The following is a 127,999-nucleotide window of genomic DNA, read 5'->3' on the forward strand; positions in this document are numbered from 1 at the left end:
AGCCTCCTCTGGTTATTCTCTCATCCCTTTATAATCTATTCCTTTTATAGCAGCCAGTGGTCTTTTAAAAACATAACAGAGAGTACATCATCCATCCACATGTAGCTGGCCAATGGCTTCCAAATACCCTTAGGATAAAGACCAGAATCCTTCGCAAGCCCAATCACAGCTTTGACCCTGCTCACCTTGCCAAAGGCATCTCCTGCCACTCTTCTTATACAACCTAGCCGCTCAGATGTTCTTTTAGTTCTTCAAAAATGATGAGAACTTAAGAACTCATCATTTCGGCCTTAAGAACTTTGCCCTTGCTTTTCCGTGTCCAGAAGAGTCTCCTTAGCAGTATTTGCCAGAATCTATGCTCACTCTACAGGTCTCTGCTTCAGGGACGCTGCCCTGAGACCTTCCTCCCTGAGCCCTTCTCTCCCTTACTTCCCCTTGGGGTTTTCCTTCATTGCACCCAGCTCTTCTCCTTCCTGACACTTAGCATTTATGTGAATTGACCTATTTACTTGCTGGCATGTCTCCCACTCAAATGGAAGCTCCATGAAGCCAGGCATTGTGTCTGCCTCGTTCACATGGTGGTCTCAGGGTCTGGCCCATAGTCAGTGCTCGGTAGCATTAGCTATGATGGCGATCCTGGCTAGGTTAAAGGCCGTTCTCTTAAAATCCCAACATTGGCATGCCACTTGTTGCGAGGTCACATTTTTCTAAGAAGGTCCTCAGGTTCCTAAAGGAGTTAAAATCTCCCGTAAAAGTTAAGCGCTCTGAAAGCATTGTACTTTAAGGTTTGAAATCTCAGAAGCTATTAAAACAGCAGAAAATTAAGTAGAACAGGTCCAAACTTGAATGCATCATCTCCCCACAAACCTGCTCCTCCTGCATTATTCATTTCCCAAAACAGCGCCTTCATCTCCCCAGTTGCTCAAGTCATAAAGCTGCGTCATCCTTGCCTCGTGTTTTGACCCTCCCCTTGGAGCCTGCCCACACCAAACCCAGTTCTACCTTCACACCAGAACCCCAGCGCTTGTCTCCTTGCCCACTGCTCCTTCCCAGGCCCACACAGAGCTCTGCTGCCTCGCTCCCCTAACTGGTTTTCCACCTTGTCCCCGATCCATCCTCCACCCAGCCACCAAGGACCTCTCATCACAAATCAGACTGTGTCCCTCTCCTGCTGAAAGCCTAAAGTCGCTTACAATTACACTCAAATTCCAAAGCCCAGTTTACGAGACCATCATGATCTGGCCCCAGCGCCCTCTCCTACCCCACCAAGCTCCAGCCACCTCGAACTACATTCACTTTCTATCTATCACTCATGCGCTCTCATCTCTGAGCCTTTGCACATGCTGTTCTTTCTGCCTGGAACACCACGTTTTCCTGGTTCCCCCTTCACCTTGCTATCTCCTCATTATTTAGGGCTCAGCTATTGGATCACTTCTACAGAAAACCTCCCCTAACCCCCAAAGCCCAGGTTTTACAAGCCCCTCCAAAATATTGCCATTGCACCCTAGTGTCCCCACAATAGCACGTTATACACTATGAAACAATTGCCTACTGACTTGCCCATCCCTCTCACTCAATTCAATGCCTCACAAGGGCACTCCGGCCCATGTCTAACATGGCACCTAGCACACAGCAGGCACACAAGAATGCCCATTAAATGACTAAATTCTTTTACGCATGATTCCATTTCTCAAGAATTGTTTCATGGATACACATCTTATTTTCCAAGCAAGCAAATCCCTGTGGGCAGAGACTCAGCAATTCTTTTGTAGCCTGTAAGGGCGCTCAACGTGATAGTAAGTGTCTGGTATTGTTCCAAGCAGAGGTATTTGTATTCCAGTTTTGTAGGGAAGTTGCGCTATGTCTATGATGATACAACTAATAAGAAATACAACCAGGACTAGACCTGGGGTTTCTTCTCCTTGGCCCTGAGACTATCCCTCTCTTCACCCCAATTAGCTGAGCATGAGGTTGTCAGGAAATATTGGATTACAAAGGAAGGGCTCCTATTGGGGGATTGGATTTCCAGCGGGGTGGACAGTGAGCTTTATGTGCCCTTCGAGGCCAGGCTCTCGAACTGCTGCAGTAAGGGGAGGTTCGCAGGGCTGGCGGGGGTTCAGCCACCCAGCACTCCATCTCCATCTGCGCCCCAGAAGCCTACCAGCCCGCGTGGCGCCCGAGGCCACCAGGCGCAGAAGGCCTTTCTTCTTGAGGATGACACTGCTGCCAATGAGAAGGCTGGACAGGAAGGCCAGACCCAGGCCAACGTAGAAGCTGTAGTTCTTCCTGAACCTCTCCTGCCAGCTCTCAGAGGTGACATTGCTGGGTACGTGCGGCGTGAGGTCACCGATAATCTGGCACAGGACTTGCTGGGAGGAGCAGTACAGGGTGATGAGGGAACCTAGATGAGAAGACCGCGGTGAGAAAGGCATGCTGGGGACATTGGCATGCTTTAGAAATATTAGATGGACCACTGTTTCGGACCCCATGCTTCGGCGAGGCGGGGGCTCCTTCCGCACACCGGGCCCCCCACCTAAACACACCGGTTAGCACGCACTGGTGCTTAGGCCAGGCTCGCATGAACTCATTAGATGCTTACAACCGCCTGTCAGGCAAGTGCCGCCTTTAAATCCCATCTCATGGACGTGACTTTGGGGGCCGTGGGAGGCCGTGCACCTTGCCTAAGAAAGCAAATTGCCTCCAGAACTCCAGCATGGAACCGCTCAGCTCTTCCGGTGCCCCAAACAACAGGCAGAGCCCCCGAAGCTCTTAGCGAATCCAACTTCCCGCCCCCATACGCACCCCCCCACCCCCCACCAGCCTCTGGGCTTCCAGCAGCTCAGAATCACACAGGGAGCCTCCCTCCCAGAAGCCTCTTTGCCTACGAATCCCTCACTCCAGCCACAGTGGGGACCCCTCACAGGTAACACGAGACAGTGAGGTCAGAGAGTCCAGAGCCCTTTCTAGGCCTGAGGACGATCAAATAGGAGCGTTCAGTTTGTTGGAACTGACCATGCCCGGGCCTTACTTCTGAGACCTCTGGGGCTGCGGGCAGCGGCGGGGGCCTGTCTTCAGGCCTCAGAGGGACCCCTGTCCCTCTCAGAGCCTGTCTTCGGTTTGCTTTCCGGGCCCTGGAGTCCGTGAGAGCCTGAATCAGTTCCCACCCCAGAGCCAGCCCGCCCTTGCTTGCCCTTCTGACACGAGCACCAGGGACAACAGGACAAACTTGGGAATGAGGGGCAGACCCTCAGGCAAAAACCTAAGCTGTCCACGTTCAAGGAGACGGTGCAAAGCACAGCCAATAACCCTCCAGGGCTAGGACTCCCACGGCCTCCTGCGCTGGGGCTTCCCGTGGGTCTTCCTATGGTAGAAATGGCTCAGTGATCATGTCCCGGGCTGTAGCTGAAAAAATCGGGGCCCTGGTACGTCAGCGGTCGCCTGTCTAAGGCGACACTGCCCGTAACTGGTGGAGCCAGAACCGGACCCACGCCTGCCTAATGCCGAAGCCCATGCTCTTGGCCACTACGCACCCCCGACAAACCCGGCAGCAAGGCAGTGGCGTTTCACTTGGCCCCTTGAGGGTTATGTTAACATATGAATTTGTCACCAACATTTAAAAATCAGGAGACTTCCCATAAAAACGCAGCTTTGGGTTGCCTTAGAAGGCACATCTTCCCACTGCAACCAGTGGTGGCCGTGGAGCAGTGCTGCCCCCCGCCCCCGAAAGATCACGCTCTTCACAATGCCCCACCGTCCCTGCCCAGCTCCCTCCAGTCTTTTTTGTTATATGCTGGGCCCTGGTAGAAGGTCTTTTTCTAACCGTGTCAGAAAGACCCAGCTCCTACATCAAGCATGTAAGCTGGGGCCAGGCCCTTCTCCTAGGACCAAGCTTGCACAAGAAGGGCCCCAAAGTCCAAGGTCAGGCAGGGCTGGCGTTGGAATAACCAGGGCACAGGGTGGCGTCTTGATGGAACTAAATAAGCGCAGCATTGACCTTCTTCCAGGGCACGGATGCACGGAACAGGAGACCTGGAACAGCCCTCTTTCAGCTGGGGAAACTGAGGCCCTGAGAGGGGGAAGTACCAACTTGCGTCACACAAAAACCCAGTGGCAGCTGGGGGTGGAACCCACCAGGGGACACCTATGTATCTTTTACAGTGGCAGCCCTCTCTCTCAGGCATGTGTCACAACTGAGAGAAGATGAAGCAAGCAGCCATCGCGGCCCTTATCCAACTCGTTCTGATTGCTCACTCCTGTTCCTCACCTGAGACAGGAGTCCAACCTGGGGAGTTCCCTGAGCTCAGGAAATGAGCCAGAGCCTGGGAGGACGTGGGCCAAGGAAGGCGACTCCCAAGAGGGAGGTCAAGCCCATTCCCACACCCACCCCCTGCCTTCCTGAAGGTGCATCTCTGGCAGGTGGAACCAAAGGGCCTCCTGTGGTTTGGTTGTTTTGGAGAGGCCTGAAGCACGCAAGGCGCACGGTACCCTCCATTGACTCAAGTTCTCCCACAGTGATAAAAAGGAAAAGAGAGAAGGCTGAGAGCCAAAGGAAACCCAGTTCTGGGAAGGATGTCATCTGACAAGCGGGGTTGGGCTTGAGGATTCCTGCTTCTCTTCCAGAATATGCCGGGACTGTGGAATGTCTTCTTCCCCAGGGGAAGGTGAGGCTGAAAATGAACTGCTTTGTTGGCCAGGAAACCAAAGCCAGCCAATACCCAATAAGCCGGCTTTGAAAGCTTCGCTGGGGAGAGAGAAGTTAAAACAACAGGGGTACCCCACAGGCTGCAGTTCCTGGGTTGTTCTTTCCCCTCTGTCTTTGGTGGACCCCAGGGAGACAGCCAGACCTGGGCAGGTACTAGAATCTGAAGCAGCTACACATAAAATGAAGCCCGGGACCCAACACCTCTAGGCCGACCTGTTGCCACCAAGAATGCCTGCTTCCACCTCCTCCCTACAACATTTGCCTCCTTTTTTCCCCGTGGTCCCCTCAGCTACCCAGCTCCCAAGATGGGGGAAGTCAGCCAGAACCCTGCTCTTTACCAAGACAGGCCTGAGAACCGGGGAACAATTCGTGCTCACCACCATCCCCCGCCCCCTCCCCTAGGTTTTGGGCAGCCTGATAGGAGAAGACGCGAATGAAGGGAGTGATGGGGAAGGAAAGGCGCGCAGTCCCCTGGATCCCCAGCCATCCCGCGGGGCCCCGCTTCCTCCTTCCCCGTCCGCACCCACCGTTCTCGCAGCTGGCATTGCTGGCCAGAGACTCCATGGGGCCCCGGGCGCACGCACCGAACCGCGCGGATGGCGCCCCAGGATCCCGGGCTCCGGAGCAGGTGGCCGAGACTTGTCCCCGGCGTGGCCGGCGTGCGAGAAACCGCCGGGGTCGGGACCCAGGGGTGGGGAGAATGACGCGCCCCAGAGGGGGAGGGTACCCGGGGAGGAGTCACCCGGTGTCTTGGGCAACTCCATGGCCAGCCCCTAACCCCCCACCCCTACCCCCCACCACCCCCTACCCCGCACTGGAGCTGCCTTCAGAGGAGCGCACGCCTTCCCAGGGCGGAGGCGGCGGGGCTGCCCGCGAGGGAGTCACCGCCCCTCGCCCCGGGCAGGCGGCGAGGGGGCGGGACCCCGGGCACCACCCCTTCCCGAGGCCGGGACTGGCACCCAGTTCCCTCTCCAGGGACAGAGTTGATGGGTCCTAGGATGGCCGGAGAAGGGGCAAATTTTTGGCCAAGATGGAAGTGGGACCATGGGGCTGGAAGGAAGGGGACACTGCTGCCAATTGGGGCCCTGTCCTGCCAGGGGCGTCCATGACCCTTTGTTCTTCCCTCCTGCCTGCCTCCCTGGCTTCCTCCCTCCCTCCCTGGTTCATTCACACAACACAGGTCTGATAGCGCTGGGCACCAGTCCGCAGCAGCACATAGTAGGTGCCCAGCTAATAGTATATCTGTGGAATGAATGGATGCTAGAAGCTTGGTAAATTGAATTTCAGAAGTGAAGTGCCTGGAGACCAAAATGGGTCATACATAGTCCCTGTCCTCCGAGAACTTTATATATTTTGGGGGAAAACAAAACGGGATCCACAATCTAGAGACTGGTGTTTTCCAAATCACCATTAAAAATATAGGGCGATGGAAGCATGTGTTACTGCTGTGTGACAGTGAAAACACAGGACAAGAGAGGTGCGGTGCCTCCCTCTGGCTGGGCCTCTTTCCATCGTGAGTGCGCAGGGAGCTTCCAGTGCGTGGTGCCAGCGCCGAGCCCAGGTCCTGAGATACAGGCGCCCACGCGTGTTGTTAATACATTTGTTTTTGTGTACGTTTGTGATCTCTGGAGCCACTACATTTCAGGGTACAGCCTGGGCCCCCTTGCACAAAGGTAAGGGCAGTACTGAGTCCATCCTGTACTATGAGACACAGCCTTTCAGAGTGAGGCGCATTTCATGTTTTAGGGCTAAGGTGGAGGGAGCCTGGTCTCCTGGAGGGCCTTCCACACTTTCTGGGCCCCAGGGTCCTCATCTGTTCTGGGAGCAGGCGGGGCCTCCCTGGGCTGCCACCCAGCGCATCCTGGGAGTGCAGACATAAAGGGCCCCATTGAACCGCGGGTTGCTCCCTGCTGTCCTGACAAAGCCCTTTTCTCCCTCAGCCACAATAGCCCTGTCAGGCAGGTAGCAGGGCCTGCAGCATTGTCTCCCCAGAAAAGAACAATAGGGTTCACTGTCTGTTCCAGGCTCAGTCTCCCAGGGAAGGCGGGTGGCTTTGGAGGAGTCTGACCAGCCTGGGACAGATGGGCTCTGTCCTTAGCCAGCCAGGCACTGGTGGACCAGCCACATCTTATTTGGCCAGTTCTTTTGGGATGAGCAAAAAAACAAGTTTACCAAAACCCAAATTCCCAAAAACTTGGCTTCTCTAAATGCATGTCTATATGTTTTATATTGCGGAGCCAGAGTGTCCAATATGGTAGCCACCAGCCCCATGTGGCTCTTAAGAAGCTGGCTAACCTGAACCGTGCTATACGGTACATGCAAAACAGGCACTGTTGAAGCTAGATAATTCTCTGTTGCAGGAGCTGTCCTGTGCACTATAGGATGTTTAGCAGCATCCCTGGTCTCTGCCCTCCAGATGCCAGCAGCAGACATACCTGCCCCTCCCCACCCCCTACTTTTGAGAAAACCAAAAATGTCCCCAGGCTAAATTACTAAAATTACCCCACGTTGAAAAACATCCAGATTTCAAACTTATTAAGAAAAAAAAAATCTTGGTTACGTGGATTAAGTAAATTATATTAATAAAATCAATTTTCTTTATTTCTACTGAACAATTAAAAATTATACATGTGGCTCAAATTCTATTTCTATTGGACAGTGTTGTTATAGAGGAAGAAATGGAGAGCCAGAGAGGGAAAATGGCCAGAAGGTCGCAGAGCAACAGAGAGGCAGAGTCGGGCCTCAAACAGGTTTCCAGACTGGAATCCCAGATCAACTCGACTTTTCCAGACAGCTTCACAGCTGAAAGGAAATCCAGAATCAATGCACTGTGTGTTTCCTGTGTGGTATGGCTACAGAGCACTGGAGGAGGAATAGAGAGTAGAGACATGAGTAATAGGAATGCTATTTACAAAGGACTTGCTATGTTACATGCATGCTCATGCCATCTTTGCATACAACACCCCTGGGAAGCAGGCTCTATTAGTTTCCCATTTTTCAAATGAGGAAACTAAAGACCAGTGAGGACACTCAGCCTGTAATCCAACACAGAAGCCAAGGATGCAACACATACTTTTTCGATACCGCCGGGCTGTCCTGTGGTCCTAGGTCTAGAAACATGCCATGAGGCTTGGATGGGTCACTTCTCTTCCTGGTGCTCCTACCCCATAGGAAAGGGCTGGGCAAGTTGTAGCTTGCAGTCCTTTCCTACCCTGTAGAGCTGGTCTGCTGGGCAGGTTGGGAAGGACAGGTGGCTGTCCCTGCCTTCAGGCTGACCTGGAATCATGGGGATTCTGGACAGTCAGCCAGCCTCCCTTCTCCAGGCAGGTCCCCAGGGTGGCTGCTGTCCTCATAAAGAGCTTTGCTGTCATTAGAAGTAATGATTGGAATGGACACAGGTGCACTCAGGCCAGCTCCAAGAAGGGCAGCTTGCCCAGCAATGGGGTCCCCACCAGCTGGCACCAATAATGATGAAAACAGCATGTTGGTACTGACTTCTTCCTCTGTTTGCTAAGCATGTTGAAAGCACTGGCTCATTCATTACAATCGCTTATTTTGGGTGCCATTTTACGTCCCATTTTACAGATGAAGGAGCTGAGAGGCAGAGAGGCGAAGTGACTTTCCCCAGGTCACACGCAGTAGGAGAGACAGAACTCCAGCCCGGGCTTGTGCATCCCCAGAGCAGCTCTCTTCACCAAGGCAGTGGCTGGGAAGGCCAGCGCCCTCCTCCCAGACCCCTTCTCGGCTCTGCTCCGTACAGGGCGGCGGGGCACTCTCGACCCCTCCTGAAACCACACGGGGCAGCTGTCCCTCAGAGCTTGAGCGGAAAGGGCTCAACTCATCCAGCCTCTTTGGTTTGCAGATGGGGAAACGGAGGCACAGAGGGAGCACGTTCAGACCCACATCACCCTGCTCACGCATGGTACTTGAATGCCAGTCCAGAACTTTTGTCTCCCCCTGTGCTTTTGCTCTGATCAGAAAGGGCTGGCCTTTGGGCAAATAATGAGTTGGGTTCCTCCCCCCACGCACGTTTTAAGGATGAGCCAGTGCACTCAGGATTTCACACATGTTGTCCCATTGATTCTTCACAATAACCTTGTGAATTAGGTATGGCCCTAATTCCTATTTCAGAGATGAGAAAACTGAGGCTCAGGAAGGTTAAGTAATATGTCTGCAATTACACAGCAGAGCCAGAATGAAACCCAGCAGACCGCTCACACTGCATTTGCGGGATTCCCTCATCAGAGCTATCTGCTTACAGGGGGAAGGAGTTTCAAATTCCTACGGAGGGCAGAGCTCACTGCAGGGAATGTACGTGGAAGCGCAGCATTGCTGGAACTTGGGGTGGGTGTGCAGAGAGCCTAAAGCACTTATGTACAGAAAAGAACTGAGGATTTTACTGAAACCCAGTAACAGTTAAAGTGATAACACCGAGATGAACTGTGACTTGCTGCACAACTTCTGCGTTGCAGGCTCTTCACATGTATTAAAGTCTAGTCCTTAGAGCAGCTGCACGAGGCCCATGAAGTTATTCTAGTTCTACAGCTGATGACAGTTGGTTGAGTCTCTGGGAGGCCTGGTGACTCAGTCAAGGTCAGGCAGATAACAAGATGGCAAAGCTGGGCTCGGAGCAGGTCCTCAAAGCTCTTCCTGCGGTCTCTCCCTCGTTCCTTGCCTCCGGACTGAGTTCAGGGCTCAGGCAGCAGCCTCAGGGTGGTGGGTCCAGGGGTCGGTAGCGATGCTTGGACCCTGTGTCTCTTTGGACCCGTAGTATCTGGTATGTGGGGACAGGGAGGAGAGAGGCCCAGTGAACTTTGTGGCCAGAGGGAAGCCTCTGATTTTAAAGTGGGAAGAATCAACTTCAAAATGAAGTACAAACTTGGGCTCTGTTTTCCCTTTGGGATTTTAAAAAATAAAACCATCTTAAACTTTGATATCTGAGAGGCTGTGGCTAAAAAAAATCAGGGGATGTGAGTTCTAGTCCTCATTCTGCCACTAGCACACTGGGACCTGAGGCAGGTCCTTCCCATCTGGGTCTCAGTTTCCCCAATATGTGCAATGAAATGAAATGAAGGACTAGATCAATGGTTTTTAAACTGTTTTCTTGTTTGTTTGTTTGTTTTCTATTGTTTTTGTTTCTGTATTTTGGTGAGACGGGGGTAGGTAGCAAAATCTTTTTTCCAAGCAGAAAGTTACTTAGCAGAACAACATACAAATCTCCTAAATGAGAACATCTTTCACCGATTGAGGGCAGGAGCCTGAAGCTTGTCCCCTCAGCTTCCATGTCTCATTCCCATTGTCACCTCCCCCCCCCCCCCCCCGGCGCCCGCAGCAGCGCTGGTACATCCCCCCACTCAGGCCTAGACTTGGAAGATCCCAGATTGACTGTGTGGCCTCCTGGGGACACAGCGTTTGCTTTGCCCACTCCTCCTGGGGGGGTGCTCCCACAGAGCTGGCTCAGGGTTCAGAAGAACAGCCAGAGACCCCACTGCATGGGGAAGGTCCTGCAGGGACACCCGTGTTCCCAGGGTCTTCTCCAGGCCCATTTGCCAGGGCCCTGGGACATAGACACGCGGTTGCCCAGTGAGTCTGAACACCCCTGCGTGGGTGCTAGGGTCTGAGTCCGGGGAAATCCCCACACACTCCTGAGTGGCAGGCCAGCAATGAGCGTGGAACCCCACCCCCAAATACATTTGTCACTTGCCTATATCAAGCACTTGTGGGATGCATGCCAGTCTCTGTGTTATATAAAAGCTTTACATAAAAGAATGGGCTCTGAGCCAGACCGCGTCGGTGTGAAGCCCAACTCTGTCACCTTGTAGCTGGTGTGGCCCTGGGCCGCTGGCTTACTCTCATGTGCTAGGACCCTACTCCAAGGCGCATCCCTCTCATCTGCCTCAGTCCCAGGAGAGAGACTGAGGGCGGGCACCTTGCTCTGCCCAGTTGGGCAAACCCAGCTGCAGCATGTGCCCAGCTCCCCTGGGCTGCTTATTGACTTTCTGCCAACACAGTCACACCGGAAATTCTGGTTTGCGAGGCGGGCCTGGATGAGGGGCCCCAAAGGAATCCAAAACGTGGGTTAAGGTTCCTTCCCCGTTTGTCAGGTGGAGCAGGGGGTGAGTCTGCCTCCTCCTACCTTGGAAGACCTCAGGCAGGATGCAGAAGGGGATGGGATGGTGGGGGCCAGGCAAGGGGGCGTGGCCAGAGTGCGCCTTGGGATTGGCTGCAGCCCAGGGCTCTGGGCCAATGAAAAGCCACGCCCTTTTTAAGTTGCGCCAAAGATCAGCTAATGATGATTATCTGCATTTTGCTCCCCAAAGAAAAATTTCATTGTTTGTTTTGCAACTGGCCCAATAAATATGTTTGTGCCTCTTCATCTCCTGTTCTAAGTTCCCAGAAAGCCTGGTCTGCCCAGAGTGGTCTGACCTTCCGTCAAACCCCAGCAGAACCATGAGGGAGCAGTCCTCAGTTTAGGGAATGGCCTCACGGGTAATTTTTAACTTCTCAGGGGTCCCACATCCCTTTAAGAATCTGACAAAAACTGTTAATGTTTGCACGGACTTTCAGGGGACCTCAGGTTACTAACTCTTAGCTTTTGGCCAAAGGATAAAAATCCTAACTTTTTGAATGCACACTTATATTGGGGCAGCATTTCATAAAGAATAGTGCGCAAATCTTAAAATAACATCTGCAAATCAATGTATTACGACATCTGTATACCCCTTGTAACTGCCATCCTCATAAACATATAGAATATCTCCCGCCCTCAAAATGACCCAAAGACATTTGGAGATTTGCGAGGCCTTCACAACATCTACTCTTAACCAAGACAGACATAATTGCCCCCAATAGTACTGCCATGCCATACCCACAAGATTGTCACACTTACTGCTTCTATGTGGAGCTATTTATGTAGGTGATGCTCTCTCCCCGACTCGGGGGCCTTGGAAGCCCGATCTTGCCAGGCTACTCCTGGTGACTCTGGTGCTGATGACAGGAAGCAATAGGACACTCAAGCTGTGTGCATCCAACTAAACTGAAGTTCCTTCTCTGGCCTTGTTGCCTTCTCTGAGTTGGTCTTATTCAGAACAACACCTCCCAGCTACTGAGCGCTGAGCCTTGCGCTAGACTCCCCACATCTAACTTAAGTTCTCATGTCAAGCTGAAGACGTAAGTGGTATTATCACCATTTCACACTGAGGTTTTGCTGAGGTTAAGAGTCTTGCCCTAGACCATAATGCTGGTCTGTGGTGGCACGTGATGCAAACCCAGGTGTGTGTGACAGGAACGCTCCACAGCTGTAGACTAACCACACTCTCCTTAGCTCTTGCAGCCGGAGGGGGCTGGGGAGCAGGAGGGGTAGGGGGACTGAAGCTACAGGAAGGGGAGACCAGCCCTGTGCCTGCGGATGCTGGCTTCCTGCGGGTGGCCTCAGAGCCGGACCCCACCCCCGCCCCTTCACCGGTCGGTCGAAATGCTGAATTTCAGTGGGAGCGTATGGTTTTTAAATGATAAAAGTCATACATACTTTTAGTTAAAAAAAAAGAAGAAGCAGTTTAGAAGGGTATGCAGTGACGGGAGAAAGTCGCCTGGCTACCTCCAAGGCAGTCACTGCCACTCACAAACTCCTTGGCCTGCATCCAGACATCGCACACACACACCCACAGAAGTGTGCGTGCTCTTAAAAAATGGGAGCACGTTCTACAGATTGTATTTCATCCTGCTCTTTCCACTCTACAATATATCTTGCAGACTTTCTGATATTAGTCCATATAAATGTACTTCATTATATTTCCAGTACTGCACTTTTTAGAATATTTTAACGGATGACTATTATTGAATTCCACAATTTATTTAATTCCATTTCTACTGATTACCAATAGGATAGGTCATTTTCAGGTTTCACTGTTACAAACTCTGATGTAATGGACATTGCTGAACACACACCTTTATACATGTGTATAGTTAGGTCTGTAGGAGAGATTCTGGAAGTGAAGTTGCTTGGTTAAAGGGTATCATTATTTAAAATGTTGATTCCTCCCAAAGGGTTTAGGCTGAATATTAGCCCCCCGACCCCCAAAACAAAACACATTCTAATCCCTGGAACCTGTGAACACATTACCTTCTTTGTAAAGTATGGAACTTGGTAGGTGTGATTAAATCAAGAGTTTTGAGATAGGGAGATTATCCTGGAATATCCGGGCGGGCCCGGTGTACCTCCAACGGTCCTTGTAAGAGGGCACTGGGGGGTCAGAGTCAGAGGAGAAGACACTGTGGGGATGGGAGCAGAGACTGACGGCACGAGGCCACAGATGCAGCCTCTGGAGGCCAGGAACGGGTCACCTGGAGGCCCAGGGAGCCAGCCCTGCTGACACTCTGATTTTAACCCAGGGACTAAATTACAAGACTTCAGTCTTCTCATGTCTGTAACTGTAAGATCATAAATTTGTGTTGCCGCTAAATGGTTGGTAAATTTGGAAAAGCAGCCATAGGAGACAAACATACTCTCATTTGTACCAAGAGTGGGAGGGTACTTGACCCCCAGGTCCTCCCAAACGGTGGAAATATATTCTAAAATTGGCCAGTTTAGGGCAGAAGTTGTTAATCTGCTTGGATTCCTTGGAGAACCTGTGGTTATTTAGGAATCACTCTCTCTAAAGAAGAAAATATACACATATGTATGTATCTCCTATTTCAGGGAGACCGCAGACCCTGAAGCTTGTCCCTGAACCTCATAAGGCTTCAAGCTGTCCTTTTAAGACTTCGGGTTTCCCTTCCCTTCTCAGGTCCCCTGAGGTTTCAGTGTGGAAATCTCAGACTTTGGGGGCAGGAAGAGTCTCTGGAGGTCCCCTGGGTATTGCGCTCATTTTAAAGAAGGAGAAAATGAGGCCAAGGTAGTAAGACCAGCACCAGGCCATCTCAGGGCTCCCAGGCCTGTTTAACCTGCGTGTGCACGCCCTCTGCCCGCAGGGGAGAATGAAGCCTGGGGAAGCATCCCTGCGCCTGGCTGGGGTTTTGGAAACGCCTTAAGTGACAGGGGCGGCCAGTTTGCTTATCCAGTAGTCTATGGCCTCTCCTTGGCCTTCCCCAGGTCCTGCGAAGTAACACTGGGCTCCTCTTGGGAGCCTGCCATGGAGGGGCTAGGCGGGGGCGGTAGGCCCTGCCTTCTCCCCTCTGGCTTTGAGGAACAGCCCAGTCTGACCTCCTGGCTGCCTGAGTTCTGGGACAGTCCCTTCCACGGGCTTCTTCATCTAGGCTTTTTTGGTTCCTGAATCGGTTGGAAGAGAGTTGTGCACCGAATGGGGAGTGGGGGGGTGAGTGAGATCATCTGAGAAGCACTTTGACCTTCCCTGGGGAGCCCTGAGTGGAAACCCAGGTTGGAGAGAAGGAAGCAAGACACCTGGATGCAGAGGGAAAACTGAGCGCTCTCTCTGGCTGAGGCCCCGTTTTCCGAACCTGTTCCAGCTCTTGGTCACCCACTGACTGTGTGCCAGGCGCTGCGCGAAGCTGGTTTGTGCGTATTATCATCTGATCCTTGTAGCAGCCTGAGAAATAGCTATTACCCCTGCTAACTATTCTTATCAATGCGGATCCTGATGTTCAGAGAGACTGAGAACTGGCTGGCTCCCGGCAGAGCTGGGTTTTCAACCACCAGCTTTTCACCAGTTACTTGCTTTTGCCCCATTCTTGGCTGAGGACTGTCCCAAGGGGGAGAAAATGGCCACCACCACGAACTGCCCCCATAGGCTCTGCCTCCACGCTCTTCCCCAAACCTCAAGCCCATCCCTTCGTCACTTTCTTGTATTTGTCCCTGTTCCTCCTGCACGACCCCACCTCCAGCCCGCCTTCCCACCCTGAGTAGTACGACCACAGCACTTACAGCTGATACCAGACAACTAGGCCTTTATTCTCCTCCCCTCTAGGACAGCTGCGGTTTTAAGGCAGGCTGACTTGTTAACACCAATTACATGGCAATGTTTTTTGAGGGGGCAGGGGACTGATTCATTCAGTGGACATAGCTGGGACACTTTTGACATGTCACCTCCTGAGACAGGCATAGGGACCATGATAGTGAGCAAGAGGGATGCAATCCCTATAGTCATGGCCTGTGTCCATTAAATGGTCACAAAACATTGAATTATCATTTTGGTAAACAGCCAGAAGGTCAAGTGCAGAGACCTCGGCTTCAGAAGGAGGGGGTGTTTCAAGTGAGATTTGAAGGGCAATGGGAGGTTTAGTCTGTGAAGACAGGGAGGGGAGGAGGGGTCGGGGAGCATTCCTTGCAGGCAGGGGCAGGTGTGCGTGTCGGCCGGTGGGGGGTGGTTCGGGGGCGGGACAGCAGGGTCCCTGGGGCCCCAGGATGAACTGAGAAAGGCCTTGTTTTCCGAGTCTGGGTCCTCAAGAATAAAATGGGGACGCTGAAGACGTGAGAAGTACATTAGATGAGAATATGCGGTAGCTGTGGATGGGCTGACCTCAGGCTGACCCCAGGCTGTCCCCAGGGGGAGAGTCAGCTCCTCGCCCATTGCAGGCACCAAGGAGTCCAAGGAGCTTTCTCCAGCCCAGGGTTGGGCTCCTTGCCAGAAAGTGGTTAAGCCCCAACCAACCAGGGGTTCTTTGATTTCCCCTTTTCCTGTTGGTCTGAAACTCCAGAAGGCAGAAATCCCTGGGTTTTATCCTGACTAATGAGGGTGGAGCTTAGGGACCACATATTTTTAGCTCTGATAGCATCTCACAGCATATTTTCCCAGGGAAACCCTCCGCTTTCCCCATTCTGCCGGAAGCTCTGGGCCAGCCAGACAGCGCAGCATCTGGGGCTGCCTGGGAACAGGTTGGGAAGGGGCGCAGACTGAGGCAATCAGCGTAAATCAAACCAGATGAGGAAGCGGGGGCTGGCTTGGGGGCTGGTTACTCTCCTCTTCACCCGGAGGGAAGCAAATGTGTCTTTGTTCTTTTCCCACCTCCAGCTTTGTTCTCTTTAGGGGAACTGACTGCAGGACCGGAGCCAGCCCCTCCCGCCGTCTGCAGGGTCTGGGGCGAAAGGACCACATACCATATGTGTCTAAATAATCAAAAGTTCTAAATCACGCTGTTAAACTGCTACAAAATATGGTCTGTCTTCCTGATGACAAAATATACATTTATAACACAAAATAAAGTATATGTAAAGTCATGGGTTTTATATGACTGCAAGTTGGTGAAAATACCAAAGATGACTGAATTTAATTATCATTGCATAGTTCTGGGTGTTCTGTTATACAGTCAGCAATGTTTGAACGGGTAATATAAAGACATCTGTAATTCATAAATTAGTATGTATTTATTCTATAAATTTCACTTTTTTGCCTTCCTTTTAACAACATTATTTTGTTCTTAAAAGCAAGATTCCACCCATCTCCCTAACTTTATTGAGGTACAATTAACAAATAAAAATTGTACTTATTTAAGGTGCTCGATGTAATGTAGCAAAACGATCACAAGTTAATTAACTCATCCATCGCCTCATACAGTTACCTTTTTTTCTTTTTTTTTAGTGTAGTGAGAACATGTAAAGTCTACTTTCTGTAATCGAGATTTTTGTACAATTTGTTTTCTGTTGTCAGTAATGCCAAATTAGACAACTTTTCTCGAGTCATCGTAGCTTTTAGTTTTTTAAAGATTAACTTGAACAAGAAATTTTGTTCTGATAAGTATCACCTGAAATTGTCAATAAGCTGTCAAAAGCAACACTTAGGTTCAGGAATGGACTCTGCATTTTACATATTACATTCACTACTCTAATGGGGTCCCATATAATTACTGTTATTACAGGAAATACTAGAAAATATTTTCATTTTATTATATAAATTTATAAACCATATATATTTTTATTATTCTATTAATACCCTTTACATTGTAATAACTTCTTCCATGAAGTCCTTGCTGATACTGCCTCATTCTCTCCATCTTCCCCAGCTGGAAGAACACTCTCCTTTTGATGATCTTGAAAAACGCTTAGTAAGGCTGTCTCTTGGGATCCTTAGAGGGCGCTGTTACGTGCTTAGTGGCTAAGAGCTTGCACCTGAATCCAGACATCTTGGACTCCTAGCTCCATCCCCTACCTTCTGAGACCAGTACCTCAGTAGCTTCATTTCTAGAAAGGGGATAAATAATAGTACCTATCTCCTACTATTAAACCTACACTAAGTGTGAGGTTTAAATGAATAAAGCATTCAAAGCACTTTTTCTGAAGTCTGGCATGGAGAAAGCTCAGTAACTGCTCACGGTTGGTAGACTCACCGTATTCTGCTCCATATAGTTCATTGTATGAACGTCTTGTTCCTCCGTCCTACAACCCCATGTGTTCCTTTGGGTCATGGCCATGATCGATTTTTAATCTGTCACAGAGTCTTGCAAATAGTGAGAGTTCAGGAACTGCTTCTCAAAGCCAGGGCATTGCAGCCTTCATACGGTCCCAGGACCCAGGAGAGAGCACCTTTCCCAGACCTACGTTTCTGCTTCCCCAGGGTTATGGGCTGCCTGGTGACCCACAAATTCCTATGTTGAAGTCCTACCCCCAGCACCTCAGCATGGGTCCTGTATTTGGAGACAGAGCTTTTAATGAGGTAATTAAGGTAAAATGAGGTCGTATGGATGGGCCCTAATCCAACATGATTGGTGTCCTTATAAGAGATTAGGACACAGACATTCACAGAGGAAAAACTATGTGAAGACAGGGAGAAGATGGACGTTCATAAGCCAAGGAGAGAGGCCTTAGAAGAAACCAACCCTGCTCACAATTTGATCTTGCTCTTGCCCCCCTCCAGAATTGTGAGAAATAAAATTCTGTGGTTTAAACCACCCAGTCTGTGGTGTTTTGTTATGGCCACCCCAGCCAATGACTGCCCCCCTCCTACTGGAAGCCCTGGATACTCTGCCAGTCCCTGCTGCCCGACTGGGGTCCCGGGGTCATGACTGCCTCTGTCAGTGGCCCTTTTCCTGTGGGAGGTGGTTTTTTTTTTGTTGTTGTTGTTTTTTTAATTACTGTTGCAGAGAAATGGGTTTCTCAGGTCACAGCCACAAGGAGATGTGGTGTTAGTCCAGGCTGGTGAGGTTCTGCAGGACTGAGGGCACCGAGGGTCTTCAAGAGGGGAAGAGAGCGCGACGTGGTCCCCACATGTATTTGACCATGGAATCTTCTTTTGCTGAGCATCTCTCAGGACTCCTAGTCCCTCAGCTACGCCAGCTCAGCATTACAACCCCCTCATGATGACAAGCCCTGGAAGGTGTGACTCCCAGCTGAGAACCATTTTTGAGTTCGTGACGGGCAATGACCTAGAATCAGGAAAGCAGAGCTGGAAGGGACCCCAGAGCACTCTGTCCAACCTGAAGATGAGGGAACCGAGGCCCGCCCGAGGCCACGGCGGCGGGGGAGTCACCCGGGCCCCAGGTCTAACACCTGCGGACGGCCGGCCTTTAGGAAACCTGGTGCTGGTATGAAACGCATCCTTCCAGTGTTATTCTCACGTCATCCTCCTGACGGGTCTGAGAGGGTTCCAGGTAGCTCGGCCTGGGAACTCCCTTGATACCAGGCTTAACTCACACTTACTGACCCAAAGCCCCGAAAAGTCCAGTGACCAAATCCCTAAGTCTAGTTTTGGGGTCTGGCATGGTCAATCAGTTCACGGAGGTGTGATGGCGAAAGCCCAGGGATTGGGACTGCGTTCAAATCCCAGCGTCACCTAGTAACTGTGTAAAAATGAACACGCAGTACAGCCTCTCTGCCAACGTGGGATACAACACATCAGGGACTGCGCTGGAGTCCCAGGGAGGGCTGCGTAGGGTTTAGAATAGTGCCCGCACACACCAGGCCTCATTAAATATTAGTGCTCATTCTTCCTCTCAGAAGCAGGGATCTGGGGTGTCAGTTACACTCAGCAAGACTATGAAATCCCTAAGGGCAGGAGCTACCTCCTACATCTTGCCCAGGACTAGTCAATTCGTAAAGAGATAATTTTCTCTGTGAGAAAGCGAAAGTTTAGGGAATCCCGACCTTCTGGCTCTTTGTCTCCCCCCATTCCGTTCAGTTATTTTCTCAGTCATCAGGTTTAATGTGGTGACGAGGACTGGAAAGCAACCCGGAATCGCAACCAAGATGCAGGTGTCACCAGTTTGGAAGCAGTTTTAATGAAGATGGACGTGTTTATCACCTCAACACAGGTACCCCAAAATACAAAGCAAAATATCATCTTCAGCTGCATAGCAAATACGATTTAAGAATTTAACATCATTATTTGATCACAAGCGTAAATAGAAGTCACCATAAATAAATGTAAATTCATTGTACAAAAAAATCCCCAACAACTCTTAATACAAATATGGTACATTTGACAGTTTCTGAAACATTTTTTTTTTAACTTTTTAAAACGTAAAATTTTTTTTTTCCTGGTTCTTAGACACACACACACAAAAAGAAAAAATCAAGAGGAGGACAGTAATATCAGGGAGGAAAGAATATTAAACCTGTTCAGTGCTCATAAATAAATGCTGCTGGCAAGCTGGGGAGACGAGATGTCTCTCCCAAAGGTGAAGACCTCAATTTAATGGGATTGAATCTCTTGAAGATAATGGGATTCTACCAAAAGGGTCAAATTTAGGTTTATGAATGTGGAGCTGGAAGGGCAGGTTGTTGAAATAGCAATCTCATCAAATGGATGATCCAAATCTTCACAAAAGCAAAGGTCAGGAATGTGGAATGATCTCTGGGACTTAAGAGCTGGTCATCTGTCTGAAAGAGCTGCTGTCCCCAGACAGGACTGAAGGTTTTTAGAGATTTGATGTGGGTTTTGAAGGCATGTTCTATGTCATTCAACCATGGGGGTGTAACCTTTCCCTCTTGCCTTTGATCTAACATCATCAAGAGCCCAAAATAAAGAATCAGAACAGGACGTGGCACCTCCAGACAGAAGGATCTGCCAGCTTCCACCTTGAACCACCTTTTTCCCCTACAAATATTTTGTTCTCATGGCTCAGAGGGAGCTCAAAGGCCATGGTGGTCCTTGGACTTCCACGTGCGACAGAACTCGGACAGCATCTGGAGAGTGCAGATGTCTCTACCTTATTCCCAGAGATGCAAACTAGTGGGTTTGAGGCGGGGCCCAGGAATTGGCATCAAATGTGCTAATTTCAGGAAATCCTGATGTAAGGGGCCTTTGGACCACACTTGGCAAGCCCCACCCCTCCTCCCTGGTGTGCCTGAGTGCATCACACAAACCTCTTGCTATGGGTTCACGTTTGCTCTTTCCAGGGGGTTAACATGGGCCATCTGATTACTGGTAACCGTTCACATCCATCTGCGCTGAGGGAGGACATCATTATTGTTCTATTTCTTTTTTCTTTCCTCCCTGGGCTGGGGGGGGAGGAAGGGATATCAAATGTCTCACTTTATATTACCTTACAAGTGCAGAGGCACAGACCCCTTTGAAGATGGTCTGCTCTGTGCTGAGATGTTCCCTTCCACAGGCTTCCATCTTTCAGAACAGCCTCCCCATGCTCGGGGAGATTCTGTGAGAAATTTTGACCAGAGCCAACACCATCGACCATGGTGCCGACACCAGGATCCTTGTCCTCTGTCCACATGGCTCTCAGCACCTGGTCCAGGAGTATTCTTGGTGGTGGAATCCCTGGTGTCCAGAGCAGGAGGAGAGGCCACCTGGAATGTGGAGGGAGGGAGCCAGAGCGGAGGAAGCCAGTGAGTGGAAGCATGACCATCAGGCTGGGCTGATACCTCGGGCGGCGGCCACGGTCTTTCTCCAGCTCTGAGAATTCAGCTATGAGGTCACGCGTGGGCACGGGGTAGGAGGTCCCCATCTTGGGAGGAGGTCTTGGGAAGCAACCACAGATGTGGGGTGGGGATGAGACATGGAGAAAGGGTGAAACTAGGGCTCTTAACACAGCTGAGGGAAAAAAAGGACAAAAAAGACTTTTTTGTCCTGTGTTTCATTTTTTCATTTATACTAGGGCAAAACCACCATGGAGATGGAGATGTCATGGGAGAGCATGCACAGGCCCAGCCCTCGGGCGGTGTCAGTGAATTTGGGGAGGTTCTCGTTGGCTTCCTGGTCCATCTCACGTGCTGGCCAGTCAGGCCCTGCGGCAGGGCTGGCTGTGGCTTTCTCTCTCCTGCTGCTTCGTCTCCTCCAGGCTGAGGGTTTGCAGGACCTTCTGCCTAGCAGGTCGTGGCCAGGGACTGATGGATGGGTGGCTGGAAGCAGCGCACATGCTCCACGGTGGAACTATCTGTCTCCACGGACTTCATGTACTTGTTCAAGATGGCAAATACCTCATTGTTCAAGATCTGGTACTTCCTGATCCTGTCTGCCATTTTCTTCAGGGGCTGAAAGGACAGGGCCATTTAGGTTAGGGGTAGGAGGAGGGGACAGAGAAATAAAAGGTGAGCAAGAGAAAAATTCAGCAAGGCTGGGATCTGGAGTCCTGGTACCTCACTGACCATATCACTCTCTTGCTTAAAGGCCTTCTATGGGTTCCTAGAGCTTGGCAATCAAATGTCAACTTGGCCATAGAACCTTTTTGTGAGTTTCAAAACTTAGTACAAAACTACAGCAATCAAAACAGTGTGGCACTGGCATGAAGACAGGCATTGAGAGCAATAGAATAGAGAGCCCAGGAATAAACTCTTCTATATGCACATGATTTCTGACAAGGGTGCCAAGACTATTCAAGACCTGGAGAAAGGATAGTATTTCCAACAAATGGTGCTGGGAAAACTGGATTATCCACATGCAAAAGAATGAAGCTGGAGCTTTACCTTACACCATACAGAAATAATTAGCTCAAAGTGGATTGAAGATCTAAACACGAGCTAAAATTATAAAACTCTTATAAGATAACATGGAGAAAAAATTTCATTACATTTAATTTGGCAATAGTTTCTTGGATGTGACACCAAAAGCACAGATAAGAAAAGAAAAAATAAGTTAGACTACATCAAAATTAAAAAAACTTCTCTGCACCAAAGGTCACTATCAATAGTGAAAGGGCAATCCAAGGAATGAGAAAAAATACTTGTAAATCATATGCCTGGTAAGGGATTAATACCCAGGATACATAAAGAACTTTTACAATTCAACTAACAACACAAAACAACTCAATTTAAAAGCGAAAAAAAGACATGAATAGACATTTCTCCAAAGAAGATAAAAAAAAGTAGCCAATAAGCACATAAGAAAATGCTAACATACTAATCATTAAGGAAATGAAAATCAAAACCACAGTGAGATACCTCTTCACATTCACTAGGATGGCTGTTATCTAAACCTCAGATAATAGCAAATGCTGGGGAGGATATGAAGGAATTGGAAACCTTGTGCATTACTGGGAATGTAAAATGGTGCAGATCTATGGGAAACAGTATGGTGGTTCTTTACAAATTAAAAATTGAAGTCCCATATGATCCAGCAATGCAACTTTTGGTATATACCCAAAATAAATGAAAGCAGGGACTTGAACAGATATTTGTACACCTACTATTGTAATAGCATTTACCACAACAGCCAAATGGTGGAAGCAATTCAAATGTTTATCAACAGATGAATTGATAAACAACATATGGAATATTCAGCCTTAAAAAGGAAGGAACTTCTGAAATATGTTACAACATGCTAAATCTTACATTATGCTAAGTGAGGATCCCGCCTATATGAATTCCCTAGAGTAGTTAGATTCATAGGGACAGAAAGTGGAAGAGTGGTTACTAGGGCCTGGGGGTAGGGAGGGAGGAGGAATTAGTATTTTTTAAAAAATATTTTTTTAAATTTATTTTTAGAGAGAGGGGAAGGGAAGGAGAAAGAGACAGAGAGAAACATCCATTGTGTGGTTGCCTCTCACGTACCCCCTACTGGGGACCTGGTCCGCATGTGGCCCTGACCAGGAATCGAACCCAGCGACACTTTGGTTTGCAGGCCAGCAGTCAGTCCACTGAGCCTCACCAGCCAGGGCAGGAATTAGCATTTAACGGGCAGAGTTTCAGCTGGAGAAGATGAAAAGTTCTGGAGATGGAGAGTGGTGATGATTGGACAACAGCGTGAGTGTGCTTAATGCAGTGAAACTTAAAAATGGTTAAACTGTACACTTGAAACGGTTAAAATGGCAAATTTTACATATATTCTCCCACTATGAACAATAACAAACCAACAAACAAACCGCTCCTGCCTCTTTCTCCTCTCAGCCACACATCTTCATGCCTCTGTGACTTTGCTCTGGCTGTGCCCTCTCTCTGGAGCATCCTGCCTGGCTATTTGCTGCTGATCCCCCTGGACTTGGTCCTAACGTCGTCGCCTGCATGGGAAGCCTCCTCGGGCCTCGCCCCCACTCCTGGCCTGGTCCGGACGGCCCTCGTGCAACTCGCACCGCAGCCCCGCTTACCCGACGAGAGCGCTGCCCCACCCCCGTGCCTGCACAGCGCTCCTGTTCAGGAAAAGTCCGTGCAGATGAGGAGCCCGCACCCACAGAGTCGGCTGGCACGGGGAAGGGGCATTTCGGGTCTGGAGCCTGGCCCTGCCCCGCGGGGTGACCTGATACATCCTGGCCGGTTACGAGCGCATGATTCATGGCTTTCTGCGTGGAGGTCCCCGCCGCTGAGGGCTGCTGCGCCGTCCTGCAGTGTGGGCAGGTAAGCAGCTCACCCTCCCCGTCGGATCCAAGCCTGCTGGTCAGGCCCGGCCCCGGCCCCCCGGCCCCAGCTGCTTACCACATTCTTAATGATTTCATCCTTCCCGTCCTGCCTCTGTACTTTCAGCAGATGGTAACAGAAGTCGAACAGGTCAAAGCGACGCTGCTGGCCCAGCAGGACGATGATGGAGCAGCCAGCCCAGTTCAAGCCGTCACCAAAACATTGCCTGGGGGCAGGGAGAGAAAGCAGCTGGAGTGAGATGCGTGAGGGGGGCGGGGAAGGGTCTCCTCTGGGACCAGGAGCCCTGCTACAGAGCAGCCGGTCTCTGGGACAATTCCCTTAATCTGCAAAATGGGTACAAGGGAAGCTGTACATTTGTTTGTTCTAGGGACTGTGATTCTATTATAAGCCTTTCTAACCACAAAGAGATGTCAGCCTGTTGCCCCATGGATGTTAGAAAAATAACCTTTGAAGAAGATAAACTTGCAAGACAAAAAATCCAACCAGAGTATAAGATTTATGTGGCTGATTATGTCAAGCAAGTCAGAAGAGAATCTGCTCTGGCCCATAAAGGAGACAGGGCGCACCTGTGAAGGGAGTGGCCATTTCACACCAGCTGGCAGGGCAGGTGGGAGGGCGGGGACGGGGCGCCATGGCTGAGAGCAGGTGCCGCCGGCACGTGGGGTGGGGGCTGCAAGTGCTCTTGGGTCTGGTAGAGCTCAACCTGCATGCCCTCAACTCTCAAAGGCAATGTGGGCAATCTGGGCGGCTGGAGGGGTCACCTCTCCGCTGTGTTTCACACCCTGGGAGGCTCCCCGCTTCCCCACGGCTGGAAGTGCAGGCCCAGCAGCACTTCCTCAGGGACCCCTGCTTGGGCCTCCTGTGCTTTTTCTCCTGAGCTCTTGGCTCCCGAGGACAGGCCTCTTCTGCTTCCCTCACCACTCTGTTCTGGGCGTGTAGCTGGGTGAGGGGGAAGAGCCAGGCTCCCCTTCTGTCTCCTCTAAGGACAGGACCAGGCTACTCTTACAGGCCCCCCATTCCTGGGCTGGAGGCCTCCAAAGCCAGGGCGGCCCGAGCACACCAGGGCCCGGCCTCTGCCAGGGAGCCTTTCTCTGTCCCGCGAACCCTGCAGTTACGTGGGGGATGAGGTGGGCGGTGAGGCTCTCAATGCCAAACCCCGACCTGGGCTCCTCCTGCCCATTCAATCAGCCCAGCTTCCCAACTCAGAAACACAAGCGTCGAGAGGCCCAAAGTCCCAGGGTGCACACTCCCATACACACGCTTCACCTCTGCCTCCAGCCACCTGCTTGTTGCCTTCCCCAGAGGGCCCGTTTCTCCCCGCTGAGATCCGAATCCCAGCAACATTCAAGGCTCAGGCCTAGTCTGTCAATTTAATCCTGACAACCCGCTTCTCTCTTTCTCCTCAGGCGTCTGTCACCCTTCCTGCCCTCACTGTGAAGCTGCCTCATGCAACCTGCCTCTGTCTCTCCATGGGCCCTGTGATCCCCACAAGGCCAGGAGGCGCCTGACTTTGCTCAGCATTGGCACAGGCCCAGTGCCTACACAGCAACCGGCACACATGTGTGCTCAGTACACCGTCTGCGGACAGCCTCGTCCTGTCCACCGCCTTTCTGGCTGGGCTCTGGCAGCCGACGCCTCGTGGGGCGACAAGCAGGCTGGAGGCCACGGTGCTTTCCCAAAAGGTACTCACTCAGCTGTGAACTCGTTGGTCCCCACGGGGATGCAGTAGACGAACTGCATGGCACTCCACAGCCGGTGGAACTCCACGCACTCGTCGACGTGCATGACCCCGTTGGTGGGTGGCGGGCCCCGCCAGATGGGGTCCTGCAGGTAGCTCCGAATGCGGGTCAGGATGACCTCGAACATGGACAGGCCGCAGCACAGCCGCTCCTTGGTCAGCAGGTCGCCCTCCCGAGCGATGGCGATTTGCTGGGAACAGAAGGGTACAGGAGCCTTCTATCTGTATCTCAGAGCCCGCCTGCCCTCTCTCACCAGAGACTCCCGAACCCTGGAGCCAGAATTCGTTCCCCAGAACTGACGTCTTAGCAAGGGTGAGGCGCTGACTTTGCACACCTGGGGGTGATCCTTGTGCAGTAAGTCTAGGAGCCATCGACAGAAGAATCGTTTTAAAGAGCTTTGATACACCCAGGCAATGAATGAAATGTCAGGCAGACGCTGAAAAGGCTCCGATGACCCCGCTAAGAATACCGTTGCTACCTCTGTGCTCTCACAACTACTAGCTCGTGCTCACTGAGTGGGCGTCACACACCAGGCCCTGTTCTAAGTGCCCAATAAGTATGGACTCCATTTATTCCTTACACCAGCCCGGGGAGCTGTGTGCCAGGACTACCCCCATTTTACAGATGAGGATGCTAAGGTTCAGGAAGACAGCCAGTGAGCGGTAAAGTAGGGATCTGGATCCTGGTAGATCTGTGGGTTAAACTGTTAAGTGAAGAGAGCAAGTTGCAGGAAAGGGTGTATTCTATAATCCTATTAAAAGACATCACTGAGGGGCAATCCCGCAGACAGACGCACACAACTATACGTGGGGTGTATGTAAAACGTTTTAGAAGGATTAACATCAGCTGCGGGAGCAGATGGGCTTGGAGAAGCGGGTGAGGTTTTCGCCTTATACTTTAAATACCTCTGCATGGTTGTATGTGTTACAATGAGCATATGTTACTCTTAAAATTTGCCAGCGAATTTACAGAATTATTTCCTCCAGTGAGAAGTCTCCTGACCATTGCAAATGATCTCTATTCATAACTTAAGCTGGCTTCTCATCTGGCTCCTGATTACTGCACCTCTAATCATCTAGACAAGCACATCAAAACATTGCTTGCGTTATGAGTAAAATATCTAGGGCTAGAGGTCTCAAAAGCCATGTGCACAGTAAGATAGGTAGGTATGACGATCTAAGGTCAAAGTGAGGTCTCCAAATCTAAAGAGGGTGCTTGTGGGATCAGCTCCTGAAAGACTGGTCTCCCCAGAGAGCTCGTTTTACAGGGAGCCCGTTTTCTTGATGCAAGCCCTTGCCCTGGAGCCCCCAGAAAGATGACAACCTCTCAGTCAATGTGTGGAGCGAAATAAATCAGGAAACACCACCGCTGGAGCCTGTCAGGATATTATTGGTCAGGAGCACAACTGTGATGACCACAATAAGCCGAAATAAGTCTGGGGTGGGAGGGATGGCGTGAATTGGGGAAGAGAGCGTCACAACATGTGTTTCAAACAGGAAGGAGGGGAACCCTCATTCGAAGTGACTTGTCTTGATTCCGTGGGCAGAGAGAGACAGCTCTCGAGCAGAGAAGGGACCACTGAGGTTGCCAGAGTTAATGGAAATGTCTCCTGCACAGTCCTGAACCTGGTGCTGGATTCTGTTCTCACCAGGCAACCCTCTACCAGGCTGGTCTTTGGTTCTTCACTTCAGAAAAGGGCAGGGGGTGGGGGGGCGGAACAGTGAAGATGCTCGGTGAACAAATAAAGGATCTAGATTTGCTCCTGAGTCATGAATATTCTCCTTTCTAAGTTAATACGGAGAGTTCTGAATGACTAATTACTCTCCTGTGCCTTTAGTTAGTCTGAATCAATCCTCAGCGCCTGATAATCGTGGAGGATTAAAAAATTAGCAAGGGGGTTTATAAATCGGTGGACAGACTATGCATTCCGGTGCCCCTCCCCGCAATACCTGCTACAGCCAACCCAAGGGCCCTTGACCGAAATGGGTTGGGGCTTTGTCCCTTTCCTCGAAAAGCTGTTTACCCTTGCGATTTTTCCTGTGAGCTATAACAGTAGTACACGGTTACTGGGTAAAATATGTAAAAAAAGTTTTAAACATTGTAAGAAAATAAAAATTTCCTATTAACCCCATCACCCAGAGGCGAGCTTTCTTAAAATACAGATGCGTCATTTGCTTGTTTTTTGTATGTGTGTATATACGTCTATATTTAAAAAAATGTGGACCATACTATCTGTATTTCTTTTTTTCCTAAAAAACTCTTTCCATATTTTCAGCGACATGGTTTTTTACTGGCGACATAACATGGCCCCTAACACACCGTCATTTACAGAGTCCTCTATTCTTGTTGGTTATTTAAAATTGCTTACAAATTTCACTGTTACAGACAATTCCTAAACAACCAGACTCACCTAGAACACCTTCTGAGCTTATCCCTACTTATTTTCTTAGGATAAAATCCTAGAAGTAGAAACCACTCAATTGAAGAGTATAAATATTTTAAAGGCTTTGATTACAGAGCAGCAAGCTAGTGCCAGGAAAAGCCAGACCCCTGGCTACCTACCTGTGTGAAATCTGTTCCTTGTACCTTGGCCGGGACTCTACTATCGTTTGTTGCCAACTTGAGCGGTAAAAAGTTCTAGTACCCTGTTCTTATCCACTTAGATTTCATTGACTACTGGTAAAGGTGAACACTTTTTCTGATGTTTGTTGGCATTTATATTTTTTGTGTCCTCAGTTTTCTTTCATGTTTTTTTTTCTTTTGGTATGCCTGTATTTTCTTTTTGCTCTGAAAAAGTATGTTATTGACTATTTGCTGCAAATATTCCCAATTTGTGGCTTGGTGATATACACACACACACACACACACACACACATATGTGTGTGCACGCATGTGTTTAATGTAAATTTTATCCATTTATTTTCTGTTTCTCCTGGTGGGGATTTTCCTCTTTCTGCTATTCTTTTCCAAGTTAACAAGGGGACAGAAAAAGCATCCCTGCAACCCTGTGGAAATGCATTTCCGCACGGAGTCCTCTGATGACATTTAGTGACCTTTGGAGGAGAGTGATACCTGAACACTCCTTTTGAAAATGTAATCCTTCATGTTTTTAGAAGTCTTTTACTTATTTGTTCATCGTAATGATCACGTAAGGCAGCTCAGTTAAGGAGAAGAAACAGCTATTTGCCCATTTTACAGATAGGAAAACAAAGACCGAGATATTAAGTGTCTAGCATTAGGTGATGTGACAATTCAGGGCTGACACCAGGGCGAGGACCCCTGTCTTTTGACCCCCTACCAGAGTATTCTTCCCATGATAGCCCTGGGCAACAAATCAGGTCACCTCAATTTGTCCCAGAAACAAAGGCAAGCAATGCAATAGTGTTAACATCTCCCGACTTTAAATATGTAGCAAAACTGCCCTGTCGCTGGCCTAGATACAGGGTGGGGCAAAAGTAGGTACACAGTTTTGAGTAGGCAAAACAGTTTATTCTTGTATTATTATTAATTATTACTTTCCAGAGGAACAACTGTACACTCCTTTTGCCTCACCCCGTATTATGTGAGCCCCTGAATGCCAGCCAGCTCGGAAGTTAATACTTCGTTAACTTTTCTTTGGTCTGCAGAACGACCGGAGCTTTGGACTGGTCCTTGAGGGCCGGCAGATTTATAAGACTGGCATTTCCTCTCCCGCAGACTGTCTAGGCTTTTATTTATTAAATACTCAGCATTTGACAAATTGCGATTTCTATCGGTCCCAGGGACGTGGTGTTGGCCAGAACAGGGAAGGAAGGAATCCAGCCTTTAAGTGGAAACACATGCCAAGGCCTGGGTGCGAGGGGCCAGATTCTTGTTGGATGACACCACCAGTGGGGCCGCGATGCGCTGCTGGCCTGGGGGATTTCTCCCTAAAAGGAAATCTTTCGAGGAGCTCCTCTGCGCAGCCCCTGAGGGCCAGGAGAGGACACGGGCGCCGCCCCCCCCCCCCCCCCGCCCCGGGTCTGAGTTCTCTCCGGGATGGCTCGGACCCCACTTCCCGCTGGACGCTTAGTCAGGTTTGCAGCAGGAGGTGGGAGACTCCGGGCAGATCGGCTCTGCAAAGGGCCCCAAATGCTCGCCATGGTTTCCGCGAGAACGGGCTGCCTTCTGCCCCCTGCCCAGGATGTAAGTCTTCACGCTCGAGCTTTTGTGACAACAGGGCAGAGGACCATAGGAATGCAAGTCCAAGAGGGATTTGAATCCTGAACTTTTAAATAAACAGTAAGCTTTGGCGAGCATAACAAACCACCCTGGCTTGTCTCCCTATGGTGCCCTGTTTCTCTTCTTCCTGAATCCGCCAGCCCCCACCCCCAAATATTTAGATTGCTTAAACCAACTTGAAAGGAGACAGCACATGGTTTTTGTTGTCCCTTTCTCCCGGTTTTTCTTCTTTCCCGACCCCCTGCATAGTCCGTGAGTGCCCTGGGGGCAGGGGGTCCTGTCTCACTCATCTCCACGCTCATAGCCACTGGTAGGGCTGCTTTGTAAAAATTACTTTTAATTACAGGATTAATGCATGAGCTCATTCACCTTTGATAATATTAGAACATTAGAGAGGAAGCTGAAGTCTTCTTGGATCCCCTCCCGCCCCCGCATCTCTGTCTCTCATCCTCTGTACAGGTCGCCACCACTTCGAACTAGATGTATATCATTTTCTAGGAAAAGTTTTATTTATATGGGTTGTGTGTGTGTGTGTGTGTGTGTGGGGGGGTGTTTTTAAAAAAGTATAAATGGCTTCAGACTCTGCGAATGAACTGTCGTGTAACTTGCTTTATTCACCTAACCATGTGGTTATTCGCCTACCCACATTGATGCACTGAGATCTAATTTTTCCTTTTCATTATTATATAACAAGTGCTCGGCATTTAGATGACTTCACCACCTTTTATTTAGTCAACCCTGTACCGATTGGCATTTCCGTTGTTCCCAGTTTTTGCTTTAATGAACAACGTGGCAGTAAACACCTTGTGTTTTTCTAGCAAGATATCCAGATGTAAACAGCTGGCTCGCAGGGTGTATGGAGTTTGAATGCTCAGAGATAACGGAGCAGAGCACTTGACACCTAACGGGGCGCCCCAGACACTTATCTGACTTCCTTCTTTCTTGGCGGATGGAGGATACGGGTGTCGAAGGAAGGACTCAGGCCTGGCAGTCAGCAAATCTCATTCCAGACCTGCCTCGCCACTGACAGGCTTTGTGGTTACCCATGCCTTCCTCTCTCTGGGCCTCAGTTTGCCCACCTGTACAAGGACGGTTCTCAGAGCCCAAGACCGGAGGAGCCTACCTGAGGGGTCCCCAGCCGCTCTATCAGAGGGACCAGGTGGAGCGGCGCGTACTTGGCTTCCAGGCGTTTCATCCGCACCTCCAGGCGCTCCCCCTCTGCCAAAGGAGCAGAAGGCAGGGAATGAGATTCAGGTCAGGCGGGGGGAACTGGGGAGGGGACAGCTCTCAGAGGAACTGGGGACGTATTTGTGTTCCAAAACTTAGATGGAACGTGTAGAACTATTCTCCTTGGTTTTGGTGAGTGTAATCAGGACTCACTACAAGGAAAAATGTTCTATTCTCTCTCTCCAACAATGGAATCACCTACAAAGCTGGGGGATGAATTCTCCATTACTCGAAAGATTTAAACCAAGGCTAGAAAGCAAGAGACTAGGGATGTTCTAGAAGGATGAAGAAACAAAGCCTGGCATATCATTTCTAATTCTACCAATCTGTGACTGGTCCATAGCCCCCCAAAGCTTTAACCTTCTCCCTTTTTGAATGCAGATCTGGGTTTACTGGGATTAAGTGAACATGAAGTTCAAAGTCAAGATGGCTATTCAGCTGCTGTTAGTGGTTTCTTACCTTTGATGTAGACTCTCGGCAAGATATTTTGGAAGGGCGCAGCATGGAGCAGATCACAGACTTCCTCCTGAGACTGCAAACAGAGATAGAGGGAAAGAAAGATAAGAAACCCCAACATTTTTATTATAAACCAGGAGGGATTCTCATTCCTATAAATTTGAGCATTGGAGTCAACCTGACCTGAATTCAAATCCTGGCACTTCTGCCTGCTAGCTGTGGATCTTAGGCAAGTAGCTTAACCTCTCTGAGCCTAGTTATTTATCTGCAAAGTGAAGATGAGAACTGTACTTATTTTAATGGGCTGCTGTGAGGATTAAGTAAGACACTGCATAACCTCAAAGCAAAGTCCAGGGCACATGCGTGTAAAACTCATTTTCATTACCATGTTACACGGAATTTGTTGGAGAATTCCGAGGGACAGGGGCAGCAAGCAGGGACGATGGGTCCCAGGCCGTGTCTGTTTGGTAGGCTGTGAGGCCCGTGGGCTCAGAGCAGCAGGCTGGGCCAGCTGTGCAGTTCACTAATCCAGGACGATTCTGTGTCAAGGCTTGTGTTGGTTAGTTTTCTCCACACCACACAACAACTAGTGAGAGAACGACCAGAACCCAGGACAGACAGGCTCGATGGTGACTTGTTTTCTCTTCTTTCAGTTGTGGGGATTTGTATCAGGTAAGACCCAGGCCTCATTCAGTTTGGACACCCTTGGATCCTAAGCAGCAGAGGGAGCCCAGGGGTTTTCAGGCATGGGGGGCGGGGCCGCATCCATCCTGGAGAGCTGGTGGGCCACCTGCTTGAGAAGGGAAATGCCTGTTACTACAGACCCCGCCCTGAAACAGGGAGGACAAGTGACCTCTTTAGAGGGACCTGCCTGACCTGAGTATAATGCTCAGTTTTTCAACCAGAGGGGAAATTTCCCCCCTTTCTTAATTAACTTGTGTCTTCCCTAACCAGTGGATCAGATAAGCTGGTCTTCACTGCTATGTCTAAGTTCAGATCCTTTGATGTATCGTATAATCTGAAAACTTGGCTAATTGATCATTCAGGTGGTTCTTTAACTTATTAATATGGTGAGTCATTTTGATGGATTTCTAAATGATGAACCAGACTTGTAGTCTTGGGATACACTTCAGTTGGTTGTGATGCATTATCCCTCTTAAGTACTGCTGGATTTTATTTGTGAGTGTTTTGCTGAGGATTTTTACTCTCTATTTATTAGGGACATTGATTTGTATTTTTCTTTTCAAATGCATTTAGTTTTGATATGAGGGTGATGCTGACCTCATAAGATACATTGGGAAGAGATTTCTCCCTCGCCTTTTCTATTTTCTGGAATACTGTGTAGACTTAATATTACCTTTTCCTTAAGTGTTTGGTATAACTCACATGTGAAACCATCTGCATCAGAAGTTTTCTTTGTTGGGAGCTTTTATTTTTTAAAAAAAAAATTGTCATAAAACTTCTTTTTATGTAGATATAAGACTATTCAGGTTATTGATTTTTTTTCAGTGAGTTTTGGGGGTTTGTGCGCCTCCAGGACTTGCTCCTTTAATCTAAATGTAATTTATGGACATAGCATTGTCTGTAGTACACCTTTATAATCCTTCTGATGCCTGTGGGATCTATAGTGATGCCCCTACTTCATTCCTGATACTGGTCATTTGTGTCTTCTTTTTCCTCTTGGTCAGTCTGGCTAGAGGTTTATCAATTTCATTGACTCCACCCCCCGCCCCTAAAGAACTAGCTTTTAGTTTCATTCATATTTTTCTGTAGTTCTTCAATGTTACTGATTTCTGTTCTGGTCTATATTATGTTCTCCCTTCTACTCGCTTTGGGTGTAATTTGCTCTTCTTTCTCTAGTTTCTTATGATAGAAGTCTAGACACTGATTTAACACATTTTTAAAAAAAATATAACATTCGGTCTATTCTTCGACACCTCCAGCAATCAAGAGCGCAGTACTGCCGGAGGCAGTCCAAGTTTTGAATCACACTAAGAATGAGAAAGTTTGATTTCGCATTAAGCCATGGCCGCCTCCCAGTAGTTTGCAAGCAAGATCTCGCTCCGCTCTGTAGAGTGTCATTGGATTATTTTTCTAGCCAGTATCTTTAGCCATCCTCCTCTCTTTCCTCCTTTCAGGATCGAGCACCTTACCAGGGTTTTCTCCCTCTCTCTCCATTTCCTAGTCCTTACTCCGCCCCCCCCCCCCCGCACCCCTCGCCGCCCCTCGCTGCCCCCGGCAAACAGAAATATCCCGCCCAGCTGTGTCACACCATGGCAGCGACTGCAAAGACTTCTGAGAACTGCTCTGCCGCCAAGCGCCAAGCTCGGGGGCTGCTTTTCCGTTGTCTCATGGCACCTCCCATGTATTAGTACTGACCTCCCTCAGCTGCTACGGCAAGGAGTTCTGTGGCTTTCCATCGTGTCAGTTTCTCCTTTTTAGACCTTTCAGCAGGTTTGACTTCTAACCATCGCTTAAAAGTTGGTTTCTTCCAAGGGCCTACTTTATTTATTTTTTTCTGCTCAGTTTATTCTACCTGCTTGGTCTCGCCTACTCCCATGACTACAGTATTGCCTTTGACTCATCAACCCTATTCCCAGCCAGACTTTTCTCTCAAGCTCAAGACTCAAATATCCATCTCCTTGCTGGATCTTGCCACTGGGATGCACCCAGGTCAACACTTCTAAAGCAGACTTTCTTCTCCCCTCATCACGTGGGGTTCCTTGCTCAAAAAACAGCTCCACTGGCCTGGCAGGGTGGCTTAGTTGGTTAGAGTGTTGTCTCATACACCAGAATGTGGGTTTGATTCCTGGTCAGGGTACGTAATACCTATGTTCCGGGTTCAATCCCCAGCCAAGGCATGCACGGGAAGCAACCAGTCAATGTGTCTCTCTCACATCAAAGATGTTTCTCTCTTTCCTTCCCCTTCCTCTCTCTCTAAAACCAATTAAAAAAAAAAAATCCTTGGGTGATGATTAAAAAAAAAAAAATAATAAGAATGGTACCATCATCTCTTTTTCTGCCTGAGCCTAAAACCTAGGCTTCATTTTCTGCCTCCTCCTCACTTCCCATCATCAACCGGCCCTCCGGTCCCGTGATTCTGTCCTCAGCTCGCCACACTGACCACAGTGCTACCATCTCCGTGAAGGCACGGATGAAGCCTCTATATTCCCAGTGCCTAGGACATAACAGTGTCTCAATAATTATTTATGAAATGCATGCATATTTGTTATCCTTGTGCTTCTCAGATGAATAAATAGTTTATCCACATCACTATATTCCAAATACCAGAATGCTGTTACATCCATTCATCCAACAAATATGCATCACTCCCAAGGCCCTGTTCTAGGCTTTCCAGACATGATGCTGAACAGGTTAGACTAGATCTTTGCACTCATGGAATTTACAGTCTAGTTCGTAGAGGCAGATAAAAACAAGTCAATAAATCAGGAAATTTCAGGTAGCGATAAAACACAATAGGGTAAGAAGCTGGAATGAATGGGAAGGGGGAAGGGACTACTTGAGAGAAGGTGGTTAGAAAAAAATCTTCTTTGAGAGGAAGACATTTAAATAGAGAATGGAATGAAGCGAGGGAGCCGGCCCTGTAGATATGAGGTAAGAGCATTCCAGTGCAAAGGGCCTGGGGCAGAAAGGAACCTGGAGGACAGCGATGCAAGGCATCCTCGTACAGTCTCAGGCCCTACTGGCAGGGAGGGACCCGCTCACGTAGGGCCTCACAGGCACGGTGGGAAGGCGGGTTTTATCCGAAGGGCAGTGAGGAACTACTGAAGTTTTCCGCACAGGGGACTGGTACACATAACCCCACTGCCAACTTTATCTTTTTTGTTTTCTTCCAAAGTTTCAGTTGCTCCTGGAAATGTCTTGTTACCAGAAAAGTTGTCCATTGCACAGACTATCAACATTCTCTTTGGTTAATATAAATAAAATTGATCATGGGAGACACTTAGGGGATGGAAAAGAGGAAGAAGGAGCCAGGCCCTCTACACCAATAGCAATGTTGCTGACATATTCATTTTACACGACAGGCTTCCACTTCAGGTATCTTTGGGGGAGACCAGAGTGTTCCATTTACCCCCTGTCTGCACCCCACCACCACCTGAGTTTGCAAACTGCAGGACTCCAAAGGCTGCACGGGGTGGGGGGGTGCTTCGTGCTGGCATGCTTCCTGCGTGTTCCCCACCTGTAATGCCATTTGTTAATGAAGGCGAGGAGAGGGAGAAGGATGTGGTTTCTGGTAAAGGTGGGGAAGCATTTCCCAGGGAGCTCCCAGAGGACGAGGTACACGGCCGCTTGTACAATGCGGTGGCTCCATACTCAGTAACTCCTTTTGTAGAAGGTATTTGGCATTTGTTTGCCATTGCGACCGATAAAAATGTTCCGTTCAGTTCAGAGCACACCAGGGCCTGTGTCGGGGATCCAAACAAGCTCCCGTTGCGGGCGCTGATGCTAACAGCGGACCTTCCTCCTGTCCATTCTCAGTCTTAGAGGATCCACACCTGGCCTTCCACTCCGCCCAGGAACCCATGCAGCCCCGGGCCTGTGAAGCCCACTGAGAGTGGCCTTCTCCCTGACTCGGCCCCCTGGCGCGCTCTGCTCCAGCCAGGGCAGTGTTCTGCTATCTGAATGCAACGTCTGTACGTCCATCCCATCCCAGAATTGTCACCCTCTCTCTGTAAGGCTCCCTAACCTAGCTCTTTCCCTTACCCCCATTCACTTAGTTAACTCCCATTCTTCTTCCAAACCTCGATTCAAGCATCACACTTTGCAGGAAGACTCCCTGGACCCCCTCAATACCTCCCTGACCATGTAGGTTCTTTGTTTTGTGTCCTTAAAGAACCCACATCTTTTCCTTTCGGCACTGGAGCTCAATCTGGGTGCTTCCTGCCTGCGCGTTAGTGTTTGATTAATGTCTACCTCCCCCTGCTGGTACGTAACCTTCATGAAGGTGGGGCCAACGCCTCTTTTCCACCACAGTGTACTCAGAATACTGAGCACAGTGCCCGATAGATGGCAAATGCTCAATAAGTATGTGGGATAAAAGTTGAATGTCTGTCGTGTGTAAAGGAACTGAGACGTAGAACAGAATCTCTCCTATTTTTATATGGGCCTAAGGCCAGTAGCTCCTTTTTGATATTACTGATTACTCGGGAGGAACTAGGTGAGGCATTGTTAAGAAATGCTCCATGTAGTGAGATTCTCAAGTGGTTTAGTTTAACTTTTCTATCCCTCTCTTCTTTCCTCCTTGTTTTTTCCCTCTTGTACATATTTAGTCAATTTTCTACATGGAACACATATTACTTTAAAACTTAATGTGACCAAAAAAAAAAAACCTCTGGAAGTAACTAATTCTTAACTTTACAATAAGGAGCTTTTGGGGTCTTGATGCTGGAATCAGAGAGAAGGAATGCTGGCATACCACGTGGTCCAGCAAGGAACAGTATTTGCATAGGTTTAATAATATGTAAATAGTATATGTGTTTGTTTTTTCTTTTTTTAGGCTACCCTTGACAAAATACAAATGTTACCAAAAAAAAGTGTTACTGTGATGATATAAATGTAAAAGCACACCCGACAAGAGGTAGGAGGTGGAGGTATCAGAAGGGTTAATTTCCTCATCTTGCGTGGGAAAAAGCCAGGATACTAAATAATGTTACTAAAAGAAGCAACAGGGGTATAATGTAAGTGTATTATTTCGGATTACAAGGGAAAACAACAGAAGCAATAAGTAGTATAGTTAAATATTGAGAGGAAGAGTGGGGAGAGATGCAAATGAGCTCAAATCTCCACTTTCCAACTAGGGAGTCCGTAAGTAAGTGTTGTCTTAAGCGGCTAATTGAGAAAGAGAGGTCTGGGGCCTTGCATTGTCTGGGGAGTGGATCTGAACTTGGAAATCATCAACATGAGGATGGAAACTGACCAGGGGGGAGCAAAACACAAGTGTGAGGGTGAATGTGCTCCCCAGCACGGCACGCTGCCGGACACATGACGGCAGGCGGGACTGGAAAAACGAGATTTCAATGAAGTTTTACAATCGAGTGGGGGAATGACGCCGACAATGGCTCTGAGATGGGCCTGAGAGATGGACAGGAAAGGGACCAGGTGACAGACGAGGGATAAGATCAAAGATAGCATCTCTGATGTCAAGGCAGCAGGGATTCCTTCGCTGGGGCTTGGGAGGGAGGGCGGGCTGACCGGGCTGCAGGCAGCGAGGGGCCGGCCCTGGGGTCTCAGGGCACACGCAGGAAAGGCGGGGACTGCCGGTGGACCGAGGGCCTGCCTGTTCACTTCCGCTGCCTTTCCCTTCATCGCCTCATTTAGTACAAAGACTCGAGGAAGTAGGTTTTTGGCCCCAATGTATTTGGGGGGTGAAAACGAAGGATCAGAGGACTTCCTCACTCTGCCAGAGCCTCACAGCCATCAAGTAGAGAGGCAAGACCGGGATCCAGGACTTCTGGCTCCAAAGATACGCCCTTTCAAGAGCAGCGCACCTGAAACTCAGCCTGAAACCTGAGTGAGGCAGCCCCAGTGTAACTCACCCCAGGCTTGTGCTTTGCCTCCTGATGCCTCTTTAGTTTTATTCCGTGTAATGGTCTGTAGACTTAGTGATACCATTACTTACAATTGTGAGGCACTGCATATTCACTGGATAGAGGCAGCATGTAAGCGAAGAGAGTACTTCTTACTAAACGAAGAAGTGGGTGACAGGCTGAGGCCTCACAGGATTCTCTGGCTTGATCTGCAAGCGGCCACCAGGCCTACAGGACAATCATCCCTCCTGAAACCAGCCCTACTGCCCTTTCATTCTGCAACACTTGCTGAGTTGTACCGCTCTGGATGGGAAGTACCTCTTTCCCAAGAGGCACAAAGGCACGAGGATGCCCCTGTCTCCACAGCAAGTCTCAGGTCGGGAACCCTGATTTTAAACCTCTAAGTGGCCAATGAGACCCTGCTGTGTGGCAGGTATCCTCACCACCTGAACTTCCCTCCTGGTCATGAGGCCCAGCGACCCTGCCCCCACAGTGCACCTCCTTTGGAACCAGGGGACCGCACGCCCAAAATGCCGGGAGTTGGGAGGGAGGCTCTGGGCCTGCCGTGTGGCCAGAGCGACAGCAAAGGCCCCAGGGAGCCGTGTTCCTTGTACGTCACTGGCATGTGAAATCGGCATATTCATGGACTGGAAAAAAACGGAACTAAATCTGAGTTGTGACTGGGGCCTAGACCCACGGCCTTCCTTCCATGCTGCTGCCTTGAGACCGGAAGGGCTGACTGGTCAATGACACCCAGGTAATGTCCTATGCCTCGTTCTTCCGCCTTGCTACCCACATAGTCCAACCAAGAGGAAGTGGGCATGTCAACTGCCTCCCAGATACCAGAGGGGGACAAACTCCAGCGCTAGGTGCCGGGACCCCGGGCGCTTTCCTGGGCCATCAGCACATTCTCCTTTCATAGGCGATAAGGACGCCATCTGGTCAGGGTTTGTGTTTATTTGGGGGTAGGGCCTCCAGCAGAGATGACAAAATAATGTCACCCAGAGTTGAAGGAGTGGGCGGGGCTGAATTCTCCAGGTCTACTGGGTCAAAGCTGGGAGTTAGGTTTTTAAGTCCAATGAGAGACCATCTGTCAGTTTTAAGCAGGACAGTAACCTGATAGGATTTGTAACTGAACGGAGATCCCTTTGCTGCTACAAGGAGAATCAGCTCTGCCATTTTATCCCCTAATGCTTTACCTACTAGTAAATTCCACCCTTGGCAAGAATGGAAAGATAGAAACCCTCAGAAAATCTGGCTTTGAAACGTTCCTCTTGAACAGAGCCCGGGGAGAAGGCGCTATTATTTTTGTCCTCTAAGGGCGGCAGAAGCAGCAAAGCCTCCCACCAAACCCGTGGGAGGAGGGCCGCTGGCACGGACTGGTATTCTGGGTGTTCCCTCAGGGCCACGCACACACCCCGCGTGGCCTCTGTCTCATGTGCACCAGCCAGCTTCCCTGGTTCCGCCTGCCTCTCCGTGATCCTGAGCTGACGTTTCCTGCTGGTAAGTCAGATAGATGGGCAGCATGAGAGTTGTGGCTGAGTCCGGCACTAGCAGATGCCGCTATAAATTTTAAAAATCCAGCCAGAAGTACCTAAGCGCATATGTGACCAAGAACAAATCTCACCAACTAGCAGAAGGAGCTGGAAAAAACAAGAGCCTTCCTACCTTTTCTCCCTGCTGTAAAGGATTGCGACCTCGTCTGCACAGGGGCTGTTTTTCTTCTGAACTTTTCAGATTCCAGGATGAGGTTTCCCTTTTTCTGCCTCAAGTTTGTGTTATGGAAAATGTTAAACAAATAAAACACTTGAAAGAACAATGAACATCCTAGACCCCTGATGGGGAGTCACAGCGAACATTTTGCCGTATCTGCTTTGACTCGATATGATTTACTGAATCATTGGAAAATAAATTAAAGCTACTGCATTACTCAGTCTTAAATGCTTCAGCATGCAACTCCTAAAGACAAGGACATCCTCAGGGATCACAACGTTAAAACGGTTGTTGTGAATTAAAACGATTCTTGTCTTGGCCGGGCATCTCAGTTGGTTAGAGCACTGTCCTGACATGCCAAGGTTGTGGGTTCGATCCCTGGTCAGGGCATATACGAGAATCAACGAATGAATGCATAAATAAGTGGAGCGACAAATCAGATGTTTCTTCCTCTCAAACCAATTTAAAAAAATAAAAAAAATCTTAGTATCATATAATACACAATCCATACCAAAATTTGCTCAGTTCTTCAAAACATTTCTTTCATAGCTCTTTTTTTTAAAAAAAGAAAGAGTTTATTTATTTATTTTCAGAGAGAGGGAAAGGGAGGGAGAAAGAAAGGGAGAGAAACATCCATTGGCTGCCTCTCGGACGCCCTCTACCAAGGACCTGGACTGCCACCCAGGCATGTGCCCTCACCGGGAATCAAACCAGTGACCTTTGGGTCTGTGGGATGATGCCCAACTCACGGAGCCACACGAGTCAGGGTTATAGTTCTTTTTTTTTTTTTAAATTGGGATCCAACCATGACGAGTTTTCTAAAGCTTTTGCACCTACCAAGTGGCACCGTAATGCTTATTATCCCTATTGCTTAGGATGACCGCTGATGCACTATGGCTGTAAGAGAAGTAATCATTAGATGATTACTAAGGACCAAGAACTAATGTAAAATTGTTCTTTGCCAAGAGAGCAAGTAGAAGTGAAAAGGTTTTTGGTCAGAATGCAAGAATATTTTATTGTAAGGAACCCACATCAAAATTCTTCAAGAGATGAGTATTTCATTTTGGCACTGCTTTCACTCTCAAAAAATTTCCTTTTCTGTTTCACTTAATTTAAAACTGGTAGACCATCAAATAGCACAAAACCCCATGTTCCCAACTTGGTCCTTGAAGTAAACTGGGGACAGAGTTCTTTTGGCTAAAGGATACCACAAAAATTCAAAATACATATTTTTTAAAAACAGGGTCATTGTGATCCTAGACGGGCCAGATTCATGTAGAACAACAGACTACCTCTGAGTGAAAAACAGTGCACCATTTTTAACTAATTTCCTAATGGTAATCATCAAAGCGATCTCAGAACAGTATTTCTGAAATAACATTTTGCTCCGAGTTTGGAGGCAACAAAAAGACAAATAACACTAATATGAATGTCATACGGTTTTACCTCTGTCAAGTAAGTGCAGAGAAATGAGCTGGCAAACTGGAGGTGGGACCCCCATAGGAACCCTGTCCCCCCCTCCCCCCCACCGCCCTCCTCCTCCTGCCTCCGCCCCCGCCTCCCCGTGGTCTTCCGGCGGGAAAGGCAAGGAGGGGAATGCGGCCTAACCCGAGAGCCCAGTGGTCCGGTTTAAACATTCCCTTATATGGACGCACATAGACAGTCGGTGTATGTGTTCCCTGCACGCTGGTGCTAAGCCCCAAGGACACAGGCCTGTGGAGCAGGAAGAAATTAGGCCTTCCGCAGCCACCACGACCCTCCTTTGTACAGCATGTACAAGCTATAGCTTCTAGCCCCTCCGCTGGGGCTCCATGTACCGTGGGAAGCTCAGCGGGGGTATGTTCCACGTGCCCCTACTCTGTGGGCCCCTCCCTTCCAGGAGCTCTCTGTAGCCCTGGCTAAATAAATCAGTAATTTAACTGCATCGAGTTCTCTGTGTGTGTGGTCTCCCCCACTCCTCTGTGCCTCCCTTGCATGATACTATATATTGTTACGTCTCACCTCTACACCTCCCCCTCTCCCCGAATTGTCAAGGGAAAAAGGATTATTATTCTGGATGAGAATCATGTGTGGTCAACTAGGAAAGATCTACAGCCAAGAAATGGGCCTAGAAGGTAGCCCCCCACCCAAGTGCTTGTCAGTGTCTTCCAAGGTTGGCGGTTCCCAAAGTGTGTGCGTTGAGGGCACAGGGAAATGGCATTTCCTAACAGCGAGTCCGCAGCCAGAAAGTTCCTTCCTTTTCAGGCCCCTATCGGTTCTTCTGACACCTTGAATGAGAAAGTCTCCATTCACAACCTTTCCTCAGAGGACATCCGACGACCTCTCTGACGTGTGCTATTCTCTGTTTCGAACAGAGCGGAGGAGCAGCCCTCAGGTGCAGAGCCGGACGGACACCACCCTGCCTTATTTTGATTGACCTTATTAATCCAGTTGCTTTCTTTTTTCTAGTTATTTAAAAAAAATTTTTTTTAAATTATTGTTCAGTTATAGTTGTCCCCACTTTCCCCCATAATTCTCCCCCCCCCGCCGCCACATTCAAGTCCCCCTCCTTTGTCCATGGTTCCTTTGTACGTGTTCCTTGACTTGACCCTTCCCCTCCGGTTGTTTTCTAATGATGATAAGAAATTATGAGTTTTTAATGGAAGTGATATAAAGTCTTCCATTAAAATAAGTTTAAGTTAAAAAGTAAGCTAGTTTCAATAAAAATATTCTGTAAGTAAGAGGACCCGTGGTCTGCGGATACAGCAAGAACTGGGACTACCACACATCCTGACTAAGCCTCGGAAACAGTGGTTCCAGGGGCCTGCTTCTGGGTCAGGGATTGTCCACCCCGGCTGCGTGTCTCAGCTTGGGGAATATGGCTTTTATAACTCAACAAAGTAAAAACATGTCCATAAGAAAAATTATATGCTGAAACATGACATCATGTGGGAGGCATCCTTTGGAATGTGAACAATAGTTATTGTAGCGTGGTGATGTGGTTTTTGTCTTCTTCTTTTTGTCTGTGTTTCTCTGGGTTTTTCCAGTGGTGAATTTATTTCACTTATGCAATAAGAAAAATAAAATGAAAGAAGAGGGACAATAAAGTAGTAGCAGGAGATAAAGGGGCCAGATGTGAAGGTGGAGTTAAAACAAAAATAAAAAACGAAAACCAGTATGATAATCTTCACAGCTCGGTGAAGCAGCCCCGTCCCCGAGTATGACAACCACAAGGACCCTGGTTCTTGCCCAACTCCTGCACTAGTGTCCCCCTGGGAAGGGTGTCTCCCCCTCAGGGCCTCAGTTTCCATTCTGTGAAATGGGGGCTTGCACTAGATTGGTGGCACTCCACAGGGGGAGGAACATTAGGCATTATCCGGAGACCTTTTCAGTTGTCACAACTGGGGAGGGTGCTCCTGGCATCTAGTGGGTTGACCCCAGGGATGCTGCCCAAGATCCTACAATGCACAGGACAGGTCCCTAGAACAAAGGATTGTCTGGCCCCCAAATATCAGCGGTGCCGAGGCTGAGACACCTGCCCTGTATGGTCTCAGATGGTTTCCCCGGATCTGACCAACATTCCATTCTGTGAGTTTGGGCCCAGGCTCCCCTCCCCTCCTAAAAGAGAAGCGCTGTTTTCAGGACTGACCAGAGTGTAGCTGTGGCCTGCTCAACTAGGAAGAGGCGAGAAGAAATAAACAACAGGATCAAAGGCGGGAAACATCTCAAGTCCTGGGCTGGACTTGGCCAGGAGGCCTCTCAGTAAAAGGCACATGTGAAAAAGCTGTCTCCTCACCGGGGATTCAGGCCTCCCTTGCTCACGTGAACGAATAGGGCCCTCTCCTGGTGCGTGTCGGCATAACAAGCAATGGGCTGATGGCTTGAAAACCACACAAAATTTGAATAAAATCATGGTGACTGTGGAACATTTCCTTAACGACCACTTTATGATTTCTTGGGGTAAAAGACACTAGAGGAACTACTAGTCATTCACAACAGAATTCCCATGAAAAGCATAACAGACTTATAAACAGGTACTTAAGAAATGCTGACTCATTTCAGATTAGACTCAAATATATTTAAGAGCGTGCCACAACCAGCCCCTTTGCGGCCACCGGATAAATGACAGATGCAGCATGACGAGTGCAGAGCGGGAACGAGAAGGCCTTTTCAATCAGTGGTGCTGGGACAACTTGGCAAGGAATGACATTGGATTTTCACTTCCCATTAAACACACACATCCACTTCAGATACGTAATACATTTAAAGGCCTGTTAACGCCTGGAAAGGCTAAACTCTAAAACTTTTAGAAGAGAACATATGTTTATGACTTTAGAGTAGGGAAGATTCTTTTTAAATAACTCACAACAGCACCAGCCCTACAGGAAAAGAAAAAAGATAAATAAGCTAAACCTTAGAAACTTTTGTTCATCAAAATATAAGCTGCAGGAATATACTTGTAATTTTCTTAAAATTAGTGGACTTGTATCCACAATATAGAAATAATATCTGTAAACCAATAAGAAAAAAATGACTCAATTAAAAATAGGTGAAAATACTGGACAGCATTTCAGAAAGAGGCCGTGCACATGGCAACGCCACATGGCAAGAGGCTCAGCATCATTAGTCATCAGGGAAATACCAACCGTAATGAGACATCGTGACTCAGCCACCAGAGACAGCCTACGATGGCTGAAAAGAGAGACAGCAAGTGTTCACGAGGATGCGAAGAATTAAAATGCTGATACCTCGCTGAATGGGGAAATAAATTGGTACCCTACTTTGTCAAACTGTTTGGCAGGTATCTACTGAAGCTAAACATATGTCTATGCATCGACTCAAACCATTGCACTGCCAGGTATTTACCTGACAAAAATGAGGGCCTATATTCACCAAGAGAAATGCACAAGGACATTCCTGACATCTTCCTTCATAATAGCATCAAAGTGTGAATGATTCAAATGTCCATCCAAAGGAAAATGGACAATTCAATTAATCTATGCAGTGAGAATACTGCATAGTCTGTATATTATGGGATATACATTAGACCTTAATTAAAAGCACCAAGCAAACAAACACCTCACTCCATAGGTGTGTGGGGTTCTGTACTAATATTGCATCCTGAATTTTAAGAAAATTTGTAAGTACCTAACTTAAAGAGGAAAATATACCTTTGTCTAGGTAATCACCTTTTCAATTTATATCTCTACTCTTACAAATTAGTGATATATTAATAATCTGTTTAAAAAAGGCAAGCCACAGAATGAGAGAAGGTGTTTGCAGAATATGCCTCAATATGGAGCCCACAACCAGAAAGAACTCCGCAAATCTGTTAGAAAAAGACAGATGACACAAAAGGAAAATGGGCAAAACTTCTCACTTTGCACTTTTCAGTATCCTTCGAGGTTTTCTAAAACTATTATATACTACTTCTACTTTTTATATTTACTTTTAGTTCAACAGTACTACATGAACATAGTTTTCTCGTAAAATACCAGGCATTCCTGAGAAAAATAACCTTTGACCTTTTGACCTTTAATCCTGTTTTGACCTTTAACCCTGGTTTCCCTATTGACCTTTAATCCTGTTTTCCTCCCTGATACATAGAGAAAATGATTAAACTATGCTTTTTTGGGGAAGGTTTTTTTCATGTAGTAATCTTTAGTGGGTTTTCTTATTTTTTATTTTACAGGCGTGGCCTCATACTGTGTGTCTTGTCCTGAGGCTACCTTTTTCCCCCTCTCAATACTATGACTTACACATTTTTTTTATGCTGTTATGTACAAAGCTACTTTAGCGCTTCCCTCTCCGCTCCCCTCCCCTCCTCTCTTTCTTTCGCTATTAGTTCCCCTCTTTAATGACAACTGATGTGTCATTTAAATAGTTATGTAATTGCAGTTTCATAAAGTAAAAAGCTCCAGAAAGCTCATTCATGCCCCATTCTAATCTCAGAAAGGTGACTTAGCTTGGAGATTTCCCCAGCTATCTAATCAGAAAGCAGAGTGCACTGCTTTGGGGAGCCCTGATCTTTGATATGGGCCGCCCACCCCTCCCCAGGACTAGGAACGGTACTGAAAACAGGCCTTCCTTTCTGCCTCTGCGGCTGCGTGGCCTTGCGGGAGGGGCTCCCCTCTCCGGTTCGCCATTTCCCTTCTCCCTTGTGAACAGAGGGGGTTGGAACACACACAGGCTGGGTCTCTCTCAGCCCTTGGAGGGCTTTGATCCTGAGTGTCCTCAGTGATACATGCAAGTGGCCACCCCGGCTTTTCCCCTCTCCCTGTCGCCCCATCCTTTGCCTGCCTCTCAGGGTCTGCACAACGGAAGTTGACCTGATGCTCAGGAGGCGCTAACGGGGCAGGACCTGAGGCTTCGGGGACCCAGCCCTGCCCTCCCCCACCTCCAATCCTGGCGCCCTCCTGGCATCTCCTCGTCCTCCTGAGGCCTTGAGCGTCTTCCTGAGGCCTTGAGCGGAGCAGTGATTCCTACTCATCTCATCCCTGTGACTTCTGAGAGCTAAGCTGCCATGGCAACCCAGGCACACTGAACCATGTTAAAAACCTGTTACTATAAAGAGGAACACTTAGCTGCCTCGAGAGTCCATTTAATGGGGAACAGGGAGGCAATCACTCCTCATGGAGGAAAAGCCAAACTGCGCATTTCAGATTTCCCGATGACTATGCGTCCCTCCCATGCAGACGGGGACCCGCGGCACAGAGCGAGCCGGCTTCTAGGCAACTGGGAGCAAGGCCTTTCTTTGGCTTTTATTGTGAGCTCTTGCTATCACGGCTGCCTCCTCACCTCTCTCTACCTTCCTTCCACCTCCTTCTCGCGTCTTTCTTTCCCTCCCATCTCCAGGTGTCCCTGGGCTGGACAACTGCAAATGGCCTCGTCCTCACTCACCTTCCAGTCAGGTCTCCTCCCCAAGGCCAAAAGGCCTCTCAAAAACACAAATCGGACCCCCTCACTCCATCTCACAATGCTCCGATGGCCCGGGGACTGTGGCCACCTGCTTCTCCCACCTCAGCTCCTGCCTTGTCCCCTTACCCTCTTCACGCCTCTCGGGAGTTCTCTCCTCTTAAACACATCCAGCTCCATCCTCTCCCCACACCCGTCCCTCTCTGTCCTCTTTCCCTGTTGATTGATTCACGGCATGTACCCCCACCTGCGTTCACAATCTCTGAACTCTATCTTCTTCCGTCACCTCCCTCTCCGGAATGAAAACAGTAATGATCTGTCGCCCTTGTGCCTGGCCACTTACCTACCACCTAGAACTGCACCGGGCTATGGGCAAGCTGCCGACGCTGTTCACCGAATGCATGGACAGAGAGAGAAAACTCCGGGAATGGATGCCCATGTTCCTGCTGTGTCCTGAGGGTCGTGCCTCCCCACAGCAGCCTCTCTCCCCATTTCCTCCCACGGCGCCCCTCTGGACCAGGACTCACCAGAGCTTGCTCTATAAGCAGGCAGAACAGGATGGCGTTGCCCACTTCCCTCAGGCTCTGGAACACGTCTGTTTTGAGCTCTGCGTACTCAATGATGTCTTTTAGCTGGTGGTGGAAGAACTCCAGGATCCCTGGGGGAGGCAGGGGGACGGTCAGCAGGAGGTTGATTGAAAGAGCTCAGCGGGGTTAATGGGAAAACGCCAGCTGCGCAGCAGCCGCGCACCTGACTCAGGGACAGCAAAAAGCCAAACCTGCTGGGCAGGGCAGGATTTCATTCAGGCTCAGGACTAGAGAAAGATCAGGAGGCTAGTTCTAATGTGTTTTTGGAACAAAACAAAACACACACACACACACACACACACACACACACACACACACAGAGCAGCCCTGGGTCTTCCCCAGTCCCTCCAAAAAGTCACCTGAATTCCTAATAGCGACAGGAATTAACATTTATTTATCGGTGTTAGATACCGTGCTAAGGACATTATCTGCAATATCTCCTTTAATATTCATAACACCACCACCGACTAGGCACCATTCCTCAGGTTTTCAAACGAGGCTCAGAGAGGGTAAGCGGCATGTCCAGAGTCACACAGCTTAGCACATGGGGCAGCCGAGTCCAAAAACCAGAGCTTTCAGTCCCCGCCCTTTCCTTTTCTGAATCCCACTGACCCAGCACCTGGCATCCTGGTTTTTAGAAAAAAACACCAGGAGCCAAACTCTTAGTCTCCATCCTTCTATATTCCCCAGGCCCCCGCTGTAGTCCCCACTCCGCTATGATGGAAGGAAAGAATCATTTCTCTGCCCAGAGGTCGAATGGCAGAAACTCCTGTTTCCTGACTCCCCTTAGAAATGCCACCTGGGCCCCAGCCTCCTCCTCCATCTAGGCACATGGAGGAAGGAATTCCAGAGGTGCTGAGCTAGTGGAGACCTTCACGAGGAAACCCGGCTAGCACATGACTTAAACGCTCTCACATCTGCAGTCCTCTTACACCTTGCGGTCCTGTGAGGCGGACCCAGCAGGCATCGCTCACCTTGGCAGATGGAAGACCCTCCTACTGCCCAGAGGGGTTAGACAGGGTTCAAGGCTACCTCTCCAGCTAGTTAGTGGCAGAGGGAAGATGCAAACCCGAGCTCTGCCAGCTCACTGCCTGTTAGAGAAGCAAACATGCCAAGGTGGGTGGCCGGAGTCCCCCCCACTGCAAGGAGGGGTTTGGATTATTTCCCTGTCACTGCCTCTGACCGCAGTTCCCCATCACCAACCTGGGGAGCCATACTCATGCCGGGGCAAGCGGCAGATCTTGGGCATCACCTCGATCAGGGTTTTCACGTACTGGAGAATGGTCCCTTGGAGCTGAGGAAACAAGAGGACAAGATGAACCTACCCACCCGTGTGCACAGGTGCGTCTTCAGGTCGAACACGGGGCTACTGGGGTGCACGGGGGTGCACGGGGGTTCTGCGGAAACCTGGGGGTAAGGGTGATGGACCGAATGTGTCCCCTGTAAATTCACATGTTGAGCCCCTAATCCCCAACGTGATGATATTTGGAGATGGGGCCTTTGGGGTGTAATCAGTCACGGGTTTGCCCTAAACATGGCTCTGGAGGGGACTACGAGCAGTCATTTCTGGGCCCTAAAGGTCAACATCAGGATCGCTGAGTTCAGGCATCAAGTACGTGGAGTAAGTTCAGGGTCAGAAAATGAGACGCCCAGCCACAAGTCAGGAGGAGCACAGAAATGTGCGAGAGCGACAGGTCTCAGGAACTAAGGGATAAGGGCAAAGGACTCCCTGGGTGATTCCTACAGACACAGCTGAAGTGTCATGACGTCACAGGCCAGGCAAAGAGTCCCAGCAGATCTCGTTCCCATCAACCCCACTTGGGCGTGTCCCAGGCCCCACGGTGCCCGTCCTTACCAAGCTCTTGACGATCTTCAGCAGCTCCTCCATGACCACGGCGATGCCCTGGTAACCCAGGAGCCTGCAGATGGTCTTGAAGTGAGGAGGCCCCACGAAGTTCCTGTAGGAGCTGTAGATGTGGCTGTAGGCGATGTTGAGAGGCTGGAAAACAGAGGACGTGCAAAATAAGCGGCTGAGGACTGAATGGACGCCGGCCTGCGTCCTGGCGGGATGTTTCCCTGGTAGGAAGGACAGAAACCTGACGTCACCTGGGTGCTCTCCTGCGGGCCTGTGGGCATACGTTTGCAAGATGCTGGCCACGGAGAGAGGCATGGTCAGTGGCCATGGGATGGAGCAAAGTCATTAGGTAGAGCAGTGGGTTCCCCAATGGGAGAGGAGGAGGAACTTCCAGGCAAGTATCTTTTTTACAGAGACCCCTGCTCCTCACACCTGTGCACACACAAACCAGGGCTTCTATCTACTGAACTCTGGGGCGGGGGGTCAAATGGATGATTTCCTTTCTCTAGAGACACTTCTGGTACAAGGAACCGGCTGGAAGAATCACGTGAAAACACAATAGCTGACTCAGCACTGTCTTCTCTCCTCCTTTTATTTGTCCCCACTTATGATGGTGTGGGGTATTGGAAACAGACAGGTCTGGGAGTCAGGAGACTTCTGCTGAGCGCATGGGAAGGTCAGTTTCCTCATCTATGAAATGAGGGGGTGGATTAAATCAGGGGTTTCCTGACTTTCTGAGCAGCAGTCAAAAGGAAAGGTGTCCCAGGAACTGGGATATGTGGAACAGACAAAAGCCAAGCTGCTTTATGTGGGTGCTGGTTGGGGGCTCAGGGCCCTGGCCACTGACTGGCTACCCTCTGTTGTCCTCGGAACCCCCACAAGATCCCCTGACGAAGTATCAGGATCTCTTTAAGACATCTGTAAGGGGAATGACCATAATGTAGGTCCTTAAATTGCTCTCATTTGGTTACCAAAGTTGTCCCTGACTTTGTTTTGAAATGCTGCCACTCACAGAGCACCTCATGCCAGGCTTCCTGAGGCCCTCCAACCCCCACGTGTGTTCTCATTTAATCCACACAACAGCCATCTGGGTGTGGACAATTCTTAGCCCCATTTCACAGAGGAGGAACCTGAGACTCAGGGTGGTAAGCAGCTTGCTCAAGGTCACACACAGATCATAGGTAACTGAGCCCTGATCTGCACCCAGGGAGGTTGGATCCCAAACCCATGTTCTAAACTCTACTTACTGGTGGGCTCTGTTTGCAAGATGCTGAATAGAACTGAATTCTATTATAACCCATCTTTCTAGATAAGGCTTCACTTCAAAGCTTAGTGCTGAGTGTAGTCTTCCTGAGTGGAATTATAAAACTCTTGAATGCAAACCCAGCAAATACAGGAAGACCACATCTGAAGCTCTACTAGCTGAAATTCTCTATTAGTTGGCTAATGAGAAATCCTACATGAATGAAACTATAAGGATGCTTTCGGAGGACTGCAAGATTCCCAACTCCCTCTAAAGCCATTAGGGGAATATTTAATTATGTTCAGCCTAGGTTTTGCATTATGTATGTTTTAGTATAAGTGAATTCTTCTAAACTTTACAAAACAAGCATCACAATGAAAGTGCCCTCTAAAAACAAGGACACATGAAGCCCACAACTGGAAAACCCGCTGACAGCAAGGGTCTGTGAGGAGTCAGAATGTCCACTCGTCAGGCCGGCTGGATGGTAGTTCGTTTGGTGAGCTGCTGCCTACGTGTGGGGAAGCTCAGAGTGCGGCGGAGAGCAGGCTGCACCCTCTCCACCAATGTGCTGCCACAGCGAACTCGGCCTGACCCTGGCGGATGGCTGTCTTTCATGAGGTTCCTACAGGTTTCTAAGTGTGACAGGGCAAGAATGGTTGATGTAGGGAAGGGAACAGAACTAATTTAAAAGCATGACGTTCACTCAGGCTGGTGTCCAGCAAACCCTGGAAGTATATGAATTGGTGAGTTTGGTTTGGCCACTCACGGGGGCCAGGCCACATAATTTTCTGTGTGCAGCCAACCATTTTGGTGTCTGTGTGACAGGCCACCTGGTCAAATGGGGCTGGGTGTGGGGTGAGGTGTGTGAGCCGCTGGAGCACGTAAGGGTAGGCGCTCACGCTCCTCCATGAGTACATCTCAGCCCTGGCCCTGTTCTCAAAGCCACATTCTGTATTCTCGTGTTCCCACGGATAGGGATGAGGAGTATATAGCAAACACCAAACCAACCATGGCTTACTGCTGGAGGGGGAAGAAGATGACTAGAAAAGGGCATGAAGAACTGTCTAGGTGATGGATATCCACTACATGTTGCTTGGGTCGTTGACTACAGAGACTTATGCAATTGTTCAAACTCATGAAACTGTACGTACCCTAATGATCTGTGCATTTATGGACTGAGTCAACTTCATGTGTTGAAATTATAACCTCTATATGTGGGACCTTCAGGAGGTCATTAAGTCATGAGGGTGGGGCCCTCATGAATGGGATTAGTGCCCTTGTGAAAAGAGACTCCAGAGCTTACCCTGATCCCCCGTCCTGTAGGATACAATGAGAACAAGGCCATCTGCAAACAAGAAGGCGGGCTTTCACTGGACACCAGATCGGCTGGCGCTTTGATCTTGGACCTCCCAGCCTCTAGGCAATGCAGTAAAGCTGTTTAAGCCGCCCAGTGGATGGCATTCTTGTTATACTAGCTGGAGCTAAGTGCGTTTTACTATGTGTGATTACATGGCACTATAAAAGTAAATTTAAAAATCCACTGGGCTATACCATAGCCTCATTTACTTCCTGACACTGTTTTTCAAAGATTAAAAAACAAAAACCTCAATTTAATTTTCTCCTGAAGAGGGCTGCAGCTCGAGCCTGCCCAGGCATGAAGGAATGGTGACCTGGCTCTGCTCACAGGCCCAAGGGGCCCCCAGCACGTGGGCTGCCACTATCCCCTTGCATTCCCCCGCCCACACCACACACTCCAGGCCTGTCCTCTGAACCCAGTAAGCTCTGAGCACTTCCTTCATCCTCTTTCAAGCATCCTATAAAAGGCATTTCTGAGCAGAGGGGTGCTTTTCAATGCCTATCCCTGGAGGAGGCAAGAAGTAATCAGCTACTTTGTTCTGTGATTCTGTGACTTTTTTTCCTGCTTTCTCTGAGTCTATAGTGAGTTGTAAGCTGGGGTAAGCTCACCTGAGTTCTAATTCCAGATCCGTAAACTTACTAGCTAGATGATCTTGAGCAAATTACTTAACCTCTCTTAGCTTTGGTTTCCCCACAGTGAGGATAATACCAACTGTAATAGGGCCGTTGGAGGTTTAAATGAGATAACAGATAGAGAACACTGAGCATGGTGCCTGACATGCTGGAGCCCGTATTGCAATAACAGCCATTCCTGCTGCTTTGTTTGATAATTTGGTGAGTAAAGACGAGGGAAATACAGCTTCCTGGTCACAATTCCCCCCGGCAGTCATGACGCTCTGAGTGTGCAGAGAGGAATGCATTCGTGGGGTACAATCCCGTACAACACAGCGGATGTCCCACATGGGAATGGGACAGAGGGCACAGTTGGGGCTGGCTGATGCAATGCACCCAAAATGCAGATTTTGCCTAATAGTTAGAACATGCCAAAAATGGGAGCTGTCCAACAGCAGACTGCTGGGTAGAGGCTCTCCTGCGAGTGGAGGCTGAGAAACGCGGCTTTGGCTTGTTAGAAGGGGGCCTGCCTGGGGCTGAGGGTTGGAAAAGCCGTAATTACCACTCCCTGCGGAGGTGCGAGCACCAGCGAGCTCTCCCTGGGTGCTCATCCTTCTTCCTAGAGTCTCCTTAACCCTCACTCCCACCCAAGGAGCTGCTAGTACCGAGTTTTCCTTAGCACTTCCTGACAAGCACAAATAAAAATACACATACGGTTCAACAACCCTCCCCAGTTCTAGACAGAGGAGCAAGATAATTTTGGAATTGCTTTACCACACACAAAGGTCAAAAATACCCCCTTCTAAGTCTGCTCAACGCACACAGGCAGCTTCTTGTTGACGTTCCCCCATCAGTCTCAGATTCTGGTCTAGAGCAGAAGCGGAAGCCTCCGCTGATGGCCCAAGCTCAGGGAGGGCCAGCGTGAATTGAGCAGAATTAAAATCCCTCTAAGGGAACAAGCACCCCTCACTCCCCACCCCCAAAATACACCACACCCATGCAAGCAGAAACACCCATCCATGCTGAAAAGTCCATGCACACACAGCCCCGGAGGGCACCCGTCTGACCTGCTGGCTCAGTAGGAGGCTGGGCCCTATTGAGAAAATGTGGGAATATGGGAGCCTGGGCATTTTCTGAGGTGGGGCAAAGAAAAACAGGAATGCAACATGACTTGAGACATTGGAAACTTGCTACAGATCTCTTATACTGAACCAGCCCTGCTGACTGACTCAGGTTACAACCCAGGGCCTGCCTGAGAAATGAACTATGTTTAGGATGGCTCACTTTTAAAATCAAGCTAAACAAGCTAGCACCATTCACAATCCACAAAATAGAAAAATGTATGAGATCTTAGGAAATAAACACCACTGATTCAGGAATTAAAGCCATCTTATTAATGTGACATAGAGATGCATTTTTTTTTTTTTTAAGGCAAAACAGTATTTTAAGGAGAGAAAAAAAAATACAGTGAATTTGATCTGACAGGTCCTGGGCACTATATTATCTGAATATGGACCTTTTAAAAACTTTGATAAAGCATATGTAACAAAAAAGCTACCATTTAAACTATTTTTTAGTGTGGTATATAAGCTTTGAGTCATAAGGCCTCTGTCCTTCACTAGATGGTAAACAGGGTCAGCCACCTGGGACAAGGAGACTTATTTACTTGGCAAACTGAATTTGCAAGCATTTTGTATCTCTGCTTTCTGGAATCACAACTGCTGTTTTCAGAGAGCCCAAGAGGAATTAAAACTGTTTCTACTTTCCTGTTTTAGTTACACTTTCTCTCATGTTCCTTGAGCGATATGTGTACCATCAGCCCAACACAAACACAGTTTGCTCACTAGGTTCGGCGAGCAAGCCGCCACACGGCTCTGAAATCACTGCAGAGAAATGAATAAAACATCAACACCAGGAAAGATCACAGGGTGAGGTGTATAAAGGACAGAGAGCTCTTGAGTTACAGGTTCAGATCCATTGCTAGGGCACAGGGAAAGCTGCTGATACATTAGTCCGCCCCTTCTTGATGTCTAGTGAGCTGTAGGGTTGGGGTTCCAACAGCTGGGTTCCCGGTTGGTCTTCCCAGCTGAGAGGCTGAAAGATTCCAGGCAGCTGCTGTAGAGACCACAAGAAATGATGCTCCCCCTTTCTTGTCATAGGAGTTAAGCCCTTTGGAGAAGGTAAGAGGGAGAACAGGAAACGAACCTTCCTGTCCAGAGTTACCATACCAACCCTCTAACACTAAACTTTTGAAGGAAACCAATGTCATCACTTTTTAAAAAATAATCTAATATAGTAATGATGATACCTAAGTGTATAATGCTTCTCTGTTTATGAATGTTTTCACCTAATAATGCCTTCATAACTATCCAGGCGCCTTCATTTTCTGGGGCTGCAGTAGCAAATTACTGCAAACCTGGTGGCTTACAACAACAGACATTTATTCTCTCGTTCCAGAATCCAGAATCCAAAATCCAAAATCAGTATCCCTGGGCTGACATCAGGTCAGCAGGGCCACACTTCCTCTAAAGACTCTACAGAAGAATCGGTTCCTTGCATCTCCCAGCTTCTGGAGGCAGCCAGCATTCCTTGGGTTGTGGCTGCATCGCTCCCATCTTCAAATCTCTGCTAAGACCTGCTCTTCTCCTCTGTGTGTGTGTAACCTCCCTCTGCCTCCTCCTTATAAGGACATGGGTGGTGGCGCTGACGACCTGTCCTGGTAATCCAGGATAATCTTCCTATGTAAGATCCTTTACCTAATCACCTCTGCAAAGCCCTTTTCCCAAATCAAATAACGGTTCCCAGGCTCCGGGATTAGGACCTGATCTCTTTGGGGATCATTAACAGCTTACCGCACCAGATGAAGCAGGGCAATCATGCCCGTTTGGCAGGGGAGGAATCTAAGGGCAGTGACTTGCCAGAGGTGAAATATAAGATGATTTTCTGATGTCTGTGCTAACTGCCAAAATCACAGAATTCTCGGGACAGTGGACAAATAAGGTGTAGCCCGGGAGTGGGACCACACAGACATGAGCAGGGGGAGCGGCAGCAAGGTGGGTGGCGCTGCTGGTGGTGGTGTCAGTGGGGCTGAGGCAGACTCCACCGGGTAGGCCTGCTGGCAGGAGCGGCGGCCAGGTATGGACCCAGCTGGGATACACCCCGGTCACGGCAGCAAAGCCGCGAAGGACAGCGACTTAATGGGGATGGTAGTGCAGGAGCACAGCGAATTTCCCTGAGGCCGAATTATGTCCAGGGGCATCGCGTGGCTACTGAGGACAACACCAACTCTTTCTAATGACTGCAACGTTATAAGGAAATTACTGATACAATCGAAAGAACAGTTTGTGCCACAATCTGCATCACCGGGAAGGCAGTTATGGGACAGTCCATATAATTTACTCTACTTAGAGAATGTACTTTTAAAGTTTTGACTTATATACTAATTTTGATTCCTGAACCAGTTGCTAAAGGTTTTTTACATTTATCATCAGCACTGAAGTGACAGAGCTCTCAGGCTCAATGCTCGGTTCCAGGAGGGGAAACACTTGCTAACTGTATTTCCCCAGACATGTTTGATGCTTTTCCTGCTTCTAAGTTGACTACATTCAGGTGGTTGGGTTCTCTTTGAGGTCTTTTAGTTTCTTGCCTGTTCCCAATTTTTTTTTTTTTGTCTTGACCTCTCAGGAGAAGCAAACCACAAGGCAAAGAGCCATTGTTCACTATTGTTGACTAGAGAATGGGCCAAGTCAAATGACAGTACATCAAAGAGGCCAGCTAGGACCCTGGCTGTGGGGACCAACAGAAGGTAGACCTAGAGGCTGCACCACAACCTCGCTATGTGGTAACAGTCAAGTTAATTAACCCCTCTGAGCCTCCGTGTCCCCCTTTGCGCCTACCTCAAAGAGCTGTTGCATGGGTAAAATAAGAAAACACATGAAAATGCACCAAAATATTCCCAATGGTTATTTCTGAGTTGGATGAGTTTGACCGCTCTCTTTGAACTATATTCTTTATGTACAATAAACATATATTTTTAAAGCTATTTTGAAAAAGGGGGGAGGAAGCATCACAGGGTGTAGACGCCACCCATTACTGCCTCCGGGCTAAGCTGCGACCAGCTCAGGGAGTGGCTCTGACCCACGGACCTCTCCTCCGTAATCGATCATCGCTACTCCTCCTAAGTCAGCACTTTGTAGAGCTGGGTTTCTCTCGCTGCGACAACAACGCGGTACAGCAGGTATTATTCACATTTGCATTTCACACAAGAGCTCACCAAGGTATAGAAAGTGAGGGCATTTGTCCAAGGCCACACAGGCAGGATGTGAGCCCCGCATGGGGGGGTCAGGGCCTGCACGCTGAACCCTGGGTGCCCATCAGCTTTGGGACCCAGGTAAGCTCTCAGGCGGTCCCTTTACTGCCACCTTCAGGAAGGGCACAGGGACCCCACTCTGTCAGTAATGGACTCCTGCTGTATACAGCGTGGCTGGACAACAGTAGAGGCTACGACTTGGAGACTTTGCAGAAGGGCCTCCATGACGATGAGAAAGAGCGAGCGTGGCTGGAGCGTGCGATCTCCCGAGGCGAGAGTCCCCAGTTCATCTTGTTCACTGAGCGCTGCACTGGCTTCTCTGGGTGCTGGGGAACGGTGACAGCCCGAAGGGGCAGGATGAGCCCTGGTCAGGGACTCGGTTTCCAGTCCTGGGTCTGCCCCTTGTCAGTGGCACGGCCTGAGGAATGCTGGCCCTTCTCTCAGGATCTCTGGAGCCAGAGGACTTCTAAGGCCTCATATTCTGAGTGTCTCATCTTCTCAAATAAACCCTGGCTGGGTGGCTCAGTTGGTTGGTGCATCATGCTGTACAACAAAAGCCTGCAGGTTCGATTCCCAGTCAGGACACACACCTAGGTTTTGGTTTCGATCCCCAGTCGGGGTGCTCATGGGAAGCAACTGATCAATGTTTCTCTCATATCAATGTTTCTCTCTCACACTGATGTTTCTCTCTCTCTCTCTCTCTCTCTCTCTCTCTCTCTCTCTCTCTCTCCCTCTCTCTAAAATAAGCAAACATATCCTCGGTGAGGATTTTAAAAAATGCTCAGTGTTAAAGGTGGCATCTAGGAACATTAGAAAATAAATTCCTCTTTTCTGTGGCAAAGGCCCGAGTTCTATCTCATCTCATCACGCCACAGGCTCCTTAATTGGTATTTTTATTCCCCTGAAAATAACCTTTTCAAAAGGAACCTGCAAACTACCACACTGGCCTTTCTGCGGAGAGGATGCTTTCCCGCTGGGCGGCAGGGAGTCACCATTAGCATGAGTTACAGCAGACTGACAGGCCCCTGAGGAGCTTGAAGGCACAGGAAAGCCACAGGGCGCATCTAATCAAGAGACGCCATCTGATCCAAAGACATGAGGACAACTCCACGCCTCAGACACCCTTGGCCAGGGGAGAGTTTTGTGACTTTTTGGTTGTCATCACTAATGGGAACCACAAGGAAACCTTGAGGGGTTCACTTGGCTCTTTCGGCCAACGACTGAGAAGAAAAAAGCTGACTGTTAACAACATGCAATCTGTGTAAAATAATTCAGGGTTCAATCTATCTGAGCTAGGGCTGCTGTCGCAGATTACCTCAAACCTGGTGGCTTTAGGCAGCACTTTATTCTCTATTTCAGACATGCCCTGTGATCTCCCCACCAGAACAGTGACAATGTCTTCTTTTAGGGTAGAGGGGAACAGCAGGCGGTGGGAGCTCAGAGGCCGATGGACCTTTCTGGGAAATGGAAAATGCCAACGTCAGGATTCGTGAAGGAAAAGGGACTTTGGGGATCATCCAACCTAGAATAATAAACAGTTTCTAGTTCTGGTATCAAGTCCAAATGACGGACTGACAGGCAGTTCCTTGGGATGCCTGTGTTAAGAAGGACTCTGAGCCCAGTGGAAGGAGCGCCGCGTCCGTGCCCTGGAGCCGCTGTAAGACGTCTCCACAAATGTGGAGGTTTACGACAGTGGATCCTGCCCTCTCTCACCGTCTGCAGGCCAGGAGCCCGACATCAAGCGCTCCCTCTGAAGGCTCTCGTGGAGAATCCTGCCTTGCACCTTCCAGCTCCTCCTGACGTCTGGTGCCCCTGGGTTGACGGCAGCATCACTCCAGTCTCTGCCTCTGTCTTTACGTGGCTTCTTCCCTTTGTGTTTGTCTGTGTGTGTATCTCTCTCTCCTTTTTCTTATAAAGACACCAGTCATTGGATTTAGGATTCCCTCTAAATCCAGGATAAAATCATTCTGAGATCCCTAACTAATTCTACAAAGACCCTATTTCCTAATAAGGTCACATTCTGAGTTTCTGCATGCACTGGATTTTTGCAGGGGCACTCAAAGCAACCCAGTGCAAATACCACGATGATGCGGCAAGCCTGACACGAATTCAGAGCTGGACAGGGGTAGCCCCATGTCTTCTATCTGCCACCCGATGTCGCCCATGCCCCCAGCTTTACAGATGATGGAACTGAGGCCCAGAGGATGAAAGACTTGTGACCAGGGTCGTATACCCAGGTAATGCCACAGCAGACCAGAACAGAGAAGAGAATACACGGGTGGGGGAGGGGTGGGGGTGGGGTGGAGATGAAATTACTGTTTTAGTTACGGGATAATGGAGAAGGGCATCTTTGTTTTTGAAACCATTGTCCAAGAGCATCTAGATGGGGCTAATAACAATAACGATAATAATAATCCTGTTATAAAACTAAGATCTTTGAAAGAATTGGAACAAACTGACCACTCTGAGGATCAGTGTGTAGCAGACTGTCTGCTTTTTTTTTTTTTTTTGCGCCAAATAAACGGGAGCTCCTCTCAGACTGGTCGTTCTGAAAGCACTGTGCGTACATATGCCTCCTGGTTGCCATGGTGAATGATGCTGATCTGTTGAAATGAATAATGTGAGCGTTGCGAGCGACAGTGGGATTACTCAGACGGTGGCGAGAGAGACATCAGCAGAGCCCAGAGCAGAGGAGGGGAAAAGGCACCATTCCTCTAGCCTGGGTCCACTCTGCCTCTGAAGGCTACGCTCTAACCAGATCTCCGCAAGCATCAGGTAAGGCAGAGAAAGGGCTCTTCTTGAAAAAGGAAATGGCTCTTCCTTTCACACGCGCTTGGAGGAGGGTCAGGCAACAGTCATATGAATAGCTACAAATTGGGGGAATTTCCAAACAGAAGGAGAGGAAGAAAAATAAATAAGGGAGACGGATTTGGTCCTAAAAGCCAAGGATGCTGCTAGCGTCTTGACAGAAAGCTCTTAGAAATGCCTGCTGTCAGGAGCTCAGTCTGCAAAGACAGCCAGGAGCACAGGGGAGGCAAATAGGAGAAAAGATTCATGACAAGAAACAGATTTCTCATCCCCCCTGCTGGAAGGGTTTTATGAAGGCTGCTGCCTCTGCGCCCTTAGTAATGAACTAAGCTCTTTCCCTGCGGTCAGAATCTTATTTATCAAGCTGTGTGGTGTGTTGGGGTGGTGAGGACGGGTGTGTGAGGAGCCCACCGCAGGGAGTGCAAATATTCAGTCTCCTTTGCAAATGACCTCCCCTGGAGGGGTCTGAGCGCACCTGTCCTCCCTTTCATCCCCCATTTTTGTGGGAGGAAATTTCCAGCCAAACAGAAAGGAACTACTCCCCTTCCTGTGCATTTTAGTTCACTGTCATCCTTGGAGAAGGAAAACAAGGACTGAAAAATCACTCAGGTCCCGTTAGGAATACGGACAAGAAAACAGAAGGTTGGAGGGAAGCAGGGAGGAGAGGGAGCAGCTCGCACCAGAAATCGGTCTGGCTTAATATCCAATGCTGTTTAAAACCTGATTGACACGTGATTGACTGTGTTTTACTATGTAATTGCAATAATAAAAAAAAAAAAACAGTCTGTGTTGTACGTGAGAGGAGCAGAGAACAGAGCTGGGGAGACCTGTACATCACCACACGGATTGAACGTGGCTGTCCTGGAATTTTAGATCAGGGGAAAGTCAGTGAAGGGAGAACACACAGAATTAAAGAGAAATGAAAAGGCTTGAGGACGGTGCTCCCTTCCCAAAGCGAGAGGGCTGGCAATCTGAAGAGGGCTCATTTGATTTGTCTGGAAAAAGTGCAATGGGTCTTCATACCAGCATCCCTTTTCTCAGTAACATTCTATTACTAAACCCAGTCGCCTTGCATATGAAAACCCAGAGGTTCAGTGGCTTTGACCCCGGTTCTTACTAGCTGAGTCACCTCAGATTGCTCATCTGTAAAGTGGGGATCTAGCTCAGAGGGTGTGTTGAAGAGTAAAGGGGATTTATTATTGTATGTGGCACCCTGCGCATGACCTGTGACCCAGCCATGGAGCACTGTGGTGGTTACTGCCATTATTAACATTCACAGCACCAGTAGTATTAATTAATAGCAGTTGTACTGGTATGAAGAGCTGACTGTATTGATCTACGAGGCTAATTTCCTGCATACCTTTGGCTTTGAAATAAACAAACAAAACAAGAGCAGAGGCTTTGGGGAGAAATCAGCTGCTCATGAGTGATGAAGCAGATCTCTTGCCATGAGCACAGAACCGGGCGGCAGAATGTTCTAAATGGCTGAGCTACCAGCATTTGGAGCAGAAATTTAGGAGAAGCATCTGCCTGACTTGGAGGTCGCAGACTAGAGCAGGGGACTCTGAGTGTGTCCTGATTTCTCCCTTCAGGGCCTTTTTTTCTTCTTTTTTACGGGTTGGGAACAACATTGTATTCAAAGGATCTGAGCCTGGGCTAGACGAGGCTAGGGGATGTGAGACCATAGTTTTCAGGTCTGCAAGCCACCCGCTTTGGCAAAAAAAAGCCCCGGCGTGAACTCCTGTCCTGCCGTTGTTTAGCGATGCCTAGTTCAGTAACGCTGCCTCTTGGCCTCCATTTGTCTGTCTGTAAAATGGGGGCAATATTAGTCTCCATCGCAAATGTTCCATCAATAGGGGCTACAATTACCATACACAAATAGTTAACGAAGGGGAAGTCACTTGTTACTTTGATTCTGGTTGCAGAATCAGGATGAACATCGAGGTTGGGAACATTTCTTATACGGGAGCCATCATTTCCTGGTCGTCCTCGGAGCCCTGCCTGGAGGACTATTACCATATTATGTACAGGCCCAACTGGAACAGCATCTTCTCTGGCTATCTTCGCTACAGCTTCCAGCACGAGGAGAAGGTGCCTAAAACCGTCAGCAAGGTGGTGTTGGACCACCTCACCCCTTCCACTTTCTACTTCGTGTGCGTCAGCTGCAAGAAGATTACCTTCCCCTACAGGCACTACTGCACCATGTTCCACACCCTGGATAAGAGTCCGCTGTCTGCTGGAAGGCCCCTGGTGGACCCCCAAATCTCCCTGTGGGTCCTGCTGGCCATTCTGATGGCCTGCTTCACGGCTGTCTTAGCGTTCATCTGCCTCCAGTTCTGGTGCGTCCGCTGCCATGAGCCTCGCTGGTCTTACAGAGCCGGCCACACGGAGGAAGCCAATGGGTTGGTGAGGTGGCCAGAGGAAGCCCAGGTGCTGGGCCTGAGGGAGGAAGACCAGCAGCGGCTCCCCCTGGTGGAAATGCCACGCGAGGATTCCGGAGCTGGAACAGAACCCGACCCGGAAGCCGACCAGGCTGCCTCAGATGCTGGTGAAGATCAACCTGCCATTCCGCCTCATTTTGAGAAGTGAGAGGTGGGGAGGAGGCACCCCTCACCGTGTAGCATGAAGCCCTCCACAGAGTAGTTCCTTTGTAAAAATGTGTCTGTAGACAACCCATGCCTCCCCTCAAATGCCAGTGTTCATGTGGACCACCTGGGTGCACAGATGCCCTGTGACAAAGCTTCTCAGGCCGGAGGACAGGTACCCCCATGGTGTGCTAAGGCAGACACGTGGCATCGCTCAGGAGCGTCCATTTGAACGGGGGCGCTTAGAAATGTTAAAAGTTATTTTGATATTTAAGCAAACATGAATATATCATGATGTAGAAAGTGAAATTTGCATGACTTAAATAAAACACAATCAATACTGCAAAAGCAGCTGCGGAGCTGAAGACGGGCTCTCTGGGCTATAGTCTCCGGCAGGAGCCCAGTCTCCTCTGCGGGGGCGGGGGAGGCGGGTGATGGTGGTTTTGAAGACATGTGAGAAAGCTCGCTCCAGAGTGGTTTCCAACTTTCAGGCTATCACATAGCACCTCGTACAGCATTTTCATTTTTTTAAGCCAAATACTATCTTTACAATTATTAGCAAATATTTTTAAGTGGACTCACTTACAAAAATGTGAACATATTTTAAAAGGTAGCATTACATTACTCCGAAAAAGAATACCACCACCCTTCCACTAGAAATAGACGAGACATAAGAATAAACAGACTGAGAACATAATAATAAATTTGACTTATATACTACTGCCACTAAAGACTCCAAGTTTAAGGCCTACTTCCTAATCTTCGATAAAAAGGGAGATTATCAAGCATCGGAAAAGTATTAAGGATGTATTAGCACCAACATAAGTCTTTCTCATGGATATCATCATGAGGTTTGACAGAGAATGGAAAGGAGAGGTGTTTTTACATTGTGAGTCACTTGTTTCTCATACCATGTCTGTGAACTACCTAAAATGCTGTCTGGACGCGCCCCCTGACTTGAGAAAGGTGTCCTGGCCAGCCTGGCTGTTCTGGAGAAGGTATCTGCCCTCTCCCGGCTTCATCCAAAGACCTTCTAAGCCCCGCCTTTAGGGCCAATGGGTGGGAACCCATCTTGATTCATCCTACTTCCTAAACTAGGGCTCCCAGGCCCAGAGGACGGCCTTTCCTAACAATGTTCTATTTATCTAGTTGGCTCCTCTTCTGAGTTCATGTGAAAATGGGGTCAAAGGTGGCCGTTTTTATTCCATCACAAAGAGAAACATTGACTTTCATGTTGTTGTTGACACATTTCATTATTTCAGTGGCATCCTTTAGTCCTTCCATAAACCCCCCCCCCAGGGTAAGAAGTGAGTCTCCTACCCAGGCCATGTGATGGGGGGACTTGGTGAATGTTATTTCCCTGTCGCCACCCTGTGTGTGGAACTGGCATGTGAGCGGGGCAGAGGTGATGTCTGTTTTAATCTCTAATACATCCCCAGCATGGAAAACTGAGCCGTGTCTGGCCAATAGCGAGTGCTTAACAAATGCCGGTTTAATGAATGGCAGGGACTGAAGGTCTAGAACAGACACCACTGGGGAGGGTTAGTTAGTTAGCGTCAGAGTATGTGCCTGTGAACAGAGCGCCAGAGACAGAAGACAGGTTTCTCAGTTCCGGCTCCTGTCAACTGGATTTCCTTCAAACCTTCGCCTTTCCAACCACTCCCAGTCTGCAAATCCCTTATATTTATAAAGCCCAGATCCCGGTATCACAGGACAATACCACGACGGATCAACTGAGAAACAGGCGGTGGGACACCAAGACGAGAAACGCTGTGCATGCACTGCCCCACGCACCTCCCTCCAACGCGCTGCACAGGGTCCCGCCCCTGGTCTGAATGTACCCCCGTCCTTGCTTGTTGTGAGCAAATAAAGAAGAATAAACATGCAGCCATTTCCGCCTGGATCTCACTGCTGCCTCGTTGTCTCCACACCGCGTTTTTTGATTCAGGGAACAGTTTCCTACTTGTTTTTGCTCACTAGTTCTCTTAGAAGTAGGACATGGGCAAGACGACTCACCTTGGACCCATAGAGGTAATAAGGCTGGACGTTGGCAGGTTTATCTCGCTGTGGCTCTTGGGTGAAAGGAATGGCAGTTCGGACAAAACTAGAAGAAAGAGATGGGGCAGGGTTAACTGGGTCCTCACGTTCTTCAGGGGCTGCAATGTGGTGGGAGCCCTTTTTGACCAGGTGGTGGCTGCCTACAGAGGTACTGAATAAAGCTCTCTAACATACTCCCAATTCAACCACTGCCTCCTCCGCATAGATGGGAAAACCATGGTGCAGGTTCACAGGCTTGATTTGGGACTGGTGGCTGCTCAGGACAGTGGGCTGGGCCTAAAAATGGCCTTCTCCGGGGCTCCACCCCCAGGCTGGTTTCTCAAGAGGAGCGTTCTGCAAACTCTTTCCATAAAGGCCCTGACAGCAAATATTTTCAGCTTTGCCTGCCAGATGGTCTCTGTCGCGAAGACTCAGCTCTGCTGGTAGCAGGAAAGCGCCCGTAAACAATAGTAGATGAATGAGCATTGGCTGAGTTCCTGTGAATTTCAAGTGATTTCCACTTGTCACCAAATCATAATTCTTCCTGGGATGTTTTCCCCCAACCATTTAAAAGTGTCAATACTGTTCTTAGCTCATGGGCTGTACAAAAATAGTTGGGAACTAGATGCGGCTTTTGGGCCAAGAAAATTAAAACTCTCAAATCTCTAGAGAACAGGAAGTGCATCTTGATAAGTACATGGGTCCAGGAGCATTTGTGGGTTCCTCCCAGACCTTCCTTTCATTACACACACACTTATTTTATGCCAGGACCTCTAAAAACAGTTTTCCTCCTCCTTATGTACTTATTTTGGACGTGAATACCCCTCACCTCTTCCACAGGTTTTGAGCCTCTGAGGGGCTAAGGGACTAGGTCTTGTTTCTACCTTGGTGCCTGGCCCAGGCTGTGTGCACCTTGGAGGAGATGTGTTCCACTTCATCACGCACGGGTGTGCTCTGCACATGTATGCCTGTTTGCACGTGTGCATTCCCATATGCGGATGTCCTCACAAAGTAGCATCTGATCATGCCACTCCCTTCCTTAAACTTCTCCCAGGTTCATAAATGCTCCCCGCTGATGGGCCTACGGAGCAGTCCCTAGCGCGGTCCTGCGTCCTCCTGCGTCCTGCCGGACCTTTCCTGGCACCATTCCCCATCCCACCTGCTCCACCCTTAGCAGCTTCCTGCTCCTTAGAAACTTTGCCTGGAACCCTCTTCTCTTGCCTTTTTGCTTTATTTACTCTTACTCATCCCCTGCATTGCAAGCACACTTCCCCAGAGGAGGAAGGCTCTCTTGAGGTTTTCATCGCTCCCTGGACTGAAAGAGGTGGTACTGTTCTCTCTCTTGCTCCGTGGGCTTTCTCCCATCTCCCCATTCACTGTTTATCACGGTACATTTATCGTGCGATAGATATATCACTTGATCAGTCGTGCAATTGTTTGATCTAGCCTGAAGGCTCCAAGAGGCAGGGAGATGTCTGCTTGCCTCTGGCACAGAGCCTGCACCCAGGAGGGGTCTGTGAGATGCCTGCTGTAGGAACAAGCTGACACCCATGCGGGGCCTAGTTTGGAGGAGGCAGCTGGCTGCTCCCCAGGCCCGCCACCCCTCAGCCCCGTCTGCACAGGGACTCCCTTACCGGTTGGTGGACCCATTGTAGCAATAGTTGGGGAGGAAGTCGAAGTTCAGTTCCCAGAAGACGTGCAGGGTGATGCGGCCGTAGGGGGCGGACACGTTGTGATTGGCCTCCCGGAACATGGCGTCGAAGCTGTCCAGGGTCATGTGCTTGCACAGTAGCCGGTGCGTGAGCCGATTGATCTCCAGCAGCCACTCCAGCTCCTGGCCAGACAGAGACCCCGCAGCTGCTGAGGACTTACACGCTACTTTGTCCCACTGATTCCTGTCACTCAGGTGAGAGAGCCCCTCACACATCCAACTGCTGACATGGAGACCGGGACGCCGGCAGAGGCAAGTGACAATGCTCCCTTCTTCTGAGAGAGGAAGGAATTGCCAGACATCGCTGAGGGAGGCTGCATGCCTGTCCTAGGAAGGGGACCACAAACCATGCCCAAATCCCCTGTCCAGTCCAGCTCGCTGGGCCCCAGGAGACAGAAGCAGAGTGGATCCTGTAGTTCTGCCCTTACCTACTTCATGGTGCATGAAGTCTGGAATCTTGGTCTTCCAGCTGCCGCTCCAGAACTGAGAGCCCGATTTTGACCTTCTTTTGAGAAATGGCAGGATCTGCTGCCACTACGCCCCATGCTGATGCTACAACAATCAGATGGACCTTTTTCTGGGCTGGGACACCCCAGTCTGCTACAGACAACCCAGCCCCCGCACTCCCTCCTGCCCAGCTTGTCTCTCTTCCCTGTCTGGCCCCTACAGCGGTGTGAGTCTGCAGGCTTTGAGCCAGTTTGTATCCCCCGTGCAGAGCCACAGAATCTGAGTGTCAGAATCGCAAAGCTCCCAGGTGGAGGCGTGGCCCGAGGCCTCCCCCGCCCACGCTCTGGCCCCCAACCCAAGTTAGGGGGGCCTGGTGAGAATGAAAGTGAGTCTCTCTGGTGTGCGGCTGCCTCCTGTAACTGTAGACAACTGAGCTCCATGTCCCCAAGTCCAGCTGGCCCTCTGGCCATCCTACCTCCTGGCGGAGTGTCCCACCTCCTGGCTACACTCTCGTGAGCTGCTCTGCCAATGTGCTCTGGCTTGTATGTTGTAAAACCCTCCTTACTTTTCAAAGGGCTTTCTTAGCAACTTTTTCTTTATTCCAGGCTGTGTACAGGGGCCAAACACATAATCTGGAACCAGAAGGCCTGGATTCATATCCTAAGCCCCGTCACGTACGTCCTGTGTGACCTTGGGCAAGTTCCTTAACGGGCAGAGCCTCCCTTTTCTCCTTCAGGACACACTCACTGAGAATGGGTAAAAATAACAAAAGGAGTAAATGCTAATGAGTTCATTTCTAAGGTCAACAGGTTGTCCTGTTATGGGGAAAATAACTGCACCTAAGGAACCGGAGAACAACTTCTGCTCTCATGTTCTGTGCTCTTAACAGCCTCGCGGGTGTGTCAGTGTTGACAAGGGAGGCTGCAGAAGTGCTCTCGACTCTGTGATGTGGGGGCGGCTGGAAGGGGAGGTCCCCTGTGCCTGCCACCAGCGGTACAGGGGCGTGTCTTTGTGACTTAATCCTAACTGTGGTCTTGACTCAGCAGGGATGTGGGGCTCAGTCCATCAAGGGGCAGAGGGTTTAAAGGGCCACGGGAGGGGTTCAGGTACCTTCAGAGAAGGTACCAGCATTCCACGGTGAAGTTGGTTTACAGAGGAAATACAACACCCAAATGGGTGATTTCTGTGAAATAGTGGAGAGAGCTGTTCAAGGGCAACCAGATAGCCCGGGCGTCAGCCACACGTGACTGTTAGCCAGCTCTGTGGCCCCGGGGAGGTGAGGAGATCAGGGCTCTCTAACTCAGGTACTGAGAGACTGGGTAGGCTCGATACAGGGATGAAGTGTCCCAGGGGGGCTTGTGATAGACCACAGGCAACACAGCCAGCAGACGACAACGTCCAGGCAACGGTTACCATCTGGCGAGGCTGGTCTGGTCCTGCCAGAGCTTCCGCAGTTTGACTCGAATTTCCCCAAATGTTAAATGTTGGCTGGAAATTTCAAATACGCTCTGCAGCCTGAACGCAGCAGGCTGCCAGCTCTCAATTTCAGCCTCAGACCCCTTGGTGGATCTCTGTCCCTGGCTGTGACAAGAAATCACTGCGGTTCTCCCAGCTTGGCATCACGCTGCCTCCCCACCTCAGAACGGAGTTTCTACGGGGGAGGGGAGGGCTCGGGGGAGCACATTCCACGTTTTGTTTCACAGAAGAGGCAGAAACTTCTCAACGGAGGTGAGGAGGGGCCTTCTGACCCTGAAGGAGAGAGGGTCCCTGGGGTCTCCTCTTTAAGGTCTTCCCGGGGAGTGGCTACTGTGGTGGGGGGCGCCCAGTGTCCTCACCTGGGGAATATGAGCTTTTGTTGTTTTGGTTTTGTTCTCAGCTCGAAGAACATTCAGTGCCTTTCAAGGGGTGGGGAGAGGCCATGGACACCCCCACACACCCCAGCCCAGTTTTCCCATAAGCTATGCTCATTCATTACTGGGAAACTGCAAGGCACAGATAAATAAAAGGAAGATGAAAACAAAAATTTCACTGCTTGGAGATAATCACTGCTAACATTTTGGCATAAACAAAGGAAAATCTATTTCTTAAACAGATTTCCCAGAAGAAGGTGTGCTATATTATGGCCTCTTCAAGTCAGCGACCCAGGACTTAGGTGGGCGGTGGGGTCAAGTCCTCTTATGAAATGTTGTGGAAAATTCATCCCGCGAACATTTCATAGCAGGTCCAAATTTCGATGTTCCTCTCATCTGTTTTTCTCTCCTCCATAGGCTATTATTTATTGAGTGCAATGAACTATGCAAAGCTCTTTGCAGCCAGCATCTCATTTCATCCATAACAACGCGAGGAGGTGAATTCTAATGTTCCCTCCATTGTACAGGTAGGGAAATAGGCTTATAGAAGAGAGTAACTTGCCAAGATCACCCAGCTAGTATCTGGCAAGGTCAGGGCTGGACCTGAGGGTCTTCCTGACTCCAGAGCCCTTCTTCTTAATCACTTTTTTTTTTTTTTACTACTTTGTCCACTTGGGAATAAAACCCTTTTAATTTTGACATAATTTTAGACTAACACAAAAGGGACAACAGCAGAGTTCCTGCATATCCTTGACCCTATTTAACCAATGTTAACGTCTTACATAACTAGAGCATAGTTAACAAAAGTGGGAAATGAACACTGGTACAATACTATTAAGCAAATGACAGGCCTTATATGACTTTCACTAGTTTGTCCACAAAGGCCCTTTTTGCTGCTCTAGAATTTAACCTAGGATTCCCACATTGCATTTAGCTGTCTTCTAGTCTTTTCTAACTCCTAATAGTTTTCAATCTTTTGTTGTCTTTTATGATCTGGATGCTTTTGAAAAGTATTGTTTGCTTTTTTTCCTTCTTCTTGGAATGTCATCTGATTTGGATTTATGTGCTTTTTCTCATGATTAGATGGAGATTATGCACTTTGGCAAGAATACCACAGAAAAATACACATCAGGGGATACGTGAATATATCTAACTACTACTGGTGATAGGACCCTTTGATGCTTGGTTAAGAGGGTGTCTGCTGTTTCCCCATTGCAAAGTCACTAATTTTCTATTTGGAGTTAATAAATGTTGTGAAGGAAATCATTTGATATTATTATGCAACTATCCTGTGTCTTTCCAAAGGTTTTTTGGAGGAATTTTTTATTGTGGGAAAATACACATAACATAAAATTTACCATTTTAACCATTTAAAAGTGCACAGCTGTGCGGTGTTAAGTCCCTTCAGGCTGCGGTGCAACCATCACTACCTTCCACCTCCGGAACTTCTCAATCTTGCTCACTGGAAACTCTGTACCCATTAAACGCTGACTCTCCCTGCAACCGCCATTCTGCTTCCTGTCTCCGCGAGTTTGGCTACTCTAGGAATCTCCTAATAAGAGATTATCTCACAATATATTCTACTCGAAGTTCTGCCCACTAATTTTAGCATCCATGGCTGGGTCTTGCCAGCAACAACAATTTTCACGGTGGTGATCAAATGGTGACTTTCTAGTTCCCTCATTACTTCTGTTCATCTGCTTCTGAAAGCATTGCAGTCTTCCTTTGATTCATTTAAAGAAGGATCAATCAAGTTTATTCTAATTCTTGGAGAAAGAAAATTAACAGAGAAGTTCAAATGATGTTTAATAGGAGAAGAAGGTAGGTCAGTGTTTGTCCATCTGGACTATATAATTTGCAGGTCCCCTGGCAAAATAAAAATGTGAGGACCCTTGTTTAAAAAATTATTAAGAATTTTTGGGGGAGGGGGGCAGAGGAAAGTGGTGGTGGGAAGGCAGAGACAAATGTATTTGAACCAAAAAAAAAAAAAAAAGAAAAAAGAATTTTGCCCTGGCTGGGTGGCTCAGTTGTTTGGAGCATTGTCCCGTACACCAAAAGGTTACGGGTTTGATTCCCGGTCAGGGCACATACCTAGGTTGCAAGTTTGATCCTGTTTGGAGGCAACCAATTGATGTTTTTCTCTCTCCCCCTTCCTCTTTCTGTAAAATCAGTAAAATATATCCTTGGGTAAGAATTAAAAAAAAAAATTATTAAGAATTTCAAGATGGCGACCACAGCGCATTAAAGCCAGCATAGAGCCCTCTGAGCCCAGTACCACAGCACACCCATGAGGCCGACCCTGCTGTGCAGCCTCCCCTGGCTTCATAGGACCACCCACTCCCCTGCTCGCTTGGATCTGTGGAACCCTGAAGCGCATGTCCCCAGGTTGGCCCTCTGGAGAGACTGCAAGTCCCCTCTCCACTCCCGCTCTCCAGGCAATCAGGAGGGAAGGATCATTCTCATTCTTAAACCTATTTTTCCTGCTCCATTCAGAAAGGAAAGAGACTCACTGCTTCTCATTAACTGGCCCAGTACTAGGTTCACAACAATGTCCAGTGAGAATCCAGGGCGCCTCGTCTCTTACCACAATGGAGGTCAGGTCCTCACTCTCAAAGCGGCTGATGGCCTGGTCCAAGGACTTATACATCGCAGCTGAGATGCGCTGAGTAATGAGTCTGTTCAAGTCAATTGATCTCCCCAGGAGCTACATGGAAGGTAGAGAGAGAAGAGTCACCTAAGGTGTGCACAGGCACATGACAGCTAAACGCAACGCACCAATAGGAACTTGGATTGAAAGTATAAAGGACATCACTGGGACAAATGGGGTCTCTCAGCAGAAAACAGTATTATTAAATCTCCTGAGTATGGCAATTCTATTTTGATCATGAGAGAATGTCCTGGATCTTAGGAGATAGGTGCTGAGGTATTCAGGGATCAAGTGTCATGTGACACACACAACTTATTCTCAAATGGCTAAGAAAAAAGTATATTCTTTAAAAATATACATTTCAATATATTACTTATATCTATGTATAAATATATTTTATGTATTTACTGTATTTGTGAGAGAGAAAAAACATCCACATGAGAAAGTGAAGCAAATGTGATGAAACATTAATAATCATGAATCTGTTTATAGAGTATATATGTGTTCACTGTATTATCCTTTCAAGTTTCCTATAGTTTTGAAATATAAAGCGTTGAGGGAAGATGCAATTCACTCAGACTGTAGGATGATGCTCAGGAGAGCCTCTGGCATCCTGTGCGATGCCAAAATCCTAGATTTAGCCCTGCGGTTTTTCCTGAGTCAGGCTGCCCTGTGCCCCAATTCACAGTCACCCGGGAATAGCTGCCCCCTCAGCAAGGGCCTACTGCGCACCTTAATGGGGATGAATTTAAAAGCAAGAGGATGAAGGGCTACAGAAAGGAAAATGCAGCTCAAAATAATTTCCACTGGGGAACACATGGGCATTACTGCAGATGCTATGCAGAGAGCAATAAACATTTACTGACCACTTGCAGTGTGCATTGCGCTTTGCTAGGTGCCCAAGGATCATTCTTAACTGTTTAATTTCTTTCTATTTGTCTCCTGGGGGTGAATTTTCTCCAGCTGACTAGGGTGCCCTTAAAGCCACGTCGTGCACACATGAAATCCTCAATATTGAATATCCTGTGGCTAATTCTGGCTGCCTCAGTAAGAGATAGTCACAATTTTCAGAGAGGCTGATGAAAAGCAGTGAGCTCCTGCTGCTGGCAGAGGTGAAACTGTTCTTCCTCTTACGAGTCTCCGCCTCCCTGGGATTTCTCACAGCAACAGGAATGGCCAGGGCTTCCAAGGTGGCTGCCCTCGTCTTCACCTAGAGCATCTTCTCAGCGGAGCCTCTGCCCTCCTTCACCTGCGTCTTTCCCACAAACACCGTGGACCACATAATAAGCACTGAGAGGCGACGGCATAAAGGCCATTTTACCACCGCTCGGCTGCCAGCGGGGCGTAGGAGTAGGAGTAGGGCGCAGTCTGCCGGAGCATCTCTTACTTTGTCTGCCTGGTTCCGTTAACGCTTTTAAGCAGGGATACGTTTCTGAGCTCCTGACAGCATCTTCTCTCCATCTGGGGTCAAATGTTAACAGAAACCAACTTCACGAAAACCAGCCATAATTTCTGTCCTGGGTTTAGCCTGACACGCTTTGTTTTGAAGGTCCCCAGAGCTCTCCTTCCCTTAGGCAGCACCGAGCCTGTTCAGGGGTAGATTTACCCATTTCTGAGTAGCAGCCCCAACCAAGGATGTGGGCTGCAGCTTATGATGGGAAGACAAAGGTGTCAGTTGCCACTGCTCCCCAGAGGGAGCTGCAGATGGGCTGAGAGGCCTAGAACTGAACCAGAGGAAGCCCACTGCCTTTTTATTGCTTGTCGATTCCGAGACTGTGTTACAAAGGTGCTTAGAGGTCCATGCGGGGCAATGTGCAGGGCAGGCAGCAGACAGCCCTGGTTTCTGACCTCCATGCTAACTTCTCAGCCACTCTCTCCTGCCCATTCCCTCCCCTCCTGGCTTCCTCTCACCATTACCTGCACGTGTCTCTGTTTCAGCAGCGTTTCGTAGCGGTTGGATGGCGGGTACGGGATGATGACGCCATAGTTCTTACATTCGGCTCTGAAACGTTTATCCAACAGGACACTGGAAGGGATAGAACGGAAATGAGGCCACCAAACTTGACAGTGAACAGTTTTCAATTGCCCAGCCAGGTCTATTTTAGGCCATGGGATCTACTCATGAAGCACTATCTTATACATTTTAAATATACTGTAATTTTTTTTCTGTTTGAAAGCAAAAGCCCTCAAATTACTTTTCAACCACAAGAGCTCAATATGTGAAACAGCATTTCTAAGAGAAACACTGGCAACACAGAAGTTGAGCTGCTTTCCTCTTTTATTCATTTACCAAAAAATAAGACAATAAAAATAAAAATAAATGAGTGCATGCTTCACATATCCCACAGTCTTTTTCAGGACAGCATGTTCTCAATAGGAAATATTCTGTGTACTAGGAATACAAAGTTCCCGTCCTCATGAAGCCTACGTTGCAGTTCCCTACCCTAAAGACTAGTTCAGGTTTAATGGTCATATTCCCACCTGCCCATGAACTTTTCAGTCACGGGGAGCCCGTGCCCCCTCATCACTGGCGGGCATCACTGTTTATGAATGCCTGTCTTCCCCGGGAGGCCCAGCACCATACCTGCTTTCCTCTCCTATATTCTAGCACCCAGCTCAGGCCCACGGAATCATTCAGACTTCCTTTCACGCTAAAGAAGGAAGGCTCTGCCACAGAAAAACCCCAGGCTCTCATACCTGCCAGCCATGGCTTTGTAGTAAGCAAAGATCTGGTCCGCCAGCTTGTAGACAAACTGATCAAAACACAGGTTCACCTGGCGAGGAGGAAGCAGGAAACGTCAGCGGTGACTGGCCAGCTCTACCACAGAAACTTGGGCAACTCAGAGGGCCGCTGGGCAGCGCTGCCCAGCACATGTGGCAGGGTGAGGGGCTTCAAAGGAAAAAGAAAAAGAAGATTCTATGGCCAATTTAAGCTGGGAAATCTGGTCCCCTGCTCTCAAGGTCCTCAGTGAGGCACAGAGGAGGCAAAGCTCAAAGAGCTGTAGAGGAACCGCACTCCGCACTGGTCCCCTTCTCGGTGTTCCAGGGGCCGGCCCAGGGGGACGCAACAGGTAGGTCTTCATATCCTGTTAATTACTCCTGCCGGCCTCCCCCGGCCATAGGCTTTCTTGTCTTTTCCTTTCATTTTAACCTCACTTTGCAAATAAATAGATAGATGGTCGTTAAACATTTAAACATTGAAAAAACCTATTGCTTAAAAATCTTTGATTTTTAACGAACAAGGGACTGTCTTGCCATTTCAATGTCTCATCACATTGGTGGTGCTTGGGTGGGAAGAAAGTACGTACCAGACACAGAGGATCAAATCCAAATCCCCCAACGTGGTACGAGCAGGAAATGGCCAGGGGGGAGACGGTTTAAGGAGACAGGGTGGTGGCTGAGGCAGGGCGGCAGTATAACATCAAGGGAAACGGATCATATTTAGGTGACTAATCTCGGATTCTTTTCTTACCAAATTCTCAGCTCTATATGGTTAACTCTAATTCAATGAGCTTTCCTGTCTCTTGTTTCATACCCCAAATGTTGTCCTGAACACAAAAGCACAGTGGCGTATCTAGTACTGTCCTCATATGTGGGTAACCAAGGTCTTTGCCCTTGACTTCGAATGTCCAGGGCATTGGGTCTCCCTCGTAGGCAAAGAGCCTGCAGGGTCCAGGTGGTGGTGTCCACTCACACCCCACGATCCTCTTGTAGAGCCAGGTTTGAGGGCCCTTGCCCGCAGGGACCAAGTCCCTTCCAGGCCCTGTGTGCTCCTTTCCCTGGTCCTGTCCCCAAGAGTGGCCTATCCTGCAGGTGTGTGTACCCCTAGGCTGGCCAATGGGCCATTGTTTGAGGGCAAGGTGGTAGACAAGGCTTGAGGATCCACATACATATACATGAGGCCCCTCATGGTGGGGAGCAGGGTTTGGGGATGGGAAGAGAAAGGGCCAGGAGACACAGAGGATAGGTATGCATTGCATTTCAACCCCCAGAGAAACTGGAGGACTTAGAAAGCACCATCTCCACACTCATGCCTTTTTTAAATAAGAATGCCTCATAGTCATATGGCAATTTTACCTAACTGACTTCATTCTATGTTTCTCTAACCCCACGTACTTAAGTAGAACAGGGGCTATCATTCCAACTGCCGGAAGGCAAAACTCAGCCATTAGTGCCTTTGATCTCCTGTTTCTCTTCCTGCTGGCCCATGGTAGGACTGCGCATCCTCGTTCCTCTTTGAAAAGAGGCACAGCCATGCGACTTGCTGTGACCAATCACATGTGTCACTTTCAGGTGGAAGCTTTAAGTATCAGAGTGTGTGAGTCATCCTAACCCTTCCCCCGCTAGGGCAACCAATAAAAACATATTCCAGATGGGTCCCAGATTGAAGACTGCCTGGAAGAGGGCTCCGGCCAACCTATAATGCAGACATAAGCCTTTGGTTTCAAGCTACTAAGAATTTTGGGTGGGTTGTTACTATATCGCAACCTAGCCTATCCTGACCATATCAGAAATAAAGCCATTGAGCGACTCTCTGGTAAATGGCTGAGTAGCGGAAAGGAGGGCTATATTTCAGCCTATCAGTGCTAGACAGGGCCTCTGTGACCTTGGGTAGTGACACTTGACTCATTTTAAGTCTCAGGTTTATTACCTGTCAAACATAGTAGCATATACTTCTTTAAGTTGTGGTAAAGATTATTTACAATGTTTGTATAGTGCTTATGCTGTGCCTAGCAAATGATAACTATATAATAATTGGTAAGTGTATTACTGTTATTATTATTAGCCAAGTAATTCATCCATAAAAAACCCATTAGAAAAGTAATTTTACCCAAGCAGTTCTATCATTTGCCATCCCTTAAACATTTGAAAAAGGACCATCATCCTGGTCTAGGTCCTTTGTGGGAGCACTCTCTAGAACAAGTGATTGCTCCCCCATGTTATGGTCTCCCCCCATTCATATGTTGAGATCCTAGCCCCCAAAGGTGGTGGTATTAGGAAGTGATTATGTCATGAAGATGGAGCCCTCATGAATGGGATTAGTGACCTTATAAAAGAGACCTCCCAGGAGCTCCCTTATCCCTCTCACCATGGGGGACACAGAGGTCTGTGACCCAGAAGAGCACCCTTACCCCACCATGCTGGCACCCAATCTCAGACTTCCAGCCTCCCGAACAGTGAGAAATAGATGTCTGTTGTTTATAAGCCACCCAGTCCATGATATTTTGTTATAACCCGAATGGACTAAGCCACCCCACTTTGTGCCAACAGCTAAAGATGCGGAAGGTCCAGATTCAGAACAGGATTATGGGAACAAAAGGAAAAGCATGTCACTTGCCTCAGCCTCGATCTCATCATATAGAAACTGTTTTTTAAACTTGGTCAGCGCATAGTAGGCACTGTCATTGTACAGATCCAACGGGTAGAGGACGTACCTAAAGAAGAAAAAACAATGGTAGCTTACTAATCATCTCTCTTGCAGCAGGTAAATTTATACCTGCTTGGGAAACATGAAAATCTGGATGAAAAGATAAGCAAGCTCAGAGAAAGGAAAAGAGAACCTTCCAGCATTCCATGTTTCTAGCCTCCACTTAGGAATAACTTAGTTCACAATCTGCCCATAGAAATGAAAAGTCCATGATGCTAATACATCCAAGGCCTGAGAAAAATTAGCTTCCCGATTCCCCAGAGATGATCATTTTCAAGGACTGACTGTTAGGAGGCTGACAAAGGATAGGAAGGCAGATGGGCTGGCAGACTTCTGAGTCTATCTGCAAGGCTGAGTCAAAGTTGGTGTGACCGGATCCTTGGCCGGGCACAATGCCTCATCTGGAAGGTTCTGGAGAAAATAGAGCTTGCTGGCAACAAGCCTCCACCCCAGGAACCTCCTGCTGGCCCAGTCCTGCATCTTACTCCATCATGGAGGGCTCTTTGGTTTCCAGGATGTGGTCTGTTAGGATCCAGGGCATGGACATCTCAATAGGAAACTGGATTCGCCGGCCCATGGTCAACTCCAGGAAGAATTCGCGGAACCAGAGCTGGGAGAGGTCACAGCACTGCTGCAGGGCTTCTGGGAAGCATGAGGGAAAGAGCCTTGGGTCACAGGGGCAGCAGCAAAGGGTCTGAGAGCTTATTGTTTTTATGACTTTTTATTCTTATTCTTATGGCTATGTAGGTACACAGCTGGTCCTCGCAACTATGACCCGATCAGCAGATCCTGCTTTCTTGAACTTGAATGCCAGGCTAATGTCTATGTAGAAGACAGGGTTTGTTACTCCTCAGGGACAGGGACAGTGCATGGGGAAGGAGGTAGTGACGTTTCAGAGCTTTTGAAGCCCCCACAACTTCTATCACCCCCTCCACAAAGCCATCCTGAAAATACTTGCTATACAAAGTGTCAAGACAGGTCTCCAGGTGTCTGCTTTTAACTGGACTCCAGCTCTGTGACCCCTTGTACGTGATAATTCCAAACTCACTGCTCAGAGGCCTTGAAGGCCCCCCCTAGGGTGCTCTCTATGAAGAACTTTGGACTATTGGTTAAGGTCTCTCTTCAGTACCGACAGATGCACTACCACTCCCAAGACCCTGGAATGCTGCTCTCTCTATACTGTGCCCTCATGCACCTGCACATGCATCCTACTAACAGGAGGGGAGGGGTGGGGGACACAGAATGGGGGTGCAGCCTGGGAGCCTCCTTTGCTAGGAGGAATGAGCAGTAATTGGCTCCGAGCTGCTGCTTAGAGGCAACACTGACCTAGGTGTGCCTGTGAGCATATTGCTGTTTCTGATCCCCTCTACTAAGGACTTCATGACAAATTAGTCACAAATGTCTACCAGACAGATATTTCCCAGTCAGAATAGCTGTACTGAGCCTGGCCTTTCCTAGCTCCTAGAGTCCACCAGAAACTGTGTTTTTCCCTCGGTGGCAAAATGTGCCCCTTGGGGTGAGTGATCATGTCTCTTTGCAACTTCTAGCCCGATAGCTAAGTGGCTCTGGGACCAGGGAGCCTCCCCACCAGGCACCGGGGCTCACCACTGATGTTGAGCAGGTGCGTGAAGAAGAAGGACTGTTTGTGGAAGTCTTCTATGGCGAGGACAATGGGGCCGTCGAGGCTGCTCCTCAGGGTCTTCTTAGAGCCGCTCTTGTCTGCGATGAGCGATTCGAGCATGGTCCGCACCATGTACAGCTTAAAAAAGAAAGACGGGCAGGTCAGGGGCTGGCCCTCCATCTGGGCAGAAAGGCTGCTCTGAGCTGCATTTTTATATATGTATATATACAATTGTTTTTTTCTGTAGATGTCTGCCCCTAAAAAGCTTTGCCTTAGGAAGCACCAATTTTAGGGTTGGAGAAGCGAATTTGGAACATGTAAACTTTCAAGAGGGAGGCTGCCCAGCCCAGGAAGGCAGTTCCGTCCGGGGCCTGCGGCATCCCTGGGTGGGTGGACCAGGTAAAATCAAATTGTTCAAGGCCCGGGCTCCTGCCTGCTCCGCTCGGCCAAGGGCGTGGGCATCAGAGGAAAACCTCAGTCCACGCCACTGCGAGGCCACTCTCTGCTTTTCTGGACAGCCACCGCGGCACCATGGCTGGAGCATGGGCCTGACAGTCAAAAGAAGGGAGTCAAGGCCAGGCACTGCCGCTGACTTGCTGTGTGACCTTGGGCAACAGAGTTCCACTCTGGGCCTCAATTTTCTTATCTGCTACCAGGAGGGGGTTGTGCCAGACAATTTCTCAAGCCCCTCCCTTTCAGCTCTGACATTCTCAGGAACTGTGAAATGGAGTATGATTCGAACAAGCCCCCCACCACCTCAAGTGTCTGACCCTCAGCATTTTGAATCCACTCCTGAGGGATTTCGCCCTCTGGTGGCACCAGCTGCATGGCACAGCCTGCCGGAATCCTGGGTGGAGAGCGGGTGAAGGTTGGTACTTACACAGGAGCCTACTAGACAATTAGCTCCCTCTTACAGAGAACCTTAAGTGCAAAGAGTACAAGGGCTAATCTAGATCTTTCCACATCATTTGTCTTTGAATGTTAGGGCTGGAAGGGGCCTCGAGGAGCCAGGCTAGTCCATTCCTGCTGCCTCCTGGAGAGGTGCACCCAAACCAACCCCGCCAGGCGGTGTGATACCAGGGATCGGCAGCCTCTTCGGCCCTGTGTGCCACCAGTGGGGTGAAACAAAGCCCGCGGGGACCACTGGCAGGCCTAAGACATAGATGGGAGAGAGGAGGAGGGAATGGGAGGGCAGGAGAGACAGGGAAGAGGGAGAGAGAGAAAAGAGAGAGAGAGAGAAAAGCAAGAGGTATTGTATACGGTGGGAAAGCCATCACGACTGCTAGGGGCCACTTGCCGACCACCTCTGCGATGCTCCAACCTCCCTCTGCCACCACGTCCGTCCTTGCTGCCTCTGGGCCTCCACTAGGCTCTCACCCGCCATGCGCCTGGCACTGGGCCGGGCAGCGTGGCCACAGAAAGGAGTGGCGCGCCATCCCTACCACGGCCGTCCCTTTACGTAAAGGAGCTGCTACTGTGGTTGCCAGTTTCTCAGATCAGATGTCCACCCTCTGCAGCCCTGTCGGTGGGCGTATCTATCAGCCCTAGGAACCAGGAAGCGTTGTTCTAACGATGGCCTTGGGAGGCCTTGGAAAAGGATTCTCTAAGTCCATCCATGTGGGCGCTGACTGATTTGTACCAAATCCTGTTTGAAAATCTGCTTTGTCCATGAGAGGGGGAACTCTTTTCCCGCGTACTTTTACTGAACAGAGCATTTCAGTCGCCAGCACAGCCACGCCGACGTCCCAGCTATGCTAGACGCCCATGTCTACTGCGCTCCGAAGGCTCCGGCAGAGCCCGGGGGTGGGAGTCAGGAGACCTGGTTCTTGTGCCACCTCAACCTGTCACTCACCTTGTGGCTTGGACAAGTCACTTCCCCTCTCTGGACCTCAGTTTCCCTATCTGTAAAATAGGGGGACTGGGACTAGTTTGTCTCTAAGGGTTCTTCCAGCTGACTGTCTAGGAGCCTATTAAATGCATCTGTGCCACCTAATATGACTTGGGGGTGCTGGGGGGCTCATTGTCGGTGACATTTGCCTTTCGCTTGTCTGTAAATAGTCTTCCTCTCTCTCTCTGTCCTCTACTTCTCTCTTTCTCCCCTCTCTCTCTCTCCTCTCCCCTCTTTCTGCCTCCAGCACAATCCCCGCCTCCTTCCCAGTTTCTCTTTTGCCTTCTCTGTCTCTCCCTCACTCATGCCTTAGGACTTGCAGAAACGCCCGAAGCCCTGCTCAGCCCCTCCAGGGCGTTCTGGGCTAGAAAGGTCTCTGGCCTCTAACATTGCACAGAACTACTTGTCGAAGCGTCCTTGGAACATTCCACAGCCAGCCGGCAAGATCAGTGCAAGCTGGCCCACAGGTGGTGAGGCCAGGGACACTAACGATGACAGTGATGAGAACACACCTTGCCCCTGTCCCTCCTCCCCGTCCCCCTGCCCGGACACAGACACACACAGAGTGAGAAGGGTCAGGGGTGGGGCTCAGGTGGCTCATCTCAAATGATTCAAGAACTCAGGACTTCAGAGTGGAGAGAGGCTTACAGGTCAGGTGGAGCGGGAGTCCCAGCCTGGGGCTTCTGGGCCTGTAAGACCCAGAAAAGCTGCAATGGAGCCACAAGCTTTCCCCCCAATACCTCAGAAAGCCTACCAGAAGCAATTAGCCTTTAAGTAGGTGGCAAAGGCTCAACTAAAATGCCCAGGTTCTTTCATTTTTTTCCCTGTAATCTTACAACTGCTTTGGATGGCCCACGGGCAACCTGTTGTAGGTCAGAAGCTCCAGTCGGAAACTCAGAATATCTCTGATTACTAGGCTTTCTCTAAGGGGTCAAGGGCTTTTGATACTTGTGCTTTGGGGGGCATGGGAGGATTAAAAAGGGTATTTTATCAGTACCATGATCTCATCCAAAGTTTTCATTTAATGAAGAAGATAATCAGAGCTCAGAGAGGTCAAGGCACTTTCCCAAGATGACACAGCAAGTCAGAGGCAGAACTTGTGAATTCCCAAGCTAGGATGTCACTGCAGGGGAAGGGGCTGGGTTCATTAAAGAGGGACAGGACAGATGCATATAGATTCTACTTTAAACTCTTCCTACACTTTGGAACCAGTCCTGGTATTACCCCCATTTGCCAGATTAGACAACTGAGGCACAAAGAGAACATCTAACGTGCCCAAGGTCACACAGGTATCTAGGACGAGAATCCAGGTCTCCTGAATCTTAAGCCAGTGGTCCTCCCTCCTATATCAAAACAAGATGGTAGAATAAGACTAGAGCATCTGCTTGACTCTGCCCCTCCTGCCTGAGGACCCTCGGCCCCTATGCCCCATGGCCTAGCCAGGATGACCTACCACGGCCTGGCTGGCCTCTGAGTCAGCCGAACTGGCCTGTGCCTGGGGCCACTTACCTGTGTACTGGAGGGCCCCACAGCACGCCGGGGCACCTTGATGTCAAACCCGCCTTTGGGATCCTTCTCCCCTCTCAAGCATGGGTCATTGGGGGGCTCTCGGCCCCCCTCCCAGTCACAGATGGTTTTCCGAATTGCCTGGAGGACACTGGGAAGGAAGGACGGAGGCTCAGATCAGGTTTTCCCATGAGAAGCGGGTAAACACTGCGAGCGTTTCTAGAGTCTGTGGTGTCCCAGGGCCACTTTCCTAGAATTCCTGGGGTGCCTGTAAAAGGTGCTCATCCTGGGCCCCACCTGCAGAGGTGCTGGCTTAACAGATGTGAGGTGCAGTCCAGAAATCTGCATTGTACAAGGGCACCAGGCGATTGCAGCGCCCGCTGGCTGGCTGAGAACCCGGCTCTGAGCCTGTACGGTGGGAAGGGGCTTGGGTCGGGCAGGATGGCTGTTTCAGGGTTTGGTTATAGGAGAGTCTCATTAGTCCAGTTAAATCTCTGCACATTTAAAGTTTTAATAACAGTTTACGTTTGCTGCATACTAACTCCATGCTGCTGCGTGCTTAGGTTGACACGTGGATTATCTTACTCTCTTACCCCAACAACAGCCTATGCGGTAGGTAGGGACCATTATCAACCACATTTTACAAATGAGGGGAAGTGAGCTTCAAGGCAGGTAAGTAACTTGACTGAGTTCACATAACTGGACCGTGGTGGGTACAGGCTTCACACCCAGAGACTGAGGGCTGATTCATCTCAAATGCCCTGTCTCTTAACGAGGCTTCCTGGAACTCACTAGAAGGATCTGTGTGTGTTTAGAAGCTGCCCTGGAAGCTGACTGGGCAGGGAGCTTCCTCTGCGTCCTGCGACCTGTACTGCACCCCTGATTTATGCCCCTGAAAGGGGCCATTCGCAGACCCACCTGATAAGCACGTTCTTCTTCTTCCGCACCGCCTGCCTCAGGGGCTCGCGCAGCGTCACCTGGGCGAAGTCTTGCAGGGCCGCGTAGATGGTGTTCCTGATGGCCTGGTTGAAGACGCTCTCCATCCTGCCCATGAGCACCTGCAGCCCTTTGATCATGGCGATCACCTGGCCAAGCACAGATCAAGGTCAGGCTCACCGTGCCTTGGCACACCTGTCTGTCCAGTACGCTTCACCGCAGCGCGTGATTATAATTGGTCTCCTGCCTGAAATCATACCCCGAGCCCCAGACCATTAAAATGCAGCCCGGAGACGTGCGAAAGAACGACTCGAACCCCTTAGATGTGTCCGGCCCTTCATGGCTTTCACAGCTCATCCACATCATTATCTCCGTTGACAACTATTGTCTGATTCTCAACAAAACCCTGGGATGGAGTGGGCAGAGATTACCGGCTCCATTTCACAGATAAGGAAGCGGAGGCCCAGAGAGAGCAAGTGACCCGGGGCCCAATGCCAGTATCCAGGTCTCTGATTCCCAGGCTTCAGATGGTCATGAAAGAGGGAGCTGTCACTCACACCTTAGCATGAATGAATTTTCCTCCCTCAAAAGAGAAATAGCCTTTTGCAACAAAACAAACAAACAAACAAACAAACAAAAATTAGAAGGTTATAAGCCACAAAATAAGAGTCTCCCTCCAGAAATTACTATTAATGGTTTGGTATATGTAAATATAAATACGTCCTTCAGTTTTGGGCAAATATGCAAAAGTATATTTTTACTATAAATGAGGTTAGTTTTTACATTCTGTTCTTTAACCTGTTTTTTTTAAACTTAACAATACACTATGCATATCTTTCTAAGTCGGTTCATCCACTTTAGTGGCCACATAGTATTCAATGACACAGCTGCACCTACATTTATTTTTCCTGGTCCCATGCTGAAGGACATTTCAGTTGTTTTACATACTTTGGTATTATAAACAATACTGTGATAAATGCCTGTGAGCATATGTCTTTGCACAGGTGGCTTATTTCTCTGGGACAAATTCCCAAAAGGCCTTCTGAGCCAAAGGGTATGCATATTAAATGTTTGGGTATTTCCCATCAGACTAAAATGTAGACAAGCCACCCAAAGTCTCCGAGAAGGTCTATTTCCTGCACTTCAACAGGGATCACTGATCATCTAAGACTTTGCCATCCTGACTGGTCAACAACACTCTATCTTCTTAGTTTTAATCTGCGGTTCTCTCTGAATACTCATCTATTTGGGCATTTCTCTGATCGCTTTCAGAGATTTTGTTTGTTTGTTTCTTATGTTGGTTTCCTCCTGCCCATTTTTCTAGTGAACACTTTTCTTTGGATATTTAAGAATAAAATGAGAGTCTAATCATTTGTGAATAACCAGACAGCAATGAATTCGGGTGGAGAAGGGGGACAGGGACGTGCATGTACGTGAGGGGACCAAGGCTGCTGTCCTGCTCAGGACCGCTCCCTCCCGCGGCCACCGACCCTGAGCAGCTGCCCTGCGGGCTGGAGGAGACGCCGGGAGGTCAGCACCCACCTCCACGAAGGCGAACTTCTCCTCGCTGGTGTAGTTGTAGCGCGTGGCTCTCTCATACTCCTCCGCCGTGCCGGGGCAGTCCTTGTTACAGAACTTGTCCGTGGGGTGAACCAGCTTCCAGGAGTACTGGGGAGATGGAACAACCCAAAAGCCCATCAGGGGCGGAATGGATAGGCCAATGGGTATGACCGTACCATGGGAGGAAATAAAATACAGATTCATTCTGCAACACGGAGGGACCTTAAAAACTCAAAGTAAGAGGAGCCAGCCACAAAGGACCACAAATCATAGGATTCTACTTATAGGAAACACCCCGAATTGGAAAATCTATAGAGACAGAAAGTGGATTGCTTAGGGCTGGGGAGACAGGGCCTGGGGGTGGGGGCTGATCGTATTTTTGAGGTGATGGACAATGTTCTAAATATGTGATTGCACAATTCTGTAAATACACTGAAAACCAACGAACCTACATTTTAAATAAATGAATGGTAATGATATGCAAATTATATCTCAATAAAGCTGCTAAAAACACAGTGCTTGGGGAGAGGCAGGCAGATTCCAAGCAAACAGAGGTTGGTCTGAAAGGGGTGGGGCTGGGGGACACCTACCACCTCCATGACGTGGGCACTCCACTTGGACAGCAGCTGCAGGCCCCTCAGGGCCAGGTCGAAGAGCTCGCGGTACTCCTCATCTGACTTCTGGCTGTCCAGCCCGGAGCCCGTCACCACCTGGGGGACATCAGCCGTCACCCTCATCGCCCCTGTCCCTGGCACTTTCACACATCATTTCATTGATTCCGCCGAGAATGCTACAGGAGGTGCTATGATATATGCCCTTGACAGGTAAACTGAGGCTTGGACTGTGCCTTGCGGAAGGCCACTTGGCTTGTAAATGAATGGCTGGGGGTTCACACGCAGGTGGAGAGAGGCGGCGCCCGCTGCAGCCGCCCTGGCGTATCTCAGAGCCAGGCTTTCCGACGTCTCTGACTGCAATTTGCAGGAGGAAATGCGTCCTACAGACTCAGGAACACATACCTACCTAGAGATATTACATATATACATGAAACATTTGGCACAAAGCAACTCTACTCTTAATACATGGGACTTCCTTTGATTTGCTGTTCTATTTCAGATAAAGAGGCTCATCACATACCTCTAAATTGATTTCACAACTCGTTAATTAGACGTGACTGACCGAAAAGCACTGGTGAAGGCAAGCATCTATTTGCATGTGTAATGTTCCACAATGAAATATAGTATGTAAGCATACATGTGCATAGGCATGTGTGTGTATGTGTGTATGTGTATATTTGCACATACATACATAAACATATAGAGACAGTTCTCAGTATTTGTGGATTCTGTATTTGTGAATTCGCTTACTTACTAAAATTTATTCATAACCTCAAAATGAACACTTGCAGTGCCTCTGTGGTCATTCACAGACAGGCACTGAGGGACAAAAAATTTGGGTCAGGTCCTCAGCTGAGACTGGACAGGGAGAGGCTCTGCCTTCTTGTTTCAGCTTCCACACTGGAAACAAGTGTCCTTCCCATGGTTTATGGACCTGCCTGGTCCTCACCCACACGGGCCTCCATCCCAGCTGCCGGAGCGTGCTCACCTCACTGTTGCTGTAGCGAGCAAGTTCCGAGATGAAGCGGATGTGGTCGTCCCGGATCTGCACCATCTGCTCGCAGATGTTGTACTGGGGGCTGATGCTGCTCTGGGTACACGTCCACCTGGGCAGAAAATCACAGGGTCGGACAGGTCCTGGTCTCAGCCACATGGTGGAACAGGCTCCTTCCACTTACATGCTGCTCCTAGGACCCGGCCAACGTGGCCGGCCCCCTGGGTAGAACCAAGAGGTAACCCAGCATGAGCAAGACAGCCTGCTCATCCCACACTGTGGGGCTCACGGGCTGAGCGGACCAGCCTTTCCTCCTCCTCTGAGACCCAATCGCAGGCTTTTCCAGACAGCTGGTGTCTATGTACTCACCAGTTACAAGAGCGAGAAGGGGCCGGCAGCCTCTCTAAGGCTACAAAAGGTTGGAATCCGTGCAAAGGAAAAGCAAGATGGGTGACCTCCCAAAACCTGTCTACTGTGGCTGAAGCTGGCTTTTGAGGGGCCGTTGGGGAGGGACTGAGGAAACCAAAAGGGACTGTGACCTTTCCAGCAGTGACCTGGCAACATGCATGCAAGCACAGCATGGCAAGGCATGCCACGGTCATTGTCTCTCTCTCTGGCTCTCTCCTTGCCTCTCTTCTCCTTCCCCTCCTGTTTCTCAACTCTACTTTTGAAAGAGATCATGCAAAAATCACCCTACCCTGGAGAAAAGATGCACGAATGAAAATCTTCACTCTCCTTCCTCAAGGGAAAAAAGTCGGCCCCCTTTACCCTCTTCTACCATCCAATGCTGGGTGGCCTGGTAGACAGGTTAAAAGCACAGCCACCCAAGAAGGCAGAGAAATGTTTTGGCAAGAATTTAACATTTCACGGCCTGCAAACCAAAGGGTCTCCAGTTAGATTCCCAGTGTAGGGCACATGCCTGGGTTTCGGGCCAGGTCCCCCATAGGGGGCGTGTGAGAGGGAACCACACATGGATGTTTCTCTCCCTCTTTCTCCCTCCCTTCCCCTCTCTCTAAAAATAAAAATAATAATAGCAAATCAATAATTAATAATAAAAAGAATGTAATATTTCAAAAGGAGCCCTGAAGTGGCCCTCACAAATACTCAGGACGGCGACGCACTTCTTCACGCTTATACTTGGCTTTCGTTTTGAGTCACCAGTGTAAGGATGGGGACACAACCACTCCGACCAGATGCCCACCCAGGCCACAGCACCGTGCCCGACCAACTGCAGGTGGTAGAGAACGTCCATGCAGAAAACGTGAGGAAAGGAGTCCAGCCTTCTCAACTCTGTGCTTTTCCTAGAGAACCTTCCCACACACTGGCAGCCGGCGGGTTATAAAGAGACTCACCCGGCTTTTCTTGGCAAAACTCAGTCACAGAGGCTCAAGGATGGTTGCCCCACGCCCCTTTCCCATGGAAAGGTCAAGATCACTCAGCTTCGGAATGAGATGCCGGCAGAAAAAAACAATCTCTTAACAACCCCACTGATAAAGGCTGTAGCTGGACGTGCCCCTACTCCCATGAGGCACTGACACCCCAGACTGTAGCCCAGATTCCCTAGGATGGAGGTTTATAAAACGGCCTAAGGTGAGGCCATCGACTGCTGTACCTATTCAAACCATACAGTCCACGGTATACTTACTGCACGGACACAGAACCTGAGGAGAGAAGTGGGGTGATGAAGAAGGTGTCATCTTGCTCCACCGGACCCCCGAGGGCCGGCCGTTCCTCCCCCTTCTCAAGGAAGGAGGACTCCTGATGCCCCAGGCGGCTGGGATAGAGAAGGGGCGTGGCTGTGCTCTGAGCCCTTTTGAACCCCAGCAGCAAAGGGCGGGTACAAAAGGGCTCGGAGCACCCTCCGCTGCTCCCCTCTGGAATCCGCCTGCCCAGGGCTCTGGGGAGGGAGGAGGGGCTGAAGTGGCCCCTCGCCCCCTGCCCGGGCTGGGCGTCCTCGCGGGAGCCGAGAGACATTACGGCAGGCACTCACTTGGACTTGTTTTCTTCATAGTGAGCACTGGTCTTAATGTATCTGGCCAGCTCTATCTGCATGTCGCCGAAAAGGGGCACCACCTGCAGCTGCTGCAAAGGAAGCAAACACAGCGCGTGAGACACCGAGCGGGCACCAGGCAGCTGCCTTCCACCAGGGGAGGCGGCCTCCGTGTGCCTCTGGGCTGACCCCCAGTTCCTGCTTCCGATGAGGCTTCCATGGGACCCTGGAGCCAAAAAGAGCCCCAGCCACCGTACAGGTCCTCTGCCTCCAACCAACCCCATGTTCCAGCAACTCAGCCCAGAGAGGCAAAGTGGCTTGTCCAAGGTCACTCAGCAGGCAGAATGGATGAAGGATGAGGACCAGATGGCCTGTGTCCAAAGGCAGGGTCCTTTCTGCTCTCATTTTCCTGGGATTAGACGATCCTTGCTGCCTGGAACCCTGGACTAGGAGTAGGTGCCTCGATGCTGCTGGCTGTGCACAGTGTTCCCGAGAAAAGTAATGGAAATCATAACATCGAACACCAGAGGGCAGACAAGTCCCATCTGAAGACCAGGACAGATGGAGGGGAGGCGGGCATTGACTCTCTGCTTCTGACACAACAGGCACGTGGCCAAGCACTTCAAAATCAGAGGACTTCCAGGCCAGTGAAAGGACTCTGTACGGCACCGTAACGGTGGATATACGTCATTCTACATCTGTCAAAACCCGCAGAATGTGCAACGTCAAGCGTGATCCCTAATGTAAACCATGGATGTTGGGTGACAATGATGGGTCAATGCAGGTTCATCAATGACAACAAATGCACCGCCCCAGTGGGGAATACTGATAATGGGGGAGGCTGTGCTTGAGTGGGTGGGGGGGAGCGGGGGGTAAGGGAAATCTTTGTACTGCCTGCTCAATTAAGCTGTGAACCTAAAATTGCCCTAAAAAATAGTCTTTTAAACAAACAAACAAAATAGTATCTCAATCCACACAATAACCTGTGAGGTCAGTACTATTATCATTCCCATTTCAGAGGTGAAGAAGCTGAAGCTCAGAGAGCATAAGTGATTTTTTCACAAAGTCAGACCAGCTAGAAGTGAAGGGGCAGGATTATGACCTAGGACTCTGATTCACCTACAATAATCCCACGGACCCCCCGAGGGGACCCCATACAGTGGGTCCCTTCGCATTCGCATGAGGCCAGGGACGCAGTCTCAGAGGTTCCATGACTTTCCCGAAGTCATCCAGCTAGTACGTGGCAGGGTGGGACTAAAGCCCGGCCGTCCTAGGCGATGCGGTATCCGCGCCCTCCGCCCCGTCTCATCAGGCTGATGAAGGCAGAGGCAGACTTCGCAAGGGTCTCCTGCGATGAGATCTGTTTTCATTAGGGGCAGCGCCAGAGAAAAGTGACAGTTCCAGCCTCAAAAAGCAGCCAAGGCACAGAATGTCTTTTGGTGGCTTTTCTCCCCATAACCTCGCAGAGCCGGGGGGTCGTAGGCCCAGCCTGGCATCCCTGTGTCACACCCGCAGGTTCTGCTTTGAACTTTCGGCCTGGCTTTTCCGCGTCTGGCCTCTGAGGCCCCAGCCCATGCTCACAGCGCCCAGCGCTAGAGTCAGCTGACAACGTGGGATTCAATTCCAAAGTAGGAAGTCTCTTGGCGAAAACCTCAAAGGCTTAGCCTAATCGCAATGTTTTATTTGTAAAGATTTGGGGTGAGAAGCTGAAATCTCTGGGGCACCGAACGGACTGAGTATGGGATGGGTGCTCTGTGGCACCTGTCCAGAGGCGGGGGCCGGCTGAGGTGCTGCTGGTGGGCCGGGGGGGGGGAGGCTGTGATTTTACAAATGCCAATCAGTGTAAAATCCAGTCTGATCCCTCTGCTTCTGTGAGCTCTGAGTGACGCTGAAAAATAAATAAGGTGCTGTCTTCTGGGATGGGCCTTTCTTTATATGGCAGAGGATTACAGGAAAGGGAAAAAGTAGGATGCATACAGGATCGTGATGCCTCCCAGGCAAGTCCCAGCCGAATCCTGGGACTTGAGCAAGTGTGACGTCCACAGGACCCCTCCACGTGCAGATTCCTCTGCCAGCGGCAGCGGGAAGCTCTGCCATTCTATCCTCTCCCTCCTTCGAGGTACAGCCCCACCAACAAGCCCCGCTGCTTGCTGTCTAATCTCATTTCTTTCCCCTGAGAGACCATCCCTTAGCCCCTGCCCAGCCCCACGCGCTGACCTTAAAGAATTTATCGATTTTGCTGAGGTTGATTCTCTTCTTGGCATCCAGTTTATAAATGTTACTGACGTTTCCATCCATCAGGTAGAGACCAAAACCCATGACCTGAGTGAGAAGGGGCAGAGCACAGAGCCAGTCACGTCTGATGGAAAAGTTTCACAAAACCCAAAAAAAGTAGGTCTGTACATGTGTACGCACACCACACACCCACCGCCTGTAGCTACGCCTTCTATTACAAAACCCCTGTGTGCCTTCAAATAAAGAAAGCACACATAGGTCTAATTTCAACCCAAAATCTGATTTCTGTGAAGATATGCAGACGGCTCCTTAGTCTATTATTGCGGCGGCCACTGCCTGAGTCCTAACTATGGGCCTGAGTCCGCACTTAGGGCTTTCACGGGCATTATCCTTAATTCTCACGACGGCCTTGCAAGTCAAGTCCAACACAATAACTTTGTTCATAGGTGAGGACTGGAAGACACAGAGAGGTCAGACAGCTTGCCAAGGTCACACAGGGGGAAAGCTGCAGAGTCAGGATGCGAGCCTGGGCCTGTCCAACGACAACATGTTTGCGCCCAGTTCCTGAGAGGAAGGACTGACTGGTGTACCGCTGCATCCCTGGGGTCCGGCGTATCTCGGGCACCTGAGGAACGCTTGCCCAATGCTGAATGACTGTAAAACTATTCACCTCTTTCCCCAAGGAAACAGTAATAATGTAAAGATTCCTGAGGAGCCCCTGGAGATTTATTTTTAAAATAAGAATACTTTTTTTTTAATGTTTTCCTGACAATGTTTAATAAGCAGGTTGACAAATTCCTGATATTCCAGTCCATTTAATAGTTCCCTGAAGGTTGGCTTGATCTTTTAGTCAAACATACATGGAGCCTCCCTTGGCTCACAGTTGCTATGTGACCATGGGCAAGTCACATCTGGCACGTAAGGGAGTGAACTAGAGGACTGTTAAGGCCGCTTCTCCCTTAGCAGTCGCATTGTGTGGTTCCGCGGGCTGAGTGCCAAACTTTTCTGTTAAGGGTGAACAGCGTTGCTTAATGGCATCTGTGTGCACTGACAAACTACAGAAACAAGAAATGGCAAAACTGTCGGCGCCAGGCTGAAGACGCAGAAAATTGAGAAGGAAGAAGGTTAAGAAGTTGTGATGGGCAAAGATTAAAGGCAGATGAGGGAAAAGGAAGGCCCGAGAATTTGATGGCAGCATCTAAGGGTGCTTGTGGACTGGAAATGAGTACCCTAGTTTGTGGAAGCAGCAATTCTGGGGAGAGCTTCGGTAATTGTCTGGGCATAGCACTGGGCCTGAGAGAGGCCATGTGACCTGTCTGGATCTCTGACTGTGCCGAGGAAGCCAGAGTGAAGGAGTCACAAAGCCACACTGCCCTGCAAGCTCCATCCAGGTGCTACAGAAACGTAAAGAAGGGAAGAGCAAAAGGCCTGGGATGCTTAGAATAGCAAGAGTGACATGGAGGAGAAAAGGAAAAAATATAACCACCAGGAGAGCTTGAAAGGTGAGGTTCTGGGGAAGAAAGAATACACACACAGTGTATATGAAGCATATGGAGGTTGGCCCTGGCAGGGTAGCTCAGTTATACCAAGGTTGAGGGTTCAATCCCCAGTCTGGGCACATAGAGTCAACCAATGAATTCATAAATAAGTGGAACAACTAAGTTGATCTTTTCTCTCTCTCTCCCCCTTCCTTTCTCTCTCTAAGAATCCATGAGAAAAAAAAAGAGTTCTTACATTAAAAATAAAAAAAAAAAATGGAGGTCGTTCATTTCAGTACTATCGCTGTCAGAAAACAATGAGAAACATTCTAAGCAGCTAACAATAAAATAATGGCTAAAAAAAAAGCTTATCCAATGACATTATTTAACAGCTGCGTAATATTCCAACACATTCAATGAAAAGGGATAAAACTGCACATACATAATTTATGTATCCTGCGTATGTTGAAAACATGTAAACATAAAAAAATGAGAAGGAAATACACTAAAATGCTAAAAGTGTTATCTCCGGATGGAAAGACTATGAGAGATTAAAACTTTTTTTGTGCTTCTCTGTAGGTTTCAGATTTTCTACAATAATAAATATACATGGATAATTGAAAAATTAAACTTGATGGATCAAATGTGATGATTTTGGCAAAACAGAGCAAATGCACGAAGATTTTGCCTTCCCTTTGGGTCGGTAGTCTCTCCTCCAGGAAGTCTGACTTGACCAGCGTATGTACACAAACGCTGTGCTGGAAGAGGGGTCAGTGCCGATTAGCAAACACACACCCAATGAGAGGGGATTTGTTAAATAACAACGTCCCCATACAATGGACTACTTAGCAGCCATTAAAAATTACCCTGCAGAAACATCCTTAATCATGTCTGGTTTAAAGGAAAAAAACCAGGTTACAAAACACTATGTGCAGTAAGCTCTTTATCAATGTTTACGTAAGAAAAATAAATATTGTTTTTAAAAAAAAATGATTTTAAGTAAGAAGGAGGTGAGAGGGTGAGCCCAGGCCCTGGGGGCACGTGACCAGAGGGGTCGTACCTTGAGGAGCATGTGCTTCTCGCTGGGGGTCAGATACATCTTGTTCTCGTAGTAATCCACGCAGATGTTGACAATGTCCGCCAGCAGCTCCTCATAGCCTGGGATCACTTCCAGTTGCTGATGCAGACACTACACAGCAGCGCCCCCCTCTGGTTAGCCCCTCTCCTGCGCCCCCTCACCCACACCACCGCAGAAGTGACAGTGGGTGCTCCTGTCACCACCCCCGGCCTGCCCCGCCGCAGCGCCCGCGCCAACTGACCCTGGGGGAAGGAGAGCCTGCATCCTCTCATTGCCCCACGGTGGCTGGTCTGGGCTCCCGCACATGCCCAGGGCAGGGAACCGGCTCCCCTCGGGGCCCTCTGTTTTATTTCCTGGCAGCTTTGGTGGTGAGAAAGGACTTTCTTGGGCTGAATTGAAAAGCAGTTCAGCTGGGCAGCAAAGGCCTGTAGCAGTCTCGGTTTGGTGTTGAGGGTGTGGACTTAGCCACGATGTCTCCTCAGATGACGGGCGATGACCCAGCCCGGTGGAGGAGAGTGGGCCCCCAGGAGTCTCCCTCCTGGAGGGACACAGCGGTACAGAAACACTTCTCCTGAGAGAAGGGCCTGACAACAAGGGGCTGCGTCTCCAGGAAAGAAGCCTGGAGCCTCAAAGCCGATGGCCTTTTTTTGCATTTAACATAGAGTAGGGAGCCCAGCGAAGACGGAGGGCCCCATTCAGCCTGGGTCCTGCTGACATTCTTGTGGTGTCTGTTTAGGCTGAACTGACAGACGAGCAAGACAGATTACGATAAGTCAGACAGAGCGTGAGAGCCACAGCAGAGGGGGCGGGCCCTGGCCAAGCAGCGGCAGTGATCAGAGCTACTGCATCTCATGCCCTCGCCATTTGTCAGGCTCTGCCTACGGATGGCCTTTTATACAGTATCTCATTTATTTCTCACAATATCCTCAAAAAACACAGCCCCATTGGACAGATGACAAAATGAGGCTTACACCTTGCCCAAGGTCCCATAATGGGTCAGTGAAAGGTCCAGGGTTAGAAAACAAGGCTGTTTCTCTCCAGAACCCAAGCCCTCAGCCTATGCTAGTGGGCGGCAGGGTACTGGCTGAGAAGGTTTTTAGGGAACAAAATCCGGAGAAGGTGAGGGCATTTGTCAGCGGGTGGGAGGGGAGACTTAGGTCTGCAGCCTAATTCTTGAGCAGGGCAGCGGAGGGGGGCGGGTGTTGGGTGAGGTCTGGGCTGAGCTCCCCGGCTCGTGGTCCACCCAGCCTCGGGCCCTGCCTGTGTCCTGGGCGCCAGAACCGACAGGGAGGTGGCCCTCACCTGGGTGATCCTGTTGTGGTTGGCCAGGAACATGGACAGGTTCTGCGACTCCTGGATAGACTGGGGGTCCGCCATCTTCCTCAGGAACTGCGCAGCCCTGGAACACGCGTGTAGCACAGAGGAATGCTCAAGTGGCACCGCTTAAACAGGGCTCCCGGGTCCCTCCCCAACCTGACCCGGAGCTACGCCACCCCTGGGGTTAACGAGTCCTGACATCACCGGCGACTAATGTCAAAGTAGGATGTGTTCTGGAGTCATTTCATGGGGGGCTGTTTACACCCTTGTGATAAGGGCACCTGAAATCCAGAGGCAGGAATGCCCTGAAGCTCAAACTCCAAGTTTAAGGTCAGCTAGCGTCCTATCGACCAGCTGGAGGTGGTAAGACGGAGCTAAATGAACATCCTCGGGCCTTGCTGTGACCTCCAGTGAAATGGCCCTGTCAGTCACGGAGCAGAACCACAGGCAGGAGGTGCTGTTTTTTTGTGTATTAAGTTCTTTACTGGAAAATCTCACTGTTTCTAAGGCAAAGCGTTACCCAGAAAACCGAAGTCCATTCAACCCATCGGGATTACAGGTGAGGGGAGATGGGTGTGGGGAACATTCACAGGACTTGAAAGGAGAAAACCGCAGTGGCCCAGACTTTCCCAGCCTAACCTGGTGGCGGTACGGCCTGACAGTCACAGCACAGACGAGACTGTGCCCCACTCACGACTCCAGCCAGCCCGCGGCGCAGGTCGGCTGTGACCACGATGGAAGCAGTTGGGGAGAAATTGGGGGGCGATATTACGCTATGAGCTGTCTACGAACCTCTGTGAAAGGTGCCATTTCTGAATCAGGCTGGAGATGGGGCTCTGCCCGCTGGACACCTCCAGGGCTCACAGCTCACTTAGGAGGGTGACAGGTAGAGAATCAGTCTGCTGTCTGCTTTCTCCTGTTACCCTGGAGCCTCAGGACGATGTGGTTCAAGGAGGAAGAGCCCTTCTATCAGGGACACAGAAAATCCGTCCCAAGGGCTATGTCCAGACAACATAGAGAAAATCTGTTGCTTTTGACCCCCTACCCCACTTTTGGGTGGCTGTACCTTAATTTCTAGAGAGGAACGGCCCCTTCTCCACTCTCAGTCCTTTCTTGTGAGCTGACACTGACCCCCAAGTGACCCCACAGGCAGGCGAGTACCTGTCCAATCAAAGCCCCCACCCACCACAGTGACGGACGAAGGACCTAGCACAGGACCAGGCTGGAGGGATGACAACCCTCCCTGGGACTTTTGCAAAAGTATTTACAAGCAGGAGCACCCTGTCCTTCCTTTGAAGCTGGGGTGGTTATGCTGGCCCGAGGGAGGCCACCCCAGGGCCAATCCTGCCAGAGGATGAGCTCATATCGAGGAAAGTCGAGGTGAGAGGTCGGGGGGAACTAGACCAACATCCTCTGAGTACCCGCATCTGGGTACACAGGGGCTTCTCAGTTCTGAGCCAATCCATCCCTTCATTCACAGAAGCAGTTTGCCCGGGCTTTCTGATGTTTGCAGGAATGACTAATGTGACCCTGTATGATGATCTTGTGGTCCTGTACCTCATGAGACAAGAGAAGAGGCTGCTGTTCCATGGGCGGGGAATGAGGATCTGATTTCACCTTGAGACAGAAAACCCTGCAAAGACCCAGTTCTCCCAGGACCCAGCCCTGCGCCTCATCCTCAAACCACAAAAACAGGTCCTGTGGCCTTGGGGAGCAGCTGGTTGGGTTCTGGAGAAGGAGCCTGCGGGGAGAGCTCCATCCTCTTCCTCCCCTAAGCCAGTGACCCAGGAAGTGGGTGAGAGGAGGGGGCGGTGCTAACCTCTTATAGGCAGAGTGGTCATTCTTGACGCTGCACTTCATATTCTTCAGCTCGTCCAGGACGGCGAACATGTTGATGAACTTGCCCAGGGTCAGGAGGTAGGCTTCAGAGACAAAGTCCTTCCTCCGTTCGGCATGACACAGCCGCTTCACCTCACTGCAGAACCGCTCGATGGCCTTGCGCTGTAGGAGCAAGGGGGACGCGTGTAAGGACGGGGCAGCCGGGGGGTGGGCAGCTCGCTACACTCTTGGGTGGGGAGCAGGGTCGAGGCTCCCCTGTGGCCCTAGTCAGAGCTGGACATTAAGACAAAGGCAAAGCCACCGGGAGCTCTTCCTCAGAGGATTCCCTAAACCCAAAGCTAATTTTTCAAGGGAAGCCTGGAACCCTTCCTGTCCTCCCACCTCAAGTGAGTTGAACCAATATATTCATTAGTCACACCTTTGCAGAGAAACATCGTGCGTTACTCAGGCTGTATTCTAGCACCTAGGACAGTGCCAGGCACCAATATGGTGGCAGAGACCAAGAGTAAGAGAGACATTCAGAGAAAGAGGTCCGTTCATCCAATAAATAATATTTACTGAGTATCTACTATGCACCAGGTACCGTTCTAGGCACTGGGGTAAAGAAAGGAACAAAACTTGGGGAAAAAAATCTCTACCCTAATGGGCTTATATTTTAGTGAGGGAAGACAGAAAACAAACTCCTTCTGCACATTGCAATGCGATGTATGCTATGGAGAAGAATAAAGCAGGGAAGGGAGTAGGGAGGGCGGTTGCCTAGAACTGGGGCGGACGGGGGTACAGTGGGCGATAGTAAAAGAATATGGGATTTCTTTCTGGGGGGATGAAGATGTTATAAATCGACCCTGGTAATGGACATACAATTCTGTGAATGTACTAAAACATCACTGAACTGTCCACTTTACAGGGAGGAATTACATGGTCTGTGAATTATAGCTCAATAAATCTGTTACCAAAGAAAGCTATTGAACGACAATCACAAAAAACTGGGCTCAAGTGTAATCCAGAGAGGAAGAGGCAGAAGAAGAGGAGAAGAGGGGAGAGAAATGACTCCTCTTGTGGGCGCTCTGCTCCTCCGGGTGGGATACCCCACCGGCCAGGAATTCCTCTCCTGCCACGACCAGTCCAGGCCACGCTTTCTCCTTCTAGAGTCCAAGTCCAATGGCACTGACAGAATGATGGAAATGTCCTGAGTCTACAAAGCCTAATATGAGAGCCACTCATCACCTGTGGCTACTGCGCAACTTGATGGCTAGGGCAACGAAGGAACTGAATTTTACATTTTATTTCATTTTCATGAGTATAAATAGCCACATGGAGCCAATGGCTACTGCACTGAACAGTGCAGTTCTAGATGATACCACACCTCCGTTTCTGTTGCTGGGAGGCCCTCCGCTTAGCACTTATTGGTTTCTGGATAGTTTTTCTCCCTTGGATCTGCCTCCCTAATGAGATTTTAGGCTCCTCTAAGGCAGGTCCATGATGCTAATAACAGCAGCTCTGATGTGTTAAACCTGCCCTGTAACTAGGGTTCAACGTGACTCTTTATAAACCAACCTCTTGTCCTCACCACAAACCTGTGAAATGGGTATTATTTCCAAGGTGAGAAAACTGAAGGTGGCAGAGATGCTAAATGACTCACAGGCACACAGGCACAGTGTGGCAGAACGTTGGGGCCTCGCTGCCTCCGAAGCCCGCGCTCCCGCCCTGGGCTGCACCCACCTCACCCTCCCAAGCATTCTGTCTCCCGCCCCCAGGAGGCCAGGGCGGAGCTGGGCGGACATTTGGCCAGGGCGTGGGAGTCTGTTTATGCCGCTTAGCTCTGCAGTGGAGCCCGCGCAGGGCACGGCGAGTAACAGGACTCCTGCCCCAGAGCACGGGCTGGTCTTGAAGTGCTCAGCCTCCGTTCCCGGACAGCTTCCGACACGTGCATAATAACCAACCTGTTTGTGTTATATTTCCTTTGTTATTTCTGTTTAACCGGCTTGTCCTCTTTTTTTTTTTCTTTTTTTCTTTTTAAACTAGCCTGCCCTCTTGAAAGCCCATGGCTGTCTTTTCCCTTTTCCTCCTTTAAATAATCACTCTTCCTGGCTTCCCAGCTGGTCTCCCCACTCGCACGCCTGTCCCCTCTCGCCCCTCACATCTGTACTGCCCCCACCTCCCCTCCATTCCCCACCCAGCAGCCAGATGTTGTAAAACCTCAAAATAGAGCGCATCACTTGGAAACCTCCAGCGGCTTCTGTGGTGCTTACGTAAAATCTCCATATTCTTTTCACGTCTTCCTCCGTGCCCTACATGACCGGGCCCCTGGCTACCTCTCTGGCCTCCCCTTTCGTCACTCCTCTCCTCACCCCGCAGCCTTCCTCCCGTTTCTGAAACCCGCTGGGCTCCATCGGGCCTCAGGGCCTTGGCCTTACAGTCCCTTCTGCCTGGAACCCCCTTCCCGGGATCACCACACACCGGCCTTTCCCAACGCACAGACCTCAGTTCCAATGCCACCTCCCGAGAGGTCGTCCCTAGAGCCGTGCCAGGTCACAGACACCCTCTAGCCCACAGATTTCTAAAATGTTATTTGATTCACAGCGCACACGGTACCCTGAAAGTTACTGTGTATTGTTTATCGTCAGTCTCTCCTCCTGCCTGGAACACACCAGTATGCTCCCTAGGATGGAAATTACGTGGAGGCGGAGGGGCCGGTCCACCTTGCTTGCGCACCCTCCCCCCACCTTGGGGTACTCAACAATATTTGCCAAATGAATAAGCGATGTGGCACAAAAATCCAGACCCATGTGTCTAGAAGACTGGGGGCCTTCCCAAGTCTCCTGGTCCAGATTTCCCCGCCCTCCTCACCTGAAAGTACATGAACTTCATGAGCTTGGTGACCTCTGGCTCCAGCACCTCCACTGTCTTCTCATAAATCTCCACTCGGTTGGGCTGCTCGTTGCATTTCACCTGTGGGGAGAGGGGGTTTCAGGCAGCCTGAACGGCGCACACAGTCCTGCGTCGCGCCCCTTTTCACTGTCTGATGCGCCTCATCTAGGATGATAACTGATAAGGTCATCTTAGTGACAGGAGGCTGGGGTAGGCCTGGCAGGTCTGACAGGGGCAAAATTGCTCGCTGGACATTGGCAGGAAAGAAACCAGGTGGTCTCAAGAACAGAACCCTCCTCCCCTTCAGTCTGTTCTGTACTGTGCCCAGGAGCTGTACCCATGTCTACGTTTATCTGCGAGGTCTCCCTCCTTCAGCCTTTTCCTCACTCTGACCCCAGAGGGGCCCCGCCAGATTCTCTGCAGAGAAAAACGTTCCGTCCACTGCTCTGGAGACACCCGGCCATACTTGGGCCCACCCTGAAACCCACGGTCTCTTCCCATGGTTTCAACACATCAGAGCCCCCTGGCACATGTTTTCACGGCATGCACACCAATGACAGCTAACAGGGTGACCGAAACCGTCACCCTGTGACAGTGAGAAACTGTCGCCAGCGACGAAGACTGAGCGAAGGGTAAGCACAAGATCGCTCTGTACACAGTTGTTTAGAAATTCTTAAAATAGGAGCAACAAGCTCAGTATCTGTGAGTTGATGATTGAATGGATAAAATATGATGCACTCATTCAATATCATTAGGTAACTGTCACCAGGGATGAGACAGCTCTGTGTCAACTAACACGCAGAGGCTGCTGCCATAAACTGACAAGTGAAAACTGTGACAGGACAGCAAGTGTAATTCAACCTCATTTTTGTTAAACAAAACACAAAACAAAGCTGTGTGTGTTTGTGTGTCCATACATATTATAGACAGAGAAAGTCTGAAAGGGTGCAAACCAAACTGTTAATATGCAGTTAGCCCTGGGGGCTGGGATTGGAGGGAGAACAGGTTCCCTTTACACATCTGTGCCTCGTTGATTTTGTTAAAATGGGACTCGTGCATTAGGTGATGATTACCAGTATAATGATGGTAACGTATTATCTGTCTGTGCTAACACACATACAAAGAGTATGTTAATAAATGCCAGTGATAAAGAATAAGGCGTAAAAAAAAATCAAGTGGCAGAACGATACAAGAAGCAACACGCTTTTGTAAAAATTATTTATGAATAATCATAGAAATATTCATGATACTCAATGAAAAAGACCCAGGCGAACAGCAGCAAAGTGCCTATAGTGACTATTCTCTGTTGGGAGGATGGGGTGGGGAGGCGGTAGGGATGTCTTGCTTTTTGCTCTATACCTTCCTGCAATGTGTTGGGTGTCATACAGCTAGCATTTACTGTTTTCCAAATAAAACAGATTGAATGAAAACTTCTTTAGGTTGGAGTCAGTTTTACGGGAAATTCTCTGAGCGTCCTCGGCATACCCCCTTGGACTAGAGGCCCCCTGCTTTGCGCCCTGCCACCTGCAGAAACTCAGCTCCCTGAAAGGAGGGGACGTGGAGGGTGGTGGCGCCCCCTGGAGGCAGGAGGGCCACCAGGTAAGGAGAGCCTCACCTGGGGGATGGCCCGGGAACAGCTGCGCCAGGTGTACAGCATGACTGCATACTCGTGCCCTTCCTCCAGCATTTCATTCTGAAAAGCAAAACACGCTCATGAGGGAGAGACTGCGCTGGGGCCACAGGGCTGCTCAATAGCCCCTCTGTCCTCACTACCCCGGGTGGCCTGTGGACCAGCGGCATCACCATCACCTGGGCGGCTTACTAGAAATGCAGAGCCTCAGGTCGCCACCTGGGCTTAGGGACTCAGAATCTGCATTTCAGTAACATTCCCAGGTGACTCGCCCTGCCAGGTGCACAGTGAGCTTGAGAAGCACTGGCCTAGATTATTCTCATCGGACGCCAAGGGCTCGGTAAGGAGGCCATATTTTTCATAGGTGGCCATCTTATAAGCCAGGAAGCAGGTGTATTTGTTCCAACATCAAAAGTTGTCCCAGATACTCCGTTAGCAAGAAAATAAACGAGTCACAAAAACAGTATGTACAGCAGTTAGGCTAAAAAAACAAAACAAAGAGTAATCATTATAAAAATATATCGCTGGATATTGAAAGATCTTTTGGTGGAATGTGCACCAACCTAGGATGAGCCAACTCTCCAATGGGGCTGGACAAACAGGAGCGCTCACTTGTCTTGCTGTACAGTACCGTAACGTTTGCACTTTTTAGAAGAGCTCGTGTTACTCTTTCGTAAGCAGGAAAATGGTTCGAACCCATTTTTAACATAATACAGAGCAGATCATGAAACCGACAGCAGCATGGAAAGTAAATCTGAAAAAAAACGCAGTGATGCAACCGCATTTTCCCCCTGGCGGATGCTGCTGTGGAAGGAGCCCCGAGCGCAGGGCCCAAGTCTCTGGGCTCGAGTCTCTGCGTCATCACGCGGTGGTGCCCAGGAAACTGCTGAACCTAAGACTCTCCACTTAGTGACAACGACAAGAACCACCTCAGAGAATTTTAGGAGGATTAAATGGAATAGAAACAGGTGTACGCATGTGCGCGCACACACATATGCTGTGTAATCTGTAAAAAGGGGGAAGAGTATTTCTAGGGAAAAAAATGTCTGGCAGTTTCTCAAGAAGTTAAGCGCAGAGTTGCCATATGACCCCTTTATGATGGGATGAACTGTGTCCCTCCAAAATTCCTGTGTTGGAGTCCTAACCCCCAGGACCTCAGAATGGGACTATATTTGGTGGCAGGGCCTTTAAAGACAGAGGTAATTAAGTTACAATGGTCCCTAGGGTGGGCCCTAATCCAGTCTGACTGGTCTCCCTTTAATAAGAGGGAATTTGGACACAGAGAGACACCATATGTGCGTGCCCACAGAGGAAAGCCCACGTGAGGACACAGTGAGGAGGTGACCATCTACGAGCCAAGGAGAGTGGCATCTGGGGAAACCAACCTGTTGACACCTTGACATTGGACTTCCAGTCCGAAGACACAATGACAGAACTGTGAGAAAATATATTCTGTCCTTGAAGTCACCCAGTCAGTGGTATTTTGTTATGGCTGCTCTATCAAACGAATATACCCTCTATTCACTGACCTTATCTAATTTTCCATAAATATCACAGAGAATTTCCTTATATGTATCTTACAGTCCAAACCCAGGCAGTCTTTGAAAATTTTTGCCCCTTTGCCTTTGCTCATGCTGGTTCCACCAGCTGGGATAACAGAGTTCAGAGGAAAGAGGTCAGGACTGGGGAGCAAAGTCCTGGATTCCAGCTGCAACCCTGTGATTTCCTAGTTGTGGGATTGTGAGCAACTTGCTCATTAACTTCTCTAGATCTCAGTGTTCTTATCCCCGAAAGGGGATAATGATCTCCTTGCAAGTTTCAGGGCTGTTACAGGCTCCAATGATGAGCGGGTGAGCATACCTTACACACTTTAAAGTACCATATATATAGGTTATAATGTAATGCATGTGTATTTACATATGTTATATATACATACATATAATTGAAGTCACTTCCTTCACCAAGCTTTCTCTGACACTCTCAAGGCCCCTTCAAACACAAAGTACTTTGTACTTTTGACCTTTGATTTGGGGCATTCTTATTTGTCGGCAAAGAGCAGTCCAGAGCCCAGGTTTTATAGTCACGCAGACCTGGGTTTAGCTGTCACTTTTCAGCAGCAGAACCCCATGTAACTTAACTTTCCTGGACTTCGGTTTCACCATCCATAAAATGGGTATTGTAAGAGAACCTACCTCACAGGGTTGAAGTGAGGACTAAAAAACCCACTTTAAAACATCTGCAGAGAAAGTCTTTGATAAATGGTAAGCTTGTCAATTTCCTACCTGACTCACTGAGAATCAAGGAGCCCTAGTTCTCCTTGTATCCTTTCCCCCGGACCCCAGCATTTACCACAGGCTCTGCAGGGCCCAGGTGCACATATTTATTAAGTGAATGGGCAGGGTATGGCAAGATCAGGTCAGAACATAGCTGAGGTAGTGAGAAAGGTCCACAGGGATGCGGGCATAGGCTGTGAACAAGGAGTCTGGAATGCCTCCGATTTCAGCACTGCCTGAGAGTACAACCCACAAAAGCCCAAGAGGGAAGGCGCGAGCCCTCACAGACGGGTCAGAAACTCAACCCGCGAGACAGCTGGCCCCGCTGCGAACGATTTAGGTCACCAGCTTCCTCAAGCCAACAACGAATGCCATTCCAAAGCCACTGTCCCTTTTTATGAGAAACCTTTTGTTTTGCTTAAGAGACAAAACTCCACACAGCCAGTAATCTATAAAGTATAAAACAAGGCAGGCTCTAATCACACGTTAACCTAAAAGGTTATGTACGCTCAGAGAAGTGAATGGTGGGGATAAAGTTGAGCCCTAAAGGTGAGGAGGGCTGGCAAGACTGGCAGATGTAGGCTACGGCTTGGTCCTCGGCACTGAGGGGATGGGCCTCAGCAGATGGGTCTGATGGAGGCTGGGGGCCCCCGGGATGGCTGAGCATGTGCCCCTGGCGTGAGAAGCTGCCCGCGGCCCTGCCCGCCCCGGCAGGGTCAGAGGCTTACCATGCTGGAGTGGACCGTGGCCTGCTCAATGTACCTTGCAATGCCTGTGACAAAGGCATTCCTGTCCTCGAAGTTTGTGTCGAAGTTAGCCTGTGGGAATCGGAGGACAGGAACATTCGGTTATTGGAGAACAGGTCCCAGGTGGCTGGGTGCCCGGGGGACAAACTGCTGCCAACAAATGCCACCAGTTCCCTGCGGAAAGCTATGTCCCCATCAGCCTCTCATCTTCCCCCCAAATCCCACGCTGTACCACACAAGGCGGGGGCGGTGCGGGGCCGGGGGGGGGGGTGCCGCCTACAGGCGGGGCCCACATCCGCTTCCCACCAGGTTCACCTAGCGGGGCCCTGAAGTGAATGCTTACTTACACTTTACACGCCTAACAGCTGCTGAACGTTAGATGTGCGCGGCTTTCACCCAGCGTATGCAAAAATACTCTCCTGAGCGTGCACATACGTACATGTAAGGGTAATAACTGCAGCATTTTTGTGACAGAAAACACTGGAAATCATTCCAATGTCCATTAACAGTGAAAGGCTACATAGAAAATAGTATATCCATACAATGGATTTCTATGTACTACATGGTGGTTAAATATAATGTGGTAGCACTGTAGTATTGTCAGAGAAAATATCTATAATAAATTTTAAGTTAAAAATGCCAAATCAGCCCTGGCTGGCGTGGCTCAATGTTGGCCTGCAAACCAAAGGGTCAGCAGTTCGATTCCCAGTCAGGGCCCATGTCTGGGCTGCCGGCCAGGTCCCCAATAGGGGGCACGCGAGAGGCAACCACACACTGATGTTTCTCTCCCTCTTTCTCCCTCCCTTCCTCTCTAAAAATAAATAAATAAAATATTTTTTTAAAAATGCCAAGTCACAGAGCAATATCTATAGTATGATGCCCCCATTATATTAAAAAATATAAACATATGTATGGTAAAAAGAGACATGTGTGGGTATATACACACACACACATATATATATATAGACATAGTTACAGGGAAATTTTTATTATACTTTTCTGTACTACTTGTAATAAAAAAGGTATTTATATAATTAAAATTTAATATGGGTTAAAAAATGTGAATAAACCAAGTTTATGAGTTGAACCTTCAGGCATGTGTTTCATAAATCTAACCATTGAATGAAATTTAAAATACATTATGCATTTATATTTAGTCTGATTTAGCAGTCCGAGAACTTCCAAAAGGTCAAGAACAGCTAAGAATTTCAAATTATCTTATTCTTTCTTGGCGTGGCATACTTGCCCTGCAGACCCAGACCAGGGGCTGTTTGCGCGGCAGGATCCGGCCGTGTCCCCCCCATGCCCTGGTGACCATGGTTTTGACCCATCTGGCCATGGTGGGCAAAAGCAAACAACTGTGACGGGCTTCCCTGGGCCATTAGCTGCTGTGGGAGCTGAAGAGCTCTTCTCACATACATGAAGGAAAAGTAATTACCCAGGCAGGCTCTAGGGGTTTCTAAATTGCAATATTTAATTCATGAGATCAGAGCTGCCAAAGCCTTGGTTGGTGCTGCAGCAAGAACAACCGGGAAGGTATTTGGGGTCAGAGCAGATCAACAAGCCTCCCCTGGGGAGGAGGAATAGCTCTGGTGTACATTTACTAGCTAATCTATTCCTTACACTCAGCTCCATCAGCGCACCAGGGACTCCATCAGCTCACGACCTTTCACCTCCTAGATGCAGACCTACCCCTTCCCCCTGCCTTCAAAGCAAACCCTCGTGGGGGGTCCCCAGAGTTCCTGAGCCCCCCGGAGCCTGGGGAGAATTGACCTGGTACATGATGGAGGATGGCGGAGGCTCGATGCATGGCTGCTGGTCAGGGAGGGGCAGCTCTTCCAGCAGGTCTACGTTGGACAGGGCATCTTCCAGGGTCACGTGGGTCGTCATGGCTGCCGTTTCTGTTTTGCTCACTGAGAGAAAGAAGGAGAAGCGCAGTGAGGAATTTCAGAGGTCTCCAAACGCTTCTCTCAATCTTACCCTGTCCAGGCTCCTTTCAGAGATGAAAGGGAGGTGATATGCATTGAGACCACGCTTGCTATTTCTTCAGAAGGTGCCCTCAATCTGCAGCTGATAGTTGAGGATCTCTTCATAGTTCACAAAGCACTTTTATGTCTATTACCTCGGCTGAGCTGCCCCACAACGCTCTGTGATCGGCATGGTAGGTGGTATCATATCCACACAGCTGACGAAGAAACAAGGCTCAGAGAGATTGTATGACACCCACACAAACAGCGACCAAAGGCAAAGGACTTCAAATAGTGCCTGATGCCAGGACACAGGCCACGGTCAGCCCCCACCTTTGGTTCTTTATATGAATATTTATCAGTTCCATGCTTAAAGTATTGCACAGCACAAATACCTGTGATTGCAACAGCGAAGATTATCCCCCTGAAACCAGAGCCTAGGTTTTACAAGCTAATTCAACTGAGACGAACAGAACTCAGACTCCAGCGATGTTGACCTTACTTGCAAAAATGGAAGAACCGCCATCTTCCTTGGCCTGGGTGTGTGTTGTGGGCCACACCAAACAAGTCAGCCCTGAACGGACATTTTTGCGTCTGGGATGCTGGCAGAGTACAGTGTCTCCAAAGACAACTGGAAGCCAGTGAAACTGAAGAGGATCTGAACAGCTTAGTTATCTAACTCATTTCTTCTTCAAGAAAACTGAAATGTTGGGACAAATGGATCATAACTTAGGCCACCACGTTCTCCCAAACATGATCTCCTAGCAGTCACGTTCACCGATCAGAGTGCAATAAAATCAGAAATGCATAACGCAAATAATAGCAAAAAACAAAACAAAAAACAAGCCCCATACCTCTGGAAATTTATAAAAACACACTTCAAGGTTATTTATAGCTAAAGAGAAATTCAAATAGAAATTACAAAATATTTAGTACTGAAGGATAGAGAGCATGATAAATGTTCTAAGTGCATTTAGTAGAAAATAGAAAAGTGAAACTAAATGAACTGAATTTTCCATCCCAAATCTAAAGAATAAAAATCAACCCATAGAAATGAGAACATAGGGATCTATAACAAAGAAAACCAAAACAGACGAACACTAGATTAGATAAACAAAAATCTAAAAACTGTTTTATAAGATTAATAATAAGCCAACCTGTGGGCGCCGCTGAATGAGGAAACAGAAGGCCCACTGTGCTGTCAGAGGGCCTCCCTCCCACCCCCAAGCACAGCAAGGTGTGAGACGTGCTTGCTTAAGGGCAGGAGTACTATGAGCATCACAGAACTGACTCCCCCATGGGGACACGAGGACACGTGGTGTCAGATCGCAGGGAGAAGGGGACCAGGGACAGGAGAACTGGGTTAGGGGCTGACACAGCTGGCGTGCACACAACAGCTTGCTGCCCCTAAACCCGTGTCTCCGTTAGGCCTAGAGCTGTGAGGGCAGATGGGGCTGAGCAGCTAACGATGATTCATACTTCACTGAGTTCTCGCCACACCCCCTGCCCTGCTCTGTGGCAACAGCCAAGGCCACATCCAATGAGGGCACAGGGCGCTCAGAAGTGACTCCCCACCTCCGCCTTTTGCAGCCACCTGGCCTCGCTGGGAGGTTTCAGGTCCTCCCCACACCTATGCTTCTTCCTCTTCTCTCTTCTCCCTCCTGAATGCTAAGCGTGGCACTCAGCAAAACCATTTGCCAATCCACAGAAAAGATAGCCTTCTTTCTTACATTAATATGAAGTCTATTTTATAGTCTTGGCAGGAGGGGTTAATGATTTTATGGGGCATAATGATCTATAAGCTCCACAGCCCTGATAATGCTCTTCATTAATGTAAATAATAATAAAACTAAACATTTTTAAGCCCTTACCCTGTGTCAGACACTCTGCCACACACTTGGCTATTTTAATCTCGCATCAACACCATCAAGGTGGGTACTATGGTTATTCCCACTCTAGAGAGGAGCAAACAGAAGATCAGAATTTAACTGCACAAGATCAAGTGCTGGCAAGGGGGGAGCTGTGGATAGAACCTAGGTTTGTCCTCTTAAAAAGGCCTAGAAGCAGCCATCTATAAATACTGGGTTGTTTTAAAGGGACCCAGGAGCCAATGGGAGGCAGCTTCCACTGGCCAAAGATGGGTCATGTGAGCACCGCTTAGCATAACTCTCTGGATTTGAAACAATATTAAATATGTTTAAATCCATGAGATCATAAAGATCCTTGATAAAAACTCAGGTTGTATTACTTTATTACAGTTGGAGGATCCCTGTGAACCAGCTTTTATGTTGAAAAATCAATAAATAAAAGGAAAGAAGCAAACATGTAACCTGTTTTTCCCATATAGACTACACAGCTGGAAAACCGAATTGCCAAAGAGAGAGCTGTTTCTTTCTATTCTTTTTTCCCCCCAGAAATAGCGACAAACTTAAAATATTCCTATTTTTTTCTAACCCCTAATAAACAAATGAATGTAGGTGCTGACCATCAACTGTTACTAAATGAAAGAATCAGACATTATGCACTTCCTGATGGAAAAACACAGCATCACTTTATGAAGAATACTGGACCCAAAATGAAAGACTTGAATCTAATTAAGCTTCTGATACCAACAGACAGAAAACATGGAAGAACACATATGTCACAGTGATGTAATCAGTTAAATATAATCTATGGGAAACTCCATGGGACAAATGAATCAGGGCCTTCATAAATAAATTGTAAAGGAAAATAAAAAAAGAGATGGAGGGGGAAGCTAGAGATTCAAAGACCTTATCTGGGTCTTATTCCAAACAAACCACCATAAAAATAAAATTATCATATTTGTAAGAAAATTGGAAAATTTAATACTGACATAGATATTTGATGATATTAAGGAAATAGTGTTTTTTTTTTTTTAGATTTGACAATAATATACCAAGGTTATGTTTTAAAAGAGTTCTTATCGTCTAGAAATACCTACTAAAATATGGATATAAGGGTCAGGGGTTTGCTTCCAAATGACCCCGACTAGGCAGGGGAAGAGTGGGAATGAGAACAAAATCGGCCATTCAGTGATAACTGTCAATGCTGTGTGATGCTTACATAGGGATTTATTATATTTTCTATCCACTTTTATATACGTTGAAATTTCCCATAAAGGCCCCAGCTCAGTATATGCACTCCCAGTTCTAATTATCTTCCCTTCCTTTATCTTCCCTGATTCCTGTTTGCCATGACCTTTCCCCTCTCCTTTCTCCCCTCTCCATTCTGGGCTTTTGCAGACATCAAAACACTCAGGGAATAATCCTCAAGGTACCCCACCTCAACACAATAATTACCCTGCACTTCCCTTGATGAGAATCCTAAGTGAACAGCCCACAAAGCCAGTAAGTTAGGAGTCTTTGTTTCGTTAATGCAACCTTTCTTTTCTCCTTGGAGATGCAGCTTCTCTAATGGAGTTCTCTGTGTGTTCGTGGATCACTCACTGCCTAAGGGAGAGGGAAATGAGACGTTTTTAACTGAAGTGCTGAAAGCCACTGCCAACTCCGCATCAGTCAGGAAGGAAAAAACATAATCTACATACTGAAGATTTTAAAAGAGATAGACATGGAAATAGGTTACTTTCTGGCCCAAGTGTCCTGCCTGTTATGCAACCTTGCAAACGAGAAGCATTCCTTAGTCTATTTGGACTACGAACACATGGCCATTTTGTCATTTTGGAAGAGAAATTAATAAAATATTTAAAAATAAACAGTGTTCTGAGAGCATCATTTGCCAGACACAGCTGCCACCTCTCAGTGCAGGGTATTCATGGCATATTTAAATTCAGTGTCTTCATAACAAACGCAAACACAGTGGCCTGGAGTCACCAAGACAAGCAATAGCATTGGGCTCATGGACACTTGGCTTCTGAGAAGGGCTTCAGGCCCCACCACCACCCGCAGCTGAGCTGACCCACAGAGCGTAAGCAGGAGGAGGCGAGCCCGCCAAGGGCTCAACGGCTGCAAGGAGAAGCCAGCTGTGGGGGTGCAGGTTCTGACCACCCACACCCCAAACCCCGCCGCTCCGTAAGCAAAAGATCTGCACTGTCATTTTCTGTTTGACATTCTGGAAGGAAAGAGAAAAAAGTAAGGTATTTTTACTGAAGTGGAATTACTAGGCTAAGTATAGTCATTAAGCTTAGGCTCAAATCCGTCCCCTGCCACTTACTAGCAATACAACCTTAAATATGTGACGTAACCTCTCTGAGCCTCGGTTTCCTTATCTGTAAAAGGGTGCTAATTAATAACAGTCCCTGCGCTCAGGGATTTATTCTGAGAACGATACAACGTTGTGGCATGTGGAATGCTTAGCCCAGCAGCAGGGGCAGAGTAAGCACCGGGGAAATAGTAGCTAATCTGGTGGCCTCTTTTTAACAGAGTGGATGAATTAAACAATGCAACAATTCTTCTACAAAAAAGGAAGGCATTATTATTACCACACTAATATCTTGGGTCTATAGATCTTTCATATTGATTTCCTCAATCACAATTACCCGGGAGGTTTGAGAGGGGGCAGGTGTTATTTTTGCTGTTTTTCTCAAAAGGAGGGCACAGTGTTACTGAGAAGTGAAAACTCCCATTCAAAGTCACACGGTCAGCTAGGGGATAGCTTGACTTCCAGTTCTCTGCCCTTTCTTCTAGGCCACACCTGCTTTCCATACCTTTATGAAAGGTACCAGGCACTTCATTTTCCTCCTCTAGTTTAGCTGCCTTTTCCCTCAAGAACAGGACTCTCACAAACTAGAAGGATTAGGTAACTGTCACCTTTGGGTTTCAGGAACATCAAGAGGCCAAGAAATATTGTCCCTGTCTGTCAATCTCTTTAGCTAGAAAGCAACAAAAATAAATAAAAATAAAATTTAAAATATATGTATGTATAAAATAAAATATTACGTAAGTAAATATAAAAAATTTAAAAGGAAGGCTTAGATGGTCTCTCTTTAAAAAACTTTTTTTAAAGCAGCATTTGACTGAGCAAGAAAATATCCCAAGAAGAAAGGTGGACATTAACCAGCTTTTCCAACGTGAGTGTCAGCTGGGGGTGTCTGGAGTGTGTGTGATGGCTCAGGTTTGCTGTGACAGGTTATGGCTCCACAGGTCAGAGTGTACCCTTGAGCTGAGACCCTTTCACATGTCAGAGCTTCTTTATGGGTGTAAGGGCCAAGCCGGGACACAGTCACTTGTGGGCATCTTATAAGACTCCCCAAGTGGACCATGTAGTTTATTCTGCGCAGACGGGCAGTGAAGAGTTTTACAGGAACTCTCCTCTCATCCAGTGGTCAGGCTTGTGGCTCCAAACCCCACAGGAGCCACTTAGAGCCACCTGCGGCTACCACCTGTACTACCCTGCAGAACACCGCCACAGGTTAGGGGCAGCGCAGATGCTAGGAGCAAGGAGCAAGCAGTAAGCCTCACGGCGTCACGTGGAGAGGGACCACGCAGGTGGAGGAGGCTCGGCCATGCAGTGTGGGAGTCACAACTCCGCACATTTCTATACTCTGTACAAGTATCACCGATGCCACGGTTCACAACCCAACTCAGCGTATTTCCTGTGTTGCCAGGATGATTGCGGAGCTGGGGTAGACCTCAGAAAATGCTTACCTCCTAAAGCAGCCTTGCTGCCCGTCCCCTCCCCTCCCCTACCTGAATCCGCTTGCTCCCTTGGTCCTCAGTGAGCCCAGTGTGCTCCTTCTCTCATGGCTTCTATAATTCTTGTCATGCAATTGTCCGCGTTTTCTCCCCTGACCTAAACACTAAACTCCTTGAGGGCGGGCACTGTGTCTAATTCACAGGCAGCCCCTAGCACCGTGCTGAGCACACCTTTACAACTCAGTTGAACTCTATGTTCAATGAGTGGACGACCAATGAACCCAAGACATCAAGAGAGACACTGCTATGCCCCAGAGACCAGGTTTTTCAAAGGGAGGGAGTAGGAGAAGGAATATAAATAGCAAGAAAGTTGTTCATATTTTAGAAATAATTCCCTCAAAATGGCTCCAATGTTAACACTCGAGCACTTAAAATAAAATGCTTCCATAATTTGTAAACAGTTACCCATGAAATAAAATCTCTTCCCTCTATCATTGCATGCCCTGACATCACTCACCCTTGAAGGCCCCGGCCCTCTCTGCACGACCACTCCTTCCTTGGAGCTCCCTGGGCTTAGCAGCAGGGCTGGTGAGGATGTGAAATTGGGACCCCCATCCATACATGTGGTGGGAATGTGAAATAATACAGCCACATTGGAAACCAGTTGGGCAGGTCCTCAAATTTGAAAACATAAAGTTCCTAAATACCCAGCAATTCTACTCCTCGATGTACTCCCAAGAGAAATGAAAAAACACAATCACACTAAAACTTGTACATAAATGTGCATAGCAACAATATTGGTAATAGCCAAAAAGTGGGAACAACTCAAATGCCCATCGATTCATGAGTGGATAATTAAGATAGTAGAGCCATACAATGGAGTACTATTCGGCCATGAAAAGGGATGGAAATATGCTACAACATGGGTAAACTTTGAAAATATCATGCTAAGTGAAAGAAGCATAATAAGCTTTTGTAAAGGAAATGTCCAGAACAGGCTGATCTACAGAGGCATAAAGCAGATAAGCAGTTGCCTGGGCTGGGGGCGGGGACTGTGGGGGGCAGGGGTAACTGCTGAAGTGCACACGGTTCCTTCACGGGGTGACGAAAACGTCATAAAGCCGATCACGGTGATGAGTGCAGAGCTCTGCATATACTAAAAGTGATATATCTGTATGGCTCAAAGTGGGGAAATCGGACAGTATGCACACTGTATCTCAATAAAATTGTTACCAGAAGTGTTAGTATTTGTAGGACTGCTTTGGGAAACGTTGGGGTATGTGAGGAGAAGTGTTGCAAGGAGAGGCAGAGCTGGAGTGTGAGCTTGGGGCGCTAGATGCTACCCATACAGGCAGGGACTGAACAGAAATAAAAAGGGGACAGTAGGAGAGAAAGAGAGCAGCAGGCACACCACACCAACCCCAAGAGGCAGCCTCCCTGGCTGTGGGTGAGCTGGACCAGCCACGGGGCGAGGCCCAAACCTGCCCCTCCCCTACGTGTTTTTGTTCAACTGTCTCTTTCAGGTCCTGGGCCTGCCCCACCCAAGAGGGCAGACTTCTCACACAATAAACACCTCTACGGTGGCGTGACGGGCTTGATGCAAACATGCGCCTCAGCCTCTCTGCTTCTGACCCAAGCTCTCTTTCTGAGGCTGAGAGATGGGAACACCCTCTGTACGTGGTCACAGGCTGGTTAGGGACGGTGCCGGGGCTAACACTGTAACTTTCTCGGAAGACGTGGGGACCCAACATAATGACAGATATGACAGACTGTAAAAGAAAAAAATGGGAAATAAGAGAGATGGGGTGAGGGTGGGGTGGGAGTGAATTCTAATTCTGCAATAAAACAAAAAGCCATGTAACAAAGGAAACATAATCAAAGGACACTGTCTGGCTCTCTCGTGATGACCACTGACATAATTTGGACATTTTAACAAGATTTAGGTTAAAATAGAGCTCTTTCTGTGTTGGGAGGTAGGAGTGGGGGAGGGCGGGGTATAGTGTAAGAAGGCGAAATCTTTATCCATCACAGCAGGAAGTAAATAGACAAGACACAGAACAGATAAATCAAGAAACAGCAGCCTGCGCAGGCTTACTGTTTTGAGATCTGGAGGCAACTACTGGAAAAAACGAGGAGTTAAAAGCAGCAGTCTCTGGGGGTTGGTGGGCACCAGAGGGTTGTTTTTCATTGTGAGTCTTTCGATGCTATTTTTTTTTAAAAGCATGTGCATGTACCGCTTAGACTGAAATTTTAAAATTTACTTTAAGAGACAGCAACCCCGGGCTCCTTCCTGGCATTTCAGACAGCTGGCCGGTCCCCAGCACTGCATCCGGGCAGTCTGCTACATCAGGGCCCTACTTTGGGTCTTACGGTCCCAGAGGCCCTGTCCCCTGCAGCGTCTCTCCACACAGGGGACCTGAGGTCAGAGCAGAGAAGGCCGTCAGCCTGGACTCCAGCCTTCGGAGAAGGCCCAGCCTCCTCCTTGTCAACAGCAAAGAAAAAGATCCCAGTGGGGCTACTGGGCTTGCCACTGCATGTGCCGACTTACTCAGGTGCTTCCTGTGTTGCCAGGGTTGAGGTGGCCTTTCTGTGGATCACCCAACCAGGTAGATGCCATCATCCTCCCAGGTGGGGAGGTCATGCCACCAAAGGTGGCTTGTTGATTTGTTCCTGCTGGGGCTTGTGACAAACCACCCGAGGAGGGGAACCAATGTGACTTTTATCTGGGGGTAAGAGCTGTCTCTCAGAGGCACCTGCTAAACTTCAGAAAGGGAAGCCACTGCATCTGCTGGGGAACCAAAGAACGAGACTTCACGTTTGGCCACCAGATCGGAGCACACAGACCTCAGCTCCATGGACGTAAAATTGCAACTCATGTGTGGCTCAGTCTAAAGACTGATTTAGGTCCTGAAATCAATTTTCACTCGCACTAAAAGGGCAATGTCCCTAACTGTAAAATATTGGGTTGGCAAAAAAATTTGTTTGGTTTTCCCCATAAGATGCTTAGTTGTCTTTAACTTCATTAGAAATAATTTTGTTAGTGTGTATTGTGACTGCTGTCATATCAGTGTGCAATAAAAAAAAACTTTTCAAAACCAGTGAATTTTTGTGTATCCATTTTAATATTGAAGATGGAAGGAAATATGCAACATTTTCCGCATATTATGCTTTATTATTTCAAGAAAGGTAAAAGAGCAACTGAAATGCAAAAAAAGATTTGTGCACTGTATGGAGAAGGTGCTGTGACTGACGAAATGTCTCAAAAGTGGTTTATGAAGTTTCAAGCTAGAGATATGTTGCTGGATGATGCTCCATGGTCAGGTAGACCAGTTGAAGTTGACAGCGATCAAGTTGCAACATTAATTGAGAACAATCAAAACGTTCTACCACACAGGAGATAGCTGACATACTCAAAATATACAAATCAATAAAGTTATTGGTGAAAATGAAAAATGTGTCTTTTCTTTTACGGAAAAAAGCATATGGACTTTTTTGGCCAACCTGCTATGAAGTGTGGCCTGGCCGTGGTTCTCAACCATGTCAAAAGCTTTGTTGTAAAGGTTGTTGTGGCAACTTGTACTAATAACAGTTTAGGCATTGAGGTTTGCAAAGGAGGTGCTTCTTACTCTGTGTGAGGGAGGGCTCAAAGTCCTCCCGTGCTTGCATGTTCATCTCTCCCCTTCAGTGGGAGAGAATGGGGTAGAGCTGGGGAGGGGACTAGCTGTGGGTATGATGTCAATATTGCTCATCATATGTACTTAAAAAAAAAAAAAAGCAAAACCAAAAGCAACCAATGGACTCTGAGGAATCAATGGACTTGAGCCTCTCTTGTCACCTCAAAAACAAAGGACTCTGACTATAGAGGGGACGCTCCATCTCATCGCCTTTCCTGACAAGGGCTGTCCACTGAGGCCGGGGGGTTTCTGGTGCCACAACCCGCCCATGGACATTCTTGCTTTGTGCCTCTGCTGTTCTCTCCCCTTTTCAAGTCCTACCCTTGACTATTGTCCAGCTCCAAATCAAGACAGGCTGCCACCATGAAGATCGGACCAGCTGAACCTCCCACAACCTTCATCTCTCTGGATTCCTGTAGCACGCACAGTCTAGAGTCCATCATTTCTTACTGCATTATGAACTGCTTTATATTTAACTAAATAACTGGATCACTCAAACTCATCTTTTTGTGGAGTTTGACCCACAGCAACTAGAGCAATTGGGCACACACACTGCGGCATTACTCACTCAGCATTACTTGCTTAGTTAACCTTCATGAACAATGTGTTGAATGCATGAGCCAATGGCCAAAATTCATGTCTTCTAGTTAAAATAAAAAATACAAAATTTAAAACATCATGGTCCTCAAGGTGCCATACCTAAGTAAGTCTTGTTACTACAAGAATCTCAAGAGACCTCTAGAAAACTCTTCTGTCATACAGTTTCTACCTCAAACCATAAAAAGCAGAACCTCGTTGTTCTTTCCCAAGGGAAAAGGACATATTTGGAGGTTGATGGCTGACCTTGGTTTTGAATTCTTGTCTCACAGGTTACACGGACCTTGCCAAAATTGGTCTTAAGGCATCACATTCTAAAAGCACGAATCAACATTGTTCTCAGGTATCCCTTCACTTAATACTGAGTCATTGAGTGTCTTCTCTGAGGGTCAGCCCTGCAGATGCTCTCTGATCCCGGCTGGGCCTTCAGTGAAGTTCAACAATCCTCCCATTCATCCCCAATTGATTTCTTATTCCACCCACAGAGGCAGCTGCTCCGAACTTCCGAGAGTCTCTTGAACTTTCCTAACCACTCCACCCCCTTTAGCTTCTGCAGAAGACCTCATCTCTCGCCTTCTGTAGAAGACAGGGACCACACAACATAGACCCACGAACCACCCCTGCATTCCACGAAGAGATCGAAGCCTGAGACCCACAGCTCTGAGATGACATGATGATGATGCAAACACAAAATCAAAAGGCCTATTGATGAAGTCATCACTGGGTCTTTCTCAGGCATCTCTCCAGAAGGCCATGTATACTACTCAGCCAGAAAGATCCCTGTGAGAAATTCTGCCTGAACCCACGCTCTGACTTCTCCAAACAATTTCTTTTAAGAATTTGCATCCAATTTGTTTTCTCTTCTGTGACCAGGGTCCAAGAAGTATGGCCTGAATGGTCATCCTTTGAGGAACATCACACACAGCACTCGGCACAATGGCCATGGCTAGGAAGTCAATATCCAAATTCTTTGCATCCTGGGAGGTGTCCCACACCCACGGACTGAAATCTGAAGTGTCTTTGTACAGACAAGGCCTTCTAGGGGCCTTGACAGAATCTGTGAATCACAAAATGCCTTTCAGCTTCTCTTTGGAGCGATGGCACAGAGAGGCCACAGATTTGTCTTCTTAAACTGACACACAATATAGAATTAATAAATTGTTCCTTTACGAATGGAGGGCAGCCATCCAAAAGAACCACACATTCCAGAACCTCCTTCTCTTCTCTTTCCATGGCCTTTTCTTCGACTGTGACTTGCAGACGTGATCTCATCCGTGGGCTCCTGTGGTGACAGGTAGGTAACAGGCTGGGCAGGCTGCTCTCCATTGCCCAGTTTTTAAAGTCAGAGAGGTGGAGGCTGAGGGAAAGGAACCCAGCAAATCAGGGATCCATCCTGTGTCCTAGGTCCACTGTACTGCTCTGTCTGCCAGGGAAGCCAAACGTGACTTCAGGGTGCCTGTTCGGTTGCAAAACGTTGAATGCACACAGAGGAAGAGGTGCCTCCTGACCTCGGTGTTGAAATGTGAGAACTACCTCTGGACTTCTGCTCATGATAGCCCCTCCCCTCCTCTCTGCCTACTCAAGTTAGACCCACCTTCCTTGTGCTGCTCAAGAGCACTTCCTACCTGAAGTCCTTACTGACACCGCATCTTATCACTCTTTCCTTTGGCTACCTTTGGCAGGTAAACCTGGGGCTGGGTTTCCTGGTCACAGAGACCAACTCCCCTGGGAAAAGCGAACTCCAGGAAGGCTCCAGAGGTAGAGGGGTTGGTAAGAGCTGTGGGTTACTTTGTGACAGCATGGATGGAACTGGAGGCTATCATGCTAAGTGAAATAAGCGGGTCGGTGCAAGACAAATACCATATGATCTCACTTAATAAGAGAACCTAATGAACAAAATAAATGAACGAGCAAAATGGAACCAGAAACATGGAAACAGGGAACAGACTGACAGCTGCCAGAGGAAAGGGAAGAATGGTGGAAAGAAGGGGGAGGGATTAAAGAACGTGTATGAATAACCCGTGGACGTGGGCAATGGTGTGGGGATGGACTGTGGGAGCAGGGGGTGGGCAGGACAGAGCTGGGCAAAGGGGGAAGAGATGGGACAACTGTAACAGAATAAACAAGAATTAAAAAAAGAAAAAGAGCTGTGGGTTAACTACACACATGAACCACATTCTTAATGCTTATGTAATTAACATGTTTAACCATAGTTATAGAAATAGAATAGTATTATGTGCTAGACACTCCCCTGAGCACTTTCACGCGTCCCTCATTTAGGAAGAGCATCCCATGGAGTACCGGCCCCTATCCAGCCACCCGGGCCTGCCACCTCACCAGGCCTAGGCAGCAGCGCGCTCCACCCCCTCGTCCCGCCTCCAGCGCTAACGCAGGGCCGTCCTCTGGCCCCATCCTCTGGCCCCTGGACATGGCTCCGCTCCTTAGAACAACAAGACCAAAGGCCTTTTTACAAGACTCCAATGGGGTGACTGATGTCTGGTTTCGTCAACTACAAGTGAATAATTAATACCCGCCAGTAAAGAAATGGACTCATTATTATGGTGGCCACATGGGGGCTACAAAAGGCCATTCTGTGAAGCTCTCGGTGGAACCCTGGGGCCAATAATGCCCCAAAGAAAGCCCTTTGAGAGTGTAGGCCGATCCTCGAACATGGAGACTGGAGCGCCGCACTGTTTTCCAGCAGCCCTGTCCCCAATGTTAATTAGCTTGTCGCCTATTCATCACCTACTTCAGCTCCCTGGTCAAGGACAGCAGTGGAGGCCTGCTGAACGCCCTGTGAGGACACAGTTGATCAAAGGGGACATGTCGTGTTCTCCTGGGGCCCTTTCCTAGTTTTTAAATTCATGTCGACTTCCTTCTCCGGGTCAGCCTGATTTGATTTGAGGAAAACCCTTCAACCCTACTGGATTTATACCCTTCTCTTGGCCTAATGCCTTTTCATTTCCATTTCTACCTGGGATTGAACAAAGCCGGCTTGGGTGCCTCCAGAAGCAGTCAGAACTGGCCAGGAAATATAATAAAGAAGTACAGTGAGCAGAGAGCTACTGCCCCCGGCTGGAGGCTCAGCCCGCACAACTAGCCAGAGACACAGGCTTTGTAAGTAAAAACACACCCTTCTGGTGGCCTACGTGCTGTCCTGGCAGAGGGCAACCAGTGCCTCCAAGTAACTCTCTAGAGGAAAGTTTCACCTCCCCCAAGTGGACACTGGGTGCTCAACAGAGGCGTTCTAGTGACAGTGACCCTTGGCCAGTTAGACATACACTCTCCTATGATATTTTTGCCCTCATGACCACAGTTGTCCTTGCAGCAAACAGAGATGACAGCTGCTAGGTATTGTCATTTCAGGAAGCGGTTCCCCAAAACTGCTATCCAGCTCCGCACTCCGCCTTCCAGCCCACTGCCTGAAATTCCACCATGAGAGATACCAAGTATTTGACCTAGAGCTTTGCTTCCCATTCAAATGCCTCTCATCCTCTGTTTGCTTTCTGCCTGAATGACATCAAAGCACCTGCTCTGTGTGGAATGGGAAATTCTTTTGTATTTAGCTCTTGAGGATAAACATGGTCACTGGCTCTTTTCTTGAAAACAAGGAGACTGGGAGGCACAGGGCACTGTGTGGAAGTGTGTGGCGCCCCCCCCACCCCCCGGCTGCCCCCCTCGCAGGGGCAGGGTCCCAGAGGAGGCTGATGCTGGCCAAAACAACCCTAAGGCCCTATAATCCTGTCCAGGGATGTGGACCTAGATTTTTGCTCTCCAACCTGTGTCATCTTCAGGGTTGCCAGGATCTTCCAACAGGGCCTGTGCCCAAGAAAAAGGTAAGATCCCTGTGCTCAAGAAAAAGGTAAGATCCCTGTGCTCAAGAGGACACAGGCAGGAGGTGGAAAAGGGAAGTGTGGGAAACAGCATTCTCCTGTTTGACCCTCCTGCCCACGGGACTGCCCTGCTCATTCCCTGCGGGCACAAGGAAAATATCCTTGTCCCCTTCCTCGCCTGGCTGGAAGGGGAGCTGATGGCTAACAGCCCTCGGTATTTCCCCCGTGCCAGGGAAACTAATTCAAAGTCAGAATCCCTGGGCTGAGAAGAGCACCCGGGCAGCCCGTTTCCTTCCCTCCCGGGTTCCCTATTCAGAGGACCATAAGCTTATCAGATCATGCTTCCCGCCCTCACCCCCCAAAAGAGAGCACCCCCTCCTCTGGCTTTTCACATAGGCAGTGTGCACCCATCCAGGGGGCGGGCTGTCCTGAAAAGTTGAAGCCACAGCAGGCAGGTAGGCATCTTCCTGATTGTTCCCAGCTCTAGAAAACCCAACCTTTTCCCCCGGGAGCCAGCCCACTCACCCCTTCCCCCTCCTTCTCCCCTCCCCCAGCTAGCCGGGCGAGGGGGGCGGGTAGAGCGCAGCTAGTGCAGGCCTGGAGGCTTCAAAGCGGGTCAGACGAACCTACTCTCTCTTTAAAACCCCCACCCGCAAACAGCGCCGCTTCACCCCCTCGCCCCACCCATCTCAGGTTCACCGCAGGGCGCAGGGTGCCCGAGGCAGCTGCCAGGCGGGCCCAGGCGGCTCTCGCTGGCCCTAGGAGAGGAGATGGTGGCCGCGGCGGCAGACGCGGAGGCTGGCGCTCTGCATGCACTACCTGGCCGCGGGGATGTCGCCGCCGCTGGGCTCGCGGCTGCTGCAGGTGTCCCAGGGGTCCGGGATCAGAGCCGCTTCCTCTCTGGCCCGCAGCTTCGGCCCCGGCCGTGCACCTGCTGCGGCTGCCGCCGCACCCAGGCCCCTCCGCGTGTCCGCGCCTCCCCGCAGGAGGTCCGCACCGCGGAGCCCGGGGCTGGCCGGAGGGGCGACGGGACCGCGCTGGGGCTCGGGCCCAGCCTCCAAGGCTTCCGAGGGCCCTGAGGCCGCGCAAGCTGGGGCGCTGCGCCGAGCGCCCCCCGCAGGCTGGGAGAAGGGGAGCCGGCCCCTCGCGCATCCTCAGGCCACATCGCCATCTCTAGCAGCATCCCGGTCCCGGCGCCGGCCCCAGGGCCTGCAAACGCCGCTTACCTGGGTCTGCGGCAGGTCCAGGAGAGCGGCCGGATGATACCGCTGGGCCCCGGGCCGGGGCGCAGGATGCTCTGCCCGGCTCAGCTCGGCCGGCCGCCGCGCTCGGCCCCGCCCTCGGCCCCGCCCTCCTCCCTTAGCGTCTCCTCCTCCGCTCGGGTGCCCGGCTCCTCTGTCGGCGCGGCTGTCACACAAAGAGCAGGAAATGGCTGCGGCGAGGGGCTCCGGGTGTGCCCCACTACGCGGCCGGTGCGTCCCAGACCTCCAACTTGGGCTCCCGCCCCAGGACAGCCAGCCTCCCTGCTCTAGGGATGGAGAGAAAGAGGAGGACTTGTCCCCAGCCTCAGAATGCCTAGAACCACACTTGAATCAGTGGGAAGACAGAAGCTTCGGGCTACATTGGGATCTCATTGATCTCATATTATTTCCAAGTGCTCATTTATCTACCTAGTATTTATTGAGCACCTACTTTGTTCTAAGCACCGTGCCAGGACCTAGGTATGCACTGGTGTACAAAAGACAGGGTCCCTGCGCTTTTGGGGCTTATCATCTCCTAAGAGAGACAGGACACACATGAATTAACCTAGCACATGTCCGACTACAGCTAGGAGAAGCTCTGTGAAGGCAGGAAACAGGGTGAAGTGATAGAAAGAACACCTGGGGCTTGGGGAGAGGGACCTTTTGAGTCTGGTCCCTAATGCTGCTCCCTTGTCAAGAATAACTTCTGGCCTTTCTCCTTCAGTTCCTTAAAGCCGAATCCCTGAAGCTACCATCTCTTAAGCAGGACCTGCCTCAATTTCATTCAGGAAGAATTGCCTAGTGGACAAAAAGGAAAAGGTATGGTGACATGATGTATTGATAATTCTGGGCCAAACCCAGGAAGGAACTGAGAGGACAAGCACTTTTCTCTTCAAGGCCTAACCTGTCATTTAGGGCTTGCCAAAGTCTTGGTTCTCATTGACACGCATGCAGCCTGGTGGGCCTTCAGACCAGGCTGAAGGCGGACCCCATTAAATTCTAAGTCTGAAGTTAAGTCACTTCTTTACTCTGTTCCCAAGATGACGCTAGAAGTATAAGGAGCCATAGCTACCTCATAGGGTCAATAATTGGAAAGCATTTGAGACAATTTAAGGTGTATATAGATTTAAGGGAAATGTTTGCCTGGGGCCCACTAATGCATGCCTAATCACTCAGCTCTTCCTATCAGGGGCTATTTATAGAGGGGCCGAGTTACTCAAGTCTCAGCAAAGGGCTGTGGCAGTATTTTTCCTCGCTGATCTCACACCAGTTCCTGAGGACTCAGAAATCCTCCTCCTCTGTGGTTGATGGTATATCACTCTAATTTAAATTGCTACACACACACACACACACACACACACTTCTGTCCCTGATGCCCTGTGAGAAAGCAGTGCAGGTGTTTGTGAAGGATGGCTTTAAAAATGGGACTGAGGTTTTTCTTTAAAAAATATTATTATTTTTTATTCCCCACTGTGATCCTTGGGATTTTGAGTGTTGGTGACTTACGAATATGAAATAACGAGAGAGTAGATTTTCATTCTAAAGGGAATGTTGCTGTGGATGGTGTAGATTTCTGGAAGACATATTTTTCTGTTATTCCTTCCCTGACTTTTCACCTTTTAGGAACAAGTTGCTTAAAAAACAAAGAAGAGTATCCCCAGCTGGTGTGGCTCAGTGGATTGAGTGCTGGCCTTTGAACTAAAACATCACCTGTTTGATTCCCAGTCAGGGCACACGCTTGGGTTGCATGCCAGGTCCCCAGTAGGGGGCGCACAGGAGGTAGGCACACATTGATGTTTCTCTTTCTTCATCCCTTCCCCTCTCTCTGGAAATAAATAAAATCTTTTAAATAAAAAGAGAGAGACATATATGTTTGGTTAGATCTTAGGCAAAAATAATTTTCTGACCCCTGAATTTTATTTACTTATAAGGGGAAGCAGTATAGTCTTGTTGTAATCGCTGTGTTGGAAATTCAGTGGCTTGCCTTTTTGTCCTAGTTTTGCAATTGAATGTTCTTAGGCAAGTCACTCCACCTCCCTGTTTCCCCTTCTACAGAGTGAAGTAGGTTGGATACGCTCCAAAGTTCCTCTGAATGTGGAAAATCGCTTGAGTTCAAACAAAGGACATGCCTTGGCCTTGCTTAGAGCACTTCGCTAGCTCTCTCTACCCCCAGGATGGAGCCCAACTCCTCACCATGGCCTGCCAGGGTCTTCATGACCTGACATGTGCGTCTCCTGTGAACAAGCTTGCCCTGCTTCAGCTGAAAGGAGTCTTTTAGTTCCCCAAACTTGCTGCCCTTTGACCTTTGCATGAGCTGGGTTTTTTCACTTGGAATGATCTGTCCTCCTTTCCTTCCCTCTTCCACTCTTTTCCCCATTTTGCCACCCAACTTCTCTTCATCCTTCTGGTGTGTACTTAGACGTCACTTCATCCAAGATCCCTCCGGGTCTGGGGTAGATTAAGGTTCGCTGTCTATAGCTCCCTGGCTTCTTCTGTCATGCCATTTGTTATGCTGAGTTGTGACTGTGGACACACTTGCCTGCATTCCATCAATAGAACATTAAACCTAAGAGAAGGAATGGGTCCATCTTGCTTGCCATTGCATCCTCAGAGACTAGTTAGTATATAATGAGGTCAGTAAAAGTGGGATGAATGAATAATCAACAGTGAAATCTTAATTTACACGTTGCCAGTGAGATTTATAGTCGTCTTTCTACTGTGCTCAGGTTTCCTTCACATCCAACATGTCAGCACCATCAGCAATGAGAAGATCACAACGATCAGGCGAGAATTGCTTTGCCACCTGCAAAGCTGTGTCCCACGCATTGTGTTATCGTGTGTGGCAATGTTGCCAAGTTTTTAGAAAACACTCAAGTTACGTAGGATATCTAGGTTTCCATTTAAAAATCCATTGGCAGACGCTGCTTCATAGAAACCAATAGTAGAATATCTGTAATGGGTATAAGAATTGGTTTGGGAGGGAGAAATAAAAAATACTGACACTAGTAATAATAGCCAACACTTACCAAATGCATTGCCTCGTTTAATATTCACAATTATCCTATGAGAAAAATGTAATTTTTAGCCCCAATTTATAATTGAAGAAACCAAGGCAGGTTAAATAACTTGTCCAGTTAGTGAAAACAAAATTCATGCTTTTAACCAAAATTACCTACAGCCTTATCTCCCCCTCGCCAACTGAATCCATGTATTCATTAATATGCCACCTTATTCCAAAAACATGTTTAATGCAAGTTACTGAGGTGCATTATTTTTAAATGTTTTTAATCAGTAACAAATTTTTAAAAGAAAGAAGGAAAAGGTGTTGAGATGGAGACAAAATGTGAGTAATACAAAAAAAAATCTCCGTATTGCCAAAGAAGGCTCACGTACCTGGTCCATGTAGTTAGCATTTATGTAGTTAGCAGGGAGAGAGAAAGTTGATGGTCAGTTACACAATTTACTTTGTTCTTTAGATCAAGCCTGACCTTTTGCTCAAAATTGCCTCATTTTACAAAGGAAAGAACTGGGGCTCCGAAAGGGGAAGGGTTGCTCAGAGCCAGCTGGCCCCAGACCCCGGTCTTTCCATGGGAAACTGGGTTACCTATTTTCTTCATTGACTGAAATCATCTGTTAAAGAATATACTTAAAACTAAAATTTATTTAGCCTCTATGCTAAGTACTGCATATGGATGGGCTCACTTCGTCCTTAGAAAATCCTTAGAAATCACCGTAGTGTTTTAGAAATGAAATGGTTTTAAGGTATTATTCTCACACAGTAAGTTTATTTTGTAAATTTTATTTTTCAATTACAGTTGACATTCAATATTATTTTTTATTAGTTTTGGGTGCATGGCATAGTGGCTAGACAATCAGGTGCTTTACAAAGCAGTCCTCCTGGCGCCACGCATAGTTATTGGAATATTATTGACTATATCCCCTCTGCTGTACTTTCCACCCTCCTGACTCTTTTGTAACTGCCAGTCTTTACTTCTTAATCCCTTCACCTTTTTCACCCTGCCCCCCCCAACCCCCTCCCCCTGGCAACCCGCAGTCTGTTCTGTTCATCCGTGGGTCTGTTTCTTTACAGATAAAATATGGAGGGGGTGTTTTGCTGTTGAAACATTGCAGCTCCATCCTGGGCCATTTGGAAATGCACTCCCTTCCTTCTCTGCTGTCTTCCCCTTACTTTGCTCATTTCTCACAATTTCTAGAGAACTGGCCTCCCTTGAAGGTCAGCTCTTTTACACATAACTTGATACCAAAGAACATTGCGTTGTTAGTTAAACAAATACTGTTTACAATAATTGTGGGTAAGAGCTGATAAGGAGGATCTGAGAATATTCTGAATGGATCTGGAATGCCACACGCAGCGAGGTAAAATGGGGTCAGGGCTGCTGTGATCGCAGGGAGCTTAGATGGCCCTCGAATCAGCCCCACAGGATGGCTGCGAGGATGGAATGGGAGAACGGACAGGTGGGTGTCTCTTGCTCCTCCAGGCCATTCGGCCCCCTTCCTCCTGCTGTCCTCCATGGAACCTGACATCTGTGATCTACCCTACCAGGGTCTCCACATTCCCTGACTTCCCATTGGTTTGGTTAACAAGAAGTCTCAGCAGTTGATGGGTGGGGGCGGGGAGCGGGGAGAAAGGAGTGGGGTCAGCATATTTGTTCCTCTGCTTCCTCCTTGGGATGCTGCTGTGGGCTTCCTCTGTCCCTCACTAAAGGTCCTCTTCTCCAAGGGCAACCTTCTCCAGTGACCCCCTGCTTCCACATTCAAGTGACCACCCCCAGCCTGTCTGTCCAGGCCAGGGGGTGGTAAGTGCCCTTTCGCTGCTCTTTTCCTCTGTGCCACTTCCTGTGGTTCTCCTCAACGTGACTCATGCTATTTTCAAATAGTCCTTTTGTAAATAAGCCCTGCTTGAATTATCTTGATTCGAGTGTGACATGTTTGGTCCCTAACTGATATCTTATTCATCTTACGCACCTGACACAGAGCCAAGGAATAGGAGGTGGATGGTAACTGCTTATAAATGAAGGCTCTCTATAACTCTTTCTAACAGTATCTGTATGATTCTGTTATTTCCCACGGCAACGGCACGCCGCGACTTGGGGGAGTCATTGAAGACGCGCGCGCGCGCGCGCACACACACACACACACACACACTGCTGGGAGCAGGCACTTCCTTCAAAGTCACTGCAAGTAAACATATACTCCCATTGAAAATATGTGCTTTCATGCAAACGCAGCTTCAACCCCAGCCCTGTTTTCCTGATCCTCAGACCGCCTTCTTAAGCCCCTCGACCTAGGGAACCCACAGCTCCCTCTGCACATGTGTGCGCACACATTCCGCACCTTGCCGAATGGCGGGTATTCTGCCCGTTCCTTAGACTGGTGACCTCAGAGTGTCGGAGGATTCCAGAGAGAGTAAGGTCTGCAGGATCAGAGCCCTGGGAAGTACATCTGTCCATCTAACCCCGTGTAGAAGTTTCCTAGCCAGATCATCTGCCAGTGGAGGCAGGCCCAGAGGCAAACTCCGCAAAGGGCAGCGTGGAAGCCCCAGGCTTTCTCATCTGTGCCTCGCGGTCCCCTGGTTCCTGAACTGGCTCCTGCAATGGACCTGGGCATGTGGGGAGCCGGATGGTACAGGGAGCACTCAACAGACCCAAAAATAACAACCCAGCTTCTCTTCCCCTGAGAGTTTAAGAGGGAGGGGGACATCTATTCATTTCTGTCCAACTGTGACCTAAGACTGAATTATAATTTCCGCATGTCGCCCACACAGCAGACGACAGTGGATGAGAATGAACAATCATCTGGTACTGGGAGCAAGGCAGAAATAATATCCAAGTTGATTTCTCTTCCGCCAGCTTGCCTCTTTCAAATCCACGCAGCATGTTGCTGCTAGAATATATTTTTATTCTTTCTTCTTTAAAAACATTTTTTTATCCTTACCTGAGGACATTTTTTTATTGCTTTTAGAGAGAAAGAAAAGAAGGGGGTGGAGAGAGAGAGAGAGAGAGAAAGAGAGAGAGAGAGAGAGATTGATGTGAGAGGGAAACATCTATTGGCTGCCTTCTCATACACGCCCCAGTGGGGGATTGAACCCGCAACCTGGGCATGTGCTCTGAGCAGGAATCAAACCCATGACCTTTCAGCCTTCAGGAGAGTGCTCCAACCACCCGAGCCACAGCAGCCCAGGCCAGAAAATATTTTAAACACAAATTTGGCCTTCTCTCCTTGTTCAATGACATCTCTTCTGTCTACAGGTAGAATTCCCTTGTTGTCTTTTGTAACATGGCCCTTGCTGAGATTTACAACCTCTTTCAGTTTGCCTACCCCTTCGGTCATCCTTGCCCTCGCCAAGACCACACCCCCCTTATGCTCCACCCATGGTCAACTGATCACAGCTTTCCAGTACATTCTCTTTCTTGTGTTCCTCTACCTGAAAAGTATTTCTCTTATTTCTGCCCACTTGCTTTCCTTAAATGAAAACCCCAATTCATCTTCAAAGCTGAATCAGCCATTATTTCCTCTATGACAGTGCTTCCCAAACTTAAATGTGTATAGGATCCCCTGTGGATCTTGTTGAACAGTAGAATCTTATTCGGTGGGTCTCACGGTAAAGCTGGATAATTTGCGCATCTCACAATCCGTTCTTGCTACTGTTGCCGGTGCAGGGAGCGTGCTTTGAGTAGCATGTGTCATAACCTTGCCCTGTGGATAGTGAGATTCCATCGGTTTCTCCGGGGTCTTCTCTTCTCTGACCGTATTTCTGTTGTTGCTCTAATTGCTGCATTATATACAGTTTTAGTTCTACTTTCCCAACCAACCTGCAGTTCCTTAAAGGTAAAGACGTTGCCCTTTCTCATTTTGTTTCTGTAGCTCTCAACACAGCATGTCATAGGAACCTAGGAAGCATTTGATATTTACCTGTTGAGCAAATGTTGAAGCATGTCTGTGGAGCGTGGAACCATGCAACCATTTTTATTTAAGGAAAATTTGTGGTTGTTTGACATTTGGACAAATATGAAACCCAGGCCATACACACTGTAGTTATTAAAATGCACAGCTTTATTTGCTGGACCTAATGTTTAACTTTGTGTGCTTTATGAAGGGTAAGAGATATTTGTGATATTTTTATTGTGAACACTAGCAATGACTGTACACTAATAAATATCCAATCTATGCATATATAAATACATAGTCTCAAAAGGTACAAAAGGCAAAACCTACAAAATGCATTAGGAACCTTGCATAAGAGAATTTCCTGTGAACATGTGGCACCATTTTCAAAATGATTAAAAAAAACAAAACAGGCCGGAAGCCCATTTTTCAGGATAGAACAGTGGGAGGGAAACCATGTACATGCATTCAGCTAAGGCCCCTATGAATCTGCACTTGAACAAGAGAGTAACATGTGACGGAAGTTTTCTAAACCAGACCACAGAAATCAGTCAGTTCTGATGTTCTCCTTCTAGGCTGGATATTCCAGAAATCATCTCTAATTAATGATTCCAAAGGAGAATGTATAAAATGCCAGCAAGTACAGGGGGACGATTTTGGGTAAGTTGAGTAAGATCATCTTCTGAATGATGGAGTTTTATCTTGGGGCTCCCAGTTCACAATACTTGTAGTTAAAAGTTATGCACTTGAATCTCCAGCCAGTTAAAATATCACATGGTTTAGAAAAGAGCCGATTGCAACACCATCCAACAATCACTCCGCAAGTTTTATCTGAATGCTGTAGGAAAATTAACTCCCTTTTATATCAGGGAATGCCCTTCCCCACAAAGTGTCCAAGCAGACTACAGCCAGCCCGAGGCTGGAATAAAGAAAGCCTTTTATGCTTCTGCAGGAGAATCTTTCCAAGCTGCTTTGAGGCCCACCTAAATGGCTTCATGCGACATGACTCTGATATGTTGAGTGAATCAAAGGGTTAATTAACTTAGTCCAAACTCCTTACCTCTGACCAAGGGGAGGCTACAGAGAGGAAAGAGACAGTCTGATTCCAAGTTGGAGGCTACAATGCCAACCGCTACGGTCTATGCAGGCTGACATTGCTCTCTGCTGGTGCTTTTCAATGGTGACTTCCTCTGTCTTTTCCCTCTGCTGTATTTATTTCCTCTGCAATCAATTCCTTTTGTCTTTGGTAAAAGACAGTGTTGACTAGGAATACAAACTGTGCACTGGAGTCAGGCAGAGGTGGGCTAGAATCCTGGGCTCAATTCCTAGCTCTGCCACTTTGAGCAGGTGTCCTGGCTTTTTAAAGCCTCGGTTTTACTGTCTGTAAAGTGGGAATAGTAATACTATCTCACAAGGTTGGTGTGAACTCAGGATACACTGCAGAGAAGGCTTGTAGCTCAGGACACATTCACCTTGAGGTGCTAAAACAACAGTAGCCATCACTATGCATCTGAGGAGCACCCCACGTGGAACCTGGCTCAGTTTCCATCCAGGTGGTTTCCACAACAACAGACCCCTTGTTTCTCTCCCAGAATTTTGGGAGACTTAAAGTCTCAACCTTAAAGCTGCAAGTCTATAAGACTTAAAGCAGCTTCAGTTTCTCTGCAAGGCCCCCTTGCTCAACACAATCCCTCTGTTGTTGTTGGGAGAATGCAGAGAGGGGGCTGTTCCTCGGGGGGGGTGGCAGGGGACACGATGACAGAGTCGTCAGTCAGAGTTTGTGCTCAGAAGCAACCGTTTCCTCCTAGGATGCCCGCAGAAGCGTTCTGTACAGAAGGGGAGGCATAGTCGCCTGCCTGGCTTGGTACTAGAGGTGAGCATCAGCGTGGTAACAGCCTGAGGTCTTTCTCTGTATCAGGTGGTTGCCTACCACCAGAGGCCCTCTTTC

General features: G+C 48.8%; 3 protein-coding genes across 4 annotated transcripts in view; 1 reads left to right on the forward strand and 2 right to left on the reverse strand.

Moving 5' to 3' along the window:
* The window catches only part of NIPAL4 (NIPA like domain containing 4), an 11,004-nt gene extending 5,538 nt beyond the window's left edge, over positions 1 to 5,466 (reverse strand). Inside the window, exons 1-2 of the mRNA XM_054567895.1 lie at positions 5,230 to 5,466; positions 2,162 to 2,401 (exon numbers count right to left, since the gene is read on the reverse strand). Of these exons, the coding sequence (XP_054423870.1) occupies positions 2,162 to 2,401; positions 5,230 to 5,266 (277 nt within the window). The 5' untranslated portion in view covers positions 5,267 to 5,466. The remainder of the gene's footprint in view (positions 1 to 2,161; positions 2,402 to 5,229) is intronic.
* Positions 5,467 to 18,747: 13,281 nt separating this feature from the next.
* Positions 18,748 to 119,217, reverse strand: CYFIP2 (cytoplasmic FMR1 interacting protein 2). 2 transcript variants are annotated; one of them, XM_054568121.1, is made up of 32 exons: positions 119,131 to 119,217; positions 103,995 to 104,134; positions 102,204 to 102,293; positions 99,188 to 99,265; positions 97,552 to 97,653; positions 94,682 to 94,863; positions 92,848 to 92,944; positions 91,528 to 91,656; positions 88,972 to 89,076; positions 86,755 to 86,846; positions 84,759 to 84,876; positions 83,747 to 83,866; positions 83,139 to 83,264; positions 81,579 to 81,745; positions 80,664 to 80,811; positions 78,344 to 78,418; positions 77,251 to 77,404; positions 76,131 to 76,287; positions 75,556 to 75,652; positions 72,915 to 72,991; positions 72,135 to 72,243; positions 70,155 to 70,274; positions 65,197 to 65,396; positions 63,542 to 63,629; positions 48,613 to 48,756; positions 47,961 to 48,051; positions 46,698 to 46,828; positions 31,019 to 31,091; positions 30,456 to 30,550; positions 25,084 to 25,322; positions 23,451 to 23,598; positions 18,748 to 21,077 (listed from the first exon to the last, which is right to left on the reverse strand). In XM_054568121.1, the coding sequence occupies exons 2-32, from the start codon at positions 104,109 to 104,111 to the stop codon at positions 20,910 to 20,912; spliced, it is 3,837 nt and encodes a 1,278-aa protein (XP_054424096.1). In that variant the 5' UTR covers positions 104,112 to 104,134; positions 119,131 to 119,217; the 3' UTR covers positions 18,748 to 20,909. The 2 variants fall into 2 exon arrangements, with proteins under 2 accessions (XP_054424096.1, XP_054424097.1); XM_054568122.1 differs by lacking the exon at positions 78,344 to 78,418 and having other exon boundaries at positions 18,749 to 21,077.
* On the forward strand, positions 60,873 to 61,818 carry FNDC9 (fibronectin type III domain containing 9). The gene has a single exon (XM_054568123.1). The coding sequence runs from the start codon at positions 60,873 to 60,875 to the stop codon at positions 61,527 to 61,529; it is 657 nt and encodes a 218-aa protein (XP_054424098.1). The 3' UTR covers positions 61,530 to 61,818.
* Positions 119,218 to 127,999: the final 8,782 nt, after the last annotated feature.

Source organism: Pteronotus mesoamericanus, unplaced genomic scaffold (genome assembly GCF_021234165.1).
Source record: "Pteronotus mesoamericanus isolate MK-2021 breed Mesoamerican mustached bat unplaced genomic scaffold, CSHL_Meso_final contig_2, whole genome shotgun sequence".
NCBI lineage: Eukaryota > Metazoa > Chordata > Mammalia > Chiroptera > Mormoopidae > Pteronotus > Pteronotus mesoamericanus.

Coding starts and splice junctions, on each gene's coding strand:
- FNDC9 (XM_054568123.1), top strand. CDS start 60,873: ATGAACATCGAGGTTGGGAACATTTCTTATACGGGAGCCATCATTTCC.
- CYFIP2 (XM_054568121.1), bottom strand. CDS start 104,111: ATGACGACCCACGTGACCCTGGAAGATGCCCTGTCCAACGTAGACCTG. Junction 81,746..83,138: donor AGAAGTTCGCCTTCGTGGAG/GTGGGTGCTGAC, acceptor GTGCTTGGCCAG/GTGATCGCCATGATCAAAGG. Junction 77,405..78,343: donor GAAGAGGCTGCCGATCCCTG/GTATCACACCGC, acceptor TTCTTTTTTAAG/CTGTACATGGTGCGGACCAT.